The sequence below is a fragment of the Eubalaena glacialis genome, chromosome 4 (assembly GCF_028564815.1).
Source record: "Eubalaena glacialis isolate mEubGla1 chromosome 4, mEubGla1.1.hap2.+ XY, whole genome shotgun sequence".
In the NCBI taxonomy this organism is placed as follows: domain Eukaryota; kingdom Metazoa; phylum Chordata; class Mammalia; order Artiodactyla; family Balaenidae; genus Eubalaena; species Eubalaena glacialis.
In genome coordinates, this window is record NC_083719.1 from 168,776,915 (window position 1) to 168,920,756 (window position 143,842).

Genomic DNA, 143,842 nt, shown 5'->3' on the forward strand with positions numbered 1-143,842 from the left:
TAACAAGGACTTGTAACAACAGTGTTTCTTAAAAGCCACTTGCAATTTGTGTTCTTCATAATGTTCTCTCAATGAATGGAAATGATGTCCTTTCTGTAATGCATGTACTAAAGTGTTTAAGAAACTGTAATAAACGTGTTTCTAGCAAGCTACTTGCAAGATGTGTTCAGTTTAGTTTTCTTTCAGTGAATGGAAGTGAATCCCATTCTTTACTGCATACTGTAAAGTGTTTAAGAGACTAATAACAGTGTTTCTAATAAGCCACTTGAAAACTGCATTCAGCAAGTGTTCTCTCAGAGAAAGGAAGTGATACTATTCTGTAATGCATGTAGCAAAGTATTTAAGAAATTTGTGGTTTCTAACAAGCTTCATGCAAGCTATATTTAGCACATTATTCAGTGAATTGGTGTGATACCCATTCTGTAATGTATGTAATGAAATGTTTAAAGTCTTGTATAAAGGCATTTTTCTAACAGCAAGATGTTTTCAGTAGTGTTCTTCAGTGAATGAAAGTGATACCCCATGTGTAATGCATGTTGTAATATGTATAAGAGACTTGTAAGAAATTATTTTCTAAAACACCACTTACAAGCTGCATACTGCACGTTGTTCTTTCAGTGAATAAGACTGATAACCATTCTGTAATAAATGTAGTAAAGTTTTTAAGAGATTTGCCTCAGGCATGGGCTGTTCGGTTAACCAGCTCTTTGCCCTAGGCATTTGGACTTGCCCTCAGCACTGGACTGGTAAACTAGCTGTCCATCTGAAGCTTCCTGATCACCAAATTATTTGCCTTGAGTGCCAGGCTGCCTGGTTGACCAGCTGTTCTTCCAGGGCATCCCAAAGTTGACCATGGGCTCCAGGGTGCCAGATGACCAGCAGTTCTTCCCAAGCATCCCAGACTTAGAGTTGACCAGCTGTCTGTCCCTGGTGTCATGTACTTGGCCTCAGATGCTATGCTTTTGAGTCAACCAATTGTCCATCCCAGCCTTGGCCTTCAATGTAGGATCACCAGTTCAACCAGATGTCAATCTTGGGCATCCCTGAGTTGGCCTCAGTTGCCAGGCTGCTGTGTTGACCAGCTTACCACTTGGGGTGTCCTGGATTTGGCCTCAGAGAGTGCTGCTGGATTGACCAAGTGTCCATCCCTAGCATCCTGGACTTGAGCTGTGGCACCACGCTGCTGAGTAGACCACTTGTCCATCTTGGACTTGACCTCCAGTGTTGGGCTGTCAGGTCAACAGTGTGTCCTAGACTTGGCCTCCAGATTCAGGCTAATGAGTTGACCAACTGTCTATCTGAGGCATCCTGAACTTGGCCTCAGAAGCCAGGAAGTCAGGCCAACTAGCTATCCATCTCAGGTGTCCTGGAATTGGCCTCCAGTGTCAGGCTGCAATGTCAAATAGCTATCTTTCCCAGGCTTCCCAGGCATCCAGAACTTGGTCTTGAGCTCTGGACTTTTGGATCAACCAGCTGTCCATCCTGGAATCCTGGACTTGGTCTTAGGTGCCTGTTTCCAGGTTGACCAGCTGTCATTCTGGTGCATCCTAGACTTGGCCTAATGCGCTAGGCTGCTGGATTGTCCATCTTGGATGTCCCAAACTTGGTTTCAGGTATTGGGCTGCTAAGTCAACCAACTGTCTATCCCAAGTGTCCTGGTTTTGGCTATGTGAGCCAGGCTTCCAGGTCAACCAACTCTTTGTCTGATGCATTCTAATTTGGCCTTGTGCACTGGCTTTCTGGGTTAATGAGCTGTCCTTCCTCTCTGCCCCAGAATTGGCCTTCCTTAAGTGCCAAGCTGCTGGGTTGACCAGCTATCCATCCTGTTTCCTGGTCTTGGCCTCAGGAACCATGCTTCTGGGTTAACGAGTTGTTTGTCCCAGCTGTCAAAATCCTGGCCTCAGGCATCATGCTTCCAAGTCAACCAGCTTTTTGTTCATCTCACATCTGGTCTCAATGTTGGGATGCTGGGTTGATCTGCTGTCAATCTCAGGTGTCCTGGGCATCCCAGACTTGGCCTCGGGTGCCAGGATACTGGGACAACTTTGGGCACCAAGCTGCTGGGTAGTTCAGGTTTTTTTCAGGCATCCTGGACTTGGCCTCAGGCACCAGGTCTGAGGTTGCCCAGCTTGGGCATTCCATAGTTGACCTCACCACCAGGTTACCAGGTAAACCAACTGTCTGTCCCAGGCTTCCTGGCAGTCTTGGACTTGGTGTATAGTGCCAGGCAGCTAAGCTCTCCAGCTCTGTGTCTCAAACATCCCTGGCTTGGCCTTTGGTGACAAGCTTGGGTTGACCAGCAATTTGTCTCATGCATTTTGGAAATCCCAAACTTTGCCTCAAGCACCAGGCTGCCAGGCCAATGAGCTGTCCATTCTGGTGGTCCTAGGCTTGGCCTCTGCCTTCAGGCTGCTGGGTTGGACAGCTGTCCATCCTGGGCATCCTGGACAACCCTGAGTGGGCCTTAGGTGCCAGAGTGCCAGCATGACCAGATATCTTTCCTGGGCCTCCCAGACTTGGCCTCTGGCACTGAGCTACTGGGTCAGCAAGCACACAATACTGGGTATCCTGAATGTCTGAGACTTGGCATCAGGTCAGGCTACTGGATTGACCAGCTGTCCTTTCAGGATGTCCTGGACTGTTTGAGAGTCCCAGACTTGGCCTTGAATGCTGAGCTGCCAGGTTGATCATCTGTGCATCCCATGTCATTCCAGACTTGGCCTCAGACCCTGGGCTGCCAAGTTGACCAGCTGTCCCTCAGAAGCATCACAGTCTTGGACTCCTGTATCGAGCTGCATTGACCAGTAGTCTGAGGTGCCCCGGACTGGGCCTCTGGTGCTGTTCTGTGGGGTTGACCAACTGTGAATTCTGTGGCATAGGGAACTTGGTCTCAGACACCCAGCTACCAGGTGAAACCAGTTGTTTGTCCCAAGCATCACACACGTGGTGCAGTGTTGGGCTGCTGGGTCAACCCGGTAGCTATCTGGGGTGTCTCAGACGTGGCCTCAGATGTTGTGAAGAGTTGACCAGCTGTCCATTTGAAGTATCCCAGACTTGGCCTCCAGTGTTAGGCTGCCAGGTCGACAAGCTGTCCTTCCTGAGCACCCTAGTGTCCTGGATTTGGTTGGCAGGTTCACCAGCTCTTTGACCTGGGCATCCCAAACTTGGCCTCAGGTGCTGGTCTGCCAGCTAACTAGCTGTCCTGTTTGGGCATACTGGATTTGGCTTTAAGTGTGAAGTTTCTGGATCAACCACATGTCAATCCTGGGCATCCCATGTATCCCTGACTTGGCCTTGGGTGCTAGACTGTCAGGTAAACCAGCTGACAATCTTAGGAGTCCTAGACCTGGCATCAGGCACTGGGCTGCTGGGTTGACTTGGGTGTCCCGTGTGTCTTGGAGGGTCCCAGACTTGGCCTTGGGCACTGAGCTGCCAGGTCGAGTTATCACTGGCATCTCAGGCTTCCTGAACTTGGCCTTGGATACTGTACTACTGGGTCAACCAGCCGTCCATCCCAAGTGTCCTGGACTTGGCCTCTAGTGCCAGACTTTAGTTGACCACCTGTATGTCTTGGGCCTCCCAGACTTTATCTTGGGTGCTGGGATACTGAATCATCCAGCTCTGTCGCAGATGTCCTAGACTTGGCCTTGGGCACTGAGCTGCTGTGTCTACCAGCTGTTTTCCCTAGGCCTCCCAGACTTGGACTTGGGCGTTGGTCTTCTGGGTTGAAGAGCTGTTCGTCCTGGGCATCCCAGACTTGGCCTTGGTCACCAGGTTGCTGGGTTGGCCAGCTGTCTTTCCAGGGTGTCCCAGACTTGGCCTTTTGTGCCAGGCTGCCATGTCAACCAGCTGTCTGTCCCAGGCATCCTGGACTTGACCTCTAGTGCCAATGTGCGAGGAGACCACCGTCCTTTCCGGGAATCCTGGAGTTGGCCTCAGGCATTAAGCTGTCGTGTTGACCTGTCTGACCCAATCATCCTAGATTTGGCCTCTAGCACCTGGCTGCCAGGTCAATCACCCGTCTTTCCAAGGTGTCCCAGCCTTGGCCTTGGCCCTGGGCTGCCTGCTCAACCAACTTTTTGTCCCAGACTTGCCCTCTGGAATTGGGCTGCTGTTTTGACCAGTAGTTTGTCCCGGGCATCCCATATTTGGCATCAGGTGATAAGCATCCAGGTCAACCAGCTGCCAGGCACCCTGAACTTGCCTTAGGTAACAGGCTGCTGAATCAAACAGCTGTCTGTCCCAGGCATTCCAGATGTCTTGGACTTGGCCTCAGGCATGGGGCTGCCCAGTCAAACAGATACGTATCATGGTCATTCAAAACGTTCCTTGGGTGCCTGTCTGCTGGGTAGACCACCTTTCTAGTCCCAGGAGTCACGAATTGGCCTCAGGCACTGAGATACCAGATGGACCAGCTATTCATTCTGATCTTGGACTTGGCCTCAGGCAATGGGTTGGCCAGTTGCCTGTTCTGAGTGTCCCTGTCTTGGCACTGGCACCAGACTGGGGGGCCAACAGTCATCCTAGTCATCCTGGAATTGGCCTCACAAGACAGGTTGCTGGTTTAACCAGCTGCTCATCCTGGGCATCCTAAAATTGACCTCAGGTGCTGGACTGCCGGGTTGAATACCTGTCCATTTGGGCATCCTGGACTTGGCCTTGGGCACCAGGATACCGGCCTGTCTAACCATCAATCTTGGGCATCCCAAACTTAGCCTCTGGATTCAGGTTGCCATGTCAACTAGTAGTTTGCTTTAGACATTCCATACTTGGCCTGGGGCTCTGGGTAACCAAGTCAACCAGCTGTCCATCCTGGGCCTTCTGAACTTTATGTCAGGTGCCAGGCTGCCAGGTCTAACAGCTGTTTGTTCTGGGTATCCTGGACTTGGCCAGAGTTTCCAGGCTGCTGAATAGACTGGGCTGTTCATTCTGAGCCTCCTGGGTGTCCCAGACTTGGCTTTAGACTTCAGAGTGCTGGGTCAGCCAGCTGTCCACCCAGAGGATCCCACCTAGGGTGCTGGGCTGCTGGGTCAATCAGTTGTTTGTACCAGTTTTCCCAGACTTGGTCTTGGGCACTAGGCTGCTGGGTTGGCAAGATATCCATCCTGAGCTCGGCCCTGGGTGCCAGGTTTCCAAGTGACCAGCAGTCTGACATGGGCTCCTGAGCATCCAAGACTTGGCCTCAGGCACTGGGCTGCCAGGTCAATCAGCTGTTTGTCTTGGGTGTCTTGGGCATCCTGGACTTGGCCTTGGGCACTGGTGTGCTGGGTTGACTAGCTGTTTATCAGTCCAATTCTGATGAAGTCCATTTGTTTTATATTTTGTTGCTTGTGCCTTTGGTGCCATATTTAAGAAACCATTGCTAAATCCAAGGACATAAAGATTGGCCTCTATGTTTGTTTGTTTGTTTTCTCTCCCCTAAGGGTTTTGGAATTTTAGCTCTTGGATCCATTTTGAGTTAATTTTTGCATATGGTGTGAGATAAGGTTCCAACTCCACTCGTTTGCATGTTGAAAACTGGATATCCAGTTTTCCCAACGCTATTTGTAGAAAGACTGTTTTTCCTTCATTGGATGGTCTTAATGCCTCTGTTGAAAAATCCACTGGCATGGGTTTAATTCTTAAGTCTCAATTTCTATTCCATTGATCCTGCAGATTGACTGAATTCGTTTGCTAGCTCTAACAGTTGTGTGTATGTGTGTGAATTTTTTAGAATTTTCTACATACAAACTTTTGTCATCTGTCAATAATTTTACCTCCTACTTTCCAATTTGGATGCTTTTTGCTTTGCTTGCCTTATTGCTCTGGCCAGAGCCTCCAATAAAATGAATGTTGAATAGAAGTGGTAAAGGTGGATGTCTTTGTCTTGTTTCTGATCTTAGGAAGAAAGCTTTCAGTCTTTCAAAACTGAACATGATGCTAGTTGTGGGGTTTTATAAATGCCCTCTATCATGTTGAGGATGTTCCCTTTTATTTCTACTTATTGAGTTCTCTTATTCTGAAAGGGTGTTGGCTTTTGTCAAATGCCTTTTCTTCATCAGTTGAGATGATCATGTGGATTTTTCCCCCCCTTCATTCTACTAATGTGGTATAGATTGCATTTCATATATCGAGCAGTACTTTAACCCCTGGGATAAATCCCACTTGACCATGATGCATAATCCTTTAATATGCTGCTGGATTCTGTTTGCTAGTATTTATCAAGGATTTTTGCATCTATACTCATGGGGGATATTGGTCTCTAGTTTTTTCTTGTGAGATCTTTGTCTAGCTTTTGTATTAGTGTAATGTTGCTCTCACAGAAATCGTTAAGTGTTCCCTCCTCTTCTACTTATTGGAAGAGTTTAAGAATTGGTGTTAGTTTTTCTTTAAATGTTTGGTAGGAGTCACCTGTTTTGTAATTTGTGTGCTTGTAAGAATTTTCCCATTTCATCTAGAGTATGCAATTTGTAGGTGTATAATTGTTCACAGTCTCTTATGAACTCTTTTATTTCTGTGAGGTTGGTAGTGTTGTCCCAACTTTGTTTCTGACTTTATTACTTGAGTCTTCTCTGCTTTTTTCTTAATCAATCTAGCTAAAGGTTCATCAATTTTTTCATTTTTTCAGAGAAACAACTTTTAGTTTGTTGATTTTCTCTATTGCTGTGTTGTTCCCTATTCTATTCATCTTGGTTCTAATATTTATTTTTTAGATTTACTTTGCTCTTTTTCTGGTTCACAAAGGGCATCTTCTGACTCTTGGCAATAGCCAGCCTCAGGATCACCCTCTCCAGGGTGAGCTAAAAACTTACAGACTGGAATGGCCCAGGCCAGGCAGGCACCGTGCTCCCAACGTGACAGCCCAGGCCACCTCCAGGCTTGTTTCACCACTGAACCTCTTCTGGCTGGGTATGACACCTAACAGTTGACAGGCTGACCTGGACTACCGTGGACCTTCTTACTGCCTTAGGTGCCTTCTGCTCTCTGGGAACCAGAAGGCTAGTTAACTTTAGCTGAGGAGCACTGCCAATGGGCACAGTGCCCTGCCTGCTGCCAGATATTGCCCTCTGTACACTTCTCTCATTCCTTCACAGGTACCAGTCGTTGTCATCTGTGCCCACAGGCATCCCAGAGCACTCACCCACCCAATGGGTCTGACAACTTCAGTTCTATCTTCACGACTTACAGCACCTGCCTATTGCCCTCCCAGGGGTCCTGGCCCTGCCTCCCACCGTGTTCTCAGGCTAGATTCCATCATCAAGCCCAACTGAGAGTGATGGACTTACCTACCCCCCTGCCCCAGTAGAGGAGAGACCCCACTTCACATACCTTGCTCTTCACCAGGTGAGGGGCAGCTGAGTCCCATTGATGTTGTCTGGTGCCACTGCAAGTGCCAGGCACAAAGGACTTTATGAGACCACAGGAGATGGGGTCAGTGGGAAGGGAATAGTTCAGAGGAGGTGAGGGGGTGATTGATTTTTTGTATAAAAGGTAAAAAAAAGAAAACGTTTACTACTGTGGTAAATAGCAAAAGCTGCACTGGAATATTATATTAAAATCCCATTTCTACTATAGCCTGGGAGTTGTGGTTTTGTTCTTTCATTTCTTGTGTTTAAAAAGAAACAGACACTCTCACTCTTCATTCAGTAAGTCTTGAGGGCCATCAGTTTATTGTATGTGGGAGAAGTAGGAAGGGCCAGCTACCCTTCTCTGAAGGACATGCCCAAGTCCATCTTTCACAGAGACGTTCGTTTCAGTATCATTAAACTGGGCAAGGGGCTGAGAAAGCCCCTCAGAACTCGGGGGACTTGGAGGTTGAAGGTACTTTCACAGGCATAGCAACAAGCACTGAAAACTGGGCATCTTTGAAACTAACTCTTGCCAGGAGCATTTCCTGCCCCAGGACAATGGCTGCTTTTCTACACTGTGGAGAGAGCTTTCTGCTTCTCTTGCTGAGGTATCTTTTGACCACCAACTGGGAAACTGTAGGTCAAACTCTGGAATTCTATAAGCCCTAAGTGGGGAGAATGGTAAAAAAGAAATACAACATGGAAAGGAAAAAGCCAGAGGAAGATTATTTGCAAACAGACTGAGGGCAGGCAGGATTTTTCATCACCCCTCCCCACCAAGGTCAGCACTTTACCTAAATTTGAATACTCCTCTGACTTCAGAATTCCTTTTCCTGCTTATTTCTTATCCAGGGGAAAGATTTGTGATACAGAGTTTAGGCCTATAGCTGGGTGTCATTCTATAAGCATCCCTGCAATGCCCTGTATAATTGTTTTAACCCAGAAATGCCCTAGATGGCCCCCAGTCCACCATCAGGTACACTGATCAGGTACATCAGGTCACTCCTCTCTTGCTGGGGCCTGATGAATATACTTTGGTTATGTCAAGGGGATGTCAACCTTTCATGTCGGAAGGGCTGAAAGATGCAGCCTGATTAGCAGGGGAGGAGGTGTACCACCAGGACCAACAATCCATGGGCAGCACAGACACAGCTCTACCAATTAAACACTAGAGTGCTTCCAATCTGGGTGGGAAACACACACTGCCCTACACTCACCTGAGTGCCCTCCTCGGGCTTCTCCCAGGACTGGAAGCTAAAGGGCTAATGCCAGGCACAGGGAGGGAGCCCCTGGGACCCTATACAGCCTTCAGCCTGCACCCTGTCACCTATTTTCAGTAACATCCCCTAAATATACAGCCTATAAAGGCAAGAGACAGATGAAATGCAGGGCAATTCTGAGTTACCCTTTCCTCCGTGACGGCTCTGTCACTCAGACACAGAGCAGGGCTCACCTCTCCCAGGCCATAAGTGATTTGTGCAAGTGACTGTTGAATGCAAGTGGGAGTACAAAAAGCGGACACAGAATAGAACAAAATGGAGCAAATGATTGTTGAACTACAGATAGCGATTGCAAAGGAGTTGATTATTGATGGCTTAGTGGAATTTGGATGGTGCAGAATGTGCAAGGAAAGATTGATAAGTTGACAGAAATGTGCAAAAGAGTAGTTGTTTTGCAGTGAGTGTGCAAGCACTGACTGTTAAATGGCACACAGTGGCTGTATAGGAGGGAAAGCTGGAAGAATAGTGAAGAGTAGTTGATAACATGGCCCCAGGGAGTATTCAGTGACTCTTGCAGTGGGTGCAACAAGACTTTGTTGAATAGCACACAGTGGGTGTGTGAGAATAGAAAATCTGATGGTGAGCATGGGAGGAGCAATTGTTAAATGCTGCAAGAGTGTGCTGGAGTGAAAGTGGGATGCACACGCATAGATTGGCTGTTGAACTGCACATGGCGAGTGTGTAAACAGTGACTGGCAAAGAGGTGTGCAAAGTGTGAAGTCAAATGGAAATGACAGTCATTGGCTTTTGAATTGCACAGTGAGTGAGCAAGGAGACACTGGTCAATGTCATAAGAAGTGGGCACTGGATGAAGCAGAGTGACCAGTGAATATGCGGGGAGTGATTACAATGGTCCATTTTATGTGCCAGTGTGGTCAGGTCATGGTGCACAGTTGTTTGGCTAAATGCCAGTGTCCGGATGTTGCTGTGAACTCAACAGACTTTAAGCAGATTACCTTCCATAATGTGGGTGGGCCTCATTGAATCAGTTGAAGATCTTAAGAGCAAAGGACCTAGGTTTCCCAAAGAAGCACTTCTGCCTCTAGACTGCAACACAGAAACCCTGCCTGAGTTTCCAGCCTTCAGACTCAAGACCGCAAGGTCAACTCTTCCCTGGGTCTCCAGCCTATCCTGCAGATTTAACAATCAACAGCCCTTAACACCTCTCTTTCTACACATAGTCTATTGGTTCCATTTCTCTGGAGAATCCTGAAACTCTTGACTATTGAGTGTAATATAGGTGTGCAAGAAGTGGAAACTGGATGGTACATACAAGTGTAAAAAGTCTGCAATGACAAAAAGTTCTGGACAGGGCAGAATGAGTGCACAAAGAGTGGTTGCTGAATCAAACACTGTTTGCAAAGTGACTTTAGATGGCGGATAGTGGGTGTTCAGTGAGTTGAAGTAGTATGGTGCAGAACAGGTGTATGAAGTGTGGAAGAGGCCCAGGTTCCAGCTGGCCTTTTGGGCCCTACCTGGCCTGCAGGGAGACCTTGGGCAAGGCCCTCTCCCTCACTGGGTATGCAGCTGCTAGGGTGGGCTTAGAGTCTCTGAAGGGGAAAGGTGGTGCCGTAGCAAGCAGGAGAGGGATAAACTCACTGGTGCTTTGCCTTGCCCTACTGCAGGGCCCAAGTGGCACGTCAATGATGTACCTATGACACTTGGGGGGCTTGCATGAAGGACAGCACATGAGGCCTAGAGCCCTGACCAACAGACATCTTTGGCTCAATGCTGGGGAGGAGGGGGCACAGGTGGTTCTAGTGTGGGATAGAGACACAGGCCTTTGGTCTTGGGGCTGCCTTGGGCCCCAGTGTCTCCACCCTACACTGAGGGTCTTGCTCCAGTGGGAGATGTGTGGACTCATGCAGGGAGGTGGTGCTACTGCAGAGGGGGCCCTGCCAGACGAGCCAGCTGCCCTGCACTGCTGAGGATGGGAGGCCTGTCAGCTTGGATGCTGGCCTTTGCTGAGGGAAGGCTGGGGGGGTGGGGGAGAAGAAAACCTAGCCACATGCCACCCCCACTCCTGAGTCCCCAGCACATTCCCAGCCTCCTTGCCATGGGTCCAAATGACCAACACCTCCCCATGCACCCCCCCTCACCGGATCCAGTTCCCAGTCCTGGCTGGGACTCACGAGGACAAGGAGCCTGGACCCTCTGGACAGGCATCGGGGCCCCAGGGATGCCGACAGCCAGGACATGTCAGACCCCAAAGAGCAGGAATTGTGCCTGGGACGCCGAGGTGACAGTTCAACAGGGAAGTGACACATCCCAGGCCACACAGGAGGACAGAGCTTTATTTCCAGAAGGGACCCTAGCACAGGGTGACTGCCTTCCACACTGGTGCCTCCAGGGTCCCCCAAGGATGTGCTGCACCCGATCCTTGCATCATGCACTAAAGGGATGTGGTGGCGGCCACAGCCTCCTCCAGCTGCTGTAGGAGCTCCTCTGGCCGTGGTGAGAATGCACTGGTGTCCACTCTCTGGAAGTCAGGGTGGGCCACCACGGACTCCAGCACCTCAGCTATGCGGCCAATGTCAAAAGCGGCCTGCTGGGGGCCCAGCCTGGTGCCCTTGCCGCCCTCCACCTTGCCAGGACCCATCCCCTTCGCCAGGAGGAGAAGCCTCCTTTCAGCAACGACCTTGAGGAAGTGATAAAATTCCTCGAAATTAATCCCGGAGCAGGACTTCATGATGACCTGGGCCAGAAAGGAACAACCAGTGAGCTGCTGCTCACTCACAGCTCTCGGCAAGTTCTGCTGACCCTGCATCGAGTCTAGGCTACAAAGGGCCCTGAGACACGGTCCAGTCCTCGAGGATGGAGACACCTGGGTGCCAGCCAGTGATCAAATGGGTCTGAGTCCTGCAGCCTGGAAGCCCCAGAACCCTCACTCACATAGGTAGGCCTGGTTGCCACCAGGCCCCCAAGACTACAGATCTGACCTTAGAGACCACACCCTCCCTTAAGACTGCAGGCTGTCCTGGGGGCTTTTCCATACCCTCCCCCCACTGACGCCCTGGGCCAGGTGAGCACACTCTTGCCCTTGACTGTGGTCCTGGTTCAGGTGAGCCCCCTACCAATCCCCCCACTATAGCCCTGGTGAGCCTCATCCTGTGCCCCCCTCCTGCTCAGACCAGTTGTCCCACCTGGCAGTGGTGGTGCCAGTCGGGCATGCTGTCCCTCCAATCAATGATCTCCTGCTGCACGGCACAGAGCTCCTGCTGCAGGAAGTGCCACATGTTGGCCAGGTTACAGCCGTTGACCCAGTTGTGGTTGATGGAGATGGTGTCCTCCTGGAAGGGGTAGGGCACAGGCTGTCCCCGTGAGCCCACAGGGGGCACCGTCCCCTCCCCATCCTGAGGTCCTCTCAGCCTTCCTCAGCTGGGAGGAGCTGCTTCCATCTCCCAATGGGAGCCAGCAGAGAAGAGGGAGCTGGGATCATTTGAATCCACAATTAGCCCAGATTGGGGCTCCCTAAGGGCTGGGACAACCCCACAGTGTATGGACCCCTTGCCCATTGTTGCCCAGGAAAGCAACATGGGAGGGAGGGAAAGAGGCTGGGGGCCCTCAGCAGTGCTGCATGCAGGGAACCAACACAGCCACATGCAGTACCGTCCTTGCCCATGGCCTGCCCCATCCCATACCCAGGCTCTCCCAGAGGGACAGCCTACCCACTCTATGGGATCAGGGCGGGTGGGCTCGGCCCTCTTTCTGCAGGAACGCATTTAGGAAGGTGCCGAGGGCAAGGAGAGCTGCTGAGCAGGCCAAGGGGCACAGGTGAACAGGGGTAAGAGTCAGCCCAGTGGAGCCCTGTGGCCTGTCTCCCTGACCCGTCTGGGCCACGGCACATGGGGTAGGGAGTGCCCAGCATACCAGGTTGTGGACTTGATGGTGCCACCCACTGGGCACAAACACCATCTCGCCTGCCTCCTGTGTGACCTCCAGTGGTGGGCTACAGTGATCTCGCATGGGGTGTAGGCGGCTATCCAGGAGTGTGGGGGAGGTCACATCGTAGGGCAGGCTACCGTGGCAATCCCGCAGGGCTTCTTCTTGCCCCGGTGGGAAGAAGAACCACTTTTTCCTCCCGCAGATGTTGACGGACCAGCTGAAGGAGCGGAAAATGTCAGCATGGAACGGCGACCTGTGCAAGAGCTTCTGTTGGTGCTGTGTGGCTTGGATGTGGGCTTTGCTTCTTCTGAATAGACTGGCCAGGCTCAGAGGCCTCAGTGGTCCCCAGCTCTCACACCTGGCCTGTGAGCCAGGTGGGAGGGCCAAACCTCCCCCACCCCAGAACATCACACAGGAGGTACATGAGCTCTTTCCACAGAGGAAAGAGGGTAAGTGGGCTTAGAAATGCCAGACCTGGCAGCCAACTCCATCACCTGGCTAACAGGAATCTCTGAGAGGCTCTGGGCAAGAGCTGACACACCAGCAGGAAGGTTCAGGAGAGTGACCAGGGACGGGGTGTAGGATGGTGGGTGGGAGCAGACAGGCGGTTACCAGGTGCCGGTGGGCCCCATGTAGATGAAGCGGTAGTCATCCACGTCCAGGGCATCCCAGTACTCGTTGAGCCAGTCAGATGAGAAGTATATGGGCAGGGTGAACACGCCCTCCGCCGAGGAGTCCCTTTAGAAAGTGGCATGAAGCTACAGCAGAAGTGGCTACAAGCCAACCTCCCGGCACCCATGTCCTGAGTGCATGAAATATCATGAGAGCTTTGAAATTATGTGAATGACCCTGACCTGCCTTCTGGAGTCAGCACCAACCGCCAGAAGTGGGGCCACCTCAGACCACCCAGCCATAGTCCAGCCACCAGATGACCACAGCCCCAAGTGGCCCTAGCTGATCCCTGCCCAAACGACTGAACCAGAGTTGTAAGCAGATGAAATTGCTTTTGGGGGTGCTGTGACACAGCCTAGACAACTTGTACAGGCATTGACCTAGATGTTCCGGGCCACTCCCACACCCATTCCAGGATTTCAGCTTCTGGCTGAGCTGGGGTTTAAATGCATCATCTGTATCATGCTGGTTTCCCGAATTTGGGGGCCTCCTCCACTTTTTTAACCACACCAGTGACCTTGATTCTGCTGAGCAGATTCAAAGCCACAGGCCCAGGCATGAGGACAGCCCAGGTACATGGAGGTCCTTTTCAACCCCTCACTCCCCTGGATCCATCCCTACAACCCAACCAATGGACTCCCAAACAGAGGAGCATTCTAAACCAGCCCAAGGGAGAGTGCAGTTCTACCAACAACATGGTCACACAACACTCTCGGTCAGAGGCCTGACAGGGGAGAGCCTTAGTAGTACCAAACCACCAGTAGTTCCCCAAAACACCATGCAGGTCCCTCCGCTGTCATGCCTTTGTACAGTGACAGACTCCTGCTTATCGTTCAAAACCCTGCTCAGATATCACCTCCCCTGTGGCTACCCCTGCATGCCTGATCCAGGCCTTACTTTGTTCTTTTTATTTTTGGGTTGCCAAGGAAAACGCAAGACACTTCCTCAAGACTGAATTTCAAATAAACAGTGAACAAGTTTCTAGGATAAGTATGCCCCTTGGAATACCTGGGACATACTTATACCCAAAAAACTACTCGTTGCTTATCTGAAGCACAAATTCACAGTGCATGAGTGTCTGAATCTAGGAGTCCATCTGTGCTGTTGGAATATGAGTCCGTGAAGTCTAGGACCAGAGTCTGGTTGCATCTTAGTGACTGTCTGCTGGGCCAGGTCTCTCTGACAAGTAAGAAGGTGTGGCAGATAGTACCAAGGGCAAGCTTTGAGCAGGACGCTGGTGCCCTTCATGTACTCTTGGATTTCTCTTGGGAATCACAAGGGCCTGAATTTTTTTTTTTTTTTTTTGAGTCTTAGTTCCTGCATCAGCAAAACAAGAATTCGACTGTTCACTCATTCATTAAATGAGCACCTGATCTGTGCCAGGGCCCTGTGCTAGATGGCGGGGGTCTGACTAGGACCTCCTCTCTGCTTGCGAAAAGCACACCCCTAGCAGGGGAAATGACTACAAAACCTGAGGACCATCTCAGAGAGTGAGAAGGCCAGCAGAAGGGGTGGGGCTGCCCACAAGAGCGAGGCATTTCTCAGAGCACATCCTTTGAGCTCCCCAGGTGGAAGAAGCATGCGGTGAGTGGCAACAGATCTCGGAAGGCCTTGTTAAAGAGTTGGCATTGCTTGTTAGTGATGGAGATTTTAAATGGGTGGGGCACAGTCCTGCTGGAAAGCTCACTTGGACTTTAGCAGTGGGGTGCAGGACTTGAGGCGGGGCAGCTAGTCTGGAGACTGGCAACAGCCAAGGTGGATGATAACAGGCCTGACTTGGAGAAGTAGGTCTGGACAGGGGAGGCTGGTCCCAGGGGCATCTGAGAGGACAGGCAAAGGCTGGATGCCGCCAGTTAGATGGAGGTGAAGCTGACAAGCATGGTTCTGGGCAAATGTGACAAAGAAGAGGTGGGTACCACAGCCCATCTGTGCCTCTGCCAGGCCCACATTCCTCATAGCAACCAAGCCTGTGCAGGCATGGTGAGATGGCCATGATTGGAGAGAATGACACTTCCAACCACGCCGAGGAAAGCGGGTTAAATTCCGAACTGGGGAAAAGATGAGTTCCTTCGTGTGCAGCCAGGGCTCACTCAGAACTGAAAAGCAGTGCTGTGGCCAGTGCTCCAGGCTCCTTTACCTGCACAGATGCCAGTCTTTGAGATAGAGACAGCCCCGTGAAGAGGAGTAGTTTCCCTGAATGTACTCTTTCCAGTAGCTGATGTAGTCTCTGAGGGGCATGTGTTCTTTGGGGTTGGAGTTGTATTCCCGGACCTCACAATTTGCAACAGGTACAACCACGTCTCCTGAAAGGAAAGGGTCAGGGACAAGACTTTTCTGAGAGTCCTCCAGCCTGTCAATCCTCCCTGACCCTGTCCGCCCTCCAACTCATTGCTACACCGTCTCCAGGTGAATTCTTCTGGGGAGTGACTCATGCCTTGCCTCCCTCAAGCCCTCTGTGGCTGTCCTCATTTGCGCCCTCCCTCACAGTCCGACCTAAGAGTCTAGTCCTGTGTTTGGACTCCATGCTGTGCTTGCCCGGGGCACTCACGCTCAGTCCTTACCATAGTTCTGAAGCAAATAATCGAAGTTGGGCTTTCCGCTGGGTGTCACCCAGAGCCTCCTGCTGCCCCAGCCCTCGGTGAAGGCGCTGGAGAAAACACAGGGTAAGTTAGGGAGCAGGTAACCCTTGAAGAAGTCGGCGTAGGAAAAGGAGTCCGGCTTCTCGATGAAGTCCACGCGGTCAAGTTTCGGGCAGACCCTGCGGGGGAGACACCCCTCGAGCCCTCGGAAGTGGCTCTCGGCGAACACGCGCGCCTCCCTGTCCATCCCCGGCCAGGTTCGGCGTCCTGGCGTGCGGGGTGCGTGGGGTGGGAGTCTGCCGGGGGGATCTGGAGGGCTGCCGGGAACAGGGCGGGGCTCGGAGGGGGTTGTCGGAGGAGCTGCCGGGCACAAGGAGGGCTGCGGGGCGGTCACAGAGGCTGCGCGGAGTCGGAGGGGCTGCTGGGGACGGAGCGAGTGCTCGTGGAGGTCCAGAATCCGACTTCCGGATTCCCACTTCTCTGCTCTTTAAACAGGGAGGTGAAAAAGGAAGTATTTGCTAAACCTACTTCCGGAGTACACGCTCTGAGCACCCGCGGCTCACAGCCCCGCGCCGGCTAGAGCGAAACCGGCGAGGTACAGACACTCATAGGCCGCAGTCGTCCCGGAGCAGTCGAGCGGAACCAAGAGCCCGCGGTCTGAGTTCCTGCCGGAGCCTGAAACACAGCGAGCCAGTTCTTGGGCGCATGCTCGCTGCCTGCTACGGCTCTTACCCGGCGCAGGCACGGGAGCGGCCCACAGCGCCATCCTCCCAGCTCCGGGTCCCCCGCCTCCCGCGGCTTCAGAGATTGTTGAACGGTGTCGGCCTCGAGTCTTGTCGACTTCGCGCCTCCCCCGCTACTCAGGTAAGGTGTGTCTCCAGTCTGCAGCTGGGCCTGTGCCCTTCCGTCAGGGTCCCTCCTAACGCGACCGCCGAAGTGAGGACTCCTCTTTCCAACGCTCCAAGGACTACGGAAGGTGGTGGGATGTGGGCTGGGCTAACAGAGAGGCACAAGGGCCAAAGGTGGGCTCTTGAGGGATGCTGGGGACCTGGAGGGGATGCTGGGGGACTAGGGCGATGGTGGAGGCCTAGGGGGATGATGGGGACTTGGAAGGAATGCTGTAACTTGCCGGTGATGGTGGGACCTGGTGGGGATGCTGGGGGACTAGGGAGGTGCTGAGGGCCTAGGGCGATGCTGGGGACCCGGAGGAAATGCTGTGGACTAGGAGAGGATGGTGGGACCTGAAGGGCATGGTGGGGACCTGGAGGCATGCTGGGGGACTAGGGCGATGGTGGGGACCCGGAGGGGATGCTGGGGGAATAGGGTGGGTCTGAAGTGAAGGTGTGGGGGATCAAGGGTGGGGATATGAGGCTGTGCACACCAGCAGACCTGAAATGGGGGACATCGAAGAGGGACTTGGGTGGGGGTGACACGTCAGGGTCTCAGCATATTGGAGAAATAGATGTCCTTCCTACCCATATCAATATGGAAAGGAAGAAAACAGTTTCATTACTGTATGAGCAGATTACATGCATGTAAGGCATCTTCAAGAGAGTACAGAGCTGGGCAGAACGTCACACATTTTACACACAAGGAAGCAGAAGAATGAACTGTTAAGACCTCTCTCATCTCCTTGAGGGAAAAATAGATGTACCTGTGTAGTCTGCGGCTGATGAGAGACTTCTGCCTCAGTTCTGGAGGTCCGTGTTTACCACTCTGAGTCAGCAGGTGGTGACTGCCCTGTAAAATCTGAACACTGAATTTGTTTCATTCCTGACGAAAGGAAACACTCAAAGGGCAGGGAAGGGGCAACTTCTTCCCCTTTATTAAACAGTGAAGATGTAATCTTGTTTATTTACCCTTATAGATGGCATAAGTGAGATTCTGGGGATATGAGGGCTCTGAGCTTTGGAGCGGGGCTTGAGGGGGGACTCTTTCCAAGGGGTATGAAGCTTATGCAGAAGGTGAACAGCGAGGACCGGAAGTGGGGAAAGGCAGAGAAGGGGAGGACTAGGAAGAAAGTGAGTTAGGGAGAATCTGAAGTCCAGGTAGAGAAAGGGTCTAAAGTGGGAGCTGAGAACATGGGCAAGATGGGACAGTGGAGAGTTCGTTGCAAGCAGAGCAGTGTGAGGGGTCGTGTGATTCTGCGTGCACTGTGCTCCCTTCCCAGTCTGTCTCATTGTACCTCACATGGTCAAGCTGTGGAATTCTTCATTAGGCCAGTGTTGGGCAGAAAGTTAGAATGCACTGGGAAGTTAAAATGGAGAAAAAGAGTCACCCTTAATTCCATCCAGAGATGAGCATTTTTCTGTTTCTTGATATAGAGTTATCCTTCCAGGCATGCACTCATTCATTCATTTTTTTTCTCTTTTTCCCTCCCTGCACACACACACACACACACACACACACACACACACACACACAGTCTCTCTTTCTATTTTATATGTATGTAAGTTTATATATGTAAGCTTTTGCTGCTTTTAACTTTTTTAAAAAGATTAACATGTCAATTTCTTGCCACATATTGACCAGATGTTCCTTAATTATTTGATTTTAGTTGTGGTGAGTGCAGATCACGGAAGGCAAATAGAAAAAGTGTGGGAAGCAGAATGTTCATAATTGTCTAAAGAACTGGGAAATATGGCTCAAAGTTTGCCTCACAGGGGAAATATGAAATTCAGATAGACATTGCCTGGGAAGAATCCCAGGATTCCAGCTTCTGAAGCTCTGTGGTTGAGACTAAGTTTCATAAGAAAGGGGACACTTTAGGCCAGCAGGTCCACATGCTCCCCAGAATTGTTGGGGCAACTGAACCAGTAACTCAGTGTAGGAGAGAAGGTCTCCTTTCTTGAGGATTTGCCCTGGGCCAGGCATTTTGTCCTGTATTTCCCGTAGTTCACATGATGGCTCGCTGGTGTTGACAGCATTATCACAACTGTACGCATGAGGCTCTGACATGACTAAGGAGAACAGGGGACTGGAACACAGGTCTGTGTCCCTCCAAGGCCACTAGACAGCAGCCCTGGCATCACCTGGGAAATGGTGGGAAATGCAGATTCCTGGGCCCCACCCAGACTTGACTCAGAATCTGGGAGCAGGGTACTGCTCTAAGCCTTGTCACATCTCAGTGACACACCCCACAGAGGGCCAGAAAGAAAAATGGCAGGAGGGGAGTTTAAAAGTTAGCATTTTGTGGGAAATGCAGTGGGAATAACATAAAATCCTAGTTCTCTGCTCTGAGAGGTTAGAAAGATAGCACGTACCATGTGAATAGGCTATGTTATTGCAATGAAACACCCCCAAACCTCCCCGGTTGAAAGTGGGAGCCTCTGAGGAGCAGGAGGTGAAGGTAATGGAAAAGACTGGCCACTGGTGCCTGGAGACACTGCTCCCACTGTTCTGACTCTAAGCTTTCTTGTGGTCAGGAGTTATTGGAAGGTGTATAAAATGTTGCTTGGTCTGTTACTTTGGAAATTAACTAAAAATAGGATGTTTACTTGATACTGAGTCTACTCCAGGGCACAGGTCTGATGGAAGTGCTAAAAGAGATCCGTTATACTAATTGCAGTGTGTTAATAAGTTCAGTCCCTGTGACCCTTCATTTCTTCCCCAGGAGCATCACTGTGTGAATGAGTCTCAGACACTCTTGAGGTACCTTGCCATGACCTCCCCTCCCAATTCAGCAGGCATGTTGTGTTTTCACTGGGAGGTGTGGGTTCCAGTTTACAGCAGGTGAGGAACAAATAAGGACTCCGTGAACTTAGCATAGAGTGAAGACCTAGTTCAGCAGATTGAGGGAAGAAAACTGTCCACAGAGGACACAGTTAATGTTTTCACATCATATGATTTGTGGTTCACTCAACACATATTTAATGGGTTCCTATGATGCACCAGCATTGTGCACAAGGCACCCTCCTTGTAATGTTTGCCTTCTCCATTGTTTTGACTGAGTTGGTCAACATGTAAGCACATTCACAGGCTTTTTGGAATTATGGTGAGTACTGTGGTTGGTGAGTGCTGTGGTTGGTGAAGGGGCAAGGATGCCACTGGAGCAGAGACCTGGAGAGTGAGGTAGAGTTGGCCGTTCAGAGCCCTAGGAGCAGCAGGTGGGGAGCCTGAGACAGGAACAGAGCAGAGCAGAGAGAGGGTATGGGCTGGGCGGTGAGGCTGTAGTTAGTAAAGCCTACATGACTTGGGTGGCGACTTTGGAGTTTACTCGAGGTACATGGGGAAAGGTTTCAGCAGAAGAATGATATTTTCTAATTTTGTTTTATGACTGTCACATTGGCTGCTGGCTAGAGAACGGGTAGTGGGGGGCAGAGTGAAACAAGGAGGTCAGGTGGGAAGTTGTCCAGGAGAGTAATGACAGTGTTGCATAGTCGTGTGGCTGTGGGGATGGGGGGCGGTGCAGAGGGCAGATGTGAGATACAACTGCCAAAACTTGCTGACGGATTGAGAGGGATGAGGAAGAGGGGATCCAGGAGAACTCACCTGGCAGTGCCTTCACTGAAATGCAGGAGCAGATGGAGGGGCTTGCTAAATTGCAGATGCCTGTTAGATGGTCAGGTGGAGATGCCCAGGCAATACTCAAGTCTCAGAGAGTCTGGGCTGGAGAGGGAAGTTTGGCAGGGCAGGCAACAGCTGGAAGGTGATATTTAATTTATTTAATTTAAACTGTGTTGACTCACTTAGAGAGTATTGATTAAGAGGACCAAGGTTGTGACCTGGTCATTCCAGCATTTAGCAGTCAGGTGGAAGAGGAAGAATCAGCAGAGCAGACTGAAAACAGGCCCCAGGGGGCGGGAGACCAGGGGAGCATGGTGTCCAGGAAACCAAGACATGATGTGTCTCAGGAGATGGGCAGGTGTGTTGGACAGAGGTTAGAACAGATGTGGGCATTGGATTTGGCCACCTGGAGGCCTGGACAGAGAAGTGTCAGTGAGTGGCGGGGACAGGAGCCTGTCTGGAGGGGGAGATTCCTGGCTGGTGGCTGGGGGGAAAGCACCGGGAAGCATTTGGAGTCTCTTGGAGGAGCAGTAAGTGGAGAGGACTGCGGGGATGTGGGGAGGGTGTCTGTTTTAAGATGGTCTTAGAGCGTGAGTGTAAACTGATGAGATGATCTAGGGACGGGTTGGTAAACTATGGCCCGTGGGCCAAGTCTGGCTGCCACCTGTTTTTTAAGTGAGGTTTTATTGGAACAGCCACACCCCTTTGTTTCTGTATTGTCGCTGGCTGCTTCTACTCTACAATGGCAGAATAGTTTAAGGGAGACCATGTGCTCACAAAGCCTAAAATATTTACTACCTGGCCCTTAGGAAGAAAACAGCATGCCCTTTCCTACTGTTGAAGGGATGGAGACCAGACTAGAATCTGGTCTTTGAGGGAGGGAGCGGGGACACTGCTTCCCGCAAACTGTGCATGGAGACCAGAGGAAAGGCAGGATACCCAGGGACAGGTGTGGTATCAGAGTCCTCAGCTGAGGGAGAGGGAGGGTGTGGGTGGGGTCATTCTAATGCACACGGGAATGTTGTTCTCACTTTGGCCCTTCCACTTAATCCTCATTTATTTTGGTCTGTTGGGAAAGCTGCCATGGAAATCTGTGGTAGGAAAAGTTGTGGCCACAGGTTTTTCCTTTTGCTTTTTCCTTGGTATTTGTCAAACCTGAGTACTTTTCTCATATTTCTTGTATTAGTACAATCATGAGAAGTGTTTTCGTTCTTCTCTTAAATTTTCTTTCCTCTAACTTTTCTCTCTTTTTGAATTTTAGAATAGTTTAGAGCTGATATTGTCCTTGGGTCTTTTAGTTATTTTCATGGTTAAACAGAGGCCCAGAAGATGAGATAGCTTTTCCGCAGTCATAAAGTTTGTGGCAGAGCTGGAGTTGGAACTACAGCATGGTTCCTTGGATGCTGCAATGCCAGACTCAGTAATTCTTTGGGGAATTTGTGCATAATCTCACTCAGTGCTCAAGGAATACCTCTCAGAGTACACACTCAGGAATGACAGGTCGGGTCAGGCAATTGTCAATATAAATTCAATTTTCATGCTAAATCAAAGTCTCAAAGTATGGGGAATAGTGGTAAACAAGATATGGCCCCTCCTCGACTCTCTTGGGGGTGGTTTATGGCAGACAGGGGGTGGCCAAGTGGCAGGAGGCTCTTTTCAGCCAGGAGGACCAGAGTCTAGCTGGTTTCAGAGGCTGACCCAAGCTGTGAGCACATTGCACTGACTGAGGCCAGAGGTACCTTGCCTCTGACATTTGTCTTGGACGTGGAAACACTGAAAACCATGGTTGATGGGTTTAGTAGTTTCTAATTCTGAGAGTAAAAACTTTTCTATTATTCACATCTGAATAACTGCCGAGTGGCCTCATGGCAGGACAGTGCTAGCAGGTTGTGCAGGTGGCTCGCCGGGGACCTCACAGCTCATGGGGGACTGTAGGTGTGTCAGTCATAAAAGCTGAAGGTCTACACGTCCTTGCTTCCCTGTCCTGTGAGAAGCCCTAGTCCAGCGACACTCTGTCGTCTGTTTTATGTCTGTTTCAGAGTGCTCAGGTGAGTGTCCTTCTCACTAGGGAGAAAGGTCTGATGAAGACACTTTGGCTTTACAGTTCCGTTTGTCCAGAGTGAACCACTGTTAAAGAGGAAAGGCACCCTCCCAGCTGATCTGCCCCACGCAGGGAGCTTCCACACAATCCCACTGTGTGCAGGGAGCTCACAGATAAAGTCCCTAAAGAAGATGACACCAGTCTTCTGTACAGGAGGTCAGGAGTTTTAAACACCTGAGATCTTCATTAGCTTTCCAGTGACATAAGAACATGGGTTTCCTGGATCCTTTACAGAGCCCTGCTGAGTTGGGAGTATGAGATTGTTTGTTTGTAGTGTTGAGATTCCCCTTGGTCTGGCATTCATCATCATGTTGCCTAAGAAGATGGATTCTTGGGTTTGTGTCTCCTTGGGGAAGTTTCTGACCCCATAAGCCTCAGGCTCCTCTGTGACTCAGAATGGTCATTCCTACTGACGCACAAGAAGGTGGCACCAGCCCTGAGAGTGGAAAGTCTCTGCTTCTTCCTGCTCCAGCCCTGCTACATTCTTCAAGTAGGAGGTTTGCCTTCCTTATAGTCTTAATCTGCAGTAGTCTCTTCTAGAATGTTCTTTACCACTTACTGTTTTTTGCAATTCAGTGCAAGTATCTGCAGTCTTATTGTTGCTTATCTTTAACTGTATATGTTCTGCCTCCTTACCCCTGTACCCTCTGGTCCCTGCACTGTATTGTATGTCCTTAAATAGGACCTAAGGCTATTACTTTTTCAGAATTGACACTCTGAGAAAACACTTGAAGATGCTAATGCTCCTGAAAGAGTATTAGCCAAGCTATCAGTGGACTTTTAGAGCTTCTGCCATGATAGAGTTGTGCTTATTCATTTGTTGAATGAAGTGAGTTGGAGATGATCTCTGTGGTCCCTCCAGCCCTGACATCATTTTGTTGTGATGACAAAATTCTCATGCTTAATATGGCAGCTTTCTTTTAGGTTTGTCCTAATTTCAGGTATTAGTAATTAGCAGAGCTGGTAAACTGGACTGATTTGTAGTACTGAGTAACGGGTTGATTGGCACATATGCATATCTGGGAAATTTGGGTCAGTCCTTGCTACTGTGATTAAGAGAAGTTCTAGAGTGTACTTGGGAAGTACTTCAATCTGATTAACATAGGAGTTAAATTTATTTCTCTTATGATGGAATCAAGTTGTTTGGCACTTTAGTTTTGTGTACACTAGGCACATTCTTCCTTCTTTTTTTCTCCTCTTTTTCACTGTCATGTTTGTTTTTGCGGCCAGGTGCTGTCTATAGCCAACTCTGATCAGGTGGTGAAAACTAATGAGACCAAATGACAGATTCTGGGTATGGTGATGTTTTAGCAGTCGTTAAAGAAATGGAATCAAGAGTAGACTCTTCACATTCCTGATAGATGAGCTGAGTTAGTTCTGTAGATACTTTGTAGTATTCACAATGATTGTAATAACACCTGTAGCATATATTAGGTGCCAAGTACTCTTCTAAGCACCTTTCACGTTATCAGTTCAGTTAAGCCTTACAGCTGCAGTGTGGGATAGGTACAATTATTATCCCATTGACAGATCAGGAAGTGGAGGCAGCGGGGCTGAGTAGCCAGGGGTCACACACAGATGAGTGGGAATACCTGCCATTGTCCATATGAAAGGTTTGTGCTGTAGTCTTACAGCTGTGCTGCTACCTAAGGCAGTGATTTCAGATGTTTTTGAAATTGTAATGCCCAGCTGAAATTTAGTTTTGGTATATCTTTCATATGTACATTTATTATTAATTTTAAAAAATTTTTATATTATTACTAAATATTTAGTAAATCCTTCACTGAAGTATTAATGAAGAAAAGTGAACAAATCATGAGAACAGAAAATGCACAAATCTTGAATTATCACAAAATTAATACACCCAGGGCAAGAAATAGAACATTACCAGCACCACAGAGTCAAGGCCTCCTTTCTCCCCAGTTATAACCACCATTCTGACTCCTGTTTCTGAACTTTTCATACTTATTTTTGAAATGAATTAAAGTTTGGGGAAAGTTTTAATTCCCATAAGTCAAATAGAAACATCCTAGGGTGTTATGAATTGATAGAGTCGATTTGTAGAGTTTGCGTCCTAAATATTTAGCTTAATAGAGATTCTCATATGAAGAACCCATATCCAAAGTAGAATGATCTTTGTGTTGCACATCACTGTTGGGGATTGTGAAGGGTCTGAGACTTTATTGCGGGTTGAAGAGTGAGCCTGTCATAGTTTTGTAGATGTGGCAGAAGAGAGGAGGCCCTCTGTCAGAGAGAAAGGGCCTGTTATGCATGGCACAGCAGGATTCATGTGTGCATCTGTTCCCCTTGCCCCCTACATTCTGAGGGCCCAGGTGGATGCTGCATATACCATGGGTTTGTGTCACAGCTTATGAGGGGACTGCTAGCAAATCTGCCCAACACTTGCCTCCAAGGGCACACTGACCTATTATCCTGGTCAGGAAACAGATCTTCTTTCAACCAGGAGGGAGACACTGTCCACAGTTATACGGAAGATAGTCTGGGACAGTTTTTGGTACATAAAATTTTATGTTAGTTTTTGACATAAAATGTGGAGAAGCACCATGAAGAATTGCCTCCATAATGTCCATACCTTGTATGTACAGTATTTAATTAAGCAGTAGGATGAGACCAGCCTGAGTATTGACCTCAGCTATGCTGAGGGTCACAGACGGACAGATACCATAAACCACGAGTGTCTGTTCCATTCATTCAGTCACAAAGTATTTCCTGAGTTAGGATTATGAATAAAATATGGTCATTGCCCTTCGAGAGCTTGCAGTCAAATAACAAGTGGTCATCCTACCATTTAACAGGTACAGTAAGTGTGTGTAAGTTCCATACAGCCCCACAAGGGAGAGAGGGTGGGAGAGGCCGAGGGTTGGATGGGGCCTCTCTTATCTGGAAAGAAGATTGCAGTGGCAGTGGGGGGGGTATTTTGGAGTACCAAGGGCAGGAGACCAATTAGACTGCCACTATAGTCCACTTAAGACTTCCTTACATTCCTTATCATGCCTACAACCCTATGAGCTTTGGGGTTTTGTTTGCATTAACATACTTCATATTTAATGATACATTGCCTAATCTCAAACCACTTTGTTTCTTTATAGTTAGGAATCTCAATTCAGTGCAGGTTCTTCAGGTGCAGGTACTGCCTTTTTGTTTTTTGCTCTCCAGGCTTGTGCTGCTTGATGTGGCGTCTAGTACAGTAATTACATTGAAGAGTCTGAGTCTTTAGAATATAACTCAATGAGGAAGTTTATAGAATTCCAGTGGACTCTAAGCTCCATGAGCCAAGGACTGTGTCGTTGTTTCTTTTGTACTTGCAGCCCAGCATGGCATGGTGGGGGCTTAAAACTTGTTAACCAAATGCAGAGAATCCCTGTACCCATTCTGTGAAAGTCCACACATTTCAATATTTTTAGAGATAATATGTCTTCTCCTATTTTTATAAGTGAAATCATGTCATAATTAAACTCGTGTGTGTGTGTGTGCACGCGCGCGTGTGCGTGCATGCAAGAGAGAGAGAACGAGGAGGGAAAGAAGGAGGGAAGGAAGGAAAGAAAGAAGGAGAGAAGGAAGAGAAAGGAAAGAAGAAATACCATATTACAGGTGGACCTCTAATTGGAAGAGCATTGGACTAGGCATTACCCTGCCTAGTTCTAGCCATGCTAATATCATGAACTAGTGGTTTGACCTTGTATAAAGTCCTCATCTTTTCTTGGCCTTATATTGTTTATCTGTACAATGAGAAGATTGGACTAAGTGTTCTACAAGGGTTGTTTCAAATCTGTCATTCATGACTTTTTAAAATGCATCGGTAGGGAATTCCCTGGCAGTCCAGTGGTTAGGACTCCGCGCTCTCACTGCTGAGGGCCTGGGTTCAGTCCCTGGTCGGGGAACTAAGATCACACAAGCCGTACGGCACGTCCAAAAAAAAAAAAAATGCATTGATAAGTGCAAATGGTAGATAAGAATAGTACACCTTTGTTATGTATAACTATATAAAACTATATATAAAATATATACATATAATTATATAATCATGTAGAACCCTGTAAAATTAGTTGGGATTACAAGAATGGAAAAGGTTGTCTGTAGGATTATTTTCTATATGAAACTAAGTAAATTTATAAAAATTTCAAAAGGAGAATGTTAGTTTGGAAACTTGTAGAGTATGTAGTTGATAGGGGTCATCACAGCTGATGGTGTTCCTATGAAGAATCCTTGGGTGGTCGTTTCCAGTGATTTTCTTCTTTCGGTCACATCAGCTGTAGACCCTGGTCCCAGTGGGGGTGCTCTGGTGGGTGAAGAGCCCCTGGGGACCTTGATGCTTTGGGTCAAGCACAAGTCTGGCCCCAGCCCTTACCTCTCTGCTGATTAGGGCAAGGTCTTTATCCTGCCTATCACAGGTGGTGTGAGAGTCCTTGCTAGGTGAGGACCTGGCCATGTGCTGGAGTCTCCAGTGTGCTTGGAATCCAGACCATACCGTTGCTGTCGGTGTCCTAGTGTCTCTAGTCCAAGTGTGATGTCCTATTTTAGGCTCATCTATCCACTAATTTGTCCCCCTCTCCTTCAGAGGCAGAGTGACCTTGGCCGTGGTACAACTGACCTAGGAACCAGATGAGCAGAGACATCTGCGTCCACACCTGGCCATGCTCCTATTATTTAGAACTTGAGAAGCAATGGGTCCCTGGAAAACTTTCATTAACTTCTCTCTCACTAAAATTTATGACTGATAAAACTAGAGAAATTCTTGTCAACTTTCCCCTTTCTAGTATAATTGAGATCAAGAAAGAAGCTTCTCATTTTATCTTCAGTTCTATTACCATCCTGGAAAAGGACCACAACAAGCACTGGTTCAGTTCCTTGCAGCCTAGTCGAAATGTCGTTTTCAGCATCATCGAGCATTTCTGGAGAGAGTTGCTGTTGTCCCAGTCAGGAGCTGCTGTTGAGGAATCATCCTCCCCCATGACCAAGGGGAAGGAGTTGACTGGTCTGATGGCCTGTACCCAGAAGCGTCTGGAAGACACAACCAGAGTCCTCCACCATCAGGGCGAGCAGCTTGACAGTATCTCGAGAGGCCTGGACAAGATGGAATCTGACCTGGATGTGGCTGACAGGTAAACAAATACTGTAATCCTAACCTGACCTTTGGATGGCTGTGGTATGGTATCTTTTCCATCATCCTGTATTTATTACACATTCAGCCTTCTGAAAACACAAGCTGTGCCCCTGTTGTGGACAGTTACACTGGGCTGACTGCTGTGGGCGTGCAAGTAATGAGGGCCAGCGTTCGCTAAGTGTGCAGTATGTGCCAAGGACAGTTTCAAGTGTTGAAGGGGGATTACCTCACTGAATCAGCAGACAAGCCAAGAAGAGTGTGTTGTTCTTCATTTTACCCATGGGGAAACTGAGGCTGAGAGGCCGGGTAATTTGTTCAAGATCACACACACTAAGTTTGTTAGCGTAGTTTATCTTAATTTCTTTTCCATAGCTGTAGAGCAACAAGGTTTGAGCCAAAGCATTTTGGCTTCAGAAGCTGCCATCTTAGCCACTGCACTAGCCACTCTCAAACCTTCAGTCTTGGGGACCACCCCACCCACCTTAAAAACTGAGGACCCAAAGAGCTTTTGTTGATGTGGGTTATATATACCGCTATGCATCATATTTTTTTAAAACTAAGAAATTAAATAATTATTTATTTAAAAAGTACAATGATAAATCCATGACCTAGTAACGTAAATAACATTTTTTTTAATGAAAAATAACTTTTATAAAGCAAAACGTGTAGTGAGAAGAGTGGCACTGTTTGAGATTTTTGTACCTCTCTTTAAAGTAAAGCTTAGCAGAAAACAGCTGGATTCTCATGCCTGCTTCTGCAGTCAGTCTGCTGTGATATCACAAGTCACATGGTATCTGGGAACTCCACTCTACACTCATGAGAGAATGAGAGTAAAAAGCCAAATAGCCAAATAGTGTTGTAGTATTGTATGAGGTGAGTTTGACCTCCCAGACTCCTTTGGAGGGTCTCAAAGACCACACTTTGAGAAGCGCTGCACTGACTATAAGACATATAAAGTAAGTCAGGGATCTTAGAGTCTAGTAGGAATAACCTCTCCCCCATGTCTGGAATGGTTGCTTGAGAGCTCAGGATGAGGTGGCAGCCTCTCAGTGATGGACCCTGAGTGTGGGCCCCCCGTCTCTCAGACCAGGGCTGCATGGCTGCTGTTTGTGAGACCCCTTGCCTCTGAGTGACCCCACTCTGCAGTTACCACCTGTTGCTATTTCTAAGCACTGTGTGGTAAAGGGCATCGTGCTAGAGCTACAGGGAACAGGGCCCTGCATCTTATTCTTAGAGGGGGTGCTTATGGTGGTTGAGACGTAAGATCACCGGACCTTTGTGAGTTTTCCTCGTGGGAACATGGCTAGACATTTTTCCACCCTCCCTTGCAGTTTGGGGTTTATATGACTGAGTTGTGGCAGAAGTGATGTAGGTCACTTGCAGGCCTAGTCTCTAAAAGCCCTCCTACCCAATCTCTAGTACTGTTTTCCCCTTTACCTGCTGGAATCCTCCAGGACTTGAAGGCCTTAGGACAGAAGCATTAGTTACACAGAGTTTAGGACCTCAAATGGCTTCCCAGAGCAGAACCCTGACCCCAGCCCTCAATTGGACTACAGTGTGAACAAGAAATAATCCTCTGTTGGGGCTAGGCCCTTAAGATTTCGGGAGTTGTTTGTTATAGCAGTCAGCCCTCACAGACTAACACAACATTCCTGTAGGAAATTGAGACACCTATTAAATATCTTCAATACATAACAGGACATAGAGACCAGAGATTTAGAAGAATGTTCATTTGCACTGGAAATCAAAGAAATGCACACTAAAATAATGGAAATCTAGGTTTTAATGATCAAATTAGTAACAATTAAAAGTAAGAATACACAATACCAACTGAGGATAGTGAATAAGCATTTTCATACACTGCTTATTAGGAATGACAGTTGGTATAATCCTTTTGGAGAACAATTGGGTGGTTTGTAAATCTTCTTTTGACAAACAGCAAAGTGAAAGGATGAACCTGAGGCTGGGAGAAAGTATTTGTGGTACCTACCCATATCCCAACAAAGGATTAATACCCAGCTAGTTAAAGGCAAAATGAGAAAAAGGCAATTCAGCAGAAAAGTTAGTAAAGGCCGTTGACTGGAGTTTAGGCTAAGAAGCTACTATAACAGAGATCCAAAAATATTGTGGTTGAAATAAGCTAGACCTCCATATAATGGTCCAAAGGAAGATAGTTATCCCAGGCAGATAGAAAGCTCTGCTTTAGGCCTTCACCTCTGGCTGCATGTTGTCTAGAAGGTCTCCTGTCTTATCACATGGCACCATCACTACATCAAAAGTTGCTGGTATCACTCATTCGCAGCCAATGGGAAGGGGGAACAAAGAGGGAGGCCAGGGAACCTTGTCTTTAAGAAGGTGACCCCAAAGTTGCACATATTACTTCTGCTCATATCCTACTGGTAGGACTTAATCTCATAGTTACACCTAGGAACAAAGAAGCGGGGTAGTTGTGAGAGATTACTCAGGTATTCCATTATGGAAGGAAGAACAGGAAAATGGATACTAGGGATCATTAGTTGTCTCTGCGACAGTGTCTCACAAATGAGAAATCCCAAAAGACCAATGAAAAGGGAGTTCAGCATCCCTTGTAATCAGGGAAAGGTACATTAAACCAACACGTGTATTAGTTGGGTAACACCAGCTGTTGGTTAAGATGTGGGGTGATAAGCACTCTAATGTTTTTGTCAATAATATGAAATGGTTCAGCCACTTAGGAGAGCAGTTGTCAATACCTAGTGAAGCCAGAGGTGCACAGACCCCATGACTGTGACCTTGCTCTTTCAGATGTGTATCTTAGGGAACCATTGGCACTTGTGCACAGTGTGTGTGGACATGAACTTTCATTAAAGGGTTGTGGACGGTAGCAAGCAATTGCAATCAGTTGCTTCTCAAGGGGGATTGGGTATCTAAGCTATGTTTTAGTCACAAAATAGACTATTTCTTTCATGGTAACTGTTATATGTTAGATCTATACATATCAGCTTGAATAAATCCCAAATCAGGATTAAAAAAACAAAGCAAATTGCAAAGAGATGTGTACAGCAGGATACCATTTATAAGGTGTTTTTTTAATATGCCAAATAATACTGTAGGAAAAACATAGAGTTAAAATACGAAAACCTGAACAGGAAGGGTGCATGCAGGGCACCATACTGTGTAGTTCTGTGGTGAGTTATCCAGAGAGCAGCTGACTGGTGTTCCTGGAGTGGTCTTGTGGTTCATGATGCTCTTTGGTGTGGGTCCTTTGAAGTCGATTGTGGTAGGCCCTCAGTGAGCTGTCTGATTTGTCCATCAGAGCTGGGGAAATTTCCTGTATTATTTCTTTGATAATTTTTCCCCCTCAGTTTTTAAAATGTGTTCCTTTTGGAACTCCCCCTTTTTTTGTTATCTGACTTCCTGAACTGATCTTCTAATATTGTTCTCATTTTTCTTTCTCCTCAACCTTTTGTTCTGCTTTTATTTCTTGAATTTTATCTTCCTACCTTCTATTTCTGTTATCATGTTTTTAATTTCCAAGACTTATTTTTTGTTTTCCAATGTTCCTTTTGAATAGCAGCCTATTATTGTTTCATGGATGCCCTATTCTCTTATCTCTTGGGTTGTTATGGATAGCCTTGTCTTAGTATGTTATGTCTTGTATGGGAAGGCCTGGGTGGACTGTGAAATTTTTGGTTCTGCTGAAAAGGGCTGTGGTCACAGTGTTTGAGAGCAGTGCTCTGTGGTCTGAGAATATCTGGTCTCTCTTCCCATGACAGTCCTAGATTTATGCAGTTATAGTGTTTTCAGTAGTCTTCACAAAATGTGGTCTCTTCTCTCTCTCTCTCTCTCTCTCTCTCTCTCTCTCTCTGTCCCTCTGTCCCTCCTTCCCTCTCTGTCTCCCTTTCTATCTCCCTGTCCCCCTCCCTCTTTCTTTCTCTTTCTGTACTGAGAGTGAAGGGTGAGTTTTCTGAATTCTACGGTTTTTGGAATCTCTAATCTGATTAGATTTAAAGCGACTAATAACTCTTATTTCAAGTGGTATAGAAGGCACTGATGATGTGGCAATGGTGATATGTAAAATAATCGTCATGGGATACTCGTAATCAAATATTTTAAAAAGGCTCTGAGTGACCATGTATTTGATACCTAATAACATTTTTGTCAGACTAATGAGTAATGAGATTGGCTGGCTGCTCTAACTCTACTGGACAAAGTGTGGAAAGGAAAGGATGGGTTCAGAGTGCCCCATAATGACCTGAACATTTCTATATCTGCCTTGAAAGAAAACCTTAGCTCCCGTAGCTGCAGCACTGAGGTTTCTGAAAATCAGATCCGGAGTGTCATCCTGTGAGTGACTAAATTACAATGTAAATTGAAATCCCAACTTTGCATGGTGTCTGCTGTTAAACTGAGGGTATTGATAGGGGAGAAATGGGATCCTGAAAATTGGAATGTAGACATATGGGAAGATCCTGATGAAACTGAGAAAATAGAAGCCCTAAATTCTGATGAGTCTTCTTTGCCAGTAGAAGCAGCCCTTCCTCCCCTATCTGAGGCGATTAAGCACACTTTGCCTGAGGAAGCTGTAGTGGCCTCCCCCGAGATAATTGCTTTGCAAGACGCTGCAGATTTCCTTCAAGACCCACCCCCACCACCCCCCTTTGCTTCCAGGTATATTGTTAGAGTTAAGTCTCAGCACATCCCAGAAGATGAGGCATAAAGTGTGGCCCATGAAGAGATGCACTGCACTCTGAAAGAACTGCATGATTTTTCCAATTTATACAGACAGAAATGCGGAGGGTATGTGTGAGAATGGATATCTTGTGTGGGGGGTGATGGTGAGAGGAATATGAAGTTGGATGGGGCTGACTTTACTGAAATGGACCCACTAAGCAGAGATCCTGGATTTGGTACCATGGCTCGAGGAGTTAGAAAGGCTCTAACAGTTTGGTTGGTTGGCTGAGATGTGGACTAAAAAGTGGCCTACACTAAATGGAGTTTGAAATGTCAGAACTGCCTTGGTATACTCCAGAGGAAGGATCCAAGACTGAGGAAGATTGGAATGGTAGAATAGATTTATTATGTGAGATCTCTTCACCCATCCTGGCAGGGTCCAAGAAGACACACTTTTTACCATGACTGTGAGAAATAAATTTTTAAGGGGAGCCCCAGCATCCTTGAGCTGTGTGGTTGCTCTTCTCTGTAGGCCAGAAATTACAGTGAGAAGTGGCTGCCACTGAGCTGGGATCCTTAAATGCAGCAGGGATAATTGGATCCTGGGGTGGCAGGGCTAAGTGGTAGCACTTAATCACCAAAGACAATTGGGGTTGGTTACCGTAATGGACAGCAGAGTCAAAGCAGCAATCAGAATAGTGTGACTCCCAGAGACCTATGGCATTGGCTAGTTGGTCATGTGCCCCTAGAAGAGAAATAGTTGGGCAGTCTGCTCAATACTTACTTGATCTGTTAAGCAGAAGAGTTTTAGGTCATGTGAACAAGCATCTAACCTGAATTAAAAAAAAAAAAAAAAAAAAGTCACGGCTCCTTAATTGATTTCTAGATTTGAACCGGTTTACACACCCAGAACCCCTTGAGTGACGGGGAAGGTGGGTCCCCTTGTGGAAGGACCCCAGTATGCTACCAAATTTTGTACTGTTAATCTTTCTCCCAGCCTTCCCCAGAGAGACATATGGCATTTTACCAGGGTGACCATGCATTGGGGAAAAGGAAATCAGATTTTTCAGGGACTACTGGACACTGGCTCCAAACTGACACTGATTCTAGGAGACCCAAAACATCACTGTGGCTCACCTAGGGGCTTATGGAGGTCAAGTGATCAGCAGAGTTTTAGCTCAGGTTCATCTCACAGTGAGATGGCCCCTGAACCCATCCTATGGTAATTTTTTCTAGTTCTGGAGTGTATAATTGGAATAGACATACTCAGTAACTGGCAGAATCCCCACACTGGTTCCCTGACCTCTGGAATGAGAGAGATTCTGGTGGGAAAGACCAAGTAAAAGTCACTAGAACTGCTTCTACCTAGAAAAATAGTATACCAAAAGCAATTTTGCATTCCTGGAGGGATTATAGAGATTAGTACCACCTTCAAGGACTTGAAGGATGCGTGGATAGTGAGTCCTGCCCCATCTCCATTCAGCTCACCTATTTGTGCAGAAAAAAGATGGATCTTTCAGGACAGTGGATTATCTTAAACTTAACCAGGTAGTGACTATAACTGCAGTTGCTACTCCAGGTATAGTTTTACTGCTTGAGCAAATTAACACATCCTCTGGTACCTGGTATGCAGCACCTGATCTGGTAAATGCTTTTTTTCCATCCCTGTTAGTAAAGACCGCCAGAAGCAGTTTCTGTCAGCTGACAAGGCCAGCAATATACCTTCACTGTCCTACTTCAAGGGTATACCAACTTTTCAGCCCTATGTCATAATTTAGTTCACAAAGATCTTGATGCCTTTCTCTTCCACAAGATAGCATGCTATTAATGCTGATTGGACTGAGTAAGAAGTAGCAACTACTCTAGACTCATAAGACATTTGCATATCAGAGGATGGGAAATCTGACAGAAATTCAAGGGCCTTCTACTTCAGTGAAATTTTTAGAAGTCCAGTGGTGTATGGCTCATTGAAGTATCTCTTCTATGGTGAAGGTTAAGTTGTTGCATCTGGCTCTTCCTACAACCAGAAAGGAGGCACAATGCTTCTTAGTGTTTCGGAAGCAACATATTCCTCATTTGGGTGCGTTACTCTGGCACATTTACCAAGTGACTCGAAAGCTGCCGGTTTTGAGTAGGGCCTAGAGCAAGGGGAGGCTCTGAAACAGGTCCAGATTGCCACAGAGCTGCTCTGCCACTTGGGCCATATGATCCAGTGGTGTATGATGGGTCAGTGGCAGATAGGGGTGCTCTTTGGAGCCTTTTGCAGACCTCTATAGGGAATCTCAGTGCTCACCCTTAGGATTTTGGAGCAAAGCCCTGCTATCCTCTGCAGATAACTACTTTCCTTTTGAGAAACAGTTCTTGGCCTGCTACTAGGCCTTAGTAGAGACTGAACACTTAACCACAGGCCACCAAGCTGCTATATGAGCTCGGCTGCCCATCATGAAGTGGATGTTATCTGACCCACCAAGCCACAAAGTTGGGCATACTTAGCAACACCCCATCATCAAATGGAAGTGGGATACAAAAGATTGGGCTCAAGTAGGCCCTGAAGGCACAGGTTAAGGTGCCTGAGGAATTGGCCCGAATGCCATGGCCGCCCCCACTCCTGCTACACTGCCTTCTCTCTCCCAACCTGCATCTATGATGCATTCCTTACTTGGGGAGTGCCCTACAATCAGTTGACTGAGGAGGAAACACTGGGGCCTGGTTCACAGAGGAGTTTGAGAAATATGTAGGCACTACCCAGAAGTGGACAGTAGTGGCATGACAGCTCCTCTCTGGGACATCCTGAAGGACAGTGGTGAAGGGAGATCCTCCCAGTGGGCAGAACTGCAAGCAGTGCACCTGGTTGTTCATTTGTGTTGGGAAACGCAGTCGTGTGCATGCAGTCTTTTTTATCCCTACTTGGCCTCTTAAGAATGGGCCTTGGGGCTGGAATACTTTATTACCAAGAGATAAAGAGCCCACACAGCCTATGCCAGGCTTATTACCTTGTGGGGGAATAGCTTTCCCTTTTACAGTCTCCACCAGTGCTTCTTTTGTTCTGCTTAAGCCTGTACATCAGTGGCCCTCAAGCACACCCCCAGCTTTCAGTTTTTCAGACTCCGTGGGGGTAGGGGAGGGGTCCTTCTGCTGTGGTACTGAGGGGTGTGCATGGGCCAGTTGCCCTCCATTAACTGCTGGAGGGACCTGCTGGCCATGAGGGACCTACGCCCACTATTGGAGCTGATCTTGCTCTGTGTCTTCTCTATATGAGTAAAGCTCAGTAAAGCATTACTCCATCCAGTGCTTAACTGTGTTGTGTTTCGTGATGACTCCAGTGCCAGGGCGCTGTGGAGAGACGTGTTTGGAGTCCTCCTCTGGGATTAGTGGCCGATGAACAGTACTCTGGTACACAGTTGCTTGGAAGGAGGAATGGCCAGGGGCTGAATTGTGTACTGATTGGCTGTGGCCAAGTGGTTTGGCTGGAGGTTCAGGGACTGGAAGAAACATGATTGGAAACTTCATGACGAAGAGGTCTGGGGTAGAATTATATGGAGAGATCTCGCTGAGTGGGCAAAAAGGTGAAGATATGTCCCATGTGAATGCTCACCAGAGCACCTCCTCAGCAGAAGAGAATTATAAAAACCGAATGGATAGGAAGACCCATTCTCTAGATACCGGTCAGCCTGTTCCCCCAGTCCATCCTGTTATCGCCCAATGGGCCCATGAACAAAGTGGACATGATGACAGGGATGGAGGTTATGCTTGGGCTCAGCAACATGAATTTCTACTCATTGAGGCCACCTTGGCTATTGCCACTGCTGTGTGTCCAGTCTGATAGCAGCAGAGATCCAACACTGAGTCTCCAGTATGGCACCATTCTCTAGGGTGTTCAGCCAGCTACTTGGTGGCTGGTTGATTACAGTGGACTACTTTTCTTGTGAATTCTTTGTATATGGCAAGTCACTCTTGCTGCTTTCAAAATTTTGTTTTTGAGTTTCAGCAATTTGATTTTAATTTGTCTCTTTTTTATCCTCCTTGGAGTTTGTTGAGCTTCTTGGATGTGTCCGTTCATGTCACTCATCAGATTTGGGAAGTTTTCAATCAGTGTTTCTTCAAATATATTTTCTGCCTCTTTCTCTTTTGTCCATCTGGAATGCCTGTAATACATGTGTTGATCTGCTTGATGGTGTCCCATAAGTCCTTCAGGTTCTGTTCATTTTTCTTCCTTCTTTTTTTCTTTCTTCCCCTCAGACTGGATAATTTCAAATGTATAACCTTCAAATTTGCTGATCCTTCATTCTCCCTGCTCAGATCTGCTGTTGACTCCTTCTAGTGAGTTTTTCATTTCAGTATTGTACTTTTCAACTCTAGAATTTGTTTGGTTTCTTTTCATAATTTCTATCTTTTTATTGAGATTCTTATTTTGTTCAGACATTATTTTTCTGATTTATTTCAGTTCTTTCTCCATAGTTTCCTTTAGCTCATTGAACATATTTAAGACAGTTGGTATAATATCTTTGACTAATAATTCAAATGTCAGGGCTTCCTCAAAGATGATTTCTGTCAAATTTTCTTTATTTTCTGTGAATAGCCATATTTTCCTCTTTCTTTGTATGTCTTGTAATTTTCTTTTTAGAACTACACATTCTGAAGATTATGTTTTGCTAACTCTGTTATGGACCGAATGTATGTGTCCCTGAAATTCGTGTATTAAGTCCAAACCCCCAATGTGATGATGTTAGGAGGTGGGGCCTTTGGAAGGTAATTAAGTTTAGATGAGGTCATGAGGGTGGAGCCCCCATGATGGGATTAGTGTCCTTGTAGAAGAGGAAGAGACTGGAGAGAAAGTGACTGTCTGCAAGCCAGGGAGAGAGCGCTCACTAAAAACCAAATCTGTTGACACCCTGATCTTGGACTTTTCAGCTTCCAGAACTGTAAGAAATAAATATTTGTTGCTTAAGCTACCCAGTCTGTGGCAGCCCAAGCTGACTGATAATACTCTGGAAATCGAATTCTCCTATGCCTCAGGGGTTGCTGGGTTTTGCTTGCTGAGGGTTGGAACTGACTTTTTGTGACTTTTCCAAATTATTTTTGCAAAACGTGTATTCCTTGTTAAGTGTGGTCACTGGAGTTTCGAAGAAGGAAAAAGTAAATAGGTCTTTTTTTTCTCAATTCCCTCCTGGCTGGGAAGCCACTTCAGCTCATGGTGGTAGAAAACTCTCTGCCAGCCTCTCAGCAACCAAAAGCCCCAATCAGACTCACAATCCCAGTTTTTGGAGGAAAGGTCTTTATTGCCCACCCTGGCTCCAACAGGCCATACTAAGAATACTTGCGGCTGTCCCACAGCTGCCAGCTATGGATTTGTGGGATGGGGGTTGGTAGCTGCTACTGCTTGAAAGCAGAAGTTGATTGAAATTATAGTGGTCTCTCCATCAAACTCACTGCTGGATGCTGCAGATGTTCTCCTTGACCCAGAGTTCCAAAATAGTTGCTTCAGACAGTTCTTCCAGTTCCTTCATTTTGCTGGAGGGACAGATTCCTGCAGCTTCCTATTCCACCATCTTCCCTGCTGCCACTAACTATATGGCTTTTATGAACAGATGCTGCCCTTCATGTACCATTTCATTCTGGGGCAAATTTCATGGAGGTTTGCTGTTCTTCTGTATTTAGCAGTTTTCAAGGTAATGACTTTGTTCTTTATCATCCTCAAAAGATGTTCAATTATTATTTTTAATATCCTTTTGAATCCCTGGATTTACAAATATTTGAGTTTCAATCCGTTGCAATTAGTATCTTATTGAACTTTAAACTGTTCCATCTTTGAGCATGTTGTGACATTTTTAATCCAATAATTTAGCAAGGAGTAATGTCTAGGATTGTAAACCTTAAATTATATAATATCATGGGTTCCTGGACAGTTCCTGTGACCATTTTTTACACTTTAAATATAACTATGTTGGGTGAATGGTCTGCAGACAAATTCCAGGTAAGGTCCACATTACAGAGCAGAAGCAAGGGGTGGCGCAGAACGTCAGAGTGACTGGAGCAAGTCTTGTCAGTGAGGTTGGCATCCAGAGGCTTTATTTGCAGCTGCCTTTTGGGAGGGAGTTAAGAGCCCTGGTTCCCTAATGCTCATTCAACAGCCATGCAATTCTTTAATCAGATCTTTACCACTTCCTCACATTCTGTGGTAAAATAAGGACTACATAGTGAATTTTTAGAAAACAAAGTTTATTTACATATATTAAAATTCTGGATTAGACACTTCCTACTTTTTGGTATTATGTATGTCAACCGAGAAAAGAGGCACAGCTAAAATAAACAAAAGAATTTATTTGGTGTCTTAGAACCATTACCTCAGTTGTTTGTCAAGAATTGTGACTGGAAGATATAATTACAATTTACGTTTCATTGGGTTTCTAAGCACTTTGCATAGGATACTAGGAAATCTATTGTTGGAGTGTCCAGATTTTATCTTGGAAATGTGGCCACAGCAGTCATGTGGTCAGTCATCTGCCTTTGCCCAGTACAAGAGTAAAATTTGGTTCCTGCTATATCAGCATAAGGTGGAGTTCAAATCCAAAAGGCAGTCTGTTCTGTTCAGTTAAGCACACAGGTTCACACATGTCTCTTTAAATGAAACAAGGACATGTTAGTAACGCAGATTTGATCGCAGTTTGCTGGAATCTACTTGGTGAAATAATTGGTCTGATTCTGTTTTCACTGGGGTCTGTGAGTAAGTAGTATTGTCTCAGTCTTTATATGTTGGAAAATGCCTTTATTTTACTGACACTCTGAATGATAATTTGGCTCTTCACAATTGAGCCAAATTTAGCTCAACATTTTGAAAATGTTTTTCCATTGTCCTCTTTGCATATATTATTGCTAAAGAGAATTTACTGTTTCTTTGTGGCTAATGTTTTTTTCCCCCTATTTTAGATGTTCTGATGTTTTTTTACTCCTATGTGTCTGTGTAGATATTTTAGAACAGCTTTCTAAGTTACATACCACAAAATTCACTCATTTTATATGAACAATGATTTTTAGTAAATTTACAGAGTTGGACAAACATCACTATAGTTCAATTTTAGGACATTTCCATCACCCCCAAAAGTTGCCTCAAGCCCATTTGCTGTCACTCTCTGTTCTCACTCTAGCCCAGGTCACCACTAGTCTATCTATTCTCTTTCTGTATTGTATAGGGTATTATCTTATGGGACTCTGGACATTATCTTCTGTTTTAGCAGATCTTCCTTTGACACATTGCCCCGGGGAGTAAGAAGCTGATTCTTCTTACTGCCATGTGGGGATGAGCGTCCAGATTCTCCTCTTGGCCCTAGTTTATGCCTTGGGATGGAAAAGGACACCTGTTGCTACTGACTGGGAGTGGAATTTCAGGTTTCCCCACAGGCCTCTGCTAATACCACCCTGATTGGGAGAATGAGGGCTGTCTTGTTACCCCCTCCTGGCCTATGTTGACCTGTAAGGTTTCCCTCATTACTGCTGGCTCCTCACATGGCCTTCTCTGACACTACCCCAGTTAGGAAGAAGTACCCCTCAGTGCAGGTAGGAGAGGGTCCATGTCTAGGCTCCTCATGTGTTGGCTGATGAGGGTGGGAGTGGGCTGCACTTCTTTCTGGGGAGTTTGGCTGGAGTAGAGATGTTATTGACTAACAGTTCTCTGTCTTGACAGCTTCCCCTTTTCTATAGGGTAGGGAGAGCAGACTTTCTTTTATTTATTTATTTATTTATTGTCTGTTTATCCAGGTTTCTGGCTTCTTCAGGACTCAGTTCAGAATATAGTTAATAAAAAGAGAACTCGCTTCCTCAAAGTTTCTGAAGTCCTGAGAACTAGCCAGCCTGACTTTTTCTCTCCACTCTCCATAATCTTATGTGTGTTTCATATATAATATCCAGGGTTTTAAGCTGTATTTAGTGGGGAGAGCAGGGAGAAGCGTATCTACTCTATCTAGTCCTCGAATTGGAAGGCCTTCAATTGATCTTGTCTTGTATCCAGCCAACTTTCTGAATTTGTTTATTAGTCCTAGTGGCTTCTGTGTGGATCTGTAGGATTTTCCACCTGCAGAATCATGTCTTCTGTGAATAAAGATTGTTTTACTTTTTTGCTTCTAATCTTGATGCCTTTTATTTCTATTTCTTACCTAATTGTACTATCTAGAAGTTGTAATACAGTGTTGGCTGGAAGTGGTGAGTGCAGACATCCTTTACTTGCTCCCAGTGTTAGGGGAGAAAGCATTCAGTCTTTCACTGTTAAGTTTGATGTTGCCTGTAGGTTTCTGATATCAGATTGAGGAAGTTCCCTTCTATATCTGGTTCATTTAGTGTTTTTATTAAGAATGAATATTGGGTTTTATCAAATGCATTTGCACCATCTGTTGAGATGGTCATGTCCTTGATTCTGTTAATACAGTGTAGTACATTAATTGATTTTCAGATACTAAACATTTCAGATATTTTTGTTCTTGTGATAAGTCCCACTTGGTCATGGTACATAGTCCTTTTGGGTTTGGTTTGGTAACTTTGTTGGGGATTTTGTGTCGGTAGTCATGAGGTTTATTGGTCTGTAGTTCTCTTTCTTGTGATGTGTTTATCTAACTTTGGTTTGGGTAATACTGTCCCTCATCTGTAGTTTCTGGAGAAATTTGTGAAGGATTGGTATTATTTCTTCTTTAAATCTTAATAGAATTTACCACTGATACCAACTGGGCCTGAGTTTTTTTTGTGTGTGGAATATAATTACCAGTTCATTTCTTTACTTGAATAGGTATATTCAGATTTTCCTTTTCTTCTTGAGTCAGTTTAGTAGTTTGTGTTGTTCTAGGAATTTTTAAATGTTATCTAAATTGTCTAATGTTGTAGCGTAAAGTTGCTTGTGGCTTCCTTTATAATCCTTTTCATTTATGTAAGGTCTGTATTAATGTTCTGCTTTCATTCCCAATTTTAGTAATTTTTAAAAAGATTATTTATTTATTTATTTATTTTGGCTGTGCTGGGTCTTAGTTGTGGCACGCAGGATCTTCATTGTGGCGTGCGGGATCTTTTAGTTGCCGCATGAGGGCTTCTTAGTTGCGGCATGTGAACTCTATGCATGTGGGATCTAGTTCCCCAGGGGTCGAACCTGGGGCCCTTGCATTGGGAGCGTGGAGTCTTACCTACTGGACCACCAGGGAAGTCCCGATTTTAGTAATTTTTGTGTTCTTTCTTCTTGGTTGGTCCAACTGAAAAGTTTGTCAATTTTGTTGATATTTTCTAATAATTAACTTTTGGTTTCAATGAGTTTTCTTTTATATTTCTCTTTTCCATTTCATTGATTTCCTCCCCTCTTTAATTTGCTCTTCTGTTTTCTTGTTTCTTAATGTGAAAGCTTATGTTTTTGATTTGAGATCTTCTTTTGTAATACAGGTTTTATGGTTATAAATTTCCCTCTAATTACTGCTTTAGCTGCATCCCATAAATTTTGGTATGCAGTATTTTTATTTTTATGTAGCTAGACCATTTTCTAATTGTCCTCAGGATTCTTTCTTTAACCTATTGGTTATTTGGAAGTGGGTTAATTTCCAAATATTTGTGGTCTTCTGAAATTCCGTTCTGTTGATTTCTATTTCATTCCATCATGGTCAGGGAACAAAGATACTTTGCATTATTTAAATATTTTTAAATTTATTGAGACCTGTTTTATGACTTAGCAAGGAGCTGGCAAATGACAGCCTATGGACTAAATTCATCCCACCTCCTATTTTTACAAATGAAGTTTTATTGGGACACAGCCATGCCCATTCATTTGTGGTTGTTTTCCTGGTCTAATGGAAGAGTTGAATATTTGTAACAGAGGCAGTTGGTCCTCAAAGCCTAAGATATTTATTGTTTGGCCCTTTGTATAAAAAGTTTTCTGACCCATGGTCTAGCATAGCATCTATGTGGGAGAATGTTCCATTTATACTTGAGAAGAGTGTACATCCCAGTGTTGTTGGATGAAGCGTTATTTAGATACCAGTTAGACGGAATTGGTTGATAATGTTCAAGTGTTCTGTATTTTTGATGGTTTTTTCAGTCCATTTTGAGAGTAGAGCATTGAAGTCTACAACTATTATTGTTGAATTGTCTATTTCTCCTTCAATTCTGTCAATTTTTTCATCATGTATTTTGTGATTCTATTGTTAGGTGTGTATATATTCATAATTGTTGTTTCTTCATAATGAATTGACCCTTTTATCATTATAAAATGACTCTCTTCATCTGTATTAATTTTTAAAAAATTTTTATTTTGTCTAATATCAATAGTATAACTCTACACCTCCTTTATGATCACTGTTTGTGTGGTGTATCTTTTCTCTTTTTACTTTCAATCTATATCTTTGAATTTAAAATGTGTCACTTATAAACAACATATAGTCTGATCTTTTTTTTTAATCCAGAGTGACAACTTCTGCCTTTTGATTACAGTGTTATTCATTTACATTTATTCTAATTATTGGTATGGTTGGATTTACTTCTGTGACTTTGCTATGTGTTTTCTATATGTCTGTAGCTTTTTTTCTTCCCGTTTCTCCTTTACCACCTCTGTGTGTGCATTAGATTTTTTTCTAGTGTACTATTTAAATTATTTCATTAGTATTTTAAAAATTATTTTCTTAATTGTTATGTTAGATATTACAATATACATCTTATGATCTATTTCAGATTAATACCAATTTAATGTACTCCATTATAGCTTCATTCCCTCCCCCTACCTTTGTGCCATTGTCATATATAGTACATCTATATATATTTTAAACCCAATAAAACAGTACTATAATTATTACTTTGTACAGTCTTGTATATTTTAAAGAAATTAAGAGAAGAAAGAAAAATATAGAATATTTTATTCTAATCCAAATACTGCTTTCAGTACACATCATTTCTACCTGTGGACTTGAGTTACCATCTGTTGTCACACTCCTAACCCCCTTTTATGCCATTACTTGTCATATATATTATATCTTTATATGTTATAAGCCTCAGTATAATTTAAAGTTATTATTTTATGCAATTATCTTTTAAATCAGTTAGGAAAAGTAAATAAAATATTTACATTCTCTAATTACCTGCATGATCTCATTACCAGTGCTTTTTGTTTCTTTGTGTGGATTTGAGTTTCCTTCTGGGGGTGTCATTTCTTTTCAGCCCAAGGAACATCCTTTAGTCTTTTTTTCAGGAAACAGGCTTGCTAGCAGTGAAGTTTCTCAGCATTTATGTGTTTGGTAATGTATTTTCCCTGAAAGTTTTGCTGGTGTAGGGTTCTCTACTGACAGTTTTATTTCTCTCAGAACTTGGCTTTTGTCATCCCACTACCTTCTGGTGCTCATTGTTTATGATAGAGGTCAACCATTAATATTATTATGATTCCCTTATTCATGATAAATCATTTTTCTGTTGCTGCTTTCACAGTTTTCTCTCTGTCTTTGGCTTTCAGTGGTTTAACTAAGATGTATCTTACTATTGTTTTAATTTGAGAAATTCCATTTGGTTCTTTTTTATATAATTTCACTCTGATTTAATAGTCTCTGATGAACCATTGTCACCATACGTTTCTTTACTCTTTTTAACATGGTTTTCTTTAACTCTTGAACATTTATAATTACTTCTTTGACATCTTTACCTCTTAAGTCCAGTATATGAGTGCTCTCAGAAATGGATTCTGTTGACTTTTTTTCTACTCCTGTGTATGAGTCACATTTTTCTGTTTCCTTGCGTATCTCATACTTCTTTGTAGAAAACTTGGCATTTTAAATAATACATTGTTGCAACTCTGGATTCTGATCTCCCTCCTTGCCACAGGATGGTGGTGTTGGTGGTTGTTTTTATTTGTTTACTCATTTTAGTAACTTGCCTGAACTAATTCTGTGGAGTGTGTTTCCACTGTCATGTGCAGCTTTTTTATTTTTGTTTTTTTTTATGTTTTAATTTTTAAACATGGCTTGGTTCCTGGTGGTTGTCCCTGCATCAGCATAGCTTAGTGGTCAGCCATTGATTAGTCAGAGGTTATGTTTAAGTGCCTTGTGCTGACAAGGCTCTACCCTTTGCCATTGGATCTCTGTGTAGATTTGGGGAATACTTTCGAAATTCAGATACTTTAGAAGTCTGCCCATTTTTTTAACTTTGTTTCTGATCTTAGACAGAAGACATTGACTTTTTCAACATGAGGCATACTTACATGTACGTTTTTTATACATACATACATGTATGCTTTTATAGATGTCCTTTATCAGATTGAAGAAATTTCCTTCTAGCTTGCTGGGGTTTTAACATGAATGAGTACTGAATTTCATCAGAATCTTTTTTTGCATCTTTTGTGGTGATCATACAGTTTTCCTTTTGTTTTTCTACCAATGAAATAAGTTGCGTTGATTAATTTTCAAATGTTAAACCAACTTCAGTTTCCTAGGATTAATATCACTTAATCATGATGATATATTCTTTTTTATATATTATTAGATTTGACTTAATATTTTCACGGAACTCTATATCTACATTACTGAAGGATATTGTTATGTACGTATTTCCTTGTAATGTCCTCATCAGGTTTAGGTATAGGAGTTATATTGGTCTTGTGAACTAAATGGGCAAAACATTCACTCTTGTTCTATTCTTTGAAAGAGTTGGTATACAGTTATGATGATTTCCTCTCTATATATTAGGCAGAATTCATCAGTGAAGCCACTTGGACCACAGTTTTCTCTATGGCAAGATTTTAAATTACAGATGCAGTTTCCTTGTGAGGCTATTCTTATTATTAAATTATTTCTTGCCTCAGTTTTGAAATTTTGGGTTTTTCAAGTGTTTTGTCTATTTCATGTAAGTTGTCCAATTTATTGGTATAGAGTTGAGTATAAAATTCCCCATAAACCTTTCAAAGGCTAAATGATCTGTGGTGATGCCCCTTTTTTTATTCCTGATATTGGTAATTTCCATTTTCTTTATTTTTTTCTTTATTATTTCTTGCTAGGGGTTTAATTTTAAAAATTACTTCAAAGAACCAACTTCTGGCTTTGTTAATATTTTGCATTTTTTCTGTTTTCCATTTCATTGATTTTTTAAAACGTAAATTTATTTATTTATTTATTTTTGGCTGCATTGGGTCTTTGTTGCTGCACGCGGGCTTTCTCTAGTTGCAGCAAACGGGAGCTACTCTTCATTGCGGTGTGTGGGCTTCTCATTGTGGTGGCTTGTCTTGTTGCGGAGCACGGGCTCTAGGTGCGTGGGCTTCAGTAATTGTGGCACATGGGCTCAATAGTTGTGGCTCATGGGCTCCAGAGCGCAAGCTCAGTAGTTGTGACGCACGTGGGCTTAGTTGCTCTGCAGCCTGTGGGATCTTCCCAGACCAGGGTTCAAACCCGTGTCCCCTGCCTTGGCAGGCAGATTCTTAACCACTGTGCCACCAGAGAAGCCCCCATTTCTTGATTCCTACTTTTCCTTTCTTCTACTTACTCTGGGTATAATCTGTAACTTTTTGAGGTAGAGACTTAGATCACTGATTTTAAACCTTCCTAAGAAGTTTTCAAATATATGCATTGAGAGAGATGAATTTCCCTCTTATGACTGCTCTATTTGCATCCCCCTGTTTTTTCGTGTATCATGTTTTTAGTTTCATTCACTTCAAATATTTTCTAATTTCCTTTATTTTAGAATTGTGTTTAGTTTCCAAATATTTGAGGATTTTCTAGTTAACTTTTTGTTATTGATTTCTAGTTTCATTTCTTTGAGGACAAAGGATATGCTCTATATAATTTCAATACTTGAAATTTATTGAGACTTGTTATACTCTTTTTTTTTCTTCCCGTTTTATTGAGATATAACTGCCCTACCATACTGTGTAAGATTGAGGTCCAGTATAATGATTTGACTTACATACATTATGAAATGATTACCACAGTAAGTTTAGTGAACATCCATTGTCTCCGATAGATACAAAATAGAACAGAAAAATTTTTTTTCCTTGGGATAAGAACTTTCAGGATTTACTCTCTTATCAACTTTCATATATAACATACATCAGTGTTAATTAAATTAATCATGTAGTATACATTACATCCCTAGTACTTAATCATATTATTGGAAGTTTGTACCTTTTGACTACCTTCATTCAATTTCCCCTTCCCCCAGTCTCCACCTTCAGTAACCACAAAACTGAGCTCCTTTTTTATTAGTTTGTTTCTTTGTTTTTTGAAGTGTAATTTACCTACAGCACTATATTAGTTTTAGGTGCACAACGTAAGTGTTGTGAAATTTCTGTACATTACAAAACAATCACCACGATAAGTCTAGTTACTATTTGTCACCATTCAAAGATATTACATTATTATAGACTATATTCCCCATGCTGAATTTCATCCCTTTGACTAATTTATTTTGTGCCTGGAACTTTGTACCTTTTAATCTTCCTCACCTGTTTTACTCATCCTCCTCTCCCTTCTGGCAACCACCTGATTGTTCTCTGTATCTTTGACTCTGTTTCTGATTTGTTATGTTTGTTCATTTGTTTTGTTTTAGATTCCACATATAAGTGAAATCATACAGTATTTGTCTTTCTCTGACTTATTTCACATTGCATAGTACCCTTCAAGTCCATCCATGTTGTTGCAAATGGCAAGATTTCAATCTTTTTTTATGGTTTCCATTGTATATATATACTGCATATTCTTTATGCATTCATCTGTCAATGGGTACTTAGGTTGCTTCTGTAGATTGGCTATTGTGATTAATGCTTCATTGAAAATAGAGGTGCATATATCTTTTTGAATTAGTGTTTTTGTTTTCCTCAGAAAAATACCCAGGAGTGGAATTGCTGGAACGCATGGTAGTTCTAGTTTTAATTTTTTGAGGCATGTCCATAATGTTTTGCATAGTTTTCTGTAGCTGTACCAATTTACATTCCCACCAGCAGTGCTCCAGAGTTCCCCTTTATCCATTTCTTTGCCAGCATTTCTTATTTGTTGTCTTTTTGATAACAGCCAACTGACAGATGTGAAGTGATATCTCATTGTAATTTTGATTTGCATTTCCCTGATAATTAGTGATATTGAGCATCTTTTCATGTGTATGTTGGCCATCTGTATGTCTTCTTTGGAAAAAATGCCTGTTCAGGTCCTCTGCCCATTTTTTAAATTGGTTTGTCTAGTTTTTTTTGATGTTGAGTTGTATGAGGTCTTTGTATATTTTAGATAGTAACCCTGTACATGTATATTGTTTACAAGTGTCTTATTTTTGCTTATGTTTCCCTTGCCTGCGGAGACATATCCAAAAAATATTGCTAAGACTGATGTCAAAGGGCGTACTGCCTATGTTTTCTTATAGGAGTTTTATGGTTTCAGGTCTTAAATTTAACTCTTTAATCCATTTTGAGTCTATTTTTGTGTATGGTGTGAGAAAGTAGTCCAGTTTGATTCTTTTGCATGTAGCTGTCCAGTTTTCCCAACACTATTTATTGAAGAGGCTGTCTTTTCCGGGTTGTATATTCTTGCCTTCTTTATTGTAGATTAATGGACCATATAAGTGTGACTTCATTTCTGGGCTGTCTGTTCTGTTCCATTGATCTTTGTGTCTGTTTTTGTGCCAGTACCTTACTTTTTTGATTACTGTAGCTTTGTAGTATAGTTTGAAATCAGAGCATGATACCTCCCACTTTGTTCTTCTTTCTCAGGATTGCTTTGGCTATTCTGTGTCTTTTGTGTTTCCATAAAAATTTTAGGATTTTTTTTCTAGTTTTGTGAAAAATGCCATTGGTATTTTGATAAGAATTGCATTGAATCTGTAGATTGCCTTGGATAGTATGGTCATTTTAATAATATTAATTCTTCCAATCCATGACCATGGTATCTTTCCATTTGTTTGTGTCACCTTTGATTTCTTTCATCAGTGTCTTATAGTTTTCCAAATATAGGTCTTTTACTGCCTTAGTTAGATTTATTCCTAGGTATTTCATTCTTTTTGATGTAATTGTTATTGGGATTATTTTTTAATTTCTCTGATAGTTTGTTATTAGTGTATAGAAATGCAACAGATTTCTGCATATTAATCTTGTATCCTGAAATTTTACTGAATTCATTGATGAGTTCTAGTAGTTTTTTGGTGGATCTTTCGGATTTTCTACATGTAGTATCGTGACATTTACAAACAGTGACAGTTTTAATTTTTCCTTTCCAATCTGGATTCCTTTTATTTCTTTTTCTTGTCTAATTGCTATGACTAGGACTTCCAATACTATGTTGCATAAAAGTGGCAAGAGTGGGCATTTTTGTCTTATTCCTGATCTTAAAGAAAATGCTTTCAGCTTTTCACTGTTGAGTATGATGTTGGCTGTAGGTTTGTCATATGTGGTGTTTATTATGTTGAGGTATGTTCCCTCTAGACCCAATGTTGAACATTTTTATCATAAATCAATGATGAATTTTATCAGAAGCTTTTTCTGCATCTTTTGAGATCATATAATTCTTATTCTTCAGTTTGTTAATGTGGTGTATCACATTGATTGCTATGCAGATACTGAACCATTCTTGCATCCCTGGGATAGATCCCACCTGATCATGGTGTGTGGTCCTTTTAATGTATTGTTGAATTTGCTTTGCAGATGTTTTGTGGAGGATTTTTGCTTCTATGTTCGTCAGTGATACTTGCCTGTAATTTTCTTTTTTTGTAGTGTCTGTCTGGTTTGGTATCAAGGTGATGATGGCCTTGTAGAATGAGTTGGGAAGCATTCTTTCCTGTTTAATTTTTTGGAATACTTTGAGAAGGATAGGCATTGGTTCCTCTTTAAATGTTCTGTGGAATTCACCTGTGAAGCCCACTGGTCCTGGACTTTTGTTTGTTGGGAGTTTTTAAATTAATAATTATAATTAGTCTGTTTGTATTTTGTATTTCTTCCTGACTCAGTCTTGGAAGTTGTACATTTCTAGGAATTTATCCAATTCTTCTAGATTGTCCGTCTTATTGGCATGTAATTGTTTGTAGTAATCTCTTACAGTCCTCTGTATTTCCGAGGTCTCATTTGTAACTTCTTTTTCATTTCTGATTTTGTTTATTTGGGTCCTCTCTCTTTTTTTCCTTGATGAATCTGGCTAAAGATTTATCTTTTCAAAGAACCAGCTCTAAGTTTCATTGATCTTTTCTAGTGTTTTTTTAGTCTCTATTTCATTAATTTCCACGCTGATCTTTATGACTTCTTTCCTTCTAACTTTGGGTTTTGTTTGTTTTTCATTTTCTACTTCCTTCAGGTATAAGGTTAGGTTGTTTATTTGAGATTTTTCTTGTTTCCTGAGGTAGGCATATATCACTATAAATTTCCTTCTTAGCACTGCTTTTGCTGTGTCTTACAGATTTTGGATTGTATCTTTCCATTTTCTTTTGTCTCCAAGTATTTTTTTATTTCCTCTTTGATTTCTTCCATGACCCCATTGGGTTTTCCTAGCATATTGTTTAGCCTCCATGTGTTTGTGTTTTTTGCGGTTTTTTTCTTATAGTTGATTTCTTGTCTCATAGTACTGTGGTATGAGACCAGAGTTATCTTAAACTGTCCTCATTTTTTAAAATTTCTCTTTCTTTTTTCTGTTCAACTTGGGTGATTTCAACTACTCTGTCTTCCAGATCACCTGTCTGTTCCTCTGTATCATCTAATCTGTTGATTCCTTCTAGTGTATTTTTTAGTTTCAGTTACTATTTGGTTCTTCTTTATATTTTCTGTCTCTTCTTAAGCTTCTCACTGTAGCCATTCATTCTTTCCCTGAGTTTGTTGAGCTTCTTTATGATCATTACCTTGAACTCTTTACTGGGTAGGTTGCTTATCTCCACTTCACTTAGTTCTTCTCCTGGGATTTTATATTTTCCTTCTTTTGGAACATGCTCCTTTGTCACCTCCTTTTGTTTACCTAATTTTCTGTGTTTATTTCTATGAATTAGGTAGATTGGTTACGTTTTTGATCTTGGAGAAGTAGGCTTGTGTAGGAGACATCCTATGGTGCCCAGCAGCACCAGAGTTATATGATCTAGGGATGCCCCTGTGGGCATGTTGGTAGGCAGGGCTGTCCCTGTCCCAGTTGGCTGCCAGGCCTTGCCTCATACAGAGGCTGTTGGCCACTGGTGGGCAAGGCTAGGTCCCAGAGCGGCCAACTGAGTGGCCCTGGGGTTTCCTGAGGCTTATCTCAGCCTGCTGGTGGGTGGTGCCTGGTCCCAGTGCAGTTGACTTTGGGGCCTGGGGGGCCTTGGACTGCTGTCTGCAGGTGCTGGCAAGTCCCGGTACTGGTACCGGCTTGCTAGTATGTGGAGCAAGGGCCTTGAAACTCCTGGGGCTGGTGCCAGCCTGCTTGTGGGCAGAGCTGGGTCCCAGTATGGTCGGCTGTAGGGCCTGAGGTCCCGGGGCTGGTTCCAGTCCATTGGTGGGTGGTGCCAGGTCCTTGTGTGGCTGACTACAGGGCTGTGGGTCCAGGACTGGTCTCAGCCTGCTGGTAGTCAGGGTCATTTCCTCATGTAACTGGCTGCTCAGTGTGGGAGGTCCCAGGACTGTGGCCGACCTGCTGGTGGGTGGGACCGTGTCCCGGTGCAGATAGTCTAGACACCAAAATGGCCCTTGCCAGCACCAGTGTCCTCATGGTAGAACCTAAATGGCTCCCATAAATGGCTGCCACCAGCATCTATGTCCCAAGGGGGAGTTCTGGTGGCCTCCTGCCTCTCTGGCAGGCTTCTCCAAGTTCAACAAGTGGGACTGACCTAGGCTCCTTTCAAATTACTCCCTCTGTGCTGGGTCTAAGAGCATGTGAGATTTTGCTTCTGTTGTTTAAGAGCAGAGTTTCTGTTTCCTACAGCCCTCTAGCTCTCTCTTATGCAAGTCCCACTGGCCTTCAAAGTCAGATGTTATGGGGGCTTATCTTCTGGTGTAATACTGGGCTGGGGAGCCCAGTGTGGGGCTTGGACCCATCACTCCTTAGGGAGAACCTCTGCAATTGTGATTGTCCTCCCTTTTGTATGTCACCTACTTGGGGATGTGGGTCTTAACTATACTGTGTCTCCACCCCTCCTACCCATCTCATTGTAGTTCCTTCTTGATAACTTTAGTTGTGGAAAATTTTTTCTTCTAGTCTTCAGGTCCTTCTCATCGTTAGTTCCTCTGTAAGTAGTTGTAATTTTGGTGTACCTGTGGGAGGAGGTGAGCTCCAGGTGTTCCTTCTCTGCCATGTTGACCACTCTGTTATGTATAATCTTTTTGTTGTTATTGTTTATATTCTGAATATACTTAACAGAGTGCATTCAGCATTTGGATGATGTTTCTGTAAATATCAGTCAGGCTTGAGATGGTTGAATAGTGTTGTTCAAAATTTCTATATTCATATTAATTACTTTTGTCTTCTTGCCATATCAGTTGTGGAGAGCAGTTTGTTAAAATCTACAACTACAGGTATGATTGTCTATTTCTTCTTTTAGCTTTTGCTTAATGAATTTTGAAGTTCTGTTATTAGATGCATGCATATTTACTATCATTAAGTCTCTCTTTTGGATTGATCCTCTTATTATTATGCATTGTCCCTCTTTTTCCCCAGTAACACTCCTTGTCTTAAAGTTTACTTTTGGCATGATATTTTACTTTACTTTTCCAATCCCTTTACTTTCAGTGTATCTGTATCTTTATATTTCACATTGCTTCTTGTCAACAAGATATAACTGTGTCTTGTTATAGACTGACCATCTGCCTTTAAAGGCTGACCATCTGCCTTTTAATTAGAGAATTTAGTCCACTTATATTTAGTATGATTACTAATATAGTTGTGATAATTCCACCACCTTGTTATTTGTTTTCTGTTTATTCCATTTGATCTTTGTTCCTTTGCTTTTCCTTTCCTGCTTCCACTGTTTTCCTCTCTTATTGGCTTTTTAGCTATATCTCTTGATATTATTAGTGGTTAATTTAGAGTTGTCCAATATAGTAGCCACCTGCCACATTAAAATTAAGTTTAAAATTCAATTCATCATTGCATTAGCTACATTTCAGGTGCCTAGTAGCCACATGTCCCCATTACTGGATTAGGCAATACAGATTACTGAAGAAAGTTCTATTAGACAGCTCTCTAGAGATTATGATCAGGATTTATTTTGGTCAAAATTACCCCAGGTCAAATGTGAAAAGAGCAATATTCTACTCAGAAGATGTGTGTTTTTGTTGTGTGTCTACTTCTGGTTAGTTTTGTATCTGTAGGCAAATGTCCCACTGCTCTTAGCCTCAGTTTTCTTTTCTAAAATGTGGGGATAATAATTCCTGCTTTTTCTGCTTCATGGAGTGCTTGTGGAAAAGAAAACTATAAAATGGTAACATTCTTTATAAAAGTCAAAGCAGTTTTCAAAAAAAAAAAAATTAACTGATTGACTACTTTCTGTGTTTTGTTTGCTTTTTTAGGTTGCTGACAGAACTGGAGTCTCCTTCTTGGTGGCCCTTTAGCTTCAAGCTTTGGAAGATGCCATCAGAAACAAAGCCCAAGTGGGACGCCTCAATGGCTAGTTCCAAAGCTTTTGGAAAAGAAGGGATAGTGATCAAAATTCCTGCTGTTATTTCCCAAAAAACAGAATCTCATGTTAAACCAGGAAGGCTCACCGTCCTTGTTTCTGGGTTGGAAATCCACAACTCAGATTCTTTGCTCATGCACAGATTTGAAAGAGAAGAAGTAGATGACATCAAGGTTCATACACCTTATGAAATTAGCATCCGCCAGCGGTTCATTGGGAAGCCAGATATAGCTTATCGTTTGATATCTGCCAAGATGCCGGAGGTTATCCCCATTTTGGAAGTGCAGTTCAGCAAGAAGATCGAGTTTTTAGAAGATGCCTTGATGCTCAGAAGCACTAGAACCTCTCCCCTAGCAGAGAAGGGCTACTCAGTCTGGCATGCAGGTGAGTGATCATCAAAACAGTCTGTGCGCAAGACCTCTAAAGTCACAGTCAGACTCAACACACCCATGGTGTGTTACCATGATGCATCACATAGAGCAACTGCCGGTTTCAGCTCACTAGTGGCTACCTATTTGTTTGTAAATAAAAATAATTTCAGGCCATTTTCTTTAGTACTTGCCATCTGAATCTCAAATCACTCAGGTTTATCATATACTTGAGAGCTGTGCCTTTTCAAATAGGTCAGAAATGGTTTTGGTGATGCTTTCAGAACAAAGGAAAGCTCCAAGTTAGATGTTTTCACCTCTTTCCTCTGTTTGATTTGAGAACCAACACTTTAGGGTCTTAACTAGCATCATCCCCACCTGCTCTGGTGTGTCTCCAGTCCCTTCCCCCGACCCAGCATCACACTCGGTTTTCTTGGCACTTAATTGAGGTATATTCCCAATCCACCTTCCAGATGTACATTTGGATATCAGAATTTTTGAAAACTATGCAGCATAGTTTTTGTGTGTGTGTTTTTTTAGCATCCCAAAAGTGTTGTGAAACCCTTGCTTTTCTTGGCATTGTGGCTGCAGTATCCTCTTTTAGGTCTCTGTGGGGCATGGAGGGTATAGCTGAGTTTGGACTGAGGTTCGAGTGTGGGTGGCAAGACATATGGATATGTCCCTAGGTCCCAGCCTCCTCCCTAGCATAGAATAACTCAGTGGTATCTGACTTCTTAGTTTTGCCATTCTGACGGATGTCAAGTGGTATCTTAAAGGTATTTTTATTTTTTTGATTGATTGTGAGGTGGAGCATCTGACGCCTTTTAGTTGCTTTTTGGTCCCACAGATTTTGCTCTGTGGGTTGCTTGTTCTGGTTTGTTTTTTTTTTTTTTCCTACTGGGCTTTTTTTTTTTTCCTCTCTGATTTGCAGGAGTTCATTATTCATTCTAGATATTCATCCCTTGTTGACTTTAGAAGCTACCAATACTTCTCCTAGACTGTCAGCTTCCATTACAGAAATCTTTAATTTTGCTGTGGTCAGATTTACCATTTTTCCCCTTAAGTTTATTTTTGAGCCCTGCTTAAGAAATCCCAAAGTCATAAAATATTCTAATACTAGCATTATAGGTGATATTACTTCTATGTTATAGTGATTTTTCTAACAAGTAATAGTCTTTTCTTATTAACTTCGATTGCTAGAGTTTGTTTAAAGTAAGAGATATGTTTGTTACTATTCCAGTTCCTTTTCTTTTTTCCTCTTAAGTGATTGATTTCAATTCCAATATGTAATCTGTTTCCCTAACATATGAATATTTTGATGTTATTCTAGATGACTTCAAGTTTCAAAAAGAAATTACTTGATAATAGATCTGGTCCCATAAGTATCAAAATGTTGGAAATGTTAATGTAAAAACTTAATTTAGAAACTTACTTTCTTAATTTAGAAACTTACATTTCCAGATTTTTCTTTGGCCCCTCATTCAAGGCAGGACTCAGAAGCTGGCCCATAAAAGGGCCAAGAAGGGTACACTGTACCAGCCAACATAAGATCCTGACCAGAAGGGCCCTTCAGGAAAGGCCATTTGCAAACTCAGCCGGGTAGCCTCTCTGATACCCCAAGTCTCTGAGTCCCTCTCACTGCTGTTTTCCTCTGGGAGGAGCCTCAGCAGTGAGAGGAGGGAGGAGGCCCTGGCTGGTGGGACCAGATGCAGAGCACCGTGGGCTGTTGGTTCTGACAGTGCTGTTGGAGAATCCCCCTGTGCCAGGCGTGGTGCCAGGTACCCACAGTCCTGAAAACAATCCTTCTTATGGAGCTCTACCACATTCGTGGGTTTTATGTTAGGCGTGGTGGTTTCAGAGAGAGAACACGGCATAGAATGTTACACATGAGATGGCAGATGCGAGCATGTCACGTGTGTCACAGAAAGTCACACTGTACCAGTGAGAAGAGTGCAAGCTTGCTGCGCCTTGCTGTCATGGAGGGTGGGTCCCGAGGAAGATGGGATGGTAAGCTCTGACTCCAAGCATACAGGTGGCAGATGGGGCTAGAGAGGAGGGAGTGAGTGCCAGGGCCTCTGCAGCCATAATCAGACTGCAGGAAGCTGAGTGAGTGCAAATTCTGCAGGGCCACCCATCAGGAAGGGGAAAATGGACCTCTTGTGCACAAGCTGAGGCTGCTGACCTGAGGCTGAACGTCTTTCTCCTCAGGGAAGCTACAGATCTACTTTTAAGGTTTTTCAGCTGATTGAACCAGGCCCACCCGATTGTCCAGGACAGGCTCCCTTCACTAAAGTCAACTGACTGAGAGCCTTCACCACGTCTACAAATACCTTCCCAGTAACACCTAGATTAGGGTTGGATTGAATAACTGGGGACTATGGCCTCACCCATCACAGTAACGGATTGTATATGTATGGAATGAGCTGAGCCACATCCACAGTGACAGATGGGTTTTCATCTCAGTGCTAACTTTAGCCTGTGGGTAGGATCTCTACAATGTGTCTGAGTCTGGACTGAGCATGAAGTGCCATCCTCCCCTGGTGAAGCCTCCCTGCGTAGGCGAGGCAGGTGTACCTTACAGCTGTGGATTTGGAGAGGTACAGGTGACAGGGAGTTATGTTTGGAAGAAGCCGGAATGCTGAGTTCAATAAGCAAGATGGTATCTCATTTGCTTGGAACTTCACAGTAATCCTGCAGAAGCCCAGCAATGAGAACTTACTTCTCATTGTTACCTCTCTTGTTGTTGTATCTGTCAGCACCTCTGTTTTTACTGTTCTACACTGGAAACTACAGAAACAGTGGAAGTAGAAACCATGACTTTGACATCTCAGAAACATATTTCTCTCCTCGATGAGCTATTTTGGTAAATTGTGTGGCCAGAAGGTGGCAGTCTAGTAACAGGGGACCAGTGTTAGGAACCAGTGTCCTAGAAGAACTTTCCAGAGACCTCTGTAGTAATGTATAGAGTAGACAGGTTGAGGGCCTGGGGTGGCCAGGTCAGGACTGGGAGAGGAAGAGAGTCTCCTGGGCTTCAAGGGCTGGAAATGATACAGGTGGGCAGATCCCACCTTAAGGAAGAGCAGTTGCAAATTGCTGTTTTTCTGCATAGTATCTTTAAAATAATCTTTTAAATTTTAGAATAGTTTCAGACTTGAGAAAAAGTTGTGAGGATGGTACAGAGAGTTCCCATGTCTCCCACACCCAGTTTTCCCTATTCTTGTCATCTTACATTAGTATCGTTCATTGTCACAACTAATGAACCTGTATTGATACACCTTTGTTCATTAAAGTCCATATTTTATTCAGATTTCCTTATGTTTTACTGTTCCAGAATCCCATCCAGGATCCCACATGATATTTCGGCATTTCATCTCCTTGGACTCTTCTTGACTGTTACAGTTTCTCAGACTCTCTTTGCTTTGATGATCTTGATGGTCTTCAGGAGTAGTGGTCAGGTTTTTGTAGACTCTCCCCTAGTTGGACTTTGTGTCATGTTGTCTCATGATCCACTGGGGTGATGGGTTTTGGGAGGAAGCCCACAAAGCTCTTATCATATAAGAGCAAGGTCCGTGCATAGCATTTTTAAAGAGTTTTTTGGTACTGATTTTTGTTTTCACTGTTTGCAAACTGTCGCCTTCTGAGAGGGGCCTTCTCTGACCACCTAATTTAAGAGGACTAGTTTCCCATTCACTGATCCTATAGAAATCTTGCCTAGCACTTGCCCTCTGGTTTGCTGTTCAACTTCCCACACTGGGATGTGTGCTCCAGAATCAGACACAAGTCTGTCTTTTCTCACCCCATCTCCAGCACCCAGGACAGGCCCAGGTAACCAGAAGGCACACGCATCTCTGTGTAATGATAAACTTCTGAGGCATTGAAGTCTCTGCATAGGGTCATTAATTTAGGATCATCTTTTGAAATAGTAAAGTTCTGACCCTGGGACACAGCACCATGCTGACCACCAACAGCCTCCATGTGGTCACTAGGACACAAGCACTGCACTGACTTCAGACAAGCCCCATGTTATTAGTTTATTAGGACACGGTGACCCTCTGACTATCGACAGACCCCCGGAGAGCTGCTTGGCCCTCAACCACTTGATCCCTTCCAAGGACTCATGGGTCAGTTGAGACTGCTGTCTCTCTCCATTTCAGCTTTCTCTCTGTTACACTTCCTGTTGTATTGAGGACATGGGGCGTTTTGTGTTTTTTTTCTGAAAGGGCTTCCCACCCCAGTTATATAAGCTGCTGGATCCATCCCTGGGTAGAGTAGGCATTTTCCTGTGACATCAATGGGGCGTTTGGGGCCCAGAGACAGGGAGAAAGATTTGCTCAAGGCTGGAGAGGCTTGGAGCGGTTTTTCTGCTCCCAGGTCAGGCCCTGGTGGTCTTTGGTCTGAACTTGCAGTGAGGTCAGGAGTCTATGTCTGATGCACAAAGGAGACTGGCGTCCCAGTGCTGCCCCTGCCAGCGCAGTCCTTACTCAGGGTTTTTCTCGATGCCTCCTTGTTCTTGGAAAGTGGAATCATCTGTAAGGTAGCATGTAGCTTGAACAATTTGTGATTATTTTGTTTAACTGAGATAACTAATGACTTTTGAGACAAAAACCATATTATACTGAACTAAATTAATTTTTTCAGAAGATATTTCAAAGCATTGAAGTAACTGAGTCAGCAACCCAAGTCTCAACACAGAGTTCGCGGGGGTGGCCGAGTTTTGTATTAGGCAGGATCCTGCTGATCCCACAGCTCGTTGTGAAAAACATCTCTGATTAGTATATTCCAGGAAGAAAAATCCTCAGTTTTGGTTTTCTGGTTGTTTAAGTAATCCCATTTGTTAAACATTCAAAAATAGTATGTCTCTAACTGTAATATATCTGTAGGTGTTGAAATGGAAACCAGAGTGACAGTGCAGGAGCACAGTGCTGGGCACAAGTGTGAATTAGACATGGGCCGTGCTCTCAGAGAAGCTAGTTGGGGAGATCCCAGTTTGAAAAGGTGCTGAAAAAAGATAAATAGCAGTGCAGTGCCAAGCAAGTTACTGTCAAAGGTGTGTAAACTGAATGGTACCTGGACAGATGAGGGAAGATTGCTGCTAATGGAAGGGCTGAGTGGAGAACATGTCTCCAAACTTGGGCTAGGGGACATCTGTCTGCATGACATGTGCAGAGCGGGGGCATGGTGGGCAGGAATAGCATGCTGGGGTCAGGGTGCCAGGGTGGCTGGAGCAGGAGTCTGCAGGATAAGGAGCAGACTGGGAAGGAGGAGGGTATAGGCTGGATGAGGAGTTTGCTTTCACCCATTAGGCCATAGAATCACTGTTAACATAGACAAGTGAAGTGCACTTTGCCATCATGTTATCACTGATAACGTTTTAACGTCAGGTATGTTAGTTGGCCTTTCCTTTAGGCTAATAATATCTAGTAGAACATGTCCTCTGTTGTCTAACTTAGCTCTGATGGTGTCCTATTGCTGTTTTAGAAAAGTGTTTTTCATTATGTAACATCTTAGTGACATTTAGATCATGTAAGACCAGCCGACAGTGAGTTTTATGCTATGGAAAGTTCTGTGCTAATTAATAAGCCCTTAGGATGTTGGAGTAGTGGCACTTTGGAGATTCCAGGACACAGGTTGTAAAATCAATTTGGTTGGTTGCAACCAGCTTTTATATAAAGAATAGAATAGAAAAGCACATCTGAGTACATGGTGTGTACTAAGGTTTTTGTCTTGTGAAACTTTTTCAGACCTCCAAGGTGCTTGTACAGGTGTAGCAGTTCTGTGTAGGAAGCACTTCGCACAGTGGTGCACAGTTAAAGGGCACGAAGACTCTCACAAAGGGCCTCCTTCCCAGTGGAGATGGGCCTGGGGAGGGCTCAGGCCCGCGGTGTGGAACCCTCGGGTCTTGCCTCCATGAAGGTTTTGCTACGCATCAACTGGTTCCTGAACTCACTCCATCTGGCCAAGACCCTTTTCCTCTCTAGGATCCCAAGAAACATGCTTTCTTGTCATCATGTCTTCTTTGCTCAACTAGGTAATCTCAGGGAGTGTTAATTTGTAAGAAATTTTTTGAGAAATAAGAATAAGGGGATGTTTGTGTACCTGTTGGAGGTGGCTGGTCTCTCCCAGGGGAGGAGGGGCTTGTGCAGTTGGTGTGTCCTGGATTCACCACCTGGGTTCCTGCTGTTCAGGCCCAGCAAGAGCTTTACCCCAAGATGGATTTCCTTTCCTAACAATGCATTTATCAGTTGCTCCAGGCTGCTCGGATGAAAGGCAGCTCTGCTGACTGCCACTAGGGTCCTAGGAAGGAAGTGGGGTGTCCTGCTTTTGCCCTCCCATTTTGCTGAAGCAGAGAAATCTGCTCAAAGGAGTTGGTGCTGGAATCCACACTGCTGGTTCTCACCCCAGTATGCTTTCAGCTTTCCAGCATCCTAATAAATAAACATGGCTATATTGACACATCTGAGGTGGTCTGTATTATGGAGAAAAGCAGGTGACAGACTCTAATCTATGCTCTTATCTGGGCCTTACAGTGCCAGGGTTGCAGATGGAGGCAGCTCTTTAAATAAAGGATTATCACTGTTCCTTGCCAAGCTACTCTTCTGCTTCTTAGCGAGACTACTCAGGCATAGATGTGTGAGTGGAAACACCCCTGAGCAATGCCTTGCCACGTGCAGCAGTCTGGCTCACCCCTACCTCAGCACAGCTCCACATTCAACTTTGCTTGACCTGACTAGCTGACCATTTCATGTGCTCTCTAGAACCACAGTGTTTTGTGAGGTAATCAGATGGTAATGCAGTTCCTAGTAGTGTATTTCATGTACATTTCACCAGGGCTCAACAAGTATTATGTTTCATACTCCAATCTATTGTCCTCTCAAAAAAAAAAAATCACTCCTGTATAAAGCATCTTTCTTCTAAAAGCCAGTTATAGAACTAGATCCTGAGTATTTACAGTGTTGCACACTCTGATCAGTGTTGGGTAAGGAAGCAGCCCTGGATTGGGGTAGAAGGCAAGGCTCAGGCAGGTCCCACATTCAGTCAGCTCAGCAGAGGTTCAGAAAGGTGGACTCACCGCTCCCGCAAACACAGAAGCTCTAAACCAGTAGATGCCTGGGAAAACACTTCGTCAACCCAAAGAGCTCTGACGGTCTTAAACACCACTTTTTGTAAAGTTCTGAATGCCCTTGCGTTGTTCACACCTTCTAGAAGATGCCACCCTGTTTGACTTTCCGTTTCAGCATCTGGGCTGATGGACCGTGCCATGCACTGTGAGCCCTCCTCAGGGAGCCAGGAAGGGAGGCCACTTCAGCTACAGACGAGCGAACCGTTAATTTCCGAGGGGGACAGCCAGGAACTGAGACAGGTAACGTGCATTCGTAGTGTCATGTCCTCCCCTGCAGGCAACTCACTTCTCTTTCTTGCCTAAAAACAACTCTCCACTGATTTATGCTTGCCTGTCACCTACACGGAAATGCTGGAACATCCACCTGATTTGCTCAGCTCCCTATAGCTTGAGGAAGGGCGGTGCCCATTCTGAGTCCTTGCGTTTTGTGGCATGCAGACACACATAGCATTCCTGTGCACACACAGTGGTCTTGGCAGCTGCCTGTGCCTGTTGTACGTGTGTGTATGTCTGTACATGTGGGCTCAGATGCACACGTAGGCTGTGTATGTGCACGATGTGTGTGTCCATGTGGGCTCTGTACACGTACATGTATGCATGTGTGGTGTGTGTACTGTGTGCACACGTGTGCAGCACCTGTATGTGTGTGCCATCTGTGTGTGCACTATCTGGGCATGTACAGTTGAGGGCGCTTGCTCTCAAGTGCTCAACATAGGTTCTTGCGGAGGCTTGCCACTTTTTGTCCAGGAAGTTGAAATTTAAACAATATTTGATAGAAATACTTGCAGCTTATCTTCCTATGTTAATGCTGGACAACACAGTGGCCTTTTCTTTTTCCTTTTTTAATAATTATGTAACAAATATTTAGATGTTATATCATTTCATTCATAAATATTTCAGTATGTAACTTTAAAAGATAAGAACCGTTTTAAAAAATCAGCACAATACCATACTCACCTTAAAAAAGTAAAAAGTAAATTCCTTGGTATCATCAGACATCAAGCCAGTGCTCAAATTTCCCTAGTTACCTCATTTAGGAAAATGTGTTGTATGTTTATTCAGATCAGGATCCTCATGAGGCCGGCCCGTGTGTTGCATTTAGTGAAGTGCCTTTAATGCATAGCTTTCTTTCCTCTGTCATCTTGTCTTTTTCCTTTGCAGTTTATTTGATGAAAAAACTAAATTGTTCCTCTGTCAAGATTTTGCAGCTTGCATCTTCCTGACTTGGTTTCCCCAGCTCCCAGCAGGTGGTGAACTGCCTGCTCTCTGCCCTGGTACTCCTGTAGGTCGGTTTGTAGCTCTGGAGGCTCCATCAGATTCAGGCTCCATTTTGGAGAGACTGTTTCATTGGTGGCAACCCACACTTACATCAAGGCATACAAGAGACTGTATGTCTTTTAAACCTGTTTTTAAATAATTTTATTCTATGTGTCTACATAGGCATAGACTCTTTTAAGCTCAGCCTTTTCCATTTTGGGAAAAAAGTGTTCATCTTTTGCTATGGGATATTTTAAATATACATGATTTGTCACTTTTTCCTTCTGATCTAACTTTTAATCACTTTTAGTAATGACACGGAGACATGCCGCTTTCTAGCTGCAACTAGCAAATTCTGCAGGTTACTAATCACTTCTTTTGATAGGCTTAGTGACTCCAGAACACTGCAGATCTTGTGTGCCTTGGGGCTTGAGAAACCCTCATACTATAGAGGCAAACTTAACCTGTTCTCATGAAAGTGGGTAAGAGTGCATATAGGCCTTAGGCTGGTAGGATCTGAGACCCTCCTCTCCCACCCTCCAATGAAGGTGTCTGTGGCTGAGATGAGCTCTTCTGTGTCCCACAGTTGTGTTGAGGCTGAAGCAAGAACATGGGCTTTTCATGGGAGATGTAGGAATTTTATCTGTTAATTCTAGTGGTGGCCATGTAGTTTGAGAGGGCCCTTGCAATTTCAAATAACCAATCTCTACTACCATGTATATACAGTGTGCCCTTCCCCTAAAAGCTGTGATAGAATGGGAGAGGTCAGGATGAGTGCACCAACAGCTGTGAGTAGAATAAGATTCCTCAGTGACCACTGAGGTCACCGTTCTTTCCCATGAAAGTGTGTTTTTTATGTGGTTGGTCCTGACTGTCATCAACAAGTCTTAGTGAGCCCTGTGGCGTCCATGCTGGGAACAGCAGATGCCATGGTCATGAATCAGGATGCTGGCTTCGGGGCAGAGGACATGGTGATCCCTGAGCAGTTAGGCTGGGAAGACCCACCCACAGGAGGGGCAGGGCTTTGTGCTAGTTAGCTGCCTCATTCTCCTTCCCTGCAGGGAGAACCTAATTTCATAAGAGGTTGTCCTTTTGAGGTAAAACACATGTTTCATATTTAGAGAAGAATTCTGAACTGTGTAGTTGAAGCTCAAGCATAGGTAGGAATGAGTTAAATTTCTGGGGAAAATGAAAATGCAAGAAAATCTCCCTCCATTCATCTGTGGTTTCTGTTGCAGATGCTATTAAAGTCATTACGTGGAAATGGGTTTTGGTGACTTAAACTGCAGTTGGGGTGCTAGAGAGAAGATTTGCCATGATTTCCTCAGGGAGCAGCCGTGCTTAGTGCAGTGTGCCAGCTCCCTCTGTGCTGGGCCCCTGGAGCGGGCATGTGGGCTGCGGTTAGGCCCCATCTGCTGCGTAGCTGTGGCCGTCCACCATCCACTGTGGGAGGGCACGTGGTGGAGGAGGCTGGGAGAGGAATCAGAGTCCCTCAGATGGGTTTGGCAGAGTCCCTCAAATCATTTCCAATGTCTGATGTGCTAACCTTTCCTGCCTCAGAACTCCTGCTCTTTCGTTACTAAGTCTGTGGCTACCATATATTTGATACAACATTTGGAAGTGATAAAACAAAAAGCAGCGTGGCTCTGTCCTGAGGACATTGCAGTTTTACATAAAGTTTCTTCATAACTTCTTAATCTCCACTTCTCTGTCTTGTCCTGTGTTTGGTGTTTTTTCATCCTGCCTCCCTCTTTCACCAAGAAGGAATCAGAATGAAAAGCTGACCCAGGTCTGGTCTCATGGTTTATCAGGCTCTGCAACAGCCCTGGCACTGGGAACAGCAGTGAAGGAAGACTTGCATTGGATGTTCTCATCATTTCCAATAAAGAGGGATGCACAGAGTGTGGATTCATGGCAAGTTTTTAGGTCATAGTTTTGAACTTTCTGTTTGATTATATTCGGCATTTAGTCTGCCTACTGTATGTGGTATCTTTATAAACAATAAATGCAAAACACAAAAATTAAAAACTGAGGTGATTAATTCAGTTCAGTCAGAAAGTTCGTTTACTGGAGAACCTAGCTAGTCAGCTGGCGTGAGGAGAAGAGTTTATTGAAAAGGCAGCCCTGCGGATGCCTGTGCTGGGGAGATGAGTGAGGCCCAGGGCTTTTGTCTCTGTGTTGCTTAGCAGAGCCAAGTTCCACATGTATCTGCACTGGCAATTCACTGGATCTTTCCTGAAATAATTCTAGGCCGGAAAGGATGCTGTGGTTCTCTACTTGCTGTGAAACTATCTTAAGAAATTAATGTCCTTCTTTTCTTTTCTTTTTTTTTTTAACAAATATATATATTCATTTCACGTTCTTTTCCATTATAGTTTATTATAAAATAATCTTATTTTCTTTTTTTAGAAATTATAGAATACATTTCATCTTCTGTAACTCCACCATTCTGGTCTTTTCCCCTGTACTTTGTTCCCAGTTATTTAAATTTGTCCCAATTCATCTGTCTCCTCTCCTAGTCAGGAAAAAAAAAAAAAATCTGTCATTTCTTGCATACCTAATCTATGTAAAAGAATTGTGTTTAACAAGTGTTCTTCAGCCTAAACTAAATGTCTGAATCAGTGAATTATTTAGCCGTGGCTTCAGTGAGTTATTTGGAGAAGACAACAGATCTGGGTTTCCTTGGATAATTGTCAGGACAAAGTCATGAGATAATGAGCAAGGGGTGATATCCATGATGCTTCTCATCAGTTGTGGCAATGGACTAGACCACACTTCAGGAATGCAGATTCCAGAACTGATACTTCTTAGGAAGGAGGGGATGGCTAAACTGGTGGGCCCTCAAAAGTAGAAAGGCAAGGGCAATGCACTCCAGCTATAGGACCACCGAACAGTGCTGGGACGGTGTGCAGATACCTTTGTTGGAGTGGGCTCTGTAGAGGGGTCTGGGGACAGAGAGCTGGACATGTCCACTTTCTTATCAGTACCTTCATTTAGTCTGGGTTTTGTCCTGTAAGCAGTTTGGAATCATTGAAGATTTTTAAGCAAGGAGTCATGAGATAATTTCAGATTTTTACCCGTTCTCCTCAGGTTCTCCTATTGTCCTCTGCTGCCTTCTGAATCTTTTTCGGACTGTATCATTTCATTCGTTAATTATGGGGCACAGTTAGATGGTTAGTGTTTTTATTTGTGGCTTTGATACCAGCCTGGATATTAGCAATGAACTAGGCCGTTTATTTAAATATGTGTTACTCTAATTGTGAATTATTAATAAATGTTTCTGACATCATATCCTATGTCATTTCTAAACGTTAAACCATAAGAAGAGCCTTGGTAACCAGGAAAACATACCTAGTAACTTGTGATGTCCACACACAGTGGACATTTCAATAAGAGGTCATATGTCCTAGGATGAGCCCTGGCCTAGGAACCTGGCATCCTGGCACTGGTCCCAGCCCTCCCTGTCAGATCTGTAGTCCTGGGAAGGCTGGTTTGCTTCCCTGGCCTCAGTCTCCACCTCTGAAAAGGGCACTGACTCGTAGAGTATTCCAGTATCTACCGTCTAATGTAGAATCCACCGCAATGAAATGAAAGCTGAGTTACAGAAAAATGTCACGCCTTACTTTTAAATATTCGTTCATGGTTTTCCTGTCTGCTCTGTTGGTTAACTAGGTCACTGGTAACGATGAGCATTACTTTGACAGACAGGAGACAGACACGCGGTGCCCCCACCGCTAGCCCAGCCCTGCCTGCTGTGGTTTCATGTGCCTCCCACTGCTGCCTTCTGTAATTGCCTGGGACAACCAGCTCTTCTCCACAGCAGCCTTCAGAGCTCCCATTATGTTGGATGTGGTCACCACTCTAGCAGAGGCCCATGTTGTCTGTGGCAGTGGTTGTTCGGAGTGGGAGGACCTGTCAAAGCGTGTGGCTGTGTGTCCTCTGCAGTTGACAGAGAAGGCTATGTGGGCACACCGGGCCTCCCTCACATAGAGGCCATGGTGTAAACCTGAGCTGCATGGAGGTGGCATCTGCCCTTTGGGTCCAAATGCCCATGCAGATGAATCTTAGGGATGTATTCTGTCCCTTCCACTGCCCCTGGGAACTGTGGACGGGGAGGAAGCTGCCAGATAAGGAACTCTAAGATATTGTGCCAAGGACAGGATTCCAGAATGTACCACCATCTCAGTGAACAAATTCTAGAGCAGCTGCTTGGCTGTGCAGAAGGTAGAATGCCAAGGAGCAAGAAACAGATGCTCAGTCATTTAGACTGGGAGGATGACTTGTTCCCCCTTTGGAACATTTTCCTGTGCTCTTGGTCAGCTTTTAAATGAACCTCAAGTCTTAAAATCAAGTGTTTGATTATATTGTTATTGAGTGCCTGGCTATGGAAGGTTACATATATTATAACCATGTTTTTTATTGTGGTAAAATATATAGAATAAAATCTTGCCATTTTAACTATTTTAAGTGTATAATTTAATATCATTAATTACATTCAAAATATTGTGCAACCATCACCGCTATCTATTTTATTTCCAAAGCTCTTTTATCACCCCAACAGAAACTCTGTTACCATGAAGCAGTAACTCCACATTTCGCCTCCCCCCAGTCCCTGGTAACCTCTAATCTTCTCTCTGTCTCTATGAATTTGCCTATTCTGGGAACCTCCTATAAGTGTAATCCTTTTGCATCTGGCTTTTTTCACTTAGCATAATGTTTTCAAGGCTGATCCATCTTGTAGCATGAATTGGTACTTCTTTCCTTTTTATAGGTGAATAATATTCTGTTGTATGGTTAAAACATACTTGGTTTATCCATTCATCACTGATGGACACTTGAATTATTTCCACCTTTCAGTTCTTTTGGACATACACCTAAGAGTAGAATTGCTTGGTTATAGGATAATTCTATGTTTAACTTTTTGATGAGCTGCCAAATTATCTCCTTAGCAGCTACACCATTTTACACTCTCACCAGCAATGTATGAGGATTCCAGTTTTTCCACATCCCTGCCAACATTTATTTTCTTTTTTGAAAATTTTAAAATTATTCTAACTATCAAATAGAATAGATAAGGAGGTAAGGGTTGGAGGTAAGGGTTCAACTTCATTCTTTTGCATGTGGCTGTCTAGTTGTCCCAGCACCACTTGTTGAACAGACTATCCTTTCTCCATTGAGTAGACTTGGCACCCTTGTCAAAGATCTGTTGATCTGAGGACTCTTTATTCTATTCCATTAGTCTATTCTTATGCCAGTACCAAGCTGTTTTTATTACTATAACTTTGGGTAAGGTTGAAAATTGGGAAGTGTGAGTTTAATTTCATTCTTCTTTTTCAACTTGTTTTGACTATTCAGGGCCCCTTGCAATTCTGTATGAATTTGAGGATTAGCTTTTCCATTTCCGAGTAGGGGGGCTGTTGGAAATTTGATAGGGATTACATTGAATCTGTATATCACTTTGAGGAGTACTGCCCTCTTGCCAATATTGTCTTCCAGTCCAGGAACACAGGATGTCTTTTATTTATTTCGGTAGTCTTTATTTCAGCATGATTTTATAATTTTTAGTCTTTCACCTGCATGTTTTTTTTTCCCTAGGTATTTTATTCTTTTGGGTGCTATTATAAATGGGATTATTTTCTTAATTTCTTTTTCTGATTCTTCATTGCTGCTGTATAGAAACACAACTGATTTTTGTGTCTTGCTCTTGTATCCCGTAACTTTGCTAAATTTGTTAATTAGTTCTTCTAGTTTTCTTGTGGATTCTTTGGGGTATTCTATATATATAGGGTCATGTCATATGAAAATAGAGATAGTTTTACTTCTTCTTTTCCAGTTTGGATACCATTTATTTCTTTTTCTTGCCTACTTGCTCTGTCTAGGACTTCCAGTGCATAGCAGTACTGTGTAGCAGTGGTGAAAGTAGGCATTCTTGTCTTTTCCTGATCTTAGGTGGGGAGGGCTTTCAGTCTTTCCCCATTGAGTATCCTATTAGCTGAATTTTTCGTAAGTCCATTTTTTTTTTAAGTGTTTTAAGTTTTTATTTTATTACAGGCTTTTCTATTTCTAATCATTACAAATGTTTTCAACATTTCATTTATCTGCTCCGTTGTATTCCATTTACATTTCATTATGATTCCCATCTGTCTATCATATATTCAAGTCATGTCTACTATTTTCTTTTTTTTTTAATTTTTATTTTATATTGGAGCATAGTTGATTAACAATGTTGTGTTAGTCTCAGGTATACAGCAAAGTGATTCAGTTATACATATACATGGATCTATTCTTTTTCAAATTCTTTTCCCATTTAGGTTATTACAGAATATTGAGCAGAGTTCCCTGTGCTATATAGTAGGGGTTTGTTGGTTATCTATTTTAAATATAGTAGTGTGTACATGTCAATCCCAAACTCCCAATCTTTCCCTCCCTCCCACCCTTCCCCTCTGGTAACTATAAGTTCATTCTCTAAGTCTGTGAGTCTGTTTCTGTTTTGTAAATAAGTTCATTTTATCATTTTGGGGTGGGGGGGTTCTGCATATAAGCGATATCGTATGATATTTGTCCTTCTCTGTCTGACTTACTTCACTTAGTATGATAATCTCCAGGTTCATCCATGTAGCTGCAAATGGCATTATTTCATTCTTTTCAATGGCTGACTAATATTTCATTGTATTATTTCATAGTAATATTTCATTTCATTGTACCACATCTTCTTTATCCATTCCTCTGTCGATGGACATTTAGGTTGCTTCCATGTCCTGGCTATTGTAAATAGTTCTGCAGTGAATGGGGTGCGTGTGTCTTTTCAAATTATGGTTTTCTCCGGATATATATGCCCAGGAGTGAGATTGCTGGATCATATGGTAGCTCTATTTTTAGTTTTTTAAGGAACCTCCATACTGTTCTCCATAGTGGTTGTAGCAGTTTACGTTCCCATTAACAGTGTAGGAGGGTTCCCTTTTCTCCACACACTCTCCAGCATTTATTGTTTGTAGATTTTTTGATGATGGCCATTCTGACTGGTGTGAGGTGATACCTCACTGTAGTTTTGATTTACATTTCTCTAATAATTAGCGACGTTGAGCATCTTTTCATGTGCCTCTTGGCCATCTGTATGTCTTCTTTGGGAAATGCCTATTTAGGTCTTCCGTCCATTTTTGGATTGGGTTGTTTGTTTTTTTTTGATATTGAGCCACATGAACTGTTTGTAAATTTTGGAGACTAATTCCTTGTCAGTCACATTGTTTGCAAATATTTTCTCCCATTCTGTGGGTTTTTTCGTTTTGTCTGTGGTTTCCTTTGTTGTGCAAAAACTTTTGAGTTTCATTAGGTCCCATTTGTTTATTTTTGTTTTTTTTCCCATTATTCTAGGAGACGGCTCAAAAAAGATATTGCTGCGATTTATGTCAAAGAGTATTCTGCCTATGTTTTCTGAGTTTATTTTTGTGTATGATGTTAAATAATCTTCTAATTTCACATGTAGCTGATCAGTTTTCCCAGCACCATCTACTGAAGAGACTCTCTTCTCTCCATTGTAGAGTCTTGCTTCCTTTGTCATAGATTAATTGACCATAGCTGCGTGGGTTTATTTCTGGGTTTTCTATCCTGTTCACACATCGGTCTATATTTCTCTTTTTGTGCCAGTACCATACTGTTTTGATGACTGTAGCTTTGTAGTATAGCCTGAAGTCAGGGAGCCTGATTCCTCCAGCTCCATTTTTCTTTCTCAGGATTGCTTTGGCTTTTCGAGGTCTTTTGTGTTTCCATACAAATTGTAAAATATTTTGTTCTACTTCTGTGAAAAATGCCATCGGTAATTTGATAGGGATTGCATTGAATCTGCAGGTTGCCTGGGGTAGTATAGTCATTTTGACAATATTGATTCTTCCAATCCAAGAACATGGTATATCTTTCTGTTTGTATCATCTTTGATTTCTTTCATCAGTGTCGTGTAGTTTTCAGAGTACAGGTCTTTTGTCTCCTTAGGTAGGTTTATTCCTAGGTATTTTATTCTTTTTGATGCGATGATAAATGGGATTGTTTCCTTAATTTCTCTTTCTGATCTTTCATTGTTAGTGTATAGGAATGCGCGAGATTTCTGTGTATTAATTTTGTAACCTGAAACTTTACCAAATTCATTGATGAGCACTAGTAGTTTTCTGGTAGCTGTTTAGGATTTGTTATGTATAGTATTATCTCATCTGCAAACAGTGACAGTTTTACTTCTTCTTTTCTAATTTGGATTCCTTCTATTTCTTTTTCTTCTTTGATTGCCGTGGCTAGGACTTGCAAAACTATGTTCAATAAGAGTGGCGAGAGTGGACATCTTTGTCTTTTTCCTGATCTTAGAGAAAATGCTTTCAGCTTTTCACTGTTGTGTATGATGTTAGCTGTAGGTTTGTCATATATAGCCTTTATTATGTTGAGGTTTGTTCCCTCTATGCCCACTTTCTGGAGAGTTTTATCATGAATGCGTGTTGAATTTTGTCAAAAACTTTTTCTGCATCTATTGAGATGATCATATGGTTTTTATTCTTCAATTTGTTGATGTGGTGTATCACACTGATTGATTTGAGGCAGTGAAAAATCCTTGCATCCCTGGGATAAATTCCACTTGATCATGGTGCATGATCCTTTTAATGTATTGTTGGGTTCAGTTTGCTAGTATTTTGTTGAGGAGTTTTGCATCTATGTTCATTAGTGATATTGGTCTGTAATTTTCTTTTGTGGTATCTTTGTCTGGTTTTGGTATCAGGGTGATGGTGGCCTCACAGAATTAGTTTCGGAGTATTCCTTCCTCTGCAGTTTTTTGGAATAGTTTCAGAAAGATAGGTTAGGTGCCTTTTATCATGTTGAAGAAGTTCTCTTCTAGTCCTAGTTTTCTGAGTTTTTATCGTGAAAGGATGTTGGGTTTGTCGTTGCCATTTCTCCATCAATTGAGTTGATTGTGTTTTTTTTCTCTTTGTTCTAATAATGTGGTATATTGCATTAATTGATTTTCTAAGGGTGAACCACCCTTGTATTCTGAGATAAATCCTACTTGGATTCAGTTTGCTAGTATTTTAGTATGTTGTGGTTTTGTTTTCATTTGTCTCAAAGAATTTACTAATTTCCCTCTTTGACCCACTGGTTGTTTAAGAGTGTGTTGTTTGATTTCTACGTACTTGTGACTTTTTTAGTTGTCCAGATTTCCAGTTTCATTTCACTGTGAAGGTACTTGCTATTACTTCAATCTTAAGTTTGAGGTTTATTTTGAGGCCTACCATGTGGTCTGTCCTGGAGGATGTTCTGTGTGCACTTGAGAAGAATGTGGGTTCTGCTGATTCGGATGGAGTATTTCGTGTATGTCTGTTGGGTGCAGTTGGTCTGTAGTGTTGTTCAAGTCTTCTGTTTCCTTATTGATCTTCTATCTGGGTGTCTTATCCATTACCAACATCTTTTTATTAACTTTTAAAAATAGTTAAGTATTAGATGGTTTTTGGTTCAGGCTGGGAAGTTGGTTTTGTGCAGTTTTTAAATGTGAAATTGGACTGAATGCATGAACACAGTGTTGAGGAGGCTGCGTGGCCTTGGGCAGCATATGTCTGTCCATCCCATCTGTGGCATAGGGGTGGGGACTGATTGTTGGAAACATGGTTTCTGGTAGCCAATAAGTACCTTTGCCATGTTAGCCATGTGGCCTTCAGCAGGCTTCACATTTCCCTGAAAAAGTACTACTATCACTTTTTACACAACAGGGTCCTGCCTTGAGGCTTGCATGGGTTTGAAGTGAGAATGAGGCCTGTACCATATGGAGCAGAATTCTGGCACATATTGAGTTCTAAATAAATGTATCAGTGGGGCCCCAACTGTCTTTGACCCAGTCAACTCTGAAGAGCCCCAAACTTAATGCATTTTCTGTTTGTTTCATATTCTGAGAATGTCCCTGCTGAGGCATTTACTTCTGCATGTAAGATGAACCTTCAGTTTATTGAGCATTTCACTTGGTAGGGATTCCATTGCTCTCTTAAAAATGTGGTTCTCATCATGGGAAGCTCAATTTATGGTCTGATAGCGGCTTGGCTCCCAGGACCCCCCTCTAGTCCTGGGAGGTGTTTTCCCTGCCCAGACCTTGAGTTAGAGGGGCCATCTTTGCTGTGGGCTATTGGGGCCATTTGTAACTGGAGACCAGTCAGCAGACTTCAGCTGAGGGCTAATAGATCCCTGAAGACTCAGCTCTCAGAGTCTTGCTGTACAGACATAGCCATGGTGCCTAAGGCAGGTTTGTGCTCAACTCCTCCACCCTCTGCACTGAGAGGGGGTCGTGAGGAAGGGAGCACCGTGGTGGGGGAGCTCCTTAAAAGAGAACCCTGTGCTGCCCCTGTTCATCCACAGAGCATCCTCAGGTCCTCAAGGAATGCAGCAGAGAGGACAGGGTGGGATGCGGGGGTGGTCTGTGAGTGCTGAATGTGACAGATTGTAGCCTAGAATATTCTTTACAGCCTCCAGAGCTTTGGCTGAGAGGGAGCCAATTTTTCCCTCTTTACCTTCTCTACAGCATGTTAATAGCCCCAACTGGTAGAATTGCAGACAGCTTGATTTATCCCAGCTCTATTCTTAAATGGTTGCTAGTTTCTCACTGCAAGAAAATTCAGTTTTTCAGTGGGTCAGTTTAATAACAAGATCAAGGCAAACAGTCTAGCTAATACTAACTCACGTTAGGTGGTTAATATTAATATACTAATACTCTAAATCCTGGAGTTCTATCATGAGGTAGAGCAAAACGTTTTTTTTCAGACTATAAGTTGAGGCAACAACTAGCATATTGTAGACATTTTAGAAATATTAAGGCCCGTACTTGTATGTACCATGTCCTTACACAGTGAAAGCACAAGCCTGGTTGTTTCAGGACCCCCTTGGAGGCAGAGCTTACAGCAGAGCTTGGGGCCTCTGATTCCCAGACTTTCACACCTTGATAGCCGGCATGAGGCATACAGTTAAATACATCTATTTTGGTAAGTGAACCTCCTCTACTGGATGAGCTATTTTTCCATAATTTATTTTCTGTTTTTATAAACAAAATGGAAATGGTTGGAAGGCTAAAATGTCTCCATATCAGCTCTTACATCAACCCAGACGGTGTCTGTGCTGCCTTTCTGAGGTCTGTGGTATTGCAGAGATGGAGGTCACTGTAGCATGTGACCAAAGCAGAAGGTCTTCCTCTTCCAGAGAGGACAGTAACTTCTGCTCTGTCCTGGGGACCATGTGGTGCCTCCCACTTCCTGCCTGAGTCATCTCGGCTATCCCCCTTGCCGGTTACTGACGCTAGTGAGTGAGCCCAGCATCCTGCCTGTGGGGAACCAAGCCTCCTGCTCTGGCTTTGTTGAGCGCCTGTGACCCCTGAGCTGACGAGCACTGAGTGTTTCTGTGGGTTTTTTCCCAAGATGCTGCTCCCAGAGGTATTGGCATGTATGTTTTTATGTCTTAACTTGTGGTTATGTGCATTATATATTTCTTTGGAGTTAGTTTCTCCTAAAACTCAATGTACTATTAATCAGGTGATTTCTGTGTAGGTACAGGTGTGGCTGGAAAGATGGCTGGCTGCTGGGTTTATTTATTAGTGGAGCAGAAACTTGGGGAAAAGTCCATTTTGACCCTGGTCTTTGACTCAGAGCCCAGCGAAGGCTCATCTGAGAAGCCAGTTGATATTCCAGAGGCTGGCAACATCATACATTGATGACTAGACAGCTTGTCATCCTGGGCCGCAGAAGTAACAACTGTTTTTAAGGTTTGGCCAGACTTCATATTCTCCATTCTTTCCATCCCATGTTATATGGAATGCACACGATGCCATTTAATTACTTCAGTCCCTTTCTTAAAGGAAAAAGACACTGGACCAATATTCCAGAGGTACTAGTAGTTTGAAAGTTTACTCAGTAATTTTCTTTGCAGACTTAGTAGCTGTAAAGATCTTGCTTATATTTTTGTGGTATTAATTAATTTCAAGTGCAGTTTTGGCAGACCAACCAAGGGTCTCAACAGGCTGCATAGAATGGGTGCTATTTTTAAGGCCATCATCTCAGTGAAGCTTTTTCCAAATGAAATTCAACAGGAACCAGCCTTTATTTGGACTGTACACTCAGTAAAATGCTCAACTTTTGTAGGCATGTCAGCAGTTCTTACAAAATAAGTTGTATGTGCCTTTTATTACTGTGCTTATTAAGTGTAGACTCAGGAATGTAGGTGTTCTTGCTTTTGCCACTGTTTCATTTTGGAAAGAGGCAGTTGATTCATCCTCTAGAGAAAGATGGCCATGGAAACGTAGGACACATAAGGTCAGTCACACAAAGTGGCCCTTGGTGGAAGTGCTATCATGTGGTGATGTGGTCCTGTGCTACCTGGCACAGTAACCACTGGCTACATGTGGCTACTGAGCACTTAAAAAGCAGTTGGTCCGTGACTTCCCTGGTGGCATAGTGGTTAAGAATCTGCCTGCTAATGCAGGGGACACAGGTTCGAGCCCTGGTCCGGGAGGATCCCACATGCCGCGGAGCAACTAAGCCCATGCACCACAACTACTGAGCCTGCACTCTAGAGCCCGCGAGCCACAACTACTGAGCCTGCCTGCCACAACTACTGAAGCCCACGCGCCTAGAACCTGTGCTCTGCAACGAGAGAAGTGGCCACAGTGAGAAGCCCGCGCACCACAACGAAGAGTAGCCCCCGCTTGCCATAACTAGAGAAAGCCCGTGTGCAGCAACGAAGACCCAACACAGCCAAAAATAAATAAATAAAATAAATAAATTTATTAAAAAAAGCAGTTGGTCCAAGTTCATACTAGCTTGCTAGGACTTCATATAAAAAAAGAATATAAAATATTTCATTAATAATTGTTTATATTGACTTCATGTTGAAATGATAATGTTTTGGGTTGATTGGTTTAAATAAAATATATTATTAAAATTAGTTATACTATTTACTTTTTATTAGAAAATTTGAAATTACAGTTATGGCTCTCCCCTAACTGGACATCTTGCCACAGTTGCTCAGGGCTCTAAGAGCTGGCACAGGTTCTGGGGTGTGTGAATGGACTGCCTATCCCTGGTAGGAGCCCTTTTGCCATTTTTTAAGGGTCTTATGCAATTTCTTTCAGTGTCTCAGTGATGTGACCTCTGAGTCATGGCCATGACATCTATTGTCCACGCATCGGTCATGTCAGGGCCGCACTGGGAGCTGGACCCCAAGAGCTTGAGCAAGTCGCCCACCCTTCTCAACCTCATCTGTGAAACAGAGTTAGATCGAGGATTAACAGGGAATAGTTAGGGCACATTGCAGGGGTCTCATAACTCCTATCCTTATTTAGGATAACTGGGGGATGAGGAAACAGAAAACAAAACCGTGTATATATATATACTTTAATCCCCAGTTTTCCTTTTCTCTGAGAGTGTACGGATGTTGGGATGAGAAAGCAAGATGAAAAGGCCACACAATATTATCAGCAGTGCTTATCTGATAGGCAGTAATTTGCATTTGGATTCTGGAGGAATTTTATTTTCTCCTCTAAGTTCTGTTTCCTGGTTTTCTATGTGCACAGTTATTATCGGAACAGAACAGGACAGTTGACTATCTGTATGCACTAAAGGGAATACGTGGCTGCCTTGCTGAAAGCCCATCTCCTGCCATCAGCACACGTGCAAACAGTGATTGTTTACAGTTCAGAATCTGGTGGTCCTGAAAGACAGTTCAATTGAAAATAAACTTGACCACATTTTGATGTGATTGACAAGGATGTAGAGGTAGCAAAGAGAGCCGCAAGGTCTGTGCGGGCTGATCACTCAACGTAGGAGAGAGACCTCCTCGAGGGTGTCAAATCGGATGCAGGTGTGTGACAAAGGGGACATTTTGTGCAAGTTCCTGGTAGAACGGCCTTATTATCACACTAAAATGGAGGTAATGAGGAAGGAATAGTTGACCAGAGAGAACAGCATGGAAGGACCTGCCTAACATAGTGATGAGTGGTGACTTTTTTATTATGCTTTCTGGGCCTCAGCCATATGAGATCATAGAAATGAGAGATGGAAAAGACCTCCTGTATTAGGTCATCCAGCCCATCCCCTCCAGAGCTGACTGACCCCACAGTGTACTTTCCAGAGCTCCGTCCAGTTTTTCAAGTGACTCAACTGATGGAGTTTCCACCAGCTCCCAGAAGGTGCAGAAAGGTGGTGTCTGAGACGGCTAACTTGGATCTGGATTTATTCCTCTTTCTCATGACGAAGATCCCAGCGATGATGCTTTATTCGAAGAGAGATGTGGGGGTGAATCCCACCTCTGTCACTAACTTGAGGATGACTGCAGATGACTGCAGATGACCCCAGCTCGCCTCATCTCCACATGCCCCTCCAAAAGTGGGGGTGCTTTGCTGGGCTCCTTCAGTCTGAGCATTCTAAGACTTGGCGGCGGCACGTTACATAGCACTTTATGGTTTTCACAGCTTGTTCACATTTGTGATCTCATTTGAGCCTCACCATTCTCAGGGCAGGAGTTGATCTTATTATCCTCCTGGCCATCTCCCTGCCTTTATTCTGTTTCTTGTTAATCAGATGAAGCAGTTCTCCCAGGCAGTGGGTGCTGGGCCAGGTGGTCAGGCATTCCTTTTGATTCTAAGCACAGAGCTGCTTCCATTTGACCTCATGGGTACTATTATGCCTTCTGAGACACCACACAGGTACAGTTTACTCTCCTTGAGGTGTGACCTCCTTTCCCAGCAGTAGCACTGCTCAGGATTGTCCCAGGCCACCTGTGGAACCTAGAGCTTTCTTGCCTGTGTCACCTGGTGGGACCTCTGGGGGTAGGGGGCGGGATTTCAGTGTGGAGTATGATATATTATCAATAGATTGCACTTGGGGTCCTCTGAGGTGGTCACCCAGGCTGTTCACTAGTAATATCCATCCCTGTGTGATAAAGGACTTTGAATGGATCTGTAGGCAGGTTAATCCACTGGGAGTTAGTAAGCAGGGCACCACAGGCTCATCTTAATAATTCAGATTCTGCAGTTCCTTTTTCTTGACCTAACCAATGATCTGAAACTTTCCCTAAAAGAGGAGAGGTATTAACATTTATTGCAAGTAGTTGGTCATTAAGATTTCTCTTAAAATCATTTCTTTTTGTGTCGGCTTGGGGATATTAAATTTTTAAACCCAGGTTCAGTAAGTATGTAATTAAAGTACATTTCACAATGCAACTAGTCCCAATAGAATTGTAATACAATGCTGCTCTTAACTAGTTTACGAAACTATATGAAGTATGACATGAGTCACAGAAATGGGGACGAGGGGCTGCCATCGAGCCTGGTCGGCTCCCTTGGTCTAGCCATGCTGGAGCAGCCCTCCACGCTGTGGGCGCCATCCTCCCCTGTGGCATCACTGTGTGTTTATGGTATTTCTGAGTGTCCTCCACGTGTCTGCGCCCACAGATATCTTTTTCGCCTCTCCACAGAACCCCGCCGTCTCCCAGTTTTTCTCAGTAGGCCCACGGGGTTAGGTCGTGTAACTGCTTCATCGCCTTGGGTTATTTGTGCTGTGTTTTGTTCTGCCTTTTGTATTTGTATGTGAAATATTTCAAACATATAGACAAAAAAGTGTTTTGCCTTCTTAAATTTTGTTTTTCCAGCTTCAGTCTGCAGTTAGGCACTTGGATGCAGAAAGGTAATGAAAACAATGATCGGGTGAGAGCTGGAACTCAGATCTGAGTTGTAGGATCCAGATCCCTGGTTCTGCCCTGTGCCGCTACTGTTTGCAGGAATTCCACGTGGATGTGGTAACGTTCCCAGCAAGGCTGTCAGGGTTGGTGAAACAGCAAACCGTGGGTTGGAAACAGCAGTGCCGCAGGAGTGCATCTCCTGGGGCTGTGTGGTCAGTCTCCTTGCTTATGGCCTGGAGCAGGGCCAGAGGGCAAATACATCATCTTCCAGCAGCTCTACCTCGCTGAAGGTCAGTGCCAGAAAGTGGCAGAGCTGAGACCCAAACCCAGGGTCAGAGCTGCAAGCTCTGGCTCTGTGCTCAGAGTGTTCATCATTCCCATTGACTTACAAATTTTCTTAAGTACTGTAAAAATAAGGGAAAGAAATATTGTCTGTTTTTGAGAGTATAAGAAAAGGCACCCCTCCTATCATTTGTGCTTCTCTTGCAGATCCTGAGGAAACTAAAAGATCTCGCATTGGATGCCGAAACAGAGCTGGAGAGACAGGATGAGGCCTTGGATGGCATCACTGCAGCTGTGGACCGGACAACCTTAACCATTGACAAGCATAATCGACGAGTGAAAAAACTGACCTAGAAGGACAAGAAAGCATAGAGGTGACTGCTTTTGTTGAGAATCACTTCTTTGAGTACGTTGTTCTCAACTCCTGCATGCTTCCTTTGAGATGAAGACCCCAGGAAGTCATTCCAAGCGCCCTGCCCCAGGAGGTGCACAGCTGCCCCAGGGTGAAGGGCTGCTGTTGACGGCTGTGAGCAGCTTAGCTTGGGGTGATTGTGGCTGCCACCAAGGGATTCCCTTGCAGGGAGCTGAAAGTGCAGCTGGAGGAGAGGAGTTCTGCCTGCAAATACAGCGAGCCGCTTCCTCCCAAGGCCCTCTCAGGCTGCTTGTGGAGTCAGGAGCACACACGCATTCAAACATGGGCTGAGCCCTATTGAGGTGGCCACGACAGCGAGGCGGCTCTTCATTCTGAGGGTGGGCTGCACCCAGCACTCAGGGACCACTTTGCTTGGCCACAATCCCAGGTCTCCAGTGGCACAACTAGCTGCATTTTCATCCTTTTTCCATTCTTGATAAGCATAAAAAGGATGGTTTAAGTCTCTGTGAAAGAAATCTACTTATTTCTAACTCTCTGCCTATCTGAACACTGCAGGCATATCCTATGTCAGCAAAATCTCTTCTCCAGGATCACATTCAGGTCTGAGCCTGCCTCTCCTACATGGGCTGCTCAGCACAGACCCCACTGCCTTCACTTTGTTCCATTTTTCTTTGGTGGACAGGTCAGTTTCTTTCTGGTTGTATTGTAATTTCTAACCAAAGCTGAGTCTAGTATACCTCTAGGTCATCCTATAAGCACCTGAAATATTCTTTCACTGCTCAGTTTTTAGTCAAACATGAAAATAGTACATACTGCACCTATTTTAAGAAGTGTTAATTTTTGCTTTTTTGCCCCATTTCTACCCGGAAACAAAAGAGAAATGCTAGCTTTAGAATATTTTTTGAAGCTATGCATTGATGCTGCTTTTTGCTTGGTTTTGGGTATCTTAGTGTGTCCCTGGGAGAGCCCCTCATGGGGAGACAAGAGGAAAGTAGAGAAGTGGGTGACCTCCTCCCATTCTCACAACAAGCCACCTCCAGACTGCTTTGAAATAACATCCCAAAGAACCTAGCACGGAGAGGCTCATTTAGACCTTGTAGAGATGTTACTTTGAAGCACCTTTCCTACACCCCTCCTGGGATGGCGCCCGCAAGCCCTGTGCTGCCCTGCTGCACCACTCCACTTGCATACTAAGTCCTGGATCATTTTAAGAATTAATTCACAGATGCAGTGTTAGTTTTCTGGGGCTGCCCCAACAAAGTACCGCAAACAGGAGGCTTACAACAATAGGAATGCACTTCCAGAGGCCAGAAGTCCAGGATCGAGGTGTAGGCAGGCTGTGCTCCTTCTGGAGACTCTAGGAGAGGATCATTCCTGCCACTTCTAGTTGCTGGTACCTCCATGTATCCCTGAGCTTGTGGCCACATCACCCCAATCTCTGCCTCCGTTGTCATGTGGCCATCTTCCTGTGTTTCTGTGTCTCAAATCTCCCTCTCCTCTCTCTTATAAGGATCCATCCTAATCCAAGGTCATCTTATCTTGAGATCCTTACCTTGATGACATCTACAGAGACCCCATTTCCAGATAAGGTCACATTCTGAGGTTCCCAGTGAGTATGAATTTTGGGTCACCTAAGGATGCCCAGCCTTGTCGTAGCTGACCCATTCCAAAAAGACATGGAAAGTAGCACTTTCAGAAGGTAATGTTCATAAGGGTCTTTCAGTTCTTATCTGTTTTGCAATTTGGTAAATTATATTCCTAGTCTCTGTTTGTCTTACTTGGTTTGTACTTACTAACCTCCAAAATGAGAAGTGGACCTGTTCTTTCAAGGTTTCTCACGCTAATGCAGGCATGTGAGCAGTTGCTCTTGACCTTTCCTGGCACATCAAGTGGTGGAGCTCTTGGAGCTCATGCTCATTCCAGGGGGTCTGAGCCCCATGCAGCCCCTTCTAGTGCTTGATGACAGGGAGGTTGGGGAGGACACGGCAGATGTGAAGATGTGTCAACAAGGACAGTTATTGAGAGCTCATGCCTAGTGGCAGCGGCAGCTGGATCACATCCCTAGGGAACTTGGAGGAATGCTGGAGGAAAGGCAGCTCGTGCCCTGGGCACAGGGCAAGTGCAGGTGTGCAGTCTGTGCCCAAATACTGTAGTTTCTCACAGCAGCCCATGAAGAGTGAGTTCCCCTGAGGCAGAGTATGTGGTTCTCACCGTGGCCACACACTGGGCTCATGCCAGGGACTCAGAAGATACAAACACACACGCACACATGCGTGCACTGACCCCAGGCCCCTCAGTCAGAATCTCTGAGGGTATATACATTACCCAAATGTTTCTAATGAGCAGAAGGGGAAGATCCACAGGCCAGGTGACTTACTGCCACCAGACCTGCTCATTCTCTACAACTAGCTCTAGAGAGCCCTGAACAGCTGAAATGAAAACGAATCTGTCCCACTCATGATGCTATTCTGAATCCAGGTGGGCACTGCTCAAGAGTTCCCAGTGCAGCCTCCAGCGGCCAGCCAGCCTCTGCTTGTCCTGAAAACAGATACCACCCAGCACTCATGTGGCATCAGGGCCGTACACACCTCGGCTGCTAACAGGCCTCTGGAAAGCAGGGGGCCAGGACTCTGTTGGTGATCCCTCGCCAGGAGCAAGCCCTGAGCTCTCCGGGCCTCACGCTCTCCTAATCCATCACCTGGGGATGCATAAAGCGCAGACACTCTGGGCATGAAGGTGTGTGGTACAGAAGACACTGTACTGTTAGAGCATAATTCTCCAGGCCTTTTCTCTCCCATGAATAGTTAAATTGATAGAGACTATGGTCTGTTTATGTGGAGACTTAGAGTGTAAAAAAAAAAAAAAAAAAGGCCATCAAGGGCCATTTTATGCTATTTTTTTTTAACCTTGGCCCCAGAGTTAACTTTTTTAACCTTAACCCCTTCCAGTAGCAGAAAATCCATGTGCCAAACTGTTAGTCACCAAGGCTGAAACAAAATTGCCAGGAACCGTATAAAACCAGGCACTGATTCCCACAGCACACTGATTCCCCACCCCAGGTGCACTAATTCCACCTCCCTCAACTTATGGTGCACTGACTCTGCCTCCACACTTTAGACATGGGAAGGACACGAGGGGGAACAGATATTGTGATGCTCCTAGAAGCAGTACCAGGGGAAGGAGATGAACAGGTAGGCTGGTGATCTCTACTGCCATCCTCAGGCAGCCCAGGTGGTAAGTGCCGTGATGGCTAGAACCAAGTGGATCCCATCAGCTGAGTAGACCCTCTGGAGAGTGGCAGGAAGGGCACACTGAGCCTGTTGGCATCATCATCGCTGGTGTTTGGATAAGGGCCTATTGTGTCTCCTGTTTTGTTTTTTACTTTCCTGATGTGGAGTGTGTCCTCTGACACTGACATTGGGTTTGTGTGTGGGGTCAGGCTCACCCACATGAGTACCAAAATCTATTTGCCGCTGTTTAGCCTGTGACTGAGGGAATTATGAAGGGATTATGTTAGTTTGTTGTCACCCCGTAAGGTGTTTGTACTTCCTAAAACATATAACACTTTGAGCTCAGTTTTACCCTCTGTAAAGGTGGGCAGAATACAAGACCCACATGTAATGCAGCTGTGAGACCAATATTGAACTGAAATGAAACTGCTTTGACATTCATCAAAAATGGCTGATCCTTTTGTTTGTTTAGGGCAGAAGTCAGCAGACTTTTTCTATAAAGGGCCAGGTAGAAAATACTTCATCTTTCAAGCCATATGGTGTCTGTTGTGAACAAATGGCCGTGCTATGTTCCAGTAAAACTACCTGTGAGATTAGAATTTCATATATGTCATGTGTCCTGAAATGTTATTCTTGTTTTGATTTTCTTCGTTCAACCATTTGAAAGTTCAGACATGTCCTTAGCTTGCAGGCCATAGGAGAACAGACTGCAGGGCTTTGTAGTCACCTGCCCAGGTAGGTGTGTTCCTTTTGAGGTTTCACATAAAGTTGTCCAGCATTGTCTGTCCTGGAGGGCAACTTACTTCCCTCCTCAGCCCCAAACTCAAGCATGGCCTTAGCTCTTCACATGGCACTGCTGCTGGTGGCCAAAGCTGAGTCTAGGGTTGCGGCTGGGAGGGTTCTGGGTATCTTTGCCATAAAAGATAAAAAGGGCATAATGAAAAAGACAAAAATGACATAATGAAACATGAAAAATTAATGACAAAATCTTTAAAAGATTTTATTGTGGAAAAATGAAAATACTAAAAATATTTTAATACAATTAAAATGTGTGTAGATTCATGGTTATAGTTGTATTTGGGTATAACTTAGAGGAAGTGATGATACTTGCTTTCTCAAAGTCAGTCATTAAGGATTCAGGATCTAATGTCAGTTGTAAGTTCTTTACGATATAAAAAAATCTTCTGTCTCTTCAGGTTTTTCTGGAAGTAAAATGAACAGATGAAGGATGCTATTTCTTATCAATGTATTTCTTGTGTATAACTGGTAGTACATATCTGGACTACATTTAAATGTTCCATCACATGTCCAGTTCTTACATTTAACCAAATCATCTAAGCAAGATCTGTGCCAAATGCCAAAATTCTGGTTACATCATGTACTCCGCTATCAAATAGCAAAAAAGTTTCACCATTTTCAAGAAACTTATGCTCATCAGGAATCACATAACCATTTATTTTTGTGGGGGATAGGAGGTCCTAGATTCTTCTTTTCCCTCCGACTTCTAATATTGCATAAGTTTGGTAAAGAAAGCGTTAGAGAACAAGCTGCCATATCTAAATTAGCTAAAGAATCGATCATTAATGCTCTCAAAGACTGTTGTGAGTTAGTTACTTTATCTTTTATGGCAAAATTGCCGTACAGCCTATTAGCTGTGTGACCAAACTGCTTGCAGCAAAGATGCTCACAGCAAACATACCGTTCATAGGCTGGGAGACCCCTACCACCTTGTTTCCTGACTGTGCTCAGCTGTTCAGAGCCTCAAAGCCTGCACTGATGGCACAAAGTCAGTCCTGTTCCTTTTAAAGGCAGAAACGGGGAACAGTAGAGAGAGGGGAGTGAGATGGGAAATGGCAGGTACTGGTTTCCACAAGTGATCTTCTCTGGAGGCCCCAAATCAGCACACACACAAATTTTAGGAGAGAGGAAGAAACAAAAGTCAGTCCTTGAGACATTTTCAAATAACACAGGAAACTCAACTATATGCAGTCAGTTGGGGTTTTGGGTTTGATGAAATGGCCTCTTGGAGACAGTTGTATTGATTGGGGCATCAACCCTGGCATGAGACCACACGACAGGCAGGTGCCTCCAAAGACCCACTGGCCTCACCTGTGAGGAGCCCCCTCCCCTCTCACTGCTCCCAGTTTAATTATTAGCTATGGGTTTGAATAAAACTTGAAACACTTGAAAATTGTAATCAGTTTTCACATTTGCAACTGATTTCTACAGCCACGTAATATCTCAAGCTTTTGGCACCCATCTGGAAACTTAGAACAGCAGTGGGTTTGCCCAGGAGGTAATTTTCCCTGATTCATTTTGAAAGTGAAAAGTCACAGGGTTGGTCCTTCAGCTAGGGTGGTCCTGCTTCCCAGAAGGACTGCTCAGTCTCATCCCTCAGCTTCCTCAGTGAGAAGTAGACCGGCCTGGGCAGAGTGGGGAAGGCATAGATGCAGAGACAGCAGGAGCTGCTCGCCAGCCCAGGAGAGCCATTCAGGGGCCACATGTAGTGTCCAGGTGAGGAGACCCAGGCTGCAGGGGTGGGGAGCTATGAGCAGGACCATGGTCAAGGCTGTGTTCTGTGGGCCTGACTCATGTCCTGGGCTCTCGATGGTTAGGCAACCATGTCCAGGCCATCCCATCATGAGTGGCTACTGTCCTGGGGGGCACTGGTGCCGCACTAACTGTCCAACATGTTCTCCCACCAGGTCTGAAGCAGCACTTGTTCCTCAGAGCCCTCTGGATTTTACTCTTATCACCTATCACAACCTCTGCCCCTTTGTCTCACCCTGGGGAGGCAAGTGTGAGCTAGGGAATGGGCAACTCACTTCCCCCATCTATCCCTTCTGGAGGTCGGAGGGTTAGGGAGGTCTAGGGCATGTTTCCTAGAATGAGTAAAGGGCAGGGTGCAGAAACCCAGCTGTACATGAAGGAGGGTCAGGGCCTCACAGGTGTCCCAGGATGCCTCTTCCTCCGCACTCTTAGGCTGCTTCCACCCATCAGCAGTGGCTGTTCTGTTCCCACGCCTGGCCCATGGAGCTGGTGCTGAGAGATTAATGAGGCTGGCCCTTTTTTAGAGGCTCAGGGCAGATGCCTTGGAAAGGGGTGGGAGGTGGGGTGCAGCCATTGGGCTCCCACACCATGGAAGGTGAGGACAAGCAGAGAATGCACAGCCTTGTGAAGTCCCTTGGGTGTAGTTGTTTGGACCTTGCGCTGCATTTTCCAATGGAAATGACACTCTAGAGGGCAGTTTGTTTCCTAATGTGATGGCAGCATTGAGATGCACAGCATGGGAATGAAGATGATAGGGATGGGTCAGAGGGCAAGGCCAGGGATCCCATTCCCAAGTGCCCAGTACGTGGGTCATCTGTGAATCAAACACTCAAGTCTGCTCATGTGTGCTGGCCTTGCTCTGAGTGCTTACAGAAGCTCCCTAGAGGGGAGCTCTGTTTACCTTTCTTACGGGCAAGGAAACAAACACCTAACTCCCACCCAGGGTCGGCACTCAATCCTCTGGGGGCTGCTGAGATCCTGACTGCCCAACAGGAGCAAACCCACAGGAAGGACTGTGGGGAGAAGGGAAAGTGTCCCAGGTCGTGGGTGTGGTCTGGATGAGCCAGGGTTACTTACAGATCCAAACCCACCCATTTATGGCCCATCTCATAGAAAACTGGTTTCTTTTCGGAAGCAGTAGCTGCCTGCTAAACTTTCAGACCACCTTTCTTACCAATTGGCTTGTTCACGTAGGACATTGCCTTGGTGCGGGAGGGTCACAGAGGGGGGTTGAAGCAATAGCTGGGGAGGCGGTGAGATGCCCTCTGGGACACTCACTGTCCTGATCCCTCCAGCTTAACCCCAAATCAGGAGGTGCCTGAACCTGGAGCCTCACTCGCTCTGTGTGCTTGCTGGAGTGTGCGGTCATGAGGAAAGACACCATTGCATCTTGTTCAAGCCCACTCTGATCTCTGGGTCCTATGAAGTAAGCACTCTGCCCTCTTGGCATCATAAGCTAGCCTGAGGCTGCTCACAGCTCCACCCACTCCTGCTTGCTCAGCTCTCCCTTGTCACACTGCCCAGCACAGGAACATCATCATGGGTGGGGTCTCCCTGTTACTCTGCCCTCAGGGTCCACAGACCTCAGCATGGGTGGGGTCTCCCCATCACCCGGCCTTTCACTCTTACCAGACCTTACAGCATGGAGTAGGGTCTCCCCATCACCTGGCCTGGCTGCAAATTATACAAAAGAGCAGATGGAGGTGTGTGATCTTCCTGGGTCTGCTGTAACAAAATACCACAAACTGGGTGTCTTGAAACACCAGAATTTAAGCTCTCACAATTCTGGAGGTCAGAATTCTGAAATCAAGGTGTCGGCAGGGCCCTGCTTTCCTCAGAGGCTCTAGGGGAGAATTCTTTCGCCTTTCGACCTTCTGAGGCTACGTCTCTCCATTTCCACTGCATCTTCGCATTGCCTCTTCCTCTTCTGTGTGTCTGTCTCAAAATTCCCACTGCCTCTTTCCTATAAGGACACTTGTCAGTGGATTTAGCATCCACCGGGTAATCCCACATGATCTGCTCATCTCAAGATTCTTAACCTAACTGCATACGTAGAGACACTTTTTCCAAGTAGGTCATATTTACAGGTTCCTGGAATTAGGATTGGACATATCTTTTGAGGGCAACAATTCAGCCTATTATAGTCTGCCTGCTGTTCCTCCTAAATTCACATTCATCCCGCATACAAAATACATTCACTCCATCCCAACATCTCCAAAAGTCTCAACCCATTACATAACAGCTCTTCATCCAAAATCTCATCTAAATATCATCAGCTCTGATCTCATCATCTGAATCATCTAAATCCAGTATTGGTGAGACTCTTGGTATGGTCCATCTGGGGCAAAATTCCTCTCCATCTCTGATCTGTGAAACCAGAAAACAAATTATCTGCTTCCAAAATACAGTGGTGGGACAAGCATGTGATACATGATAGACTGTTCCTACTCCAAAAGGTTGGGGGAGGGGGGGGGAATGGAAGTTAGGAAGGGTCACCAGAGTTCCTGTTTCCTGTCTGGAATGTGAGGAGCTGGGAAGTCGCTACTCCATCCTAACAACAATTTAAAAGCTGAACAAACTGAAAATCAACAACCCTTCTTGGATCCATTAAAGAAGTGAGTTCACAGGGCAAACTTCCTAACTCATTCATTCCATGGATGAACATTTGTAATTTGAAAATAAAAACAATGTCATTTACATTAGCACCCCTCCAAATGAAATACTTAGGTAGAAATCTAACAAAATATGTACAAGATCTCTATGAGAAAAACTACAAAATACTAATGAAAGAAATCAAAGAAGAGCTAAATAGATATTCTATGTTCATGGATAGGAAGACTCAATATTGTCAAGATGTCAGTATTTCCCAACTAGATCTATAAATTCAATGCAATTCCAATCAAAATCCCAGTAAATCATTGTGTGGATATCAACAAACTGATTCTAAAGTCTATCTGGAGAGGCAAAAGACTCAGAATAGGTGACTTGATATTGCATGAGAAGAACAGAGAGCATAACCTGACTTCAAGACTACTATAATGCTATAGTAATCAAGACAGTGTGGTATTGGTGAAAAAATAGACAAATAAATAAGTGAAACAGAATAGAGAGCCCAGAAGTAGACTCACATGAATATAGTCAATGGATCTTTGACAAAAGAGCAAAGGCAATACAATGGAGCAAATATAGTCTTTTCAACAAATGGTGCTGGAACAACTGGACATCCACATGCAAAAAATAAAAAATATGAATCTAGACACAGACCTTACATCCTTCACAAAAATTAACTCAAAATGGATCATAGGCCTAAATGTAAAACATGAAACTATACCTAGAAGATAACATAGGAGAAAACCTAGATGACCTTGGGTATAGTGTTGTCTTTTAGATACAACACCAAAGTCATGATCCATGGAAGAAATAACTGATAAGTTGGACTTCATTAAAATTTAAATTGTCTGCTCTGTGAAAGATACTGTCAAGAGAATGACAAGTCAAGCCACAGAATGGGAGAAAATATTTGCAAAAGACATACCTGATAAGGACTGTTATCCAAAGGACTGAATGAACAAATAAACTGCAGAGCATCTAGACAATGGAATGTTGCTCAGCACTAAAAAGAAATGAGCTATCAAGTCATGAAAAGACATGGAAGAACCTTAAATGTGTATTACTAAGTGAAAGAAAACAATATGAGAAGGCTACATACTATACGATTCCAACTATATGATGTTCTGGAAAAGGCAAGACCATGGAGACAGTAAGAAGACCAATGGTTTCCAGGGATTGCAGGGAGAAAGGGATGGATAGGCAGAGCACAGAGGGTTTTTAGGGCAGTGAAACTACTCTGTTTGATACAAATATAATAATGGTTATATTTGTCAAAACCCATAGAATATAACACCAAGAGTGAGCCCTAATGTAAACTATGGACTTTGGGTTATAATGATGTGTCAGTGTAAGCTTATCGATAATAACAGGTACCCCTCTGTTGTGGGATTTTGGTAGTGGGAGACACTCTGTATGTAGGGATAGGGAGTACCTTCTCTATACCTTGCACTCAATTTTGCTGTGTAAAACTGCTCAAGAAAGAAAGACTACTTAAAAAAAAAAAAAGCAAGGAAAGGAGGGAAGGAGAGAGGGAGGTAAAGGAAGGAATGAAAGCAGTCTCCAGTCCCAAGCAATACTAAAATCCAGCAAAGTCCCTTCAGTTTCAAGACCTGAGAATAATCCTCTGTGATTCAAGGCTTTGTCCTCTGGGCCCAACTCCACTCTTGTAGTCATTCTTCCTTTTTCTTGAAGGATAGAACATGTCAACAGCTCAGTAGCTCTATCAGCCTGTTTCCTGCCTGTAGAATTTCAGAAGTCCAACAGCCCTTTTTCCGCTCCATCCCTTTCAGTTTAAGCTGTCAGTGTTTCTGCTGATTAACATTCTCAAAAAACTTGTGGGTCTCCTGTGTTTGTCATGGCGATCCACACCATAGACAAGAAGATCCTCCATAGATCCTTCCTGGGTAACCCCATCTCTATTCCTGGCTTCTGCTGAGATGGTTGAGTGCATCCATGAGGTCACACCCTTAATCTCTTCAGCCACACTGTTGGCTTTCTCACCAGTGCACACTTTCCCAACCATAATCTCCTAATTTTAGCCTCTTTTGCTCTCTGAACAGGCTGAGAATTTCCCAGATCATCAGGTGCTCATCATTTCTGTTTAACAGTTCCTTCCTCAATTTATCTCTTCCCTCTCAAATGTTACTGTAAACAGCCAGGAGGTACCAGGCTACACCTTCAAAACTTTGCTTAGAAATCTATCTCTTCGTGTTCATTTACAAGTTATGCTTTCCACCCAACAGTAGAATACAGTTCAGCTGAGTTCTCTGCCACTTTATAATAAATTTCCTCCAGTTTCCAATAACATGTTACTCATTTCCTTCTGAGCACTCACTGGCAGAGTTTTTAACATCCATATTTCTACTAATAGTCTATTCAAGGCAGTTTAGGCTTTTTCTATTACGTGTCTCAAAACTTTTCAAGGCATTACCTAATTCTAAAGCCACTTCCTTATTTTTAGGTATTTCTTGCAGTGGCACCCCACTCCTGGGTAATAGAATCTGTATTTGTTTCCCGGGACCATAACAAAGTACTACGAACTGGGTGGCTTGAAACAACAGAAAGTTACTCTCATAGTTTCGGAGGCCAGAATTCTGAAATCAGGGTGTTGGCCGGGCTGCGTCCTCATATGGGCTCATCTGGGGCTCCAAGCTCATCCAGGTTGTTGGCAGAATTCAGCTCCTTGCAGCAGTGAGACTGAGGTCCTCATTTTCTTTCTGGCTGTCAGCTGGGCTGCTCTGAGCCCCTGGAGGTCACCCACGTTCCTTGCCACATGGCCCCTCCATCTTCACACTAGCAGCAGAGGCCAAATCCTTCTCATGCTGTGAACCTAGGACTCTCCCTTTGCAACCAGTTGGAGAAAACTACTTTTAAAGGAAGTCATGTGATTAGGTCAGGCCCACCTGGATATCTTCCTATCTTAAGGTCCACTGATCTGGGACTTTGATTCTATATATCTGCAAAATCCCTTTGCAATAGCACCTTATTAGTGTTTGATCAAATAACTGGGAGAGGCTGTGTGTACACCAGGGCAGGAATTTTGAGGGTATCTTAGGATCTGCCCCTCTCTTTCCAGCATCCAGGAAAGCTGTGGCCCGGCCCTCACTCCTCACCCACAAGGAGCAGACGCATCGACCCACAGTGCTGGCTCTCCTTGCTGTCTGTAGGACTTCAGTAAGTTACTTCCCACCTTTGAAGATTCATTTCTGCACCTATAACGTGGATTCTGAAGATCCACTGTCACAACCAGGCAGAGCCCCTGGCCCAGGCTTACTTCCTCTCTGTTTATCTGTGAGACACCCCCACCCCTGATGGCTGTGAGATGTCCTCACACTGGCTTCAGGAGCTAGGAGAGAGTGAAGAAAGGGCTTTATGAAGCCACTCCTGTTCTAGGAGGCTGTTAGTGCTGAGGGCCTGGGAGAAGTCCCCTTCCTCTCCTTCACACGTTTGAGGAGATGGAAGGAGCACAATGAAGCCAATCATGAGGGCTGCAGCTGTGGAGAAGAAACCCCCTCACCCTCTTGGCCTGGCGGGCGAGGTGACCAGGTGCCTTTGTCATGTCAAAAGGAACCTCTTGCTATGGTTCCAGCAGGCTATTTTCAGGGTGACAGCCAGACCAGAACCTGCAGTGGGCCAGGGAGGTACAGCTGGGGACTTCCAATGAAAATGGCCAGCTGGACACCAGCCCCATCCACAGAAATGTTCCTATTTGTTCCACATGTTCGGCGTGTTTTTAGTTTAATGGTTTCTATTGTGGTGCAGTGTTTCCAGCAGTAGAGTCAGGACAGACAGGAGGTAACTGTGGGCCCAGGATCCCCATATAGCGAGTAGGGCACTGCCCAGTTGCCAGTGACCAGGGGTGTGAGTAAGGGTCTGAGAGGGGACATCATGGTTTGCTGCTGTTTGTGGGTGCAGCTCACACCAACAGAAGGGCAGTGCAAAGGGAGAGAACAGCAGGAAGAGATGCAGACCTGAGGGGTGAGGCCTCTACGGAGCTCGCTCTGCTCCATGTGGGGTCCCTCAGCGCTCTGCATGCTGTGGATGGATTGGCGAGACACTGTTTCTGATGGGGAGCTGGCTCTGCCTGATTGGAGAGCAAGTCCAGAGCACCCTGCCGTCTGGGGCTTGAATCTTGTCTGTTTGAAAGCAGGATCCCCTTGAGTTTATTTCCTTCCCACAGCATTTCAGTGCAGTAGACATCAAGCATTTCTGACAGTCATCGAGCACAGGTGGTGAGCTCCTATCACTGGAGGTGTTCCAGGAACCAGGGCACTCTCAAACAGTGACTGCTTTTTTTGGAGAAACTGCCATAGGGACCTGTCCATCATGTAACATCATGTAATGCTGTGGTTCAAAAACCCACCTTCCTACCTGCTTGTTACAAGAGGGCCCCTAACTCAAATTGCTCGTGTTTGGGCCTGAGAAAAGTCTGGCCCTCCCGGCCAGCACTGAGATCATCACTTTGTTCAACAAACACCCCTCAGCTTCTGGGAGGGAAGAGAGGCAGTCCCTGCCTTGGAAGGGCTCAGCATCCATGGAGAGAGGGGCCGAGGCCCAAAGTGGGGCAGAGATCTTCTGATAGCACCCAGAGCACTAGGAGGCTCCCTCTGATTGAAACAGAACGGGGAGAACAAGCCAGGGCATCTGAAGTTCTGGGTGAAGTCCTCAGTGCTGTTGACACATCTTGTGATGAATCGACGGACTGCATGGAGCAAAGCTCACCTGTCCAGTGCCTGGGAACCTTTCTGGAAATTGCCATGGAGTGAGTCTCTGGGAGACAGATATGCAGATTCTCAAGGTGGCAGGCCCTCGGGACTACCGTCTTCTCTGTCCTCTTTGCACCAGGGCTGCAGGAACCTCGTGGGGAGGGGCCCACCTGTAGGAGGGTGCTTTGCAGAAGAAGCAGAGACAAGGCCCCAGTCTGTGTTCTCTGGTTTTGGCCCCCACTCCCCCTGGGGAGATAGGGCAGGTGGCTGCAGCATGCTGGTATTCAGGGTGAGCCCTAAGCAGGCCCAGAGGTGATACTGGAGCCCCCATTAGGGTCTAGGTGCATCAGCTATACCCACGTGCAGCTGGGTTCCTCCACCTTTCCAGTGGGGCCTGCCAGGGGTGAAGTGGGCACATTTATACCCATAAGGGCATGCCTGGCACACAGTTGGCACCAAACCCCATTTAGGGTCATGGCTACATGAAGTCCAGTTGGATGGCATAGGGGAGGGCTCCTGAGGGGGTATGCCACTGGGAAAAGCTATTTTTATTGTCCTAAACCTCAAGCCTCCAGCTTGGGTGTGTCTCTGAGCAGGGGAGTGGTGAGCATGGCGTGGTGGGAGTGAGGAAGCAGAAAGCAGAAGGCCTGGGCAGCGTCCTGGGGAGAGGGAGGGGTGGGCGTTCCTAAGGCCCCTTCCTGTAAAGAAGAAGGCCCCATTGCTTGGGACAAGCACAGTCCTGCAGGAGGGTGTCGGCGGTCCCTGTGGAAGGACTCCACACTTGGCACCCGCCTCTGACCAGTCTCTTATTTTAGAAGGAGGGCCGGACATTTTGTGCATTTGTACGACTGAAGTTGCTGTGTGCTTGGCATGACTAAATCATAGACTCTCACCAAAAGCAGATGTTTATCTCCAGATGCCATCCCAGCGAGCACATGGCCTGAATAAATAAATAAATTACTCTGCAATTTCAGAAGTAAAGCATGCCTGTCAGTATTGGCTTTCAGTAATTTTCAAGGGAGAAAGTTCCAAAACAAAAGTCTGCTTGGATTTGGAAATGATACCTCCTTCAAAGCTTAATTCTTTCCTTATGTTCAGAGTCTGATAAAAATGAGATACAGATTGAGGCCTATTTTAATACAATCCTGCTATCTGTATAGTGCTAAAGGATCAAGATAAAATTTTGTGCGGGAAGTATTTTGCTCATTCATTTGTTGAGCACACTCACCTCTGAGTGTGGGCTTGCCTGGACCCCCGCCTCCGGACCCCTGGGAAGATGTGAGAGTGAGCTTATAGCCACAGCGAGGCAGAAGTGGGCTGGGCAGTGGTCAGATGGCAGGGAATTTGGACATGGGCAGGGAGAGGGCATCTAAGTGGAGGGGACAGGCGACGGAGGGGGCAGGGTGCAGCTGGTGCAGAGCTCAGGTGGCATCTCCCAGCAGCTGGAATCTGGAGTGTGTGGAAGGTGGGAAGGGTTGGGTTGTGAGCTGCTTTTCTTTATGAGGGAGGTCTTTGGTAAGCATCAGGGTGGGGGAAGCAAAGGACCCACACCCTCCAGGCACCACGCCTAGACAGGCAGACAGGGTGAAACCCTGACAAGTGTTCTGAAAACAATAACTGAGGTGATACAGTGTTACCTGCACGGTGGTACACCGTGGAGCCTTCCGGACAAGTGTGTCTGCATGTAGGCCACCCTCAGCTTGGGCAGACATCAGCAGACCACGGGAGGCTCCCTGCTCCTTGATGAGGGTCCCACCTTCTTTTTTTTTAAACTTTTTATTTTATATTGGAGTATAGCCGATTAACAGCGTTGTGATAGTTTCAGGTGCACAGCCAGGCAGGTCAGCCATACGTATACATGTATCCATTCTCCCCCAAACTCCCCTCCCATCCAGGCTGCCACATAACATTGAGCAGAGTTCCCTGTGCTATGCAATAGATCCTTAGGGTCCCACTTTCTGAGCAGACCCATGGCCTCCTGAAGCCCTAACCTTCAGCTCCTCAGGCCTTGGTCACCAGGATTTTCACAGGATACTAACCAGGAGCCCTGCCCAGGGCCGGCCTCTCTCCCTCCCGATTCCAGAGCTGGGTTTGGTCAGGGGAGGCATGCCTGGGGTGTCCAAGGGTGCAGCAGGAACAGCCTTGTGGGGTGGAAGAGAGACGGCTAGCCTGGCTCTAGGGCAGAGGAGCCAGTGGGAGGGAGTGTTCTGACCTGTAGCCCACCAGGCTCCCTTGGTGCTGTTGCTGTGTGTTCCTGAGCCTGGGTGAAGACACATCACAGGACAATGGTGTGTGTACGTGAGTGTGTGTGTGTGCGTGTGTGTATTGGGTGTGGGGTCAGGTGTGTGCGATGGAGGGTATGTGGGTGGATTTAGAGGTGTGTGTGCATGGGTATGTGTGTGGGTTTCAGTGTGCATTAGTGTGTATGTGCATGGGTGTGTGTATATGTGTGTGTGCGTGGTGTGTGCAAGGGTTTGGGTGTGTGTGTCAGTGTGTGCGCATGTGGTTTTAGGATTTGTGTGAGTGTGTGGATGAATGAATGTGTGCATGAGTATGTACACGGATTTGGGTGTGGGACCTATGTGCATATGAAGGGTTTGGGGTGTGAGTGTGTGTGCATGGGTGTGTGAGAGGGTCTGGGTGGGTTGGGAGCCTGGACCAGGGTGCCCTGTGGCAGGACAAGGAGTTCTGCCTTCTAATAACCGAGGTCAGCCATGCTCTGTTCTGTCGTCGGGCAGTGGCTCCCAAAGAAACTGTGCAGCCCTGGGCAAGGGTGGATCTGAGGCTGTCTGCTCCAGACTTTCCCCTCTACCACCCACAGTACATTAGTTGCAACATCTGAATTAGGAAATGTGAGTATTCTCAGCCACGGCGGTTGAGGGAATGGTGCTCGTTTGGGTGGCGTGCCCAAGATACTTAGCAGCCACTACTGTCAGCTGCACATTGGTGTCCCTTAAGGAGATGGAAACCTGTGTCTGGGGAAGAAGTGTTGTCGTCTCAGAGGGACTTGAGTTTGGTCTCCATGTGTGTGGTCAACTCTTGCTCCTTGCCCACTCCAGATCCAGCGTGTGATACATGTGCTCTGTGTGGGCTCTGGCTTCCCATCCAGGTGTGTGGTCCTTCCGTCTGATGTTGAAGCCTTCCTATTGGTGACAGCCAGGTTGTACTGGCACTAGTAACCATCATTCTCTTTTTCATACTCTGTGCACTCCCCATGCAACAGTTAACTAGTACCACCTCAGCACAGAGCACAGCAGTCCTTGGACTACATCCCTCCCTCTGAGTGGCCCACCAGTGTGAGTCACAGGTCACAGCGCCCAGTAACTATGGAAGACCAGCAATCTGTGCCCTATCCAGTGGACACCTAACAGTACTGCTTTCATCAAGTTTTGGGGCCACCATATGAACTTTTTACTCTTCTCCCAGTCTTCTGCTTCAGTCACAGACCCTGGACCTTTCACACCCCAGGGAGGAGTTTCCCAGGATGTGGGACTTTGGCATGAACACTAGGATGTCACTTCCCTGTCCTGGGACCTGAGGAACCCTAGTGAATGCAGGGTCCACATGGTCCCTCTGAAAAGGCACAGCGGTAAAGAAATTCATTAGCCAAAGTGGCTTCACAGCGCTAAAACCTCCCACGTGTGTTTCTCAAATAAGCAAGGCACACACATCCTTTGTGGGCGCATACTACACTATTTTCCTGTGCTCTCCCAGCTCCACCTCCACTGCTTCCTCCCTCCATGGGAGAGGGACCACATGCTCATCAGAGCACTCCAAGGACTAGCTGGGAAGGGCGCAGGATGTGCACAGCCACGGGGCTCCCTTCGGCCCATCTGCTGCTGGCTTTGAGCGGCCCAATGCCCCACCGGACACCAGGGGCCCTGTTCTTAATGTACCACCCAGGGAAACTTGGGTCGAGCTCTGGACTCTGGGAAGGCTGAGGAAGCTGGGTCAGACATAGAATTTCTCTTGGAAGGACAGGAGTTGTGGCACCCCAAGTTCTCTGCAGACCAGCAGAGAACGGTATCACCATCTTCCCCGCTATCACCCCCCCCTCCTGCCCCCCAGGGTGGGGTGCCACTCCTAGCTGGCCAGGCTTTGGCTCCTGGCCAGCTGAGAGCCAAGGATGGGAGAAGGAAATGTGCAGTGAGACAGCTACGCCAGCTCACCTAGGCCCAGGCTCCAGACAGGGATGGTGACTCCCGCGGGTGGGCCCACACCCAGCTCCTCACTCCAAGGGGCAGTAGGACCCTCATGGCCTCATCTCTTGGGCCCCATTCTCCCTGAGTGCTGTCAGTTCCTCCCCAATTGCTGTTGGTCCCACTCCCCACTGCAGTGTACGCAGTGCCTTGTTACAGCCAAAGGAAGCCTTTGGGCCAACTTTCCACTGAGGAAAGGGAGGCTGCTGTCCGTCCTCCCTTCCTAAGCCTGGCTCATCTTCTCTTTGAGTGACGGACGATACTGCACAGAGCTCAAGGAGAGGCAGCTGAGGAGGGTTTAGGAGGAAGAGAGGCTCCTGGTTTAATCCCCACCCCCTGACAAAGGGAAGGGAAGCTGAGGCTCTGCAGAAGGAGAGTGAACCATCCCCTAGGCCGCCCAGGGCCCCGCTGTGGTGAGAGCCAAAAACAGTCTTACCCTGAGAAGGAGCATAGGGCAGACAACCTCTGAGTCCACCCTCTGGGCAGAACCATCCTGCCCAGGAGGTCAGGCGTTTCTCCCCAACTGTAGTCCTGTATTTTCAGGTCTTCACTGAAAGAGGCCAAATGAGTTTCAAAAGGTTTAAGGAAATCAAAATTAAAAAGTAGAAAAATTCACAAATACAGAATCTGCAAATAATGAGGGTCAATTAATTAATGGTTTGTGTTTACTTTCTCTCAGAAAGGATCATGCTGGCTTAAAATAAAAACATGTATATGGAATGCTTAAAACTGGAAAAAAGCTTAGGAAACTCTGGCTTGTGGAGGAGGAAACAAACCAGGATACTGGGTGGAGTCACCTCGGGAGGCTAGGCCAAGGCCAAACGGGCATGTAAATACCTACTTTTGTCATATCTCTGGATGAATGTGGGCAAGCTGAAGAGTTCACGGCAGAAATAGGTTTTTCCCACACACCACCTTCCATGCAGAGCTGTCTGGGGTCCTTCTTTAAGGTACTAACTGCATGCTGCAGTTCTGGAACCCTCCTGGTTCTTCCGTGACCCACAAACATTGGAACTAAATGTCTGCATAGATTAGGGATGGCTCCAGGGTCCTTGCAAGTGTTGGGTGCTTCTTTACTGACTTTTCTAATTTATAATTAAAAATGCAAGCAGCTGTGTGGAGCTTTGCAACACAAGTTTTCCTTCCCTGGAGCTTCTGGATCAGTGTCTTTATATTGCAAGGCAAACTTAAAAACAGAACATTAAATTTCCCGTAAAACCAACAAAATAAATTGTAGCTGAGACTGACCATAAAACAGCCTCTTCCTTGACTACCATGGTAAAAGTCACAGTTTAAACACATAGTAGTAAGTATATCATTAGACTGATTTGAAATCAAGCTTTAAATCCATGATCTCCTCTCTGGGATTGTTCTTCAATTGCAATTCTCATCTTATTTATGGATTGACCATTAAACATTAATTCCTATGATAATAACTGGTCCTGAAGAACTGTTTGCAGTAGTAACTGTGCAGACACATTCTCACCAGGTGCCCTGCAGGGTGGGAGCCTGTGCACCTCCCCTCCAGAACTGATGTTTGCCTTTTAGTACACCTTGTGGTGATATACTCAAAACTATTTTAGCAGATATTCTTTGTGAGAGGAAAGAAGGGAAAATTTATGCTGGAAAGAAGGGAAATTTATGCTGGAAAAATAGTTTTCTTCCCTAGTTACTTTTTAATCTACATAAGGAAAAGGAGGTTATTTTCAGGTAAAACTCTGACTTGCAGACACAGCTAGAGTGTTTGACTCTAGAAGCCCATGCTCCAAGGGCCATCAGAAGAACTTTCTGGCCACGCATGCCCTGAGGAGCAATGCCAACCATGAGCTGCTGTCAAGTTTCATGTCTTCCTATGATGTCAGGTACATTTGTAATGTTATGCAATGTTTCTATGCATTCAAGATTTTGTCACACAAACTTCCTTCCCATGGAACTGGGCCCAGAAGGAGGAGGTTGTGTCTCCATCACCTTTGGTGGCCACTCCATGGAAGCAAGCCTTCCATCACATGGGCTCCTGGAGCATGTGCTAATCCACTAAAACCAATGTGGGAGAGCTGTTCTGGGACTTCATCCCCCACCAACTCAGAGGTAATTATGCAGTTATTTATTCATATGTGCATGTGTGTGTGCACACAGAGGCATACACACAGACACATATGTGCAGACAGACTCAGGCACATGATGCTCATGGAGACACACAGATATGAGGAGACCTGCAGTCCCACACAGAAACATGCAGACACACAGCCACATGGAAACGTGCAGGCACATGCAGACAGGCACACACACAGCATATACTCAATGTACCTTGTTCCAAAAGCTTTTAGAGCAGCTTCTAAAGGATGCATAAAATATCTCAGAAAACAGATTAGTTACAAGAAAGAAAATTTGGGAAAAGGATAGTGACTTCAGATGGAGGTAGGAATAAAAGCTAACAGAAAGCAGAACGATGCTAATGCAGTGACAGCTAGCTCTCCTACATTACTCACCATGTGCCTGGGCTGAGGCATGTGTGATTATCCTGCATTTCCCAGGTGAGAAGCTGCATGTCCAGCCACCTCTTCGGGCATCTTTTGATGGTGTCATCATGTGAAGCACGGAACCCTCCATCAGGAACCCCTCTGAGCCACGTTTGTGACCAGCACCAGGCAATGCCTCGCACAGGTCGGTGCCTCTTGGTGACAGAACGGAATTCCCTCCTGAGGTCTCTGTGTGTGTGCTCTGCTCCCGCAGCCTGTGTCTGGCATCTCTCATGCCCCAGATGAATGCTGTGGCTTTGGCATTTACAAAGGCCATTGCTGGAGCATTGTGGGCTGTTCTCTTGGGCCCAAATATGGTTTGGAGTCAGAGAAGATATTTTAAGGAGGGGTGGGGGGTGGCTCATGTTTGGACACCCCCTGTGTCACCATCTCTGTCCTTTTTGTTCAGAGGAATGATTGGCAGTCAAGAGACCTGTCCCAGCTGTGCGGCCATGTGGTCCCAGGCATTTCCTTCCCTCGCCAGGCCTTTCCAGCTTGGCCACCTGGTCAGTAAGGGCCTGCTGCTTCTTGGGCCCTTTATTTATTTATTTTTTGAGGCAAGGAATACGACTTTATTCGGAAAGCTGGTAGATCGAGAAATGGCAGACTAGTGTCTCTGAAAAACCATCTTCGGGCCCTTTAAATGAGCTTGTTTTTCTGGTCAGACTAGACTCCGCACTCAGATGATGGGAATAGAAACCACAGGCGGGACCTCAGAACAGAACAGGTGCAAATCCTCAACTGATAGGTGCCATCTGGCAGCCTGGAAAAGCTAGAGTGGAAGAGAAGCAAAAACTCAGGTAAAACCCCAGCAAGTGAACAGGATCCTCACGGGGCAGGTGCATGATCAGGATCCTGCCAGAGTCTTTGCAGCACTCATACTGTCTGAAGCTCTCCTGTTTGTTTAAATCCTTATCCGTCCCCACCCAACAACTGCTGTGTAAGACCCATAAGACCTGGGACTTTATCCAAAATTATTGATGAGTGAGTTGGAGGTTCCATCTCAGGTGCCCATCGGGCCTCATTGGCAGCCTGAGTGAGGTGGGGCAGCCCAAATGAGAGGGAGCAGCATGAGTGAGAGGGAGCAGCCTGGGTGAGGTGGAGCAGCCCAAATGAGAGGGAACAGCATGAGTGAGAGGGAGCAGCCTGGGTGAGGTGGAGCAGCCCAAATGAGAGGGAGCAGCATGAGTGAGAGGGAGCAGCCTGGGTGAGGTGGAGCAGCCCAAATGAGAGGGAGCAGCATGAGTGAGAGGGAGCAGCCTGAGTGAGGTGGGGCAGCCCAAATGAGACGGAGCAGCATGAGTGAGAGGGAGCAGCCTGAGTGAGGTGGGGCAGCCCAAATGAGAGGGAGCAGCATGAGTGAGAGGGAGCAGCATGAGTGAGAGGGAGCAGCCTGGGTGACGTGGAGCAGCCCAAATGAGAGGGAACAGCATGAGTGAGAGGGAGCAGCCTGGGTGAGGTGGAGCAGCCCAAATGAGAGGGAGCAGCATGAGTGAGAGGGAGCAGCCTGGGTGAGGTGGAGCAGCCCAAATGAGAGGGAACAGCATGAGCGAGAGGGAGCAGCCTGAGTGAGGTGGGGCAGCCCAAATGAGACGGAACAGCATGAGTGAGAGGGAGCAGCCTGAGTGAGGTGGGGCAGCCCAAATGAGAGGGAGCAGCATGAGTGAGAGGGAGCAGCCTGGGTGAGGTGGAGCAGCCCAAATGAGAGGGAGCAGCCTGGGTGAGGTGGAGCAGCCCAAATGAGAGGGAGCAGCATGAGTGAGAGGGAGCAGCCTGGGTGAGGTGGAGCAGCCCAAATGAGAGGGAACAGCATGAGTGAGAGGGAGCAGCCTGAGTGAGGTGGGGCAGCCCAAATGAGAGGGAGCAGCATGAGTGAGAGGGAGCAGCATGAGTGAGAGGGAGCAGCCTGGGTGAGGTGGAGCAGCCCAAATGAGAGGGAACAGCATGAGTGAGAGGGAGCAGCCTGAGTGAGGTGGAGCAGCCCAAATGAGAGGGAGCAGCCTGGGTGAGGTGGAGCAGCCCAAATGAGAGGGAGCAGCATGAGTGAGAGAGAGCAGCCTGGGTGAGGTGGAGCAGCCCAGGCGAAGTGGAGCAGGTAGTGAGACAGAGGCCTCAAGAGAGGAGAAGGTCCAAGGCCTGCACATGTGTACTTCACTCTCTGAGCAACAGCATGCTGGAGTTGAGTCACAGCTATAGCCCCCCAAGGGACAGTTTGAAGGGTGCTCAGCTGTCATACTTGGTTGTTTCTGTCCAAGCCTCATCAACCAAGCAGTTTCCTTTAATGAGGACAGGAGCACATCATGTAAATCTTTCCCATCCTCCCCAGTGGCCCCCGGTGGCTTTAATCTAGCTGATTATGGTCTCTGTTACAACTAGGTGCTTAACTCTGCCATTGTAGAGTAGAAGCAGCCAGCGACAATACAGAAACAAAGGGGTGTGGCTGTTCCAATAAAACTTCACTTATAAAACAGGTGGCAGCCAGACTTGGCCCACGGGCCATAGTTTACCAACCCGCCCCTAGATCATCTCATCAGTTTACACTCACGCTCTAAGACCATCTTAAAACAGACACCCTCCCCACATCCCCGCAGTCCTCTCCACTTACTTCTCCTCCAAGAGACTCCAAATGCTTCCCTGTGCTTGCCCCCCAGCCACCCACCAGGAATCTCTCCCTCTAGACAGGCTCCTGTCCCCGCCACTCACTGACACTTAACATCTACCTGTGCGGTGCTTGGAGGGTACCACCTATGAATTCTATCTGTGATGTCCTGGGAGGGGACTGAACAACGGGATACAGGGTGGGCTCACCACTGTAGAGAGGCCCACAGTGAGTGGGAGCTCCATGTACACTCACAGTCAGGTTTTTTTGCAGTGAGGAAGGGGACACCTGGGGTCTCCTGACCAGAGTGGGACTCTGGGTGCTGACCAAGGGGTGCTCTGATTCACAAATCGTGCAGCCCTGGATGCCCATGGAGTGTTGACAAACTGCTGGGATGTAACGGGGTTTGCAGGGGGTGGCAGAGGGGCCTTGGCTCAGGAGGACATGCTGGAACTTCCCTAGTCAGAGACAGCAGGGGAGGCCAGGCCCAGGGTCCAGGAAGCCGCTCTGAATCCCAGTTCCTCATGGCAGAATCTAGACTCAGGTCCCCAGACGCTGGAGAGGCACTCGGTGGGCTCTGTGGGGCAGAGCAGTATGGGTGGGATGTCTGGGCTGCAGTCTGGAGGAGAGAGGGAAGGGACCAGCTCCTGGCCTGTCCCTCAAGGCTGCCTCTGACCCATGTGATGGACCGGAAACGTAATTTAGAAAATCCTCATGGCATCCTCGGAACTAGACTGGCCTGCTGCTTCCAGGAAGGGTGGAACCGCCCTCTTGTCCCCTGGGGTGGGCCAGGACCAGTGGGACCACCAAGATGACTCACAGGAGGGCCAAAGGCCCACAGCCAATCCCAGCCTTGAGTTTCTGGTGTCTTAGGCCCACAGGTATATGCTCTCTCCTGGGCAATCAGGCCTGGGCTCTGCAGTCAGGGTTTTCCTTGTGCTTAGGCAACCCCTGGGTTGGCTGGGACTGACATACACGTCACCTCCTTTAACCTGCCCCCTATTGCCCTTGGGGGGGTCCCTATACCCCAGGCTGGCTGCACTCTCTGAGTAGGGATGGACCTCCTGAATGAATGAGAGGGTGATGCATGAAAGAGAGCTGTACAGGCAGGAGAGAGGCCCGAACTTGCCCTGGGCGGCTAGAAGCTGGGATCTCCCAGGTACCCCCAGCAGCTGGTCCTCAGGCCAAGTGGGTCTTGCAGCCCCAGCTTGGCCACCATGTCCCACCCAGACCCTGCCCCCCCCCACTCTTGCCTGAGCTCCCCACACCAAGGATGCTAAGCTCATCAGTCCCCTCCTGGCCCTGCCCCAACTCTCCAGAGACCCCTCCCAGGCAGGGGCCTTACCTCTCTCTGCCAGCGGTTCCGGGCACCCTGCTCCTGCCCTCTCCTGCTGCACAAGCTTGGCCAAGACCCCCAGGGAACCGGGATAGTTCCTTCTCTCAGAGCTCGGCACAGGCTGTTCCTCCACATAGCCTCCTGGTCCACTGGACCCCAGAGCTTCATCCCTCAGAAGGGCTAAAAGAGGTGGGCTGCTGCCCAGGGTCTCACCCAGTGCTGCTGCCTCTGGCCCTGCATTGCCTCTTGAAAGTTTTTGGAAAGTCCTGAATGGTGAGGTACTCAGAGTATCTGATTTCACACATCCTCGACAGACTTCAAAAACAGGAGTGGCTGGGATCTCTGCTTCCTTCTCTGGAGTTAGCCTGTCTTAGCATCCAGAGTGTGGGCTTCTTGAGGGCCGTGTTGGTTTTCTGGGTGTCCTCCCCTCAAAGAGCCAGTTGAAGGAGGAGCCTCAGCTGTAGCACCCAGCACATCAGTGGAGTTGCTGGGTCACCGAGGGAAGGGGCTTCAGGGATGCAGGTGAGTTGGGCAGGGGAAGGGGTGACACCCTGCAGCACCTGAGGCTCACTCCTTCAGAGTCTGTACGGCTCTGACCCCTCCCTGCCTCACCTGGGTTTCAAGGTACAAATACAGATTCCTGGGCCCCACAACAGACCAGGACCAGAACCCTAGGGAGCCCAGAGATCTGCATTTGTAGCCTAATGACTCTGAAGCCTGTGGCGTGTGAACCCCTTTCTCCAGAAGCGATAGTACCCAGTTACTAAGACCCCTTCCCCTGAAAAATGTCTGACGGAAGTACTCCTTGTTCCACATGACCCACACAACCAGGGAGTGGTCACCCATCATGGCAGTGTGCCCTGGCCGTGGGCTACATGACTGGGGTTAGGGTAGAGTAGGCTAGAGGACTCACCTGTGGTAGGGTCTGGAGGGTGTGGCCCAGGGCCTGTGGGTGCAGTAGAGGGGCCAAGGGAGACTGCTGAGAAGGCCGCAGGGTGGCCAGGGCCCTGGTAGGGAAGGGAGCCTCAGTGTGGACACCTCTGAGCTTTCCCTGAGGGGTGGTCCAGAGGCACTAAGACAGGTATCACTGAACTTGTATGGACCAGCTGGCCTGCCTGGGGTGGGAGATGGCTCCCTGCAAGCCCAGGGTGGGCTATGATGCTGGGTACATGGGCCAGGGGCTTCCAAGTCCTGGGCCCCACCCTCAGGCAGCAATCTGGTGTCCACTGGGGGAAGCCAACACTACAGGCATGTTTGCTGACCCCCCATGGCCATCTACCCTAGGCAGGTGTGGCTTGGCCCTGTCTGACTCTCCTCCTGCTCCTCGCCTGTCTTGAGTCAGCACAGGTGCAGAGGTGTTGATGAGGCTGAGGTGCTATGGGGGAGGTCCCACCCTTCCTGGGACTCCCCAGTCCATACTGAGCGGGCTGTCAACAGTCTCTGAGAAGACACCACTGGTGGTCCCCTCATCCCTACAGGACAGAGTCTCTGCTCCTGTACTACTGAACTCTCTGTGCACCTTGTCCTGGTCACCCCCAACTACCCCACCTGCCCGTATACTTTTTATTGAGGTGAAATTTGCATAACATGCAAGTAACCATTTATAAGTAACCATTTTAAGTTCAGTGGTGTCTGGTGCGTTCACAATGTTGTGAAGCCACCATCTTTATCTAGTTCCAGAACATTTTGTTACCCCCAAATAAAATGCCAATAAACAGTTTCTCCCCATTCCTTTCCCCCTGGCCCCTAGCAACCGCCAACTTGCTTTCTGTCTCTGTGAATTTGCCTACTCTGGACATTTCATATAAATGGAATCAAATAAAATGTGGCCTTTTGTGTCTGGCTTCTTTAACTTAGCACAATATTCTTGAGATTCATCCATGTTGTGGCATGTGTCAGTACTTCATTCCTTTTTATGGCTGAATGATCCATTGGTGGATATTGGGCTGTTTTCATTTTTTGGCTATTGTGAATAGTGCTGCTGTGAACATGGGTGTACATGTATTTGCTCAAGTCCCTGTTTTCAGTCCTAGGGACTCCATCACCTAGCAGTGAAGTTGCTGGGTCATATGGTAATTCTATATTTAACTTTTTGAGAAACCATCATTCTGTTTTCCACAGTGGATGTACCACTTTACATTCTCACCAGCAGTGTACACAGATTCCAATTTCTACACGTCCCTGCTGACAGTTGTTATTCCCCCCACACACACCCTTTTTCTTGTATCTCAGCATGTGTAAAGTAGTATTTTGTTGTGGTTTTAATTTGCACGACCCTAATGACTGATAATAATGAACATCTTATTATGTGCTTGCTGACCATTTGTGTATCGTCTTTAAAATGTCTATTAGTCCTTTGCCCATTTTAACTGGGTTGTTTGTCCTTTTGTTGGTGAGTTGAAAGAATTCCTTATATATTCTGTATACTAAACTCTTTTCAGATATATGATTTGCAGAATTTTTCTTCTGTACATTGTCTTTCACTTTATTAATAATGTCCTCTGATACACAAAAGTTTTTAATTTTGATGAAGTCTATTTTTCTTTTATTGCTTGTAGTGTCATATCTAAGAATTCATTGCCAAATCCCAGATCATGATTTGTCCCTGTGTTTTCTTCTATGAGTTTTATAGTTTTACATCTAGGACCCATTTTGATTAATTGAGGTGGGGGATTAATTTGAGGTAGGGGTCCAACTCCATCTTTTGTGTGTGGCTATCCAGTTGTCCCAGCATCATTTGTTGATGAGATTCTTCTTTCCCCAAATGGTCTTTGTACTCCTGGTGAAATCCACTGGCCATAGATGCTTGATGTGTCCCTGTACTCCCAGCTCCATCCCATTGGTCCTATGTCTATCCCTATGCAACAACCTGCCTTGCATTTGAACCACCACTGTTCCCTCAGCTTCACCAGGACTCACATTCTTCCTGGGTACCTGGGTCCTGAGCCTCTTCCCAGCTTTACCTCTGATTTACTGTCCCTGCCTGAAGCGGGGTTAGACATGCTTCACACTAAGTCTACTCCAGCTGTGGCCTGTGGGTATCTGTGCTGGCCCTTCTCCACCACTGTTACCTGTGTCCATCCTGGGTAGTGCCCCACTAATGAGGAGGGCAGTGGGTCCTTCTCACCCACTTCTCACCCTCCTCCCCTCCTTCCACCTCCATGCAGTTGGCCCTTTCCTGAGCGGGGCTGGGCCTGGGTGCCTGCTCCATGTTCAAGTCTCAGAGCAGAGGTCCAGCACCCCTCATCCATGAGCCATCCTGGTCGGGAGTGTGGTCCCATCAAAACCCTAGGGCTATGGGGAAGCCCCAGATCTGGGAATTCAGGACTTGCTGGTGAGCCTGTGTATGTACATGTAAAGGCCCAGTTCTGACACCCACGCCCATGGGCTCAGCTCCCAGCTCGACCACATCCATGGTCTGACCCTGGACTGGCTGCCCACCCTGTAGTAGAGAGTGACCTAGTGCCGTGAGGGGCTGAGCCCATCTTTTCTACTCCTGCTTGGGCCTGAGCCTTCAGAGCCCCTGGGAAGACTGCAGCCAGGGTGAGTCACTGCTGATTAAACTAGGCAGGAATTTCCTGGGTGGGGTTATGTTCCTGGAACAGTCCTGCCCTCAAGAGGCATGTGGGGACAGATAACCACTGCTCAGGTATAGGGTTATAGATAACCACCTGAGAGGCTTGGCATTGCAGAGTGGAAGCCTGTAGGAACTGGACCCTGAGGGCAGACCACAAGCTGACCCGATAGAGGGGACAGGGAGGGTGTGGGGGGCAACTGAAACTCAAAGTCCAGAGAAGAGGATGGCTTGTATGTATGAAGGTGGGCACAGCTGGTGTGACCAGAACACATGTGAACCTGAATTCTTATGAGTTCTTATGAGTGTCATCACATGTGTGCAAGTGTACCTGTGCATGTGCAAATGTGTGCATATACGTACAAGTGTGTATACATGCAAGTGTTTGTGTGTGTGACTACATGGGTGTGGGTGTAATGTATACATGTAATTGCATGTGTGCAAGCATGCCAGAGTGTGTGCAATGTGTTCATGTATGTGAATGCATGTCTGAAAATGCTCATGTGTGTACGTGTATATTGTGTGAACATGACTGCATGTATGCCAGTGTGCTCGTGCATGCAAGTGTACTAGTGTGAGTGCATGCGTGTGTGAATACAAGTGTGTGAGTGTGTTGTGCAAGTGCACCTACAAGTACATGTGTATGCATATGCAAGTGTTCATTTGTATGTTTGCCCGTGTGTGAGTACAAGTGTGTGTGTGTGTGCACAGTGCATATGTACGAGTATGTGTGTGCATGTGTGCATTCCAGAGTACCTGCTTGTGTGTCCAGTATGGACCAATGCCCTAGATGGTTGATAAAGGGCAGGGGCTCCAGCAACACCCTCCAGGTGGACATCCTGCAGCATCAGTGAGGCCTCCTAGGGTGTGGAGCAGAATTGCTATAGATTGGTGCAGACAGGCTCCTAGAACCCAGGTGGTGAGGGCCAGGGTCAGATGGAGGCTGAGAGCTATGGTCCAAACAGTAAGAGGGACAAGCCCAGAGCACAAGTGAAATGGACAGATAGGTGGGTACCCAAGGGAACTGGTGACCCTCAGTTGAGAGTCAAGAGGTCTCAGGACTTGGGAGCAAGAGACCCTGTCCTGCCAGATTCCAGGTAATCTGGAATCACAGAACCCCATGGCCGGGTTGGACATGGGCCTGAAGCGTCCCACTCAAGGATGGGTCCTGGCTGGCTCCCAGACTGTGGAGCAGGGTCAGCCCCACCTCCTGAGTCCCTGTTGGTCTCAGCTAAGGTTTGGACCACTCCTCCAGCACAGCCTGGCTGGCACTTGTCCCCAGGGTCCTGAGCCCCATGACCAGGATCTCCCAGGGCCACCAGCCACCCAACCTGTGCTGCCTCAGGGCCTCCCCTACAGCTGCAAGAGCCCTGGTACCTGAAGGCAAAGGGTCCCAGGACCTAGAACACTCTCTAGCTTTCTCCTCAGTGAGACCCAGTGCAACCCCAGGAGGCCCCTGGGGTCAAGAAGCCCTAGGGGAACGTGCCCCAGGGCAAGTGGGGAATAAGGAGAAGTGGACACTGGGCATGAGGCCCAGCCTAGAGCAGGAGCTCAGTGCCCCCTGCCCCACCTGCCCTTCTCCCAGCAGGCCCCACCAAGAGGCCACAGGGTCAGGAATAAGACCAGGTCTGAGAAGAGGGGCAGCATGTTTGGCCAGGGGCAAGCTTCATTTCCTGTTCTAGAGAATGAAGACTCATGGCAGCTTCCCTCGTGGGCCTCAGGGACAGTGGCTGAGGCCTCTGCTCTCTGGAGGGACATGCCAGTGTGAATCTCCCCTGTCACCAGGGCCAGGCTGGGGGCTAAGAACCAGGGGCACCAATGGCCCCTTCATGGTGCCCCCAAGAAAAGTGCACAGGACACAACCCCTGTACCCACACATGGCACCCACACACAGCTCCACATATGTGCACAGCAAGGCCACAATCCCTGCTGTGCATGCATGGCATGTCCTGAGGACCAGCTTCCCTGGGGTCAGTCCTTCCCCGTCCCTTTAACCTTCATCTGTACAATGCCAAGGAGCCCCCGCAGTGGTGTGGGGAGGACGTAGCAACCTCCAGGCAGGCGGGGCAGGGAGCTCTGCAGCAAGCAAGGACACTGGACCCTGGTCATTCCAGCTTGGGTCTCCTGGACAAGGGACGATGCCCCATGGCTTGGCCTGGCTGGGGGCAGACACAGGCCAGGTGGACAGAATGGGGAAAGAAGACAGGCTGGGGCAGGTGGAGATGTGGGGCCACAGCACAACGTGTGCAGTGCTCAGAGTTATGACTCCACAGGCACAAGCAGGGTGGGCTTCTGGGGGTCCTGGGGCAGTTTCTTTCCTTCCTTCTCACTGGGTAGGCCCTCGCAGGGTAAGGGGATCTCTCTCACATCAGAGGACAGGGTGGTGTTTGGTCCTGGAAGTGGGGCAAGCAGCCCAGCCTCTCTCAGGGCTGTAAAAAAAAATTAATGAACAGAAACCCCAGTTAAATGGAGTCAGGAGACCAGAAGGGGGAGCTCTCACACCCTGCAACGCCTCTTCTTTCCTGGCAAGGACTCAGCCAATGAAAGGTCATAGACTCTTTGTTTACTGTAGCCCCCCCCAACTTCCTTTTCCCCTCTATAAAAGTGTTCTCCTACCCTAGCCACACAGGGACTTGCCTGTGGCTCACCATGGTTGCAGACCCCAAAATGCAGTTCTCTGCTGGAGTAATAACTGGCAGTCTCCAGTTATTTCACATTTTTGCTGGAGAAATAACTGGCAGTCTGTTTTAGGTCAACATTTTGGTGGCCCATATGGGGGTCAGAGAAGGCTCCAGAGCTAGTAAGCAAACAGGTGTGGGACCCCACTGTCGCTCACTGCTTTTCTTGCTGACCCTGGGGTTTGAAGGTACATCTTTCTCCTGGATCTGAACTCATGTTCTCTTTGCATTTTGAAGCTCTCCAGGTTTTACTTGGGATCAATTTAAAGTTTCATCCTTTCTGGTTAGGGCCTTGTTCTGTATGTGAGTACTCATATGGCATTCTGTGTTAGCCTTCAGCAAATTCCCTTTGGAACAGGGGCTTTTTCTCCTGGAAGTGGCTAGTCTTCAACCCATTCCTTTGGGAATGGGGTAGGGGGGTGAGGGGGAGGCTGGTTTATTGGAGCTGTGCCAGTTCAGCCTTTGGCCCATTCCTTCGAAATAGGGGTTCTATGGGAACTGGGCTGAGCCTTTGGCCTGGCTTCTCCAGGACCAAGCTGTTTCCTTAGAACTGGCTGGTATTAGGCCTGCAGGCTGTTTGAGTTACAGGCCTCCAGAGCTATCTGAGCTCTTTAAACTGTTTAAACTGTAAACTGTTTGAGCTGTAAGCTGTTTAGGCCATTTGAAAATTATTCTTCCACTCTAGAGAAGAAACCCTGATAAATGGGATCCTAGTTACCTAAATATTTTGAGGTTACCCCCCGACACAGGGACTTTGGCTGATTTTATGTTTAAAAACCACAGTCCTTCCTCATGCACAATTCTAACTAAATGGACCAACCTAACCAAAGGCAATTTAGAACATTAATTACCATTATGGGAAAACTTGAAATCCCCCAACTTAATTTTCTTAAAACCAAATTAGACTACCATAGCTCTAAAATTTCCCAAACTGAATGGAATGCCTATTTTGATTGGTATTTTGAGGCTATACTCTCAATTCCCCTATCTTATTTCTGTCACCAAATTTCCCTTTTCTCTGAAACTCTCTCCATTCCCCTTTCCTCTGAATTTGTTAGAATCTGTTCCTTTAAAATTAAGTCTTCTAAGGATCCAGAGGCTATATCCTTAATTTCTTATATGCCCTACACTAAAGCTGAACTGTGAGTCATAGTCAAGGAATTTCCCAAAATAACCAAAGATCCTCAGATATTTTCTGAGGAATTTAATACAGTCATTCAAACTTATCAACCTGGTTTCTCTGACTTACATCAGCTAGTTCATATGCTTGTCACTGAAGGCCAGGCCCAGCATTGGATGAAAACCGATAACTGGGAAAACCTTGAAAGGTCTCTAGTATTACAACCAGGAGATCAGCCTGCTAACTTATTATATGATTAGGTTCAGGCAATCACTACACAACTTCATTGGACAATTCCTAGGGCTTTTCCAAAGCTTGTTGATTGGGACAAAAGTCAGACTTGCACACAAAAATCTGAAGAACATGTTCATGACTATTATTATTGACTTCAGATTATTTTTAAAGAAAATTCTGGTCTTCCTTCAGATGTTGATTCCACCAAGGTAACTTTTAACTCTATGTTTATTAATGGACTGAATCAGGGCCTTACCTTTCTAGGAAAAAGGACCAGGATGGAATGAGAAACTGTGTCTACTCCACATTTAGTTAATCTGGCAAACAAACTTTCTAAATGAGTCACCTAAAAGGAAGACTGCTAAAATGCTTAATCTTCAACTCCAGCAAATGAAGGCCCCTAAGGGAAACCAAAATTCTTCTTGTTTCTGCTGTTATTGCAAAGCAATGATATTGGAAAAGAGATTGTTACAAATTTAAGTGCTTTCGGCACCTGCAGCCCTTTGACCAACTTTTCCAATGTCCGTCCAGTTCTCAGTGACGAGGCTCGAAGGAACAACAGAGGCTCTTCCCAATATTCCCTCTTAATCAGCTTGGAGAAACACTTCTCCAGATTAGGGATGGGTCTCTTCCAGTACTAACTGACAAGAGAGCCACACTCTAGTACCAAAACGTTTAAATAGTGGGGATCTCTAATGAACCTCAACAGGTTCCTGTTTCTGAACCTATTCCCTTTTTCTTAGGCCCTCTGAGAGATCCACGCCCTTTTCTCTTTAGTTCCTCTGCCCCTATCCATTTATTAGGCCAAGATTTCTTAAAGAAGTATTATGCTGGAATTTTCTCCAAAAAAGAGGAAATAATTCTAGAATTTGACAGTAGTCATCAAAGTAACCAATCAGGTGAATTAAATGACCTTTTGACACCTTTTATTTGCTCTGTCTCTGATAGCAGAGCTGATTCTGGAAACACTGATAATTTGTCCATATTGAATTAGCTACCATCCTCCTTTGGGCAAAATCTCCAACTGATTTTGGCAAAATTCACATGTACCTCTCATCAAGATTCAAATATATCCTTCAAAGCCTCTTCCCAGAATGTATATATATAGTAATATAAGTAAAGAAGCCCTTTAAGGCACAAAGCCCATAATAGAAGATTACAAAGTTCAAGATCTTATTATCCCTTGGACTAACCACTGTAGCACTCCCATTTTATCAGTGATAAAACCTAGGGCCTAGGGCCTAGGGTGGAGGTTTGTCCAGGACCCCCAAGCAATAAACAACATTGTTATCCCTCGACACCCTGTTGTTCCTAACCCTTGTACTAACATCCATTCCCACCGGAATTGATTTGTGCAGTGCATTCTTCATACTCCAGTTGATAGAGCTAGCCGATACCTTTTGCCCTCACTTGGGAAGAAAAACAATTCACCTGGACAGTATTGCCTCAGGGTTTTACTGGGAGTCTCACAAATCCTGAAGGCTGATATGGATGACATTAGGTTCCCTAGAGGGTCTACTCTGTTGCAGTATGTGGATAATTTGCTTCTTTGCTCTCCTTCTCAAGCCTCCTCACAGGAAGGCACCTTCCACTTGCTAAAACTTTTAGCCTTAAAGGGATATAAGGTCACTAAAGAAAAACTGCAGTTTGACCAAACCCAGGTTTGATATTTAGGGCATCTGATATCAGAACAAGGGCTATATCTAGATCCACATATGCTTCATTGTGACCCAAGTTTCCCAAAACCCAAGAATAAGTGCCAACTGCAAGGTTTTCTTGGGTTAGTCAGTTATTGGTGAAATTGGATTCCAAATTTATCTCTTATGGCCAAATCTCTGTATTTTTTTTACTAAAGAATAACAACCCCAACCCAATTTTATGGGATGAACCAAATAATATAACTTTTAAGGCCTTAAAGGAGAGTGTGATGAACTCACCTGCCCTTGGGCATCATAATTATCAGATTCCATTTTTGTTTTTTGTATGTGAAAAGAAAGGGAATGCCCTTGGGGTACTCACCCAAAAACAAGGGAACCACCATCAGTCCACAGAGTATTATAACCAGAAGCTGGACCCTGTGGCATGCGGATAACCCACTTTGCCTTAGGGCCATTAGTGCCACTGTCTTTTTGGTGAAGGTCACCGAGAAAATCACGGGATCTTCTTTAACTATTTTTGTACCTCATACAGTAGAAGCTCTCCTGAACTTTCATCCCACCCAATATTTCTCAGCCAGCTGCCTCACCTCCTGTGAAGTCCTTTTGTTAACTGTTCCTCATGTAATGCTTTTGCATTGTGGTAACTTTAACCCTGTTACTCTTCTTCAACTGCTTAATGCTGATGGACCACCTCCTGACTCCTTGTGATGAAGCTCCTCTGCGTAATGCTGAGTCTCATGGTTCACTGATGGTTCTTATTTAAAAGGTAACAATGGTCACCACAGAGCATTGAGTAGAGTTCCCTGTGCTATAGAGTAGGTTCTCATTAGTTATCTATTTTATACATAGTAGTGTATATATGCCAATCCCAATCTTCCAATTCATGCCCCCCCCCTCGGTATACATACGTTTGTTCTCTACATCTGTGTCTCTATTTCTGCTTTGCAAATAAGTTCACCTGTACCATTTTTCTAGATTCCACATATAAGCAATATTATACGATATTTGTTTTTCTCTTTCTGATTTACTTCACTCTGTATGACAGTCTCTAGGTCCATCCACATGTCTGCAAATGGCACAATTTCTTTCCTTTTTATGGCTGAGTAATATTCCATTGTATATATGTACTGCATCTCCTTTATCCATTCCTCTGATGATGGACATTTAGGTTGCTTCCATGTCCTGGCTATTGTAGATAGTGCTGCAATGAACATTGGGGTACATGTATCTTTTTGAATTATGGTTTTCTCCTGGTATATGTCCAGGAGTGAGATTGAAGGAAATTCAGAAAAGAGGGGATATATGTTTACGTATAGCTGATTCACTTTGCTGTACAGCAGAAACTAACACAACATTGTAAAGCAACTATACACCAATAAAAATTAATTTAAAAAATTAAAAAAATGAGGTTTAATATCATCTTAGAAGTAATATCACCGTATTATAATCCAGATAGTCATCATGTTTATGTATTTTTCTTTTACCTTTCTAGGGATAATCACATAATTCAGGATTAAAATGTAGCAGCCTTTTATAAGAAAATAAATAAAAGGTAACAATGGTAAATATTGTGCTGGGAATGCTATTGCAACCCCTTTTGATGTTGTTGAGGCAGCATCTTTACCTGTGGCTACCTCAGCCTGATACATTCTTACATAGGCTTACCCTTTAGCCACGGACAAAACCACCAATATTTATGTTGATAGTAAATATGCTTTCAGATAGCCCACGATTTGGGGATATGGTGGAAGCAATATGTCTTCCTTACTTACAGCAGAAATAAAATTTAAAATGGCCCCTATGTTCAGGAATTACTGGATACGATATTTTACCTGATGCTTTAGCTATTATTAAGATTCTGGGACATCCTATACTTGACTTTCTGGAAGCTAAGGGAAATCACCTTGCTGACATTTCTGCAAGGAATGCTGCCTTGAAAGGAACCAACAGCAGCCAAACCTCTGTCGTGGTCCAAAGGAATATTTCCCCCAAAGGATAACGTAGAAAAACTGGCTAGAGAAGCCCAACAACTGGCCTCAGAAAAGGAAAAATAAGATCGGAAATCCAAGAATTGTTGGTTCCATAAAAAGAGAAGGCTCTGGTTCAGACCAAATCATTTGGTTCAGACCAAATAACAGCCCAGTCCTACTGGAGACTCTAAAATTCCCACTCCTCACCACTGTACATGCCTTAATCCAGTGGTCTACTGAAAAAAGATAGCCTTCATGAATCAATATTGATGGGGAAACATTAACAAGGCTACAAAAAGTTCCTACCTCACTTGCCCTGCTGGTCCAAATCACAACCCAAGGAGGCCTACTTGTACTGTTCCTGGACATTTTAAACTGCCTAATGGACCATTTGAGTTCTGGCAAATGGATTTCATACAACTTTCTCTGTCTAGTGGATATAAATATGTTTTAGTCATGGTATGCATGTTTTCGCACTGGACTGAAGCTTTCCCTTGCAGACAGGCTACTGCCTCTTTTGCGGCTAAAGCCCTTTTGGAAAAAATTATCCCTATCTGCGGAATTCCTCTTGAATTCATAGTGATCAAGGAACCCATTTTATTGGTCAGGTACTTCAACACGTCTCTACAGGTTGGCTGGTTTTACGACTCTTTTACTGCACTTACCACCCTCAATACTCTGGTTAGTCGAATGCACTAATGGCACTATTAACACTCAATTGGCAAAATTCATAGAGACTCTCCAAATATCTTGACCAAAAGCTTTTCAGAACTCATAAACTCTCACCCACTGAGATAGTCAGAGGATGCCCAATGTACTTACCTCCTGTCTCTTTTTACCCACTACTGATAAAAGGAGAGATACTCCAATATTGCAAAGACCTAATTGCTTCTATTTAAAATTACCATGTTTTGGTAGAACAGTCTTTTCACAGTGCACTCTCAAGAGATGAAGACCTTAAGCATCATACTTTGAAACCTGGATACTTTGTATATTGGAAAAGATACCTACAGAAAGACTCTCTTCAACCTCACTAAAAAGTGTCCATCAAATACTTCTAACCAACTGTTGTGCCACCAATCTCCAGGGAATAAACCTTTGGATTCACATGACACACCTAAAGAAAGCACCAAACTCTGACTGGACCTGCATATCATCTGGTGACCTGAAAGTAAAGATTTCCTAGAATTAAAGCAGATGACATCTGATGAGACAACTTTCCTAAGATATCCAGACCAAGCCTTGATATGATCTTGATAACATATGGACTTTAGATAAAAAGTGCCTGAGAGTTCTCCCTCCTACCCCTCCTTTTTACTCAAATGTAACCTCAATAGGTTTCCAATCTGTGTACTTACCCTCCGACATAGGACACTACACCCAGGAAAGGTCCTTCTTGGCTCTGAGAGAAAAAAAGCTGCTGAAACCGGAAAACCTGACTCTTGATCTGCAACACTTTCAGAGATCAAAAAGGGAGAAATGTAAAAAACTAATAAACAGAAACCTCAATTAAATAGAGTTGGGACACTAGAAAGGGGAGCTCTCACTCCCTGTGTCAATAACACAGCCCAATGGGAAGAAGAAAGACTCCTCTTTTTTTCTGGCAAGGACTCAGCCAATGAAAAGCCATAGACTCCTTGTTTACTGTAGCCCTCCCAACTTTCTTTTCCCCTCTATAAAAGAGTTCTCCTTTCCTTGCTGTGCAAGAGCTTGCACATGGCTCGCCATGGTGGCTGACCCTGGATTTCAATTCTCTGCTGATCCCGAATAAACCCATATTCGCTGGAGAAATAGCTGGCAGTCTATTTGTTTTAGGTCAACAGGACTCAAGCCAAAAGCCAGTGGCCCCAGAAGCTAGGTCACGAGAAGGGGGCTCTCCAAATAGCTCTCTTGTTGGAATGGGCCGCATCCAGGGCTCCTCTTCCTTGGAGTCCCTGCCTGCCCTCTGTAGCCGGTTGAGAATAAAGGTCCAGGAGGGCAGGGTTGAGGGGACAGGACCATGCTGCTCTGCCTGCTCCCAAGGCTGGAATGTGGAATGAGAGAAGGATCAGGTTTCCTCATTTGCTTGACAAGTTCACTTAACCAGTGGGATCTGAGCCCTGTTCTAATGGGAACCAGCTGTGGGAGGGGGAAGCTGTGTCTGGAAGGAGCACAGGCCACGTACTCCCTGCTCAAGTCATCTCCCAGGGAAGACTTGGTATAACCCTTCTTTTGCAGCTGGGGAAACTGAGGCCCAGGGAGGTGGGCCACAATAGACCCATGTCCAGGGCTCCTCCACACAGACTGCAGCTGGGGATTCTTGAGCCAGGCCTCCAGATGGCTTCTCCTTGAGGTCACTGCCCAGGGGGACTGTCCTCAGGCCCAGGCAAAGCTTCCCAACAAGGTTGGCCCGGGCTCCTGGTCTGTGTGCCTCCCACCCAGCCCTCCTTGACCAGAACCTGCCTGTCTGGTTTCCATGCTCCCCAGGGTGAGACTTGGATGTTCTGGCTTGCTCTTGTTTGCTTTCCTTCCCTTTAGTACTCTCACAGCTTCCCCTCAGGTTAGGGCACTCAGGAGTAAGGAGCGTTTCTTCCCACACCAGGTCTTGGGAGCACACAGGCTTTGTACATTGGGAATAATTCACAGGTCCGTCAGCTTAGGGTTGTTTTTGGGAAGGGTGATAGCCATGATGTGGGGAGTGTAACCCCAGCAGCCTGCCACTGGCAGTAGGAGAATCCAGGCTTATCCCAGCTGCCTGATCTTACCCCACCACATGATCTTCAGCCCTAGACATCCTCAAATTCAGCTCTTACTACCTCTTACTAACTATGTATCAGTTCGTTTTTGCTGCATAACAGACCATTCCCAAACTTGATGGCTTAGGACAACAAATATGTCTCATTTCTCATGATTCTATGGGCTTCCCAGGTGGCTGGCTGGAGATGAGTGTTATGATGTCTTCACACAGGTGTCTGGAGGGCCACAGGGGTCAGAGGCTGGATGGCACTGGAGTTACAGCTCATTGGGGCTTCCAGTTTGGCTGAGCCCTCCTGGAAAGGGCTAGGGACAGGGGTGGGGAACTGCAGTGGGGTGAGAGGTAGAGTGAGGATGCCCATGGCCTGGTTTAGGCCTGGAAGAGGCTCCCAGGCAGGAGGCAGGTGGGAGCTACTTGGCCCAGCCCCTGGGTCTAGGCTCTGAGCACAGGGACATGGATCAGACCTATGTCAGGCCTGAGGATAAATGATGACCACACCTGGGGCTGATGCCTGGACCCAGGACGTCATGCCACTCGCAGTCACTCAGGACCTATTGCAGGGCCAGGCCTCTCCTTCCTGGCCTCCTAGGTATGTCCTGGGTCTGTCTGGCATGGAGTTCATGGGGGCAAAGAGTGGATAGAGAACACTGAGGGCATGAAGCAAGGTGTGGGTGGTCTGGTCCCCGGGCAGGAGCCCAGTATTGTTCCTGGTATTTTCCTGCTATGCTGGCCTCAGATAGCGACTCCAGGGGATCAGAGGCAGCCTGGTTTGAGCCCATCTTGCAACTCATCCACCCCACTGACTCTGACTAAGGCCCATGAGGCCCAGCATGTGGGGCAGGGAATCCTCAGAACTGATCCTGGTAGAGGTCACCCAGCAGAAAGCCCCCACAAGGGCAGGTTCCCAGGGATGGCCTGAGTCCTCCCACCCAGGGGCATCATCCATGCCAGCTGGAGGCCAGCGTGGCTCTGCAGAAACAGGCCCATGAAGTGGAAAGCGCAGTCAGGAGGATCTGTGGGGCCACAGCGGACTCCTGGGTCAAGATGAACAGAGGAAGAGCCATAATGCAGGGGTGGGAAGTACTAGTAGTGGACAGCCTGGGGTGGAAGGAGCAGGTCTATGGGGGACAAGTGGGTGGGGCAGGAGGGAACATGGAGGATGGAAGGAGTAGGCCTGTGGGGGACAGTCGGAGGTATAGAGGGGGACATGAGGGTAGAAGGAGCAGGTCTGTGGGAGGACAGCCCCAGGAGGACAGAAGGAGACATGAAGGATGCAGGAGGGGACTTGGGGTGGTGGGGAGGAATAGGCCTGTGGGGAACAGTTAGTGGGAAGGGAAAGAGAAGACAGGGGTGGAAAAGCAGGCCTGTGGGAAGGACAGTCAGGAGCTGGAGTAGGGGACATGGGGGATGGCAGGAGCAGCCTTTACATGGGGACCCACACTCACAAACAACAGTGAATTCCCATGGTTTTCATGAGCTGTGTCAGGGGTCAGCAAACTTTTTCTCTGAAGGGCCAGAGGCCTGGGCCCTACAGTCACATCCCTTACCTCTGTGGCTGTCTCAGAAAAGCAGCCAGGATGACCCATAAATGATTGAGCATGACTAGGTTTCAATAAGACCTTATTCATGCACACTGAAATTTGAATTTTGTATAATTTTCACGCCATGATATATTTTACTTTTTTTTTCCATTCATTTAAAAACATAAAATCACTCTTAGATGGCAGGCAATCCCAAAGCAGGTGTAAACCAGAATGTTAACTTGAGCTAGAATGGCAAAGCTTTTAAGAATAATAACATGAAAATACAATAATATGCAATACTCAGCTGGCCGTGGAGATGGGCAACTGTGTGCACTGCTGGTAAATGCTGCCAAGCAGCCCAGATTCTCCTAGGAAACTCCTTGGCAGTGTATTGGTGGGAGTTTAAGCTAGTACAGTCTTTTCAGGGGAATTTGACAGTGCCCACCAACTTTTAAATATGCTGACCTTCCAACCAGCAATTGCATTTAAAAGAAAATCCATCCCACAGGAATACATGTTGAGAGTGCAAGAATGTGGCATTATCTGTAAGACTGGAAAACTGTGATTTTTACTAGGGGGTTATTGAGATAGTTAACATCTGTGAAAGGATGTGTTGGTTACATGGATGTTAAGTGGGTTCACTTCCATTTCCACCTGTGTCTACATATTATCCCTTAGTGATGGGCATGAGGATTGGGGCCTCTCCCTGGTCGCGGAGGAGCTGGGACAGCCTTCGTTGGGAGGCGGTGGAGCTGGAGCAGCAGAGGGGAGGGGGCCTCACCCGTGGCCGCCCTAGCTGGGGCGGGAGGCGGATTAGAGAACATTCCGCGGATGCCGCTGCCGGGCCTTCCTCGCCTGCCTGGCGGCAGCCTTTTGAGGCCTCTGGCTGACCCGGCTCCTGGCTCCTCCTCGGAAGGCAGCCCGAAGTTCCTGTCAGTGTGCACCTGGCCAAGCCCCTCCTCATGATGCGATGCTCATCTCTGAACGCCTTAGGGGAGGAACCCTGCCAGGTGAGGGAACCCTGCCAGGTGAGGGGTCGGAGGAGGGAGGGGGAGGAACCTCTTCGGGTCACGGGCGGCTGGATAGCATATATCTGTGCGGCCCCTAGGGACAGTGGTCACTGACAGCTCCCTGAACAGCTGTCGGGTGTCCTGGGTGAGGGCACAGGCCAGCACAGCGCGCAGAACCCAAACTTAAGGCCCTAGCAAGCGCAACAGCCTCTCGGGTCCCTCTGCCAGCCCCCAAAGTAGGAGATGCCCTTGCAATCACACTGTGGTCATGGGTTTTCTTCATCACTGCAGCTCAGGTCCCGACCCCCAGGACTCATGGAATCTCCGAACACTGGTGGTGAAAGTGCCAGGAAGAGGTCAGCGTGGCCAGCCACCAGCCCTCACTATCCCACCATCAGACGCATTTCTGACCGTAGGAATCTGCCTCCCGTTTTCCCAAGTTCAAAGGCAGATGGCTGATCTGGGTGTGTCTGTCCCTGCTGCTCCCGGCTCCCAGGTCTTGTCTCATTAGCCGGGGAGGCAGGGGCTCTGCTCTGTGCTGTCCATTGCTCTGCTCTGATTGAAGGCCCCTGACCCACGGAAGTGCTGCAGGAGCCCTCTGACTGGGGCCCCAGCAGCAGACTTGATTTAGGTGCTGGGCTGGTTGGAGCAGCTCTGGCTCAGCTGGTCGCCAGTACGTGGTGCTCTGTACTGACTCAGCTCCTGGCTGACCCACATTTAGGGCCTCTGAGCTCTCAGAGCTTCTCAGCAGATTCTCCCATAACCTCTGTGCTAACCTAAAATTCAGAGTTCAGGCCTCCACAGTCCTGCTCACACATGGTCCCCTCACCAATAAAAGGATATTTACGAGGTGTCCCCACATGGCAGGTACAAGGAGGACCTACCAGGCTGTGAGCTTGGGTGGCCTGCGCCTCTCCCACCTCTTACCTTAGCTCTGAGTTTGAGCCTAATAAAAGCCCTTGCTGCCTCCCAGGCAAGTTCAGAGCTCCCTGCCACCCCCAGGCCTGTGCTAGGACTCCCTGCCTCTCCCAGGCTATCCTAGAACTCTCGGCCTCAATCAGGCCAAAAGGTGGAAACAACCTAAGTGCTCATCAATGGATGAATGGATAAACAAAATGTGGTATATCCATACAATGGAATATTATTCAGCCTTAAATAGAGATAAAATTCTGATACATGCTACAGCATGGAAAGTCCTTGAAAACATTATGCTAAATGAAATAAGCCAGACACAAAAGGACAAATATTGTATTATCCCACTTACATGAAGTTTCTAGAAGAAGCAAATTCATAGACATGAAAGTAGAAGAGAGGTTACCAGGGATTGGGGGGAGGAGAGTAACAGGAAATAATTTAATGGGTACACAGTTTCTATTTGGTGTGATGAAAAAGTTTTGGAAATAAATGGTGGTGATAGTTGCACAGCATTGTGAACGTGCAACTTAATGCCACTTAATCGTATACTTATAAATCGTTAAAATGATAAATATTATGTTATGTATATTTTACTATAATAAGAAGACATATGATAAGAAAATTCACTAAAACGTTATTTGTAGTAGCGAAATATTAAACTAAATATCAGTCAATAAACTATGGAAAAACATGCAGTGGGACATTGAACATTAAAGAGGAAGGAAAGCTAAAAACATTTGCCATCTCTGATGACATTTATGGCTCAACACTCTTTATACCCCAACATGTCATGATTTCTGTTATTATTGGCACTTCAGTCCTAATAATAATTTTTTCCAATTTTATAGATTAATTTAGTTCTTGAAATTAAGCACAAGTTTTTACATACTTCAGGTTAATCTTTTCCCCCTATATGTTTATGAACCAAAAACAGTCAAAACTGCTCATTTTATGTATTGTTTGCACACATGTAGGTAACATGCAGGTTTGAGTAATGGCATGACAGATTATTTTTTACTCTGAAGTCCAACCAAATCCTATTATAATCCCGTGAATAGTATGAGCTTTAACTTACGCCACTTTATGAGCTTTAAATATTTTGGAAATTTTAAAATTACCCTTTTTACTTACGTTTTTACTTTCTTGCTTTCTGATAATATAGGCATTTTAAAAGTGCTTCTTTGGGAAAGATATTTGTTTCTTTTCTTAACTTTTTATTGTGAAATGATTATAGATTTATAGGAAGCTGCAGTTATAGTACAAAGTGACCCAGGTAACTTTCATCCAAGATTGACACCTTTTACAAGTGTAGCATGAAGTCAAAACCAGAAAATTGACATTGATACAATACAGGGAACTAGACTACAGACCTTAGTCAATTTTCACCTTTTTAAAAACCTACGTTCACGTGTGTGTGCATGAGTCTAGTTCCTTGCAATTGGATCTCATTAATAACCACCATCAAGGTACAGAACTGCTCCGTCACCATAGAGGAGCTCTAATACTGCCCCTTTAGACTTATACCACCCCGAAAACCCACTTCTCCATAAAGCAACATCAAAAGTTGTCAAAACCAACTTTCTGAGTACTCTGGAAACTAATCAAAAGTTTGCCACAACCCAAGGAGCATTTAATAAAGAAAAATATATGAAAAATATTATATACCATGATGAGGTGTGATTTATATCACATTTAAGAAAACATTGGCTAACCCAAAGTCATGAAGATTTACTCTTATGTTTTCATCTAAAAGTTTTAGCTCTTACATTTAGGTTTTTATGATCATTTTGAGCTAATTTTTATGTGTGATATCCTTATGCCAACACCACACTGTCTTTGTGTCATTTTGTAGCTTTAAAATCAGGAAGTGTGAGTCTTCCAACTTTGGGTTTTGGGTTTTTTTTTTTTTTCAAAATTGTTTTGGCAATTCTGAATCCTTGAATTTTCATATAAATTTTAGGATCAGTTTGTTGAATTATGAAAATAATAGGCAGCTGGAATTTTGATAGGAATTTTATTGACTGTAAATCAATCTGGGGAATATTGCCATCTTAACAATATTAAGTCTTCTGATCCATGAACATTGAATGTCTTTCTGTTTATTTAGATATTCTTTAAACTCTTTCTAGAAGGCTTTATGGTTTTCAGTGCACATAGCTTCCACTTCTTCTATTTAAGTATTTTTTTCTTTTTGATGCTATTGTAAATGGAATTGTTTTATTAATTTCATTTCAATTGTTCAGTACTTCTTATTTTCCAAACTGGATACTTTTTATTTCTTTTCTTGTCTAATTTCCTTGGCTCCAGCAAAATGTTGAATAGAAGTGGTGAGAACAGACATCTTTGTCTTGTTCCTCATCTTACGGAGAAAGCATCCAGTCATTCACCATTAAGTATGATGTTAGCTGTGGAGGTTTTGCAGACACTCTTGATCACATTAAGGAAGTCCTTTATATTCCCAGTTTGTTGAGTGTTTTATTGTGAAAGAGTGTCGAATTTTTTCAAATGCTTTTTCTGCATCTATTGAGATTATCAATAGATAATGTAGATATGTAGACTTTGTTCTTAATCTATTAATGTGGTTTATTACATTAATTGATTTTGGGGTGTTAATCCAACCTTGCATTTCTGGCATAAATCCCACTTAGTCATGGTGTATAATTCCTTTCATTTGTTGCTAGATTCGGTTTGATAGTATTTTACTGAGAATATTTATGTCTATATTATATGAGATAACAGTCTGTAGTTTTCTTGTGATGGTGTTGTTTGTCTTTGGTGTCAGGGAAACACTGGCCTCAGAGAATGAGTTGAGAAGTGTTCCCTCCTCTTCTATTTTTGGAGGAGTTTGTGAATGAATGATATTAATTCTTTAAATTATTGGTAGAATTCACCATTGAAGTCGTCTAGTCCAAGGCTTTTCTTTGTGTAAAGTCTTAAAAATTACTAATCCAATCTTTGTAATAGCTCTATTCAGATACTCTCTTTCTACTTGAGTCTAGGTTGTTTGTGCCTTTTTAGGAACCTCTCCATTTCATCTAAATTATCTCATTTGCTGGCACACAGTTGTTCATAGTATTCCCTCATAAAACTTTTTTTTTTTTTTTTGGTAAATCATTCCTGATTATAGTAATTTGAGTCCTTTTTTTCATTGTCAGTCTAATTAAGATGTTGATCAATTTTGTTGATCTTTACAAAGAACAAATTTTTGGTTTTGTTGATTTTCTCTATTTTGTATTCTATTTTTTTATTTCATTGATTCACTCTAATCTTTATCAACTCCTTCCTTTTGTTTGCTTTGGGTTTAATTTCTGCTCCTTCTTATTACTTAAGGTCGTTATTGATTTGAGAACTTTCTTTTTTTCATGTAGGCATTTGAAGCTATAAAGTTACTCTTAAGACTTGCTTTAGCTACATCTGATGTTCTGATGTGTTATGATGCTGTGCTTTATTTTCATTTATCTAAAAGTATTTTCTAACTTACCTTGTCATATTTTCTTTGACTCATTGGTTATTTAGAGGTGTGTTATTTACTTCCCATATATTCATTAATTTCTCAGATTTTATTCTATTATTCATTTCAGACAATTCCATTTTGGCTAAAGGACATAAGTGGTATGATTTTAATCCTTTAAATTTATTGAGGTTATTTTTTTTGACCTCGCATGCAGTCTATTCTAGAGAACATCCCATGTGTTCTAGAGAAGAATTCGTATCTTGCTGTTGTTGGGTGAAGCATTCTATAGATCTTAGGTCTAGTTGGTTTATGGTATTGTTCCAGTATTGTTCATCATTGTTTATCTTCAACTTTTGTTTTATCTATTATTGAAATGGGTTATTAAAGTATTCATCTTGCCATTGTTTAATTGTCTATTTCTCCCTTCAATTCTGTCAATTCTTGCTGCATGAATTTTGGACTCTGTTTTAGATGCATATATGTTTATAATTATGGTATCTTCATGATGAATTGACCCTTTTATAATTTTTTATATCTTTATTGGAGTATAATTGCTTTACAATGTTGTGTTAGTTTCTGCTGTACAACAAAGTGGATCAGCTATATGTACACATATATCCTCATATGCCCTTGCTCTTGAGTCTCCCTCCCACCCTCCCTATTCCAGCCCTCTAGGTTGTCACAAAGCATCGAGCTGATGTCTAGCAGCTTCCCACTAGCCAACCATTTTACATTTGGTAGTGTATATATGTCAGTGCTACTCTCTCACTTCGTCCCAGCTTCCCCTTCCCCCACTGTGTCCTCAAGTCCGTTCTCTATATCTGCGACTTTATTCCTGCCCTGCCACTAGGTTCATCAGTACTGTTTTTTTAGATTCCATATATGTGCATTAGCACCCGGTATTTGTTTTTCTCTTTCTGACTTACTTCACTCTCTATGACAGGCTCTAGGTCCATCCACCTCATTACAAATAACTCAATTTCGTTCCTTTTTATGGCTGAGTTATATTCCATTGTATATATGTGCCACATCTTCTTTATCCATTCATCTGTTGATGGACACTTAGGTTGTTTCCATGTCCTGGCTATTGTAAGTAGTGCTGCAATGAACATTGTGGTACATGTATCTTTTTTTTTTTTAACATCTTTATTGTAGTATAATTGTTTTACAATGGTGTGTTAGTTTCTGCTTTATAACAAAGTGACTCAGCTATACATATACATATATCCCCATATCTCCTCCGTCTTGCGTCTCCCTCCCACCCTCCCTATCCCACCCCTTTAGGTGGTCACAAAGCACTGAGCTGATCTCCCTGTGCTATGCGGCTGCTTCCCACTAGCTATCTATTTTACATTTGGTAGTGTATATATGTCCATGCCACTCCCTGACTTCATCCTAGCTTACCCTTCCCCCTCCCCATGTCCTCAAGTCCATTCTCTACATCTGCATCTTTATTCCTGTCCTGCCCCTAGGCTCTTCAGACATTTTCTTTTTTTTTTAGATTCTATATATATGTGTTAGCATATGGTATTTGTTTTTCTCTTTCTGACTTACTTCACTCTGTATGGCAGACTCTAGGTCCATCCACCTAACTACAAATAACTCAATTTCATTTATTTTTATGGCTGAGTAATATTCCATTGTATATATGTGCCACATCTTCTTTATCCATTCATCTGTCGATGGACACTTAGGTTGCTTCTATGTCCTGGCTATTGTAAATAGAGCTGCAATGAACATTGTGGTACATGTCTCTTTTGAATTATGGTTTTCTCAGGGTATATGCTCAGTAGTGGGATTGCTGAATTGTCTGGTAGTTCTATTTTTAGTTTTTTAAGGAACCTCCATACTGTTCTCCATAGTGGCTGTATCAATTTACATTCCCACCAACAGTGCAAGAGGGTTCCCTTTTCTCCACATCCTCTCCAGCATTTATTGTTTCTAGATTTTTTGATGATGGCCATTCTGACTGGTGTGAGGTAATACCTCACTGTAGTTTTGATTTGCATTTCTCTGATGATTAGTGATGTTGAGCATCTTTTCATGTGTTTGTCGACAATCTGTATGTTTACTTTGGAGAAATGTCTATTTAGGTCTTCCACCCGTTCTTGGAATGGGCTGTTTGTTTTTTTGATATTGAGCTGCATGAGCTGCTTGTATATTTTGGAGATTAATCCTTTGTCAGTTGCTTCATTGGCAAATATTTTCTCGCATTCTGAGGGCTGTCTTTTTGTGTTGTTTACAGTTTCCTTTGCTGTGTAACAGCTTTTAAGTTTCATAAGGTCCCATTTGTTTATTTTTTATTTTATTTCCATTATTCTAGGAGGTGGGTCAAAAAGGATCTTGCTGTGATTTATGTCATAGAGTGTTCTGCCTATATTTTCCTGTAAGAGTTTTATAGTGTCTGGCCTTACATTTAGGTCTTTGATCCATTTGGAGTTTATTTTTGTGTATGGTGTTAGGAAGTATTCTAATTTCATTCTTTTACATGTAGCTGTCCAGTTTTCCCAGCATCACTTATTGAAGAGGCTATCTTTTCTCCATTGTACATTCTTGCCTCTTTTGTCAAAAATAAGGTGACCATATGTGTGTGGGTTTATCTCTGGGCTTTCTATCCTGTTCCATTGATCTATATTTCTATTTTTGTGCCAGTACCATACTGTCTTGATTACTGTATCTTTGTAGTATAGTCTGAAGTCAGGGAGCCTGAGTCCTCCAGCTCCCTTTTTCTTTCTCAAGATTGCTTTGGCTATTCGAGGTCTTTTGTGTTTCCATACAAATTTTAAAATTGTTTCTTCTAGTTCTGTGAAAAATGCCATTGGTAATTTGATAGGGATTGAATTGAATCTGTAGATCGCTTTGGGTAGTATAGTCATTTTCACAATGCTGATTCTTCCAATCCAAGAACATGGTATATCTTTCCAACTGTTTGTACTTTTATAATTTTTAAATGTCCTTCTTTATCTCTAGTAATATTTTTGTTTTAACATCCATTTTGTCTGGTATTGGTATAGCTGCTCCAGTTCTTCTGTGGTTTTCATGGTATATTTTTTTACATCCTTTTTCTTTTGGCCTATTTATATCTTTGTGTCATTTGTGGACAACAAATAGTAGGATCTTTGTTTTATTTTGTTTTATCCAGTCTCATATTTTCTACATTTTGATTGGATATTTTAATCCATTCATACTTAATGTTATTGTTGCTATTGTTGCATACATGTCTACCTTTTACTTTTTGTTTTCTATATGTCTCATACCTATTTTGTTCTTCTGTTTCCCCTTACTGCCTTCTTTTGCATTATTTTAACATTTTTCTGGTGTAACATTTTAATTAATTTAATAATATTTAACTGTATTTTTTGTGGGATTTTCTTAGTGATTACTAAGGCTTACAATACAGCCATACCTTGAAGATATTGCAGATTTGGTTCCACACCATTGCAATAAAACAAATATTGCAGTAAAGCAAGTCATATAAATTCTTTTTGTTTCCTAGTGTGTATGAAAGGTATGTTTACACTATACTGTAGTCTGTTAAGTGTGCAATAGCATTATGTCTAAAAATACAATGTACAGACCTTAATTTAAAAATATTTTATTGCTAAAACATGCTAAGCATCATCTGAGCCTTCAGCAAGTCATAATCTTTTTGCTGGTGAAGGGGTTGAAATAGTGCAAAAATTACCATGACACAGAGACGTGAAATGAGCAAATGCTGCTGGAAAAATGGCACCAATAGATTTGCTTGATACAGGGTTGCCGCAAACCTTCAATTTGTAAAAGTGCAGTATCTGCAAAACATAATAAAGTGAAGCAGAGTAAAATGAGATATGCCTGTATAAATCTTAACTTATCAAAATTGACTCCAGATTTATATTAACTTAAATCAAGGATATGTAGAAACTTTACTCCTTTATAGTTCTACTTTTTCTCCCCTTTTGTTGTATTACTATATGTATTTTACATATATGTGTGTGTGTTACAAACCCAATAATACATTGCTATAATTATTAATTTACCTAATTTTATGTCTCTTTAAAGAATCCGAGGGAAGAAAGAAGAGCAAGCATATAGTTATAGAGTTTATGTTAACGTTCTCATTTGCCATCTCTGTCTATCTTCATGTCTTCCTGTGAATTTGTGTTGCCATCTAATGTGATTTCCTTACCCACCCACCACCTTTGTGCTCTTATTATCATTATCAAATGTATTACATTTCTATGTTAATGACCCCAAAATACAATTATATACATATAGCTTTATGAAATTGCTCTTAAAATAAGTTAAAGGAAGAAAAGAGAGGGTGTATACAGTATACTGTCTTTTGTAATTACCTATATAATTACCTTTACCAGAGCTCTTCATTTTTTCATGTGGATTCAAATTGCCATCTGTGGTCACTTGCTTCCAACCCAAAGAATTTCTTTAATAAATCTTGTGAAGCAAGTCTGCAAGCAGCTAATTCTCTTATCTGGGAATATTTTTACTATACCTTCATTTTTTAAAGATAGTTTTACTATATAAGATTCTTAGTTGATGGTTTTTGCTTTCAGCACTTTGAATATGTTATCCACTGCCATCTGGTTACCATTGTTTCTGATGAGAAGTCTGCTGTGAATATTTCGGAGTTCCCTTTTGATGATTCATTTTTCTTTTTCTGGTTTCAAGATTTTTCTCTTTGTCTTTTTCTTTCAATATTTCGACTATGATGCGTCTGGGTGTGTATCTCTTTGCATTTCTTCTACTTGAAGTTCTTGAGCTTCTTGGATGTTGTGTTAGCTTCCTATTGCTGCTGTAACAAATTACCACAGATTTAGGGCTTAAAACAACACAAATTTATTCTCTTATTGTTCTGGATGTCAGAAGTCTGAAATGAGTCTTACAGGGCTAAAATCAAGATACTGTCAGGGCTAGTTCCTTCTGGAGGCTCCTGGGAAGAATCTGTTCCCTGTCTCCTCTAACTTCTGGAGGCTGCTGATATTCCCTGGTTTATGGCCACAGTAATCCAATCTCTTGCTACTGTCATATCTCCTACTACTCACTCTGACCCTCCTGCCTCCCTCTTATAAAGACCCTTGTGATTACATTGGGCCCACCCAAATAATCCAGGATAAATCTCCCTTTCTCAAGATCTTTAATTTAATCATTTCTGCAAAGTCTCTTTGCCATACAAGATAATGTTCTCTGAGAATTAGGGTGAGGACATATTTGGGGAGGCCATTCTTCAGCTTACAACAGATGTGTCAATTACTATTTTTCACCTAATGTGGAAAATGTTCAACAATGATTTCTTCTAACATTTGTTCTGTTCCTTCCTCCTTACCTTCTGGTATTCATGTTATGCATATGTTGCCCTTAATGGTGTCTAACATTTCTTGGAGGCTCTGTCAGTTTTTCTTCACTCTTTTTTCTTTATTCCTTCAGATTGCACATCTCTCTTCAAGACTGATGATTATTCTTCTACTTCAAATCTACTGTTGACTTCTCTAGTAAATTTTTCTTTTTGGTTATTATTCCTTTTGGCTCCGTAACTTTATTTGATTCTTTTTCTTGATTTTTATCTCTATTGATATTATCTGTTTGGCCAGACATTGTCATCAGTTCTTTGAACATATTATAATAGCTACTTTGACATCTTTGTTTACCAGAATGTTAGTGGCTTAAATATACAGGCCCTTTCACAGGCAGTTTCTATCACCTGGTTTTTTTCCCTTGTGTATCAGTCACACTTTACTGTTTATTTATATAGATTTTGTTAAAACAGGACATTTCAGATAATATATTGTAGTAACTTTGAATACTGCCCCCTCCCCCAGAACTGGGGCTTGTTGTACTGTTTGCTTGTTCATTTGTTTAGAGACCTGGCTGGTCTAGTTCAGTGAAATCCATTTCCCTTGCAATGTAGCCTCTGGTGTTGCTCCACGGAGTTAACAGTCTTGGGAATGTGTGCAGTCTCCCTGTCCACCAGGATGACTGTGGTTTTAGCTGGCTCTCTTTGTCTCTGTCTCCAGTCTCCCCATCAAGTTTTTGGCTGGTCTGCCTCTACTGGTATCACACCCAGCTGTTAGCTTCCACTAACTGCTAGCTGACTCCTCCAGTGTTTATAACAACCCTGTGACATAAATTGCCCCACAGTCTGATACAGTTAAAGTCAAGCTCCTTGGTACGGGCAAGAGTGTTGCCAGCCTTTGAGGCTTGCTCCACCCATCCCCTAGGAAGAACTTTTGTGCTATGGAATAGGAGTTGTGTGTAGGGGCAGTGCACAGGAACAGGTATTGCTTTCCAGTTCCTGACACTGCCCACTATGGAGCTTCCATAGCTCAGAGCCAAGAAGGAGGGGATCTGCATATGTTCACTGGCTGTTGAATCTACCCAGAATAGTTCTTCTGCCCCAAGAAGCTGGTGGAGATGGGAGTTGCAACTCTGCTGCTAAGACCACCAAAGTAGCTTCCCCAGTACACAAAGCTGTTTTGGAAAGAGTTTCTGCACTCTTCACCAGGGACCCACCCAGATCCTCCCTACATGGTGGAAGGTGAGGGTGAGAAGATGGATGTTGCCTGGCTGCCACCACCCACTCAAGATAGGCCTTCTGTAGCATTGAGCTATGGAAGATAACATCTGCTGATGTTCACTGGCTGCCAGACCCATCCTGAATAGCTCTTCTATGCCATGGAACTTGAAGAGATGGGAAATGCAACTTGGCTGCCTACCGAACTGAAACAGCAAGACAGAGATGTGAAGGACTGGATGCAGTCCCTAGCTCGAATGCCACAGTCTCCCATTTACTGAGTTTCCGTAGATTTTTTAAAATAAATATTTCTCAATTTGTTGTAAGCCCTTTGATCAATATCTAGTCTTTAAATGTTTATATCTGCAAATTTTGGCCAGGCTAATAGATGTCTCTCCAGGGGAGAGGTTTCCTTAAGCTCCTCACACCACCATTCTGGAAATCTTACCACATTCTTTTTATTGCTGAGTAGTATTCTTTTGTATGGATGTATTAGAATTTGTACAATCATTCACCCATTGAAGGACATTTAGATTGTTTCCAGTTTTTTGCTATTATGAGTAAAGCCGCTATAGACATTCACATATAGATTTTTGTGTGAACAAAAATGCTCATTTCTCTGAAACACATGTGCAAGAGTGCAATTGCTGGCTTGTATGGTAAGTGCTTGTTTAATTTGGGAAGAAACTGCCAAACTATTTGCCAGAGAGCCTGTGCTATTTTACATTCTCACCAGCAGTCTTTGAGAGGTCTAGATTCTCAACATACTCACCAACATTTGGTATTGTCACTATTTTTTTATTTTACCTGTTATATTAAGTGTGTAGTGATCTCTTATTCCCCTAATAGCTAATGATGTTGAACATCTTTTCATTTGCTATTTACCATCAATTTTACCATCCCTTTGATAAAATGTCTATTCATGTCTTCTGCCCATTTATAATCAGATTGTTTGTTTACTCTTGAGTTTTGAGAGTTCTTCATATAGTCTAGGTGTGAGTCTTGTGTCAGATATATAATTTGTAAATGTTTTCTCCAAGTCTTTATCTTGTCTCTTTATCCTCTTGGCATGGTATATCATAGAGCAAAAGCTTTTAATTTTGATTATGTATAATTTATTAATTTTTCCTTTTATGGATCATACTTTTGGTGTCTCATCTAAGAACTGTTCACCTAGCTTTAGGCCCTGGAGATTTTTCTCCTAAAATTTTTTTAGCTTTTAAAATTTATTCATAAACCCATGGTCAATTTTGAAACAATTTTTTATGAAGTATAGAGTTTGGTTTACATTTTTTTACCTTATGAATGTCTAATTGCTCCAGCATCATTTGTTGAAAGACTATACTTACCCATATTTAAATGCTTTTCTGCCTTTGTCAGAAATTAGTTGGGCTTATTTCATTGGTATATTTCTGTTTGTCTATTTTATTCTAGTGATCTATGTGTCTTCCCTCCACTAACATCATACTGTCTTGATTATCGCAGATATTGTAGTAAGCCTTAACATTGGATAGAGTAATTCCTCTCACTTTATTCTTCTTTAAAAAATTTTTTAAAGTATGCAAAAGAGCCATTGCCTTTCCGTATAAATTTTAGAAGAAGCTTATTTAGGTCTACAAAAATTTGTTTCTGGTATTTTGATAGGAATGGTGTTAAATCTATAAATCATGTCCAAAATAATCCTTGGGGCTGAGGTTTTATGGATTTTACTCCCATGATTATTTATGTTATATGGCACAGTTGACCTTAAGATAGGAAGATTATCCTGATGAGTCTGACCTAATCACATGAACCCTTGAAAAGCAGAGAGCTTTTCCCAGCTAATAGCAGAAGGAAAAGTCAGAGAGATGCAAAACACAAGAAGGATTTGATACACTGCAGCTGACTTGAAGATGGAGGAGCCATATGATGAGGAATGTCAGTGACCTCTAGGAGATGGAAGTAGCCCCTGGTTGACAGCCAGCAGGTAAACAAGGACCTCAGTTATACAGATTCAAGAAATTGAATACTGCTAACAAGAATAAGCTTGAAAGTGAATTTTTGCCCAGAGCCTCCACATGAGAACTCAGTCTGGCTGACAGGTTGATTTTGGCTTTGTGCAGAGAATTCAGCCACAGCATTCTGCACTTCTGACCTTATGAAACTGAGATAATGTATATATGCTTTTATTTAAGCTGATAGGTTTGTGATAATTTGTTATGCACCAATAGAAAACTAATACAGATTTTGGTACCAAGCATGAGCTGGTGCCTTAATAAGTACCTAAATGTGGGGTGAGTTTGAAATCTGGCAGTGGGTGGTGGCTGGAAATATTTTATAGAGTATAATGGGAAAAGACTAGATTGTATAGAAGAAAATGATAGTAGCAAAGTGGATGTTGAGAATGCTGCAGGTGACTGGAAGAAGAAGGATCCTTGTTATGTAGTGGAAGAATGCTTAGCAAAAATTGTTTCCAAACTTCAAGAGGAGGCCTGGTTTCTACTTATTGCTACAGGAAAAATGTAAAAGGAGAGATAAATGAGGGAAGATCTGTTAAACAAAAAGACACCAGGGCTTGATGATTTTGAAAATTCTCATCCATGCTCTTGCTTTTATGAGTAGTTTTCCCTTTACATTGCACAGTAGTATTCTGTCATATCAGTGTACCACAGTTTGTTCATGCATCTGTCAGTTATTGGACATTTGGATTGTTTACTCTTTTGGCAATTATGAATAAAGCTATAAACATTTATGTACAGGTCTTGAACAAACACAAGCTTCCATTTCCTTTGCATAGATAACTAGATGTGGGGTTGCTGGGTCATACGGCAAATGCATATCTAACTTTACAGAAGACTATCAACTGATTTAAAAGTGGCAGTACCATTTTGCATTCCCACCAACAATGGTTCAGAGTTCCAGTTGCTCCACATCCTTGCCAGCACTTGGTAATATCAATGGTGTTGTATGTATAGCAGTATCACATTGTTGTTTTAATATGCATTTTCCTAATAACTAATGATGTTGAGTATCTTTTCACATGCTTAATTGCCATACATATATTTGATGAAGTGTCTTGAAATATTTTGCCAATATTTTTGTTATTTTCTTATATTAAGTTTTGAGATTTTTATATATTCTGGATATGTCACCTATCAGACATGTGTTTTGCAATTACCCCTACCCTCATGGATCGTCTTTTCATCATTTTGCCAATTTCTACAAAAAAAAAAAGCTTGCTGGGATTTTTATGAAGATTGTGTTGAATCTATAGGTCAATTTAGGGGAAACAGCTATTCTTAAGCAATATTGAATCTTCTAGTCCATGAATGTGGTATATCTCTACATTTATTTAGGTCTTCTTTGACTTCCTTTATTATACACATCATTCAGCATTTAGATATTACACACTTTTCTATATTTATACCTATGTATCTTATGATTTTTAGTTACTGTTACAAGTAGTATTTTTAAAACTTTCACTTTCCAATTGGTCATTGCTAGTATGTAGAAATACAGCTGATACTTGTGTACTGACCTTGTATCCTGCAACCTTGCAAACTCATTATTTCAAGTGGCTTTTTTTTTTCTTAAAAGTTTTTTTGATCTCCTTGACTGTAGCACACACAAAAAGTGACAGTTCCCCCAGGCTCCACCAGGAGTAGAGGAAGAGCAGAGGACAAGAGTGCAGAGATTTCTTTTTCCAGGCCTAGGCTTGTGAAAACCGATGGCCAAGTGTTAGTCCTCAGCAGGGCCCACAGAGGGGCTGTATTCCTAGTCAGCCCTCTTGAGTCTGGAGCATCAGCATCTTCAAGAATTCATTTATATTCAAAAAATACGGGGAGGGAAATCCACTGTTACTTGTTGAACTGGAAAGAATAGACTCCATGGTCTGAGGCAGCATCCACGGTCACTTGATTTTGCTGGCCGTTGTTCTCCTCAACCGAAAAAGAGGAAGGCACAGGGGTGTACTGGGAGATGTAAGCTCCTTGCATAGCTGCAGCTGTTGGCATATATGTGCCCTTGCTGCTCAGGGAGAGGTGGGCCAGTTGCTGGGTAAGAGATCCCATCATGGAGGCAGGCTGGAGAGAAATGGGATGATCGATTCCTGGTGTCAGAACTGAACCTGAAGGCTGCATGAGATATGACTGGTGGTGGTGCATCCAAGATGGGTTAGGTACTTATAAGAGGAGATTTCTGAGTTACTCTCTGATATGAAGACACAGGAGATGGAAGATACGGGGACAGTGCAGACTGAGCAAGCATCCTGTTGGGGGTGATGTTATAAGGAGCTGAGTAAAACCCATTCTGAAGAGCTGTGGTGGGGTCATAGGTCAAGGCCATACCACGCATGTCTGCATTCCTTGGCCAGGCTGTCCATTTTGCATAAAATTTCCTTGGTTCTGTCGTTTCCTTGGACCCCCATCAGCAAATTTGCAAAGCAAAGGATCAGATGGGGCTGGTACTCCAGGAGGTGTCTTAATATATTTTCCATTAAAGTGGGTGATGATAGCTTTACACTTCTGTGTGGGGACTCCATCCTTGCAAAGCCAACCCCTCTGCTGGTCCCACTGGTATCTCGAAGGATTCGAGTGGAGATAACCTGACCAAAGGACTTCAGCATTCCCTTCAGTTCTTGCTCATCCATTGACAATGGGAGGTTTGAGATGTATAAATCTGTGGGTTTCTGCTCCTATTGCTTTGCCACGTGTGCTTGTACACCACTGGCTGTCAGTATTTTTACAGCTTTCTGTGTTGCTGAAGGGCTGTCAAAGTCCACAAAGCCATAGCCTTTGCATTTGTTTGTGGTCTTGCCCAGTATGGCCTTAGTGGAGACAAACTTGCCGTTATGACTGACACAACTTAACTAGGTCCTGGTCAGTAGTGCTTGGCTGCAATGCCCGGATGTAGAAGTTGATTTCACTCAGCTGGTCATTTACAGGTACTCCCACTGCTGCTGTTAGGGGTACCGTTGACTGGACTTGGTGGTGCCATTTGCTAAGATAATGGCACATATGACCAACCTGAAATTTATGCCCAAGCCGAAGTTCACAGAATTGGGATGTTTGTTCAGATTGTCTCTGAGCAAAACCGCATGCTGGAGTCTAGGTGTTCGTTCGACCTCCACGCCGCACTGTGAGGTGGGGTACTGAGGCCCGCATCTGGCCTTCGAATGTCGAAGCTCACTAAGAGACCTCTTGAACAGAGCTCACTCTTATCCGAGTGTAGAGAGGTACTGCTCTCCCCTCTCCCCGAGAATTCCATCATTCTGACGCTGCCGTGTCCTCAGCCTTCGCAACTGTCCCACCTCAGCGTTCCCGCCCACAGCCTCTAGTAGCTTTTTGATAAATTATTTGGAATTTTCTACATGGGCAACCATGTGAATAGAAATGGATTCACTCTTTACTTTCTCTTTTTAGAAAACTCTTTTTATTTCTTTTTCTTCTTTTGTTACACTGGCCAGGAACTCCAGGACAACGTTGAATAGGAGTGGTAAGAGTGGACATCCCTGTCTTCTTTCTGATCTTAAGAGGAAAACCTTAACTGTGATGTGAGTGGTAGGTGGCTTTCTCTTTCACCCAAGAATCCTCTAGAAGTTGTGGGGTTTTTTTTTCTAGGTTTAGAGATGTTTTGGAAAAGCCCCACATGTTATTACTGATTTTGAGCTTTAAGCCATTGTAGTCAGTGGACATGACCTGTATTATATAAAAATTTGAGACTTGTTGAGATATTGCTTGTAGTCTATTATAGGCTTTTATTTTAAAAACATTCTACCTATGTTTTAAAAGAATGTGTATTCTCTCCCCAGAGTTCACAGTTACAAATCTTAATCCAACATTACAATAAGAATAGTATTTTTCTTCATCTATCTGTAAATGAACATTCCACTTTGCAAGCCCAAACTGCTTGTTATGTAAAACTAGATCTCACTTAGTTCAGGAGTTATCCCCATCCTGGGAAGGATGATGACTTTGGTTATGCCAAGGCATTGACATGGAGATATCTCATCTTTGGTCATCATTCGTCTTGCAGATGTGCATGGACTTTAATGGGACTCTGGTCATTGGCTCCTGTCCCTTCCTGGATTGACCTTCTGATCCAAAACACATGGCTCCCACATTTACTGGTCTCTGGGCTCCATTCAGCCTCTCAGAGATATATCCCCCTGGGAAATTTGAGCTGCCCTCAAGCCCACCACTGATATGCTTGACACCAATACGCTCCCTATACCCATAGGGAAACTCTGGTTTTGATACTTTATGCCTACTTATTCAGGAAAAGGGAGTGTATTTCCACTATAGCTCTCATGTCCAACACTTTTGTGGGGGTCTGGCTTCCCAGAACAACAAGGCACAGGGCCCTTTTGAGAGCTGTTTTGAGATGTTATCTCTCTTGCTTCCCCTCTGTCACCTGCCCCTCAAGTTCAGACAATCTTTCCCTACTCTGAGGGTAGAAGGGAAGACAATTATTTTAATTTTGAAAGAAAATAGATTTTTATATTAGACATATAAACATTTGGTGAAAATATAGTTTTATTCCCTTCATAAAGATTAGGTTAAATTTTTTATTGTGATGAAATAGACATAGTATAAAATCTCTTTTAAAACATTTAAAGTGTACAGTTCAGTGGCATTAAGTACACTCATAGCATTGTGCAGCCATCACCACCATCCATCTCCAGAACTTTCTATTTTCCCAAACTGAAACTCCGTCCACATTAAACTAACTCCCCATTTCCCACCTCCCCCTGCCCTTGGTTACCACCACTCTACTTACTGTCCCTATGAATTTGCCTGTTCTGGGGATCTCATATAAGTGGAATCGTACAGCATTTGTTCTTTTGTGTCTTGCTTACTTCACTCAGCATAATGTTTTCAAGGCTCATCAATATTTTAGAATGTATCAAAATTTCATTCATTTTTAAAACTGGGTCTAAACTGTTGTTAAAGACATTCAATGAATTCTGAACTTTGATTTTTGTGTTTTTCATTTTTGGTTCTTTTTTGAATCTTCTATGTCAAATTTATAGTTTCCAGTTGTTACAGAAATTTACAAGCTTGGTTTTATCCCCTTGAACATAATAAGGACATTTGTTTTATAGTTTACATTTGTCTTACTGATAATCCAAGTATTCGGATTTCTTCAGGTCTGTTTTTCTTTTTAAAAAATATTTAGTGTTTAAAATCCTTTGGAGGGAATAATAGCTTTCAGTTGCTATTCTACCTGGAATTCTATACCTTTCCCTGGTATAACTTTTTATATTTTGAAGGTATTTTGAAAGTCTGGAATGAGATTCAGAATTAGTTTATCTATACCAGATGAGTTCTTTTAAGAAGGACTGACAGACTAAATTAAAACAAAGAAAAAGAGAGAAAGAAAGGAAGGAAGGAAGGAAGGAAGGAGGATGGAAGGGAGGGAGCAAGGGAGGGAGGGAAGGAAAAAAGGAGAAGAAACCCTTAGAATGGAATATTCAATAATTTTTCTTTTGTTTGTTTGTTTCAAATATACTTTTCGTGTTTTGGAGTTTTCTGCATGAAACTTATGCTGTTTTATCGGCATTGTTTTACAATCCAAACATTTAGAAGGGAAATAATGTTTATATATAGTGAAAATAACATTTATTATCTTCTATTCCAAAGCATCTCCACCCTTTGAGGGCATTAATATCTTCTTCATTACCTACTAAAGAATACTGTTTATTCTATTCCTATGTTATTCTCCTTCATCTGTCTAAATAGTTCATATCTAGTAGAGTGCAACCTATTTATAAACTTTGAAAACTTACAATTCAAAAAAAATTTGCCTAATTATTCCCATTTGATTGCTTTAGAACAGAGGAAAATATTTTGACAGTATGGCCTGTGGGTCTTATCTAGCCCTTCACCTTTTACTTATAAATAAAGTTTTATTGAAACACAGCTGTGCTCATTTCTTTATATATTGCCTAAGACTGTTGCCCTATAATGGCAGAATTGAGCAGTTGTGACAGAGACAGTGTGCCACACAAATTGTAAAATATTTTTTTATCTGGCCCTTCACAGAAAAAGTTTGGAGACCCCTGCTTCAAAGGACTGCTGTCCACTAAATCTTACTAATTGTGGAGGTCTGATTACTTCCTTTCCCAGATTTTTCTTTTTTATATAGAAGTATAGATGAATTACAATATTATATTAGTTTCTGGTGTACAACATAGTAATTCAATATTTTTATAGATTACACTCCATTTAAGGTTATTACAGATTAATGACTAAATATCCTGGGCTTTACAATATGTCCTTGTTGCTTATTTATTCTATACATTGTAGTTTGTGTCGCTTAATCTTATACAACTATCTCACCTCTCCCCCCTTCCCTCTCCCTACTAGTAACCACCATTTTGTTCTCTATATCTGTGAGTCTGTTTTGTTATATTCATTACTTTTATTTTTTTAGATTCCATATACAAGTGATAACATGGAGTATTTGTCTTTCTCTGCTGTCTGACTTAATTCACTAAGCATAATATACTCTAGGTCCATCCATGTTGTTGCAAGTGGCAGAATTTCATTCTTTTTTATGGCTGAGCAATAGTCCACATCTTCTTTATCCATTCATCTGTTGATGGATACTTAGTGTGCTTACATATCTAGGGTATTGTAAATAATGCTGCTGTGACCATTGGTGTGCATGTATCTTTTCAAATTAGTGTTTTTATTTTCTTTGAATATATAGTCAGCAGTGAAATTACTGGATCATATGGTAGTTCTATATTTAGTTTTTTGAGAAACCTCCGTACTGTTTTCCATAGTGGATGCACCAATTTACAATTCCACCAAGTGTACTAAAGTTCCCTTTTCTCCACAGCCTTGACAATATTTATTATTTGTAGACTTTTGATGATAGCCATTTTGACAGGTGTGAGGTGATATCTCATGGAGGTTTTGCTTTGCATTTCTCTGATCATTAGTAATGTTGAGCATTTTTTTCATGTACCTGCTGTCCATCTGTATATCTTCCTTGGAAAAATTTCTATTCAGTCTTCTGCCAATTTTTAAATTAGATTCTTTGTTTTCTTGATATTGAGTTGTATGAGTTCTTTATATATTTTGGATATTAACCCTCATTGGTCATATCATTTGCAAATATTTTCTCCCATTCAGTATGTTGTCTTTTTGTTTTGCTGATGGTTTCCTTTGCTGTGCAAAAGATTTTAAGTTTAATTAGGTCCCATTTGTTTATTTTTGCTTTTATTTCTTTTGCCTTAGGAGACAGATTTCAAAAAATATTGCTACTATTTATGTCGAAGAGTGTTCTGCCTTTGTTCTCTTCTAGGAGTTTTATGGTTTCAGGTCTTTTACATTTAGGTCTTTAATCCACTTTGAATTTATTTTTGTACATGAGATGAGGAAATGTTCTTATCTCATTCTTTTACATGTAGCTGTCTAGTTTTCACAGCACCACGTGTTGAAGAGACAGTCTTTTCTCCATTGTATATTCTTGCCTCCTTTTTTATCAATTAATTGACCATAAGTGTGGGTTTATTTCTGGGCTCTCTATTCGTTCCATTCATCTATGTGTCTGTTTCTGTGCCATGCTGTTTTGATTACTGTTGCTTTGTAGTATAGTCTCAAGCCAGGGAGTGTGATACTTCAAACTGTGTTCTTTTTTCTCAACAATGCTTTGGCAATTCAGTCTTTCTGTGGTTCAATATAAATTTTAAGATTATTTGTTCTAGTTCTGTAAAACTGTCATGGATATTTTGATAGGGATTGCATTATGTATGTAGATTGCTTTGGTAGTATGGATATTTTAACAATATTAATTCTTCCAACCCAAGAACATGGGATATCTTTCCATTTCTTTGAATCATTTTTAATTTCCTTCATCAATATTTTATAGTTTTCAAAGTATAGGTTTTTCACCTTCTTGGTTAACTTTACCCTAGGTATTTTTTTTTGATGCAATTTTAAACGGGATTGGTTTTTTACTTTCTCTTTCTGATAGTCATTATGTTGAAAAGCAACAGATTTTTGCATATTAATCTTGTATCTTGCAATTTTATTGAATTCACTTACTAGTTCTAATCATTTTTTGGTGGAGACTTTTTCTTTTTCTTGTCTGATTGCTGTGGCTAGGACTTCCAATACTATGTTAAATTGAAGTGGCAAGAGTGGGCATCTTTGTCTTGTTTCTGAATTTAGAGGAAAGACTTTCAGTTTTTCACAGTCGAGAATGATGTTAGGTAAGATTTTGTCATAAATGCCCTTTATTATATTCAGATATGTTTCCTCTATACCAACTTTGATGAGAGTTTTTATCATGAATTGATGTTGCATTTTGTCAAATGCATTTTCTGCATCTATTGAGATGATCATGTGATTTTTATCCTTCTGTTTGTTAATGTGATGTATCACATTGATTGAATTCACCTTGTGAATATTGAATCATCCTTGCATCCCTGGAATAAATCCCACTTGATCATGATATATAATCTTTTTTATACATTGTTGGATTTGGTTTTAATATATTTTTTTATATTTATAGGCACATGAAATAGCCTTTACTATTATTTCTGTTAACAATATATAACAGATTATCCAGTTGTTAATGATTTATTTCACATTTCAATTTGGATTTTTAAAATTTATAACATTTCTTCAATTTCCAGATATTTAAGAAAATAATTTATCTCTTTATCTCTTATTTTCTTTATTTAAGAAAATTATTTTTTTAATTTACATTGGAGTATAGTTTTAATTTATATTGGAGTATAGTTGATTTACAATGTTGTGTTAGTTTCAGGTGTACAGCAAAGTGATTCAGTTACACATATACATATATCCATTCTTTTTCATATTTTTCCCCATATAGGTTATTACAGAATATTAAGTAGAGTTCCCTGTGCCGTACAGTAGGTCCTTGTTTGTTATCTATTTTATATATAGTAGTGTGTATATGTTAATCCCAAACTCCTAATTTATCCCTCCCCCCCAACGATGTTTCCCTTTTGGTAACCATAAGTTTGTTTTTGAAGTCTGTGTGTCTGTTTCTGTTTTGTAAATAAATTCATCTGTATCATTTTTTTTAGATTCCACATATAAGTGATATCATATGATATTTGTCTTTGTCTATCTTACTTCACTTAGTATGATAATCTCTGTGTCCATTCATGTTGTTGCAAATGGTATTTTTCATTCTTTTTATGGCTAATATTCCATTGTATATATGTACCACATCATCTTTATCCATTTCTCTGTTGATGGACGTTTAGGTTGCTTCTATGTCCTGACTATTGTAAATAGTGCTGCAGTGAACACTGGGGTGCATGTATCTTTTCAAATTATGTTTTTCTCCAGATATATGCCCAGAAGTGTGATTGCTGGATCATATGGTAACTCTATGTTTAGTTTTTCTAATGAACCTCCATACTGTTCTCCATAGTGGCTGCATCAATTTACATTCTCAGCAACAGTGTAGGAGGGTTTCCTTTTCTCTGCACCCTCACCAGCATTTATTGTTTGCAGGCTTTTTCATGATGGCCATTCTGTTTGGTGTGAGGTGATACCTCATTGTAGTTTTGATTTGCATTTCTCTAACAGTTAGGGCTGTTGAACATCTTTTCAAGTGCTTTTTGGGCATCTGTCTGTCTTTTTTGGAGAAATGTATATTTAGATCTTCTGCCCACTTTTTGATTGGGTTGCCTTTTTTTTTTTTTTTAATTGAGCTGCATGAACTGTTGGTATATTTTGGAGATTAATCCCTTGTTGGCTGCTTCGTTTGTATTTATTTTCTCCCATTCTGTGGGTTGTCTTTGTTTATAGTTTCCTTTGCTGTGCAAAAGCTTTTAAGTTTAAATAGGTCCGATTTGTTTTGTTTTTGTTTTTGTTTTCATTACTCTAGGAGGTGGATCCAGAAAGATATTGCTGAGATTTATGTCAAAGCGTGTTCTGCCTATGTTTTCCTTTAAGTGTTGTACAGTATGCAGTCTTACATTTAGGTTTTTAATCCATTTCGAGTTTATTTTTTCTAATTTCATTTTTTACATGTAGCTGTCCAGTTTTCCCAGCACCACTTACTGAAGAGCCTGTCTTCTCTCCATTGTATAGTCTTGCCCCCTTTGTCATAGGTTAACTGACTGCAGGTGCATGGGTGTATTTCTGGGCTTTCTATCCTATTCTATTGATCTATATTTCTGTTTTTGTGCCAGTACCATACTGTCTTGATCACTGTAGCTTTGTAATATAGTCTGAAGTCAGGGAGCCTGATTCCTCCATCTTCATTTTTCTTTCTCAAGATTGCCTTGGCTATTCAGGGTCTTTTGTGTTTTCATAAAAATTTAAAAAATTGTTTGTTCTAGTTCTGTGAAAAAGGCCATTGGTAGTTTGACAAGTATTGCATTGAATCTGTAGGTTGCTTTGGGTAGTATAGTCATTTTGACAATATTGATTATTCCAATCCAAGAACATGATATCTCTCCATCTCTTTGTATCATCTTTGATTTCTTTCATCAGCGTCGTATAGTTTTCAGAGTACAGGTCTTTTATATCCTTAGGTAGATTTATATCTAGATATTTTATTCTTTTTGATGTGATGGTATATGGGATTGTTTCCTTTATTTCTCTTTCTGATCTTTTGTTGTTAGTGTATAGGTATGCAAGAGATTTCTGTGTATTAATTTTGTATCCTGCAACTTTACCAAATTCATTGATGAGCTCTAGTAATTTTCTGGTAGCATCTTTAGGATTTTCTATGTATAGTATCATGTCATCTGTAAACAGTGACAGTTTTACTTCTTTCCAAATTGGATCCTTTTTATTTATTTTTCTTCTTTGATTGCCATGGCTAGGACTTCCAAATCTATGTTGAATAAAAGTGGTGAGAGTAGACATCCTTGTCTTATTCCTGATCTTAGATGAAATGCTGTCAGCTTTCCCCTCACTGATACCAGTGTTAGCTGTGGATTTTTCATATATGACCTTTGTTATGTTGAGGTATGTTCCCTCTACGGCCACTTTCTTGAGAGTTTTTTTTATCATAAATGGGTGTTGAATTTTGTCAAAATCTTTTTCTGCATCTATTGAGATGATCATATGGTTTCTATTCTTCAATTTGTTAATGTGGTGTAGCACACTGATTGATTTCTGGATATTGAAAAATCCTTGCATCCCTGGGATAAATCCCACTTGATCATGATGTATGATCCTTTTAATGTGTTGTTGGATTCCGTTTGCTAGTATTTTGTTCAGGGTTTTGCGTCTATGTTCAACAGTGATATTGGCCCATAAATTTCTTTTTTTAATGATATCTTTGTTTGGTTTTGGTATAGGGTGATGGTGGCCTCATAGAATGAGTTTGGGAGTGTTTCTTTGTCTGCAATTTTTGGGAAGAGTTTCAAAAGGATAGGTGTTAACTCTTCTCTAAATATTTGATAGAATTTACCTGTGAAGGTTTGCTAATATTTTGTTGAGGATTTTGCCTCTTCATTTATCAAAGATACTGGTAATTTTTTTTGTAGTGTCTTTGTCTGGTTTTGGTATCAGGGTAATGGTGGCCTCATTTATTTTATTATTATTATTTTTTAAACATCTTTATTGGAGTATAATTGCTTTACAATGGTGTGTTAGTTTCTGCTTTATAACAAAGTGAATCAGTTATACATATACATGTATCCCATATCTCTTCCCTCTTGCATCTCCCTCCCTCCCACCCTCCCCATCCCACCCCTCCAGGTGGTCACAAAGCACTGAGCTGATCTCCCTGTGCTATGCAGTTGCTTCCCACTAGCTATCTATTTTACGTTTGGTAGTGTATATATGTCCATGCCACCCTCTAACTTTGTCCCAGCTTACCCTTCCCCCTCCCCATATCCTCACGTCCATTCTCTAGTAGGTCTGTGTCTTTATTCCTGTCTTGCCACTAGGTTCTTCATGACCTTTTTTTTTTCCCCCTTAGATTCCATATATATGTGTTAGCATACTGTGTTTTTCTCTTTCTGACTTACTTCACTCTATATGACAGACTCTAACTCCATCCACCTCACTACAAATACCTCCATTTCATTTCTTTTTATGGCTGAGTAATATTCCATTGTATATATGTGCCACATCTTCTTTATCCATTCCTCTGTCAATGGACACTTAGGTTGCTTCCATGTCCTGGCTATTGTAAATAAGAGCTGCAATGAACATTGTGGTACATGACTCTTTTTGAATTATGGTTTTCTCAGGGTATATGCCCAGTAATGGGATTGCTGGGTCATATGGTAGTTCTATTTTTAGTTTTTAAAGGAACCTCCATACTGTTCTCCATAGTGGCTGTATCAATTTACATTCCCACCAACAGTGCAAGAGGGTTCCCTTTTCTCCACACCCTCTCCAGCATTTATTGTTTCTAGATTTTTTGATGATGGCCATTCTGACAGGTGTGAGATGATATCTCATTGTAGTTTTGATTTGCATTTCTCTAATGATTAATGATGTTGAGCATTCTTTCATGTGTTTGTTGGCAATCTGTATATCTTCTTTGGAGAAATGTCTATTTAGGTCTTCTGCCCATTTTTGGATTGGGTTGTTTGTTTTTTTGATATTGAGCTGCATGAGCTGCTTGTAAACTTTGGAGGTTAATCCTTTGTCAGTTGCTTCATTTGCAAATATTTTCTCCCATTCTGAGTGTTGTCTTTTGGTCTTGTTTATGGTTTCCTTTGCTGTGCAAAAGCTTTTAAGTTTCATTAGGTCCCATTTGTTTATTTTTGTTTTTATTTCCATTTCTCTAGGAGCTGGGTCAAAAAGGATCTTGCTGTGATTTATTTTTGATTTTACTATTTCTTGGCTATTAATATTTGTACTAGCATATTTAAGTGGTTGATCCTCAGCCTTTACTATGTATTTGGTTTTTAAAAAAATTTTATTGGAGTATTGTTGATTTAAAATGTTGCATTAGTTTCACTGTACGGCAAAGTGACTCAGTTATACATACACATATATCCACTCTTTTTTAGATTCTATTCTCATATAGGTC

The 143,842-nt window shown here is 44.0% G+C and overlaps 2 protein-coding genes and 1 pseudogene across 6 annotated transcripts; 1 reads left to right on the forward strand and 2 right to left on the reverse strand.

The window, feature by feature from the left end:
- Positions 1 to 10,886: 10,886 nt before the first annotated feature.
- Positions 10,887 to 16,237, reverse strand: JMJD4 (jumonji domain containing 4). Of its 2 annotated transcripts, none has more exons than XM_061190095.1 (6): positions 15,727 to 16,237; positions 15,303 to 15,468; positions 13,106 to 13,231; positions 12,479 to 12,710; positions 11,752 to 11,898; positions 10,887 to 11,303 (listed from the first exon to the last, which is right to left on the reverse strand). In XM_061190095.1, the coding sequence occupies exons 1-6, from the start codon at positions 15,989 to 15,991 to the stop codon at positions 11,001 to 11,003; spliced, it is 1,239 nt and encodes a 412-aa protein (XP_061046078.1). In that variant the 5' UTR covers positions 15,992 to 16,237; the 3' UTR covers positions 10,887 to 11,000. The 2 variants fall into 2 exon arrangements, with proteins under 2 accessions (XP_061046078.1, XP_061046077.1); XM_061190094.1 differs by having other exon boundaries at positions 12,479 to 12,746.
- Positions 16,238 to 16,527: 290 nt separating this feature from the next.
- Positions 16,528 to 97,747, forward strand: SNAP47 (synaptosome associated protein 47). 4 transcript variants are annotated; one of them, XR_009700860.1, is made up of 6 exons: positions 26,958 to 27,474; positions 52,555 to 53,045; positions 60,265 to 60,389; positions 77,574 to 77,740; positions 89,206 to 89,303; positions 97,569 to 97,747. XR_009700860.1 is itself a non-coding variant. In XM_061190092.1 (5 exons), exons 2-5 carry the CDS (start codon positions 26,975 to 26,977, stop codon positions 77,718 to 77,720), a joined length of 1,263 nt encoding a protein of 420 aa, XP_061046075.1. In that variant the 5' UTR covers positions 16,528 to 16,608; positions 26,931 to 26,974; the 3' UTR covers positions 77,721 to 81,935. The 4 variants fall into 4 exon arrangements, 3 of the variants coding, with proteins under 3 accessions (XP_061046075.1, XP_061046076.1, XP_061046074.1); XM_061190092.1 differs by lacking the exons at positions 89,206 to 89,303; positions 97,569 to 97,747 and adding an exon at positions 16,528 to 16,608 and having other exon boundaries at positions 26,931 to 27,474; positions 77,574 to 81,935; XM_061190091.1 differs by lacking the exon at positions 97,569 to 97,747 and having other exon boundaries at positions 89,206 to 89,996.
- A 34,942-nt stretch (positions 97,748 to 132,689) lies between these two features.
- Positions 132,690 to 133,840, reverse strand: LOC133090217 (RNA-binding motif, single-stranded-interacting protein 2-like; annotated as a pseudogene).
- Positions 133,841 to 143,842: the final 10,002 nt, after the last annotated feature.

Bases quoted from the DNA above. Each gene is read 5' to 3' on its own strand.
- SNAP47 (XM_061190092.1), top strand. From the start codon at position 26,975: ATGAGCAGAGACATCTGCGTCCACACCTGGCCATGCTCCTATTATTTA. The intron at 53,046-60,264 runs GTGAGTGATCAT...TTTCCGTTTCAG, and splicing joins CTACTCAGTCTGGCATGCAG to CATCTGGGCTGATGGACCGT. The intron at 60,390-77,573 runs GTAACGTGCATT...CTTCTCTTGCAG, and splicing joins ACAGCCAGGAACTGAGACAG to ATCCTGAGGAAACTAAAAGA.
- JMJD4 (XM_061190094.1), bottom strand. From the start codon at position 15,991: ATGGACAGGGAGGCGCGCGTGTTCGCCGAGAGCCACTTCCGAGGGCTC. The intron at 15,469-15,726 runs GTAAGGACTGAG...CTTTCCTTTCAG, and splicing joins TTATTTGCTTCAGAACTATG to GAGACGTGGTTGTACCTGTT. The intron at 13,232-15,302 runs GTAAAGGAGCCT...CACTTTCTAAAG, and splicing joins AAAGACTGGCATCTGTGCAG to GGACTCCTCGGCGGAGGGCG.